The sequence below is a fragment of the Erithacus rubecula genome (genome assembly GCF_903797595.1).
Source record: "Erithacus rubecula genome assembly, chromosome: 5".
NCBI classification, from domain to species: Eukaryota; Metazoa; Chordata; class Aves; order Passeriformes; family Muscicapidae; genus Erithacus; species Erithacus rubecula.
Window position 1 is genome coordinate 13,373,535 of NC_136687.1, and position 114,197 is coordinate 13,487,731.

Genomic DNA, 114,197 nt, shown 5'->3' on the forward strand with positions numbered 1-114,197 from the left:
CTTATTAAACTCTTACAAATATATCCATTTGTTATTTTGCTGCTGTGTTTCTTCTGCTTGGTTGGGTTTTTTCCCAGGTCATTTTACTTTTTGTGTTTCCACTGCTACCAGCAGTGTGCTTTGTGCCTAGGAGTAGGCTGGCGAGAGACTGTGTGTTGTTAAATAGAAATGAAATGCTGAGTGTAAGTGATTAATCACAACCTTGGTCTGGGTAGGTGACAGTATAAGTGGATTAGCAGTTTCAAGCTCCCTTTTTTTCACTGGGTCTCTGGTTACCATTACCCAGGCAAGGATGAGGCAAGCATTGCCTGCTGCCCAAAACCTGATAGTCACAGTGGGGGCTAAATCATCTAACCCACACATATTCAAGGACATGATGAAGCTTTTCAGGCTGAAGTTTTAGGAAAATAGGGGTGTGAGCACAGTATTACATGGAGCCCTTGAAGCTGTACAAGCTATGGAAATTCAATAACAGGAACCTGCTTCAGAAATCACACAACTATTGTGTTCTACACCGTGCTGCTTTTACAAAGCAGAAAATCTCTTCTTCCTGTAGTGCCTGTCCCCTGTTTTCCCTGACTTGGGACAATTTCAGCTATGCTGCAGGAGCAAATTTACCCTGGTGGGAATGGAGGGCTGTCAATGCCCCAGTGCTGTGTTCCCATGGATCACACTGTCAGAAATGTTTTTAAGAGCAGAGAAACAGAGAGCAGGGAGGGCAGGGAAAAGAGTGCTGAAAATCAAAACTGCAAGTGGAAGCTGAAGTGGAAGAAATGCTAAAATCCTGTAGACTTTGAAGCTCCTGTGTTAAGTTTGTGCTGAATGGGAAGCCCAGCATCACCACCTTTGCTGAACCCTGGAAAGCAACACCTCCACCAGGTGTCTCCTGAGTGAGAGAAGACATACATGGAATAGGGATTGGGAACTGTATTGACTCTCTCAGTGCTTGCCTATTCCTTGTCTTTCCCCTGCAATACCCCACCAATCTGATGAGTAGGTAAGGGTGGTAAAGGCTGCTCCATGTTGCTCATTGGTAGTGCAGACAGGAGGGTTTCTGAAACTGAGTATCTCAGTCAAAGGCACTGCTTCTGGCTCAGCAGCAGTGACAGGGAGGGATGCAAACAAAGAAGTAGTATTTTGTTATTTCATCCCCTTCATCATCTTCACGCTTCACTGTTGTACTTATCCATGGTTCAGTCATAGTGACAAGGTGAGGAGGTAAATGGAAATCCACATTTCTGAGGGCTGGGTTTAAATGCCTGCAGGAGAAGATCTTCTGTCCCATTCACATAGCTAATTTATAATCCCTATTTCTCTGTGACATGCTCATTCACAAGCCTATCCCATGCACTGGTTAGCCTCATTTTCAGAGTCCTTAAACAGATGATGTATGAACATTACATTTCATGATCAAATAATATCCCTGTCACCAAAGGATCACATTCTAAATGATGAAACTAAAATTTAGATTCACCAGAAAAACTTAACCTCACAGAGGAGCAAAAATCCTGTCCTCAAACTTCTAAACAAATAATGATAATTTAAAAAGTGTTTTTGATTTGGAGGCATTGCTTGTCACAGACAGAAGACAGATCAAACTCCATTTTCACTGCTGAAGTGGATTCTCCATTAGCCAAAAAGACAGCAAAGTGATGATGTGATTGCCTTGGCAGAGAAATCTAGAATCTTTTCAGGCTAATCTTCATGGTCCTACCTGGAAAACGAAGGCTGCAAATGAGACAACCACTGGGCAGATTTATATTTTAGTTACAGATATTAGGCTGCAACTGTCAGCAAGGAGTATTTCTTTCTGCTCCCAGTCTCCCTAAAGTAAAAAGTGCACATCACCTCTCTGTTGGGCTGAAGAAGGAATCTAGATTACTCTGATTCCCCAAAGCTGAAATAAACAGTTTGTGTTCTTCATAAATTAGGATTCAGCTTTCATTTTTGGAAAAACAGTGTGAAACTGTTCTTGGCTGTCTAATCTCAGGACTCACCTGATGTTGGATGCAGATGGGAAGCCCAAAGTGATGAAAGCACAACAGCAAAGCACCTGATTCAGGTCTTCAAAGACACTTTACAGTTTCTCTAAACCCTAGAGTGGGGATAGGGCCATATGACCAAAGAGTCTACACTGTGAGGTTTAGCTGTTGGGAGGAACAGAACTGTTTAGTATAAAATTAATTCTTATCACAGAGGATAATGAGGACCACTTTTTAAGGGGAAGAATAGGCTATGAACAATGGGAAAACACATCCTGGCAGTGAGAGATGCACAGTTATAAAGTAATCCAGAGGGGAAGAAGGGAAATGTCTCACTGGCTGGGATGTTTCACATTCTCTGGGCAAACCCAGCAGAAATCTGTGGGGAGCAATGATTCCTAGGCTGAGATGTGATAGTCCATATGTTGTGCTGGCTTAAATGTATTGGCTCATCTTCAGTCTATCTACTGTATTTGTCTTCCTCATCTGTGTGAGTATCACATCTCTCAGGTCCAGAGGTGCAGCCTACAGAAGTGGAGCCAAATCTCAAAAATTTAATGAAGACAGTTGCTTATGTTTGGACACCATCAGGCTACCTATCCTATTATCAACTCACATTCTTGCCTTCTCTTTTGGAGAGACCCCAAACCCAAAATCAGACATCCTGCAACAAATAGGAACATCTCCAAGAGTAAAGTTAAGGGAAGGGATAAGGAAGGTTTAAGAAAAGGAACTGTTTGGTTAAGGGAATGGGTTTTTTGATGTATTATAATTCATGCACTCTGATTTATTTCTCTTTTTTTTTCTTTTTGCTACATTCTTCAATAAAGATATTTTTCTTTCAGAAAAAAAATGCGAGTGAGGAGAGCCTTAATAGCTGAGGTGGGACCTGAAATGTAGTTTAAAAAATGTGCAATAAAAACAGGGAGTGACATTGCTATAAAAGCAAGGAGAGCTGAAAGGGCAGAGCTGAAGAGATGAGAGCTCACCCCACCTCTGGTCTGATGGGCCTCATGACTGGATTCAGGCCAGCCTGGAGTCCCAGCACTGCAGCACAGGGGAAAGTGATTTGTGAGCTGCTGAGAGAGAGATCTCCCTTGGGCTTTTTACCCCTTGGAAAAAAACAGAGAAATTGGATTTTTTTTCTGGATTTGTCCAGGAGAACTCTTCCTTTTCTTGGAGGGGGACTCTCCTGGTGCTGGAACATACATCTGCTATTCTCACTAGCAGTTACAACTCAAGACCAAAAGTCTTTTTCCTTTTCAGGAGTCTATAAAAACTTGATGTTATGCCAGCCTTGCTAGGCCTGCACTGATGTTCCTGCACAGCGCCAGTCTGCTCCTTTCAATGCACTGGGGATTGAGCACATCCCCAACACATCCCACACTGCTGTGTCCAACCCTTTCTCACCATCACTAAACAGTGGAAATGCAGAGAAGATGTAGATTACTCTTTGCATCCATTCTAGACACCATGTTGGTATTTAATTTACAGAGCAATTGGCTCCTTTGAGGCTCTGTAAGTTCCAGCTCTGCACAGACCTGCTCTAAAGTGATCTTCCAGAGACTGTCCTTTATTGGCCTCTAAATCTGAGATCATAGCCCTGCATTAGCAGCCCACACAGCCCCACACATTTTCATTTGTCTCCTCCTGTGAATTACCAGCCTCCTTCTCACAGACCTTCCATTTTCCTGGTGTTTCTGTGTGTTTACCCAGGGTAAATCACTTTACTGCCTCCTCACAGGAGGTTCCTGAGGAGAGCAGCCCTGTTCCTCCCAAAATTAGGCTGGTTGATGGGCCACCCCTTGCTTGCTCAGATGATCTGGGAAGGCACTCTGCAGCTTCTGGACAGCTGATTTCCCAGTGGAAAGACCAAGGCTGCTTCAGCCTCTCTTGAGTTATTGTTTGAGCCATTCAGTGCAGATATTCCTGCTGGGAAGTGGTGATCTGTATCTGCAGATGGCCTCTGAGCACCAGCTTTGGTGTGAGGAAGCAAGAATCTATTCCAGGGAGAGGCAGCAATTTTGGGAGTGGGAATAGGGTGTCCTATGCTCCAGCAAAACAAAGGCCTGGTGTCTGGATCACAGCTCCCACTCCTCTCCTGGAAAAGGGGAATTTTCATTTCTTTCCCTGTCTTGGGTAAAGGGAAAGGAAAATAAAGAAAAAAATGTTCCCTTTACTGACTCAACTTCATCATCATTAATTTCTCCATGTATCTAAAAGTCCCACATGGGAATGCAAAGATCAAGTAACATCAATAGTCAGACAGATGGAAACATTTAGGCAGGATGAGCAGGACCAGCAGTCCTGGCTAACTGTGAAATGGGCTGTCCCATTCCCTCTCCCCTCCTCCCTGCAGCCCCAGAGAGTGGGTGCTCCCTGTCCAGGGCTGGCCCCTGGGGTCCCAGAGGGGCTGTGCTGCACAGCCTCCATGGACCTCCATGGCTGTGCATGACTGTTATTTGATTCTCTAGAGAACAGGTTGTGTTTCTCTGTATTTTGAGATTTACAGACGGGTTACACAGCTTTACACTGGACCAGGGTTCTGCAAGCTGCATTGGAGACTGCCCTCAGCTTTTTGAGGAGAATTGAGAATTTCCTCTGCAGAACTGCTAGGATGGTATTTCCAAGCTGAGAGGCCACACACCTCAGCCCTGATTCAAAATTTCTGTTCATGGAATTCCTCAGAGAGATATACATCACTTTACACTGCATCACACCTGAACAGTGCCTCCTGCACTACCAGGAGGTGCCCAAATTGTAGGACCTGTTCTGTACAGATGCTTTCAACCCACCTGGAGTGTCTCTGCCTCTGACAGACCTAACAGAATGTACAAAAAAATTTATTAAATGCAGATAATCCTTAAAATCACCAGGAGAAATTATCCAGGAAAAAAATAGAAGGGCACCTTGGGAACAGGAGTTGTTAGAAACCACTGATTATCTGGTATTTTCCCTTTCTGCAGACATGCTCTGTCCTTGAGAGTCAGGACTTCTGTCTGAGACTTTTGATTGCCAAAGGCTGGGAAAAAAATGTGTGAATGGTGTGTGTAAAACATCTGTTTCTGCAGCCCAACAGGGCATGTATTAAACCCCTGTAGTGACAGTCAGGTCACAGCTGAGGTCAAATCAGTCCTCACAGTTCCTTTTGTGTGTGTGACATAAGGACATGCACATAGCAGGTCTGCTGTGGGTGCAGCTCCAGAGATGCCCAGGGCACATTTGGATTGCTGTATCTGGCAGGATACAGCCCTGGATTTTCCCTCCTGTGGATCAGGGCATGAGGATTGTTTTCATACCTCCTAAACAAGTGAAACACCCATATTAAATACTTTGATGAGATGTGTCTCCTGGCCATTTCCAAACTGACTCAGCAATCAGGAACTTGTATCACCTCTGCAAGGATAGGCCATGGCTGTAAAACCTCTCCATTACTTAGTTAGGACCATTTTCTTCATCAGAAGGGATGGCCAGGACACTCACTGCCATCAGTGCTTATGCTTGAGCAGCCTCAGCATCGACTCTGGCACGAGCTTTGGATTCCTTGTCATTAAGAGCTGATGATCCCATAGCAGAAACAATTTTGTTTGCATGGAAGAACTGCCAAGACACCCTTAGAAGGAAGGCTCTGCCAAGAGCACACTGCTGGAGATGCTCACACTGCTCTGAGCTCCCCAAGAACCACCATGAGCAAAGGCATCCAGGAGCAGACGTGCCTTCCCTGAGCCCCAGTGCACAGGGGACACATCCTGGTCCTTCCAGACCATGGCCAGGGGTGGGCAGGACCCTGCCCTGGCACAGGGTCCCCCATCAGAGCAGCCCAGCAGTGCATGTTCCTGTGCACGCCTCCATCCCAGGCTGTCAGCGGAAGCAGATGTTTCTAATTTATCACTAAAACCAAACAACTTAATCCACCAAATATGCAGCAGTGGGGGGTGAGGGGGGGCCCTTTCACTTAAAGCTGATTTATAAATTGGATGATTAAGGTTAATTTGTCTATGAATGAGGCAAATCTGTGTCAGATATTGTTACAAATGCTTCCTCCCTTTAATTTTTGCAAGTCCTAAACATCCAAAGCCTTTCAACCTGAGGCAATGGGATGCATTCCTGTTCTGCTGGCCAAAAGCGTCTGGCACTGTTTCCTTTCATCAACATCTCCAATATTTATCTATTTAGCCCTTCAGAACATGATTTGGATGTAACAGACACCACAGCCCTCTATAGTATGGGTGCCAAAGGCAGGCCCCAGCAGCAGCCCTAGCATACACCTCCTTGCTTTTTGGGAGTGTTATTTGCCCTTGGTGCCCGGTAGTGATGGCTGGAGGGCAGCCTGGCACCAGTGCTGGAGCCCCTGGCAGTGGGGACTGTGCTCAGGGCTTGCACAGAAACTGCATCTTCACAGCGTGGCTGAGGCCATGATGGGAGGGTCCTGAGTGCTAGATAATTTCAGATTAGACTGAAAAAAATATTGGGTTTCCCTATGTTTATCAATCCTGGAGGTCATGGCCAACCTCAGATCATCTGTATTTCAATGCACAGCTATTCATCCATCCAGCTACAAACAATACACACACCCTGCTCCCACAACCAGCACATGTCCTGCTTCTGCTGACACCCCCTTCAGACCACCAGTTCCCACTGCTCACAGCTTGTGTGGCTGTTCATGAAAAGGGCTCCCAGCAGCTGGCACTCAGCCACAGCACGTCTGCCATGCACAGCAGCAGTGAAGTAACAGCAGTGCAGTAGCCTTGAAAAGACCTTAACAGCATCAGCCTTGTGTGCCTGTGAAATGTGAAGGGGAAAGGCAACCCCAGCCAGCAGCAGGGTGGTCAAAGCAGGTGGGCAGCCACAAAACAGAAAATACCTGGTGCAGGAATGGGAGGGGGTCCCTTGGCAGCCCACAGACCCCCACCCTGTGGTTCCAGGCTGGAAACACCAGGAGAGCAAATTGGCACACTAAACCTAGCCTGGTTATATGGGAAAAGAACAGCTCTACTGATTTATTCAGTACATCTCTAAAAAAAAGGATTTTCATTTGGTGTCCTTGCCTGGGAGACATTGCAGTGCTCCTTATTCCTCAAAAGCCAGTGCCCCTGCTGCAGAGAGGGACCCAATGGCACAGGCTGACCCTGGGATGTTACACACAAAATAACCTTCAACCCAGGGGTGTGAGCACCTGTACTGTAGCCATGGCATAGCACACTGCTTTTGGACATTGGGGCTTCCAGGTTTGATGGCTGTAGCTGAGTGGGTTGTAAGAAAATACAAAAGAGCCTCTTCTGGAGCTCTCTGCTGGGATCACTGCAATGGTGATAAGGCTATGGGATGCTGCTGCAGTGGCCAGTGCCTCTCTCCTTCACAGTCTCTTTGGCTGTAAACAGGATCTCCTGGGGCTGGAGCAGTCAGGAAATCCTTCTCCTCTGTTATTTCTATTAAACGGTCGCATTTGACAAAGTACCAGGATGACAATGAACTTGTCTTCAAGTCCAGATATCAGGTAGGCTAAAGGGATGAGTGAAAAGGAAAATGGAAGAAAACCAGAAAGCAGCAGTAGCAGCAGCAGCAGTGGGAGCAGGAATCAGAGCCCTTAATTCTCTGCTACAGCTACTACATTCCCATCCCTCCCATACACAAAATATATAAAGCAAGCTGGAAACAATGGATTTGAGAAGAAAACTGAAGACACTTGGAACAGCACTGAGCTGAAAACACCTGAAGCAATTCTAACAAAAAAAAAACCCACTATTTTTTGTAATTCAATCTAGACAAGCCTGTATCACTTTAATAGTTTTAAGCTACATGCAATGGGAGCACTATAAATAATTCATTCTGAAAGGGTGAAATCTGGTTTTCAGTCATGAAGCCAGCTCATGAAGAGAAGCCATTCAATTCACTTTTACCAGTGATATAGCTCTTTACTTCTTGAGAACTGGGCTGAGCTTCAAATGGTGATATACACTCTAAATGGCTTCTCCTCTACCCAGTTAAAGAGGTGCCTTCCCTCATTCTGTACCCATAAGGGATGGTCAGAGATATACTCATGTCTGAAAGCTTTGTGCTTACAGGAAAGAAACTAATTTCTGCTCATTGCAAGAAAAGAACATTTTACTTTGATGTTTTCAATAGCTTGGTCTGAAATAGCCTCAACCTCACCCCAGACCTGATGAAAAGTGATGAATTTGAACGAGCAAAATTGTTTCAAATTTCCAGATATATCTTGTACATGATGTTCTGGGGCCCTAATTTTTATTTCTGCTTGTTTTATTCAAGGTTATAGAGAAGAAAGGGATATAGATTTAACTTATGGGAGACTTGATCTGTGCATAAAGGACCATTTACTTAAACCGTCAGAAGATTAAACATAATGTTTTGCAATCATATTCAAGGTACACGAGCAGCAGATTTTTGATTGGAAAGTGACACAAGCTACTGATAGAAAGCCTGCTCTCTGATTCCTGGGGAGTTTATTTTGCCTTTTTGCCTCTGATGAAGTAGCAGTACATGAAATAGGTTTTGCTTTTGGCTGAAGATACATCCCACAATGGAAGAGAGTGAATGTCCTTGCCTTAAAGCATCTCCGGGATTCATCCAAGTTGTCTGACCTCTGAGAGGAAAGGCAATTTAATAAAAAATCCTTTCTGACCCTCAGATGGAAGATCACATGAGTAGAGGCTCAAGACATTTATATCTGAGCGTGAGAGTTTCTTTTGATGGGTTTTAATGTTATATGTTGTTGATGTTCCTAAATTATACAGCTCAGTGAAGCATTCAAAAACAAGTGTTCAGCCCCCCTGGGGTATGGTACAAGGCCTAAGGATGAGCTTTGATGTGGATATAAAGCCATGGCTGTCAGATCCTGAGTCATTTTCCACTGGCACCAATGTGACCAGAAAGGGAATATATATGCTTTCACACAGCTTTGAGCCAGAACTTCAACTTCTGCTTCTGCAAACTGATTATGCTGCCTTTGCAATCAGTGAAACAGTACAGTGTATATCAGCTCCAGAACTGGCTGTTCAGATTCCAAGACAGAAGTCATATGGGAAAGATATTACACATTGCAGGTTTAAAAAGGAGATTTGCATTTTAAATTTTAATGGCATATTAAAATAAATTATAAACTAAAAATTCAGATTCCTCTTATTTTTAATGTGCAGTCTGAAGCATCAACAGAAATTTGCAGATCCTGAGTCCTTGCCTAATTTTCCCTAGTCCCTATACTAGCTGAGACCACATGAGTTAGTGTCAATTTAGTGTCTTGCCTCAAGTGAGAAATTGCTGCAATCCTAATTTGGCTGGTTTGGCAGGATTGAGCAGGCATGCAGCAGTGTCTAGAATGGGGGCTACCAATATGGGACATCCACATAGGGGTTGGAAAGGAGCTGAACTGGATTCCTCCAGGAGCAGAACTAGTCTAAACCAATACATCATTTCCCAACCACATGCCATACATATGCATATACATATACATATACATATACATATACATATACATATACATATACATATACATATACATACAGACACACATATATATACATTCATACATACATATAACCATGGTGGGACCATGTGTAAAATAGAATTGCTCACCAAAATCTATATGTGAGATCAGTGTTAGGACCAGGCTTATGAGCCACTCATTTAAATATAAACATTCTTGTCTTTCAAGAAAATACTATCTTGCCTTTCAATTCTTCCCAAGCCTTCCTTATGTATGAACTGAATTTCAAAATTAAAATTGATTGCAGGTGTCTTAAGTATATTTTTCCAGGCGTTCAATTTAAACAAGTTACAGCAATACTCACCTTCATACAGTTTTTGATCATTATGATATGAATACTCACTGACAGCAGTAAAGACCATGGGGACCTTTCATCATTTCCAGAACCAGCTTTTTTTCATTTGGATCCCATTTTAGACTGTCAGAAGAGCTGCTTTTAAGGAGAATCATTCATTTGATGATCCCTAGTACAGATGCCTACCACATGTACAGCAGCAATGTTAGCACTTTTTCATTTTCCCCCACTTTCAGCCTCAGCACTGGAACCCATTACACAGCTGGCATCTCATAAGTGCTGTGTTACTTTGCCCCTTGCTTCAAAACATAATCTGTAATAGCAAGGTGGCTATTAATAACTAATAGCAAGAATGCTCAGAGAGCTGACAGCACATAGGATGGCAGCCCTGAGAGATGACCACTCAGGTTCTTACTCTGCACAGATTGTAATCTCTGGCAAATATCACCCTTGTGCCCTAGGTCCACATCCGTAAAATGTGATACAATGTTTTGGCTTCCATGCCAAATGAGTATAATCAAATGACTGGGTGACCAGCTATGGCAATAACCACAAGTTTGTAACTACCTGGGATAAAAGATGCAAAATCCCTCTGAATCATAATCACTGAGTCATCTTGCTCTTGGGGGTAATGGAGGTCAGGTGTGCTGTACAGAATGGAAAGCACTGAATAATAGAGTGATTACTGAAGAGGTAGCTGCCAGCTGATTAGACCTGCTTTAAGCAGATGTTGGATGAGATTAACTCAAAACATCCCTTCCACTCCAAATTACCCCTGTGACTGTTCTAATGCTGCACCTCTGCAAATACATTCTCTTGGACCACTGGGAACCAGAGTGCACACAGCCTAAGAAGTGCTGCAGGACTCAGCCTGCCTCCATCAAGCCATGGACTGAACCAATTCAGGGCAGCTTCATGCATCTACCAAAAGCACTTTGGTACTTGTGGCCCCAGGCTCATCCCAGAAATAGTATAAGTGGCTTTAGGTAGAATTGGGAGCCAAGCCACTCCATGGAGCCAAGCAACAGCAGGTTCATCTCCAGATTAACCTACAGCTAATGAAAGTTTGCATGTTGGGGAATATGCTCACTAGGTCACATTTACCTGCCATTTCACCTTACATCATCACTGCATCAGTGTTTCAGTCATTCTTGCTCAGCCTTTAAATGAAACAGCAAAATTAAGCCTTGTGGTTCCTGTGGACTCTCTATGTGGCATTTCCCATGAAGTAATAAAGGGTGGGCTTTGTAAAAGCCCTGTGCACTGACATTGGAAATAATAGTTACTGGGATATATATAGTTGGGGTTTTTAAAGCAGTGAGTAAAATTAGCCAATTTCCAAAGTCTGATCAAAGCAATTTAATAGCTTGTGTCACATCACAGCTGGGTACCTACTTTCCCAGGGTCTGAAATAACCAGAGTGCCATGCCAGCACAGCAGTGCTCCCAGGCTGCAGACAGCACAGCCCAACCAATCTCTTGGGTGGAAAAAGATACATGATAAACATAAGACACTAATTCATATATAAGGACCTACAATTCCTTTGAGGGGGAAAAAAAAGAAAGAAAAAATATTCTTACATTTTTGATGTGGTTATCATGACACAGACTTCACCCTACGGGTCTTGTACTTTCTATCTGCATTACAGCTCATGGGGTCCTGGCCAGGCTCCCGTGTCCACATCCACAACTGCAGTTGTAACTGTGACCCTTATGCTGGGAACTGTTTTCTTAACTCTGCATGAAATCTGTGAGTTTATATACAATTATATCCAGTAAGGCAAATGGCATTTGCAGTGACCAGCTGCCTCCAGTTGTGAGGTAACATTGCACAGGGCCACAGTAGAATGAAGCACCCAGAGGTTTGCAGTGCTTACACAGTTGTGGTGTGGCTGAACTGGGCTGGGGATAAATGACATCATCCTTTCCTGGGGGCTGCAAGTGCACTGCCCAATGGCTTGTTGCTTCCTCAGTCAAAAGCCAAATCCCTGGGGCAGAAACCAAGTCATGCCTGGGAGTGATTAAATGGTGCTCAAATTAGTACTGTGGTTTAGATGTCCCTGCTGAATGCAGCTCAGCTCAGCCCTCAGAAGTTAGGGATATGTTCTGCTTGTCTCAAAACACTTCAGAGAGCAGCAGGTCGCAGGTCCCAGGCAGTTTTTGGAGTTTAGCCTTGCAGCTATGGACAGAAAGCTGGAGAGGATCCCGATACGCCCCGCTGACGGGACTGCTGTGCACCCTGGGCGTGTGCGAGCAGCGCTGTGCCAAGCCTTGCTCCTACACACCAGGCCACTAGCTCTACACCATCATAAAACAAGACTGAAAGTCAAAAAAGCCAGATATTTTCTAAAAATAGAAAAAATGAGCTGGGACAGAGGGAGAAAAACGGGTCTCTGCTGGTGGTTTAGCAGCAGTCCAGAAAGGCAGCGACAACAGGCTCATCTCAGCATGGCTGAGGTGCAACAGATTAAATAAAAAAAATAAAGCAATAAATAAAATAAATAAAGCAATAAATTAAAATAAAGCAATAGATTTCCAACATGTATTTATTTTTTTTAAAAAAGGAAAATAGTTTGAAATTCAATATATATACAGTTTGACAGTGCCTCATATTTTGAAACTGTTAGTGGTGAAAGGAAAAGTGAAAACAACAGGAAGAGCTGAAAGGAGCCAAAATTTATTTATTGTGGACTTATTGTTTCAGTATTCGACAAAGGAAATGGATATAAATGGAAACTAAATTGAAACAGAGATCTCTCTCATTCAACAAAATATATTGCTGCTACTAGTCAGCTACAATGCAGAAAGATAATTTAATTACTAGTAAACAACTTTGAAGTTATACTTGTGTTTTAGTGTCTTAATAAAACAAAAAAAAAAGGCAACAATAAAAGCTGAACCGAAGTCTTCAGGCCCAAGAAAAACATTGGTAACACACATATAAAATGTGTAGGGAATTTTTTCAAGTCCATTGTTCACACAAGAGAATAACAAAAGCGATCATTTGATCATTTCTCATTAAAAACTATTATTTCTTTAAGCTTGAAAGGCTTGTTAAAGGTTTTGAGGGCTTTTTTTGTTTGTTTCTTTTATCTTTGCATTTCATAAAGCCACAAAAATTGAATTTACAATATTTTAATGTTTGATTCTGGACTGTAAGCTTATTTCTCTTTTTCCCCTCTTTTGCAACTGAATACAATGTAATGAATGAGGACTTTGATTTCCTTTCTTATCTTTGCTGCTCCTTTAATATGGCTTTTTTTCATCTTCCCCATAAAACCTCTGTCCTTATCGCCTGAGAATTATATGACTATGTTTAAACTATTGTCTTTACTCTGGAAGATGTAATTTTAAAATGGAGCAGGGAATTTTTTTTCCTGAAACCTTACATTTACCTATTTTTACCTACAATATCTTTTTGCTTTTGTTCTTTGTCTCCCTAGTTGTTTTACCAAGGACCTGTTGCAAAAGCTGTGCTTATTTTTATGAAGTTTAGTAAGTTTAAGTAGACAAAAGGGAAGAAAGAGAGAAAATAATGTAGTAAACAGATCTTTTGAAGGAGGAAAAAATATCTGAAAACCACTCATTTATCTTTCAGGTGGTTAATTGCATTTATGATATCCAAAATGCTAAACTTCAATATGGGTTATATTTCCTAGCTGGGATACAGAGAGATTCTCAGAAAATCGAGGTCTGAAATAGAAAGCCAGCAGCAACATCATCTGGAGCACAAGCAACCTTAGCAGAGGGGACAGAGCTTGGGAATGCTGCCACTTGGGAGCCAGGAACTGAAATAGAGAAGCCTATCTTTGTTTTATTTTTAAAATATGTGATCAAATTAAAAGCTGAAAGCAAGCCCTGTGCTGTGGTTGTGCTGCTCTTGTGCCCTCCCGGCGCAGAGCACACATGCCACAGCTCCTGCTCTCTTATGTTACTGCTCAAGTATGCATCCAGGAAAGAGCCAGCAGATACACTAGATTTATTCTAGTTTGTTTGTTGAGGTCAAGGACTCCTTTTCTTTGGATCCAGCAGAGAGGGAACTCTTTCCTCATAGCACCAGACAGGCTTTCTGCTTTCCTGTCGGTGCTCACCGCAGATAGACACATCTGAGAGCGTTTTTAAAGGGTTTATCAACCCAAGCACTGTGAGCTATGTGCTGGCTCCAGGGTCAGAGTTAGGAGGCTCTCAACAAGGGACAATATTTGCACAAAGTGCAAGCCAGAGGCTCCAGCTGCTGCACACTTCTGCAAGCCATGTAAGTAAAGGGCTTTATTTTGCTGAAGAAATTTTGTATACTCTCTTGCCTCATAAAAACTCTGAGACGATCTAAACTTTACATGAATTTCCTAATACTAGTAACATTGCTATCCTGCTGTCCCTGTAAATAATGCATGTATGTCAGCACAATAATTAAATATCTTACCTTGTTTTGCTTGTGAATATTGCAAAGAGCAGAATCTGTAGCACCTCAGGCAGGCTCTGTTTGCTTTTCTGATCGCTGACCATTCCTGTTCTCTGTCTGTAATCAGCACACAGACCTTCCTGATTTCTCTGATTTCTTTGATTTCAAGGACAATGAAAAGCTGGCAGGGAAATGAGGAGGTTGTGCAAAGGAAAACAAAGAGCATAAAAGTAGTTTAGAAAGTGTTGTCAGTGAACCAAAAAGTGATATGTAACCCTCATGTTGAACTTGTGGTCTTGTGAGATTTTATGTGCTTTATAGTGAGGTTTAAGGAGTCACAGATTATATGACTAAGAGAAGCATTAAATAACAAAAGAAATACTTCGATTGCTTTATAAAATGTAACTTTATGTTCATGCTCTTTTTTAAATTTGTCACTTTCTCTTTGGTTATCCAGAGCTTACGGCAGGGGATGGATCACCTTTCTCTGAGCTTCACAATGTAACTTAAGATCATGAAATATTTCCTTCTTTTCTATGTAGATCATATACTTTTTGGCATCAATGGGCCTGGCAGAGAGCTGTTGAAATGCCAAATTCTCTTTTTGTCTGTGAAGTCTTCCCTGGCATTTTCATTGTTGCCAAAATGTAGACATGGTGATAAATAAATGGAAGCTATATTATATTCACTGATTAGGTAAAGGTGATACTACCCTGAGACAGAAATTTCATGCACTCAGAATTCTCAGTCTCTCAGAGACTTTTTAATTCCCTTGCATTCCTTATTCAAAAAAACATCTGATCCCTATGACTTTGCATATCTTATTTGGATCACATGTTTTCCCAGTTCCCAATAACTTTTAATTGGCCCTTTCCTCCAGGCCTACATGTCTGGAAGACACAAACCCAGCCCTCCAACCCTCACAGTGCAAACCCTGGCCTCCAGTTCTTCAACCCCATCACATACCCACAGGTACCCAACCCAACCTTATTGCAGATATGCCACCACAATCACCTCTTGCATCAGGTGCTCAGAGGAATGGATGGATGCTGCCCTAAATGCCTTAGCACTCCTCCCAGCCCTCCTCTTGTCCTTCATGTCCATGGCAGTGCAGGATCTGCCTGGAGAGAGGAGCCCTGTGCATTGAGGGAGATGCCCACGATTTTTGAAGGCCATGGGAATGCTGCCAGCCAGGCAGTCAGAGCTGGGTGCCAAAACAGCAAGAAATGAACAGACCTGCAGGCTGGGAGATGCAGTTTGCTGCTTCAAGGATGCTGAAGAGTCACCCCCCTGAGCCAGGACAGGGAAAGGCTCTGCAGAAAGAAGTGTTCAGGGTAATAAGGATCACATCTTGAAGGTGCACTGGCAAGAACAAGTCAGAGGTAAATGATGGAAGATGATGGAAGAAGGAGAGGTTGCTTTTCAAGACTGTTTGGAGAATGAGAAAAGTTTAATTTTCAGCACAGAGATGAGTAGGAGATGTTTTCTTTGCAATACAAAAGTGTCTTATACCTGGCTGGTGCAACTACACTCCAGGGACAAAACAGCAGTTTATTATATTTTTTGAATTTATGTATATTCATATGTTCTCTTGGTAAATGCATCTTTTGAGGTCCAAAGCTTTCTGAACCTTTCATATAGTCCTTTCCTTTGAAGCAACAGATGTCAGTGATAAGCAGATGGTTCTGGCTTTGAATTTGAACATCTTTAAATACTTTCCATGCATTTTATGGTGAGGAATGCACTCTGTCTTACTATGCAGAATTGATGCACTAAATGAAAAGTATGTCTGGATGCTTGATATCACTTCCTAGCTCACAAACCCATAAACCACACATTTTTAAGGATTATTTATTATGAGATATTTTCATCTCATTATTCAGCTTATGTTTTCAAACTTGAAACAAACTGTGAAATGCTCTAATCTGATGTGAGCTCAAAGAGAACAAGCAACAAAAAGAGCCAAAGGAGCTGCCCCAGTTGTGAATTGCATTTTCACTCTGATGTATCCTGTGAGCAGGCTGAAATCTTCCTCTTGCACAATTTCCCAGAGGAAATAATGCAGTGCCTATGGAAACAACTGAACAAAATCTTTTGATCTTTCTTACTCTAAACTTTCATTTTCAGGAGGTACAGCTATGAAATTTGATGAGTGGAAAATCTAAGAACATAAGATCTTAAATCAGGAATAAATTTGGGAACACAAATGGAAAGAAGAGATCTGGAATAAGAAAATAACTCATTTACTTTCAAAGAAAAGAAATCATACAAACAGCTTTCATCCAAATGGCTTGCTATTGGATATCAATTTGCTGCTCTGAAAAGTTCTTTTCTCCCTCTCTGCCTGATTTTCAGACCTGAAAAGTTTGTGTTTTAAAGAAATCACTGAAGACAAGCTGTAACGTGTGAACTGTTTAAACTTTACTGAGTTGATTTTAAGAATGGACTATTGCACATATTGTCAAAGGCTTTATTAATTATAATGGCATAAGAGATGTTATCAGTGCTTATATCTAGTGCACCAGCCTGACCTGGAAAAAGAGAAATACCTCATTTCAAGCAAGCTTTGGAGCTTTTGCCCCTGTCTCTGAGAAGGAATGGGGCTGTTCTAGGGTTCCTGGTGCTGAGGGGGTGCTGGGAGATCTCAGTGGTGATGCAGGACATGCTCTTTCCCCTCTTTTTTCCCTTTTCCTTAAATCCTTCTTGAAACCTTTTCCTTTCTTACTTCTTCAGGGTACAGAATCTCCTGATGCCAGGCTCTTCCAGGATACAGGTTTTCTCCAGTCAGCCTCTCCTTGCTCCACAGCTCCATGGTTGCTGCTCAGCCTTTGCGGGGTAGAGAAGGCTTGGGATGGAGAAGGGGAGATGGGGACAGAATGCCCAGCACAGCTGGGGTGCCAACTGTCCATGTGTTGGGGTTTCAGTGGCTAATCCCCATCTCTGCAGGTACAAGGGAAGTCACCCACATGTAAGCAAAGCATGAAGGCTTATGACCCTCAAAATCTGATGCCCAAGGCTAAGGGATGCTTTAATTATTGCATTGCATTTAATTACTGCCTAATACTATGCATTTCCTGGTGCTTTCCACACCCAGATATTTTCTGGGACTGGTCATTACCCAAAACAAAAGTAGACTGACAAATCCAGTAGCTTGATAAATGAGAACATTTCCCCCAGCTCCACTTCGAAAGTTTTAAGATCTCTACCCAATACTGTAGAGTTTAAAAAAAAAATATTGAAGTGTTATATTTTAGTATATTATTTGACAATATCAGGTTTTCAGATTTAGGAATCTGCATACAAATGAGGAGTTGTGAAAGCTTCTGATTGATGGACTGTCATTCTTTTTGACAATTCTAATTATTTAAGACTGCAAATGTTCAAATACTTCAGAAGCAGTATTTTGCTCTTGACAGCAGTGTAACTCAGAGAGCGGCTCTCCCAAATAAATCCTTGCAATATAAAGAGGTTACAATCTGATGTGTGATAGACTGAGACTGCCCTGGTGTCTATCTCAAGACCTTTTTCTCTCTGTGAAGCCCTACTAACTACTACTTACTGTTCTGGTACAGCACTTCAGCACATACCTGTTTATTTTGCCAAATACCACCTCTCAGGCTTACAGACCTGAGAACTGAGGCATGACTGTAGAACTGAGATCTTACTAAAAGTCTATGAAGATACAGTTAACTGAGGGCAATGTTCCTGAATTCTGAAAATATGAGTCCATAGATAAACAGGTTCTTTGTAAAGGAAAGAAAACAACTTTTAATCCTTTCCATGGTGCTGTGTGCCTGCAGCTTTCCCACAGGTTCACAGGTAAAAAAAAACAACCCTCCAAACCTGCTAGAAAGCTCTCAATCTAAATGTTGTACAAGCTAATCAGCAAAACTGACCATAAAGGACTGTAAGTAGCAAAATATCCCCAGATGAGCAGTGTGGAGAGCTGAGAGCAGTCACCAGTCCTGTGCTGCCTGTGGTGGAAAAGCTCCTGGCAGGGAAGGAAGCAGGGCAGTGATATTCCAGCCTGCAGATGGAAAGCAAGTCTGGAAGCTGCTCTAAGAGAGCTGCTGCAATGCAGGGCTGCAATGGGAACATGGACTTCTTGCTGAGAATCTGCAGGAATAAATACCAGCATCCTTTGGTGTCAGCTGATATTGGTTCATGCAACTTATTTTTGAGGGATTACCCATTTCTGAACTTCAGTGAAGTAACTTATAAACTTGATATCTTAAATGCAGCTGGGGAAAAGAGCAAAGGAGAAAGGGGGAAGGGGAGGGAAATCTGCTATTGCTCATATTGCAGAGAGGATTAATTCTGTTGTATTTGCAAGGTTTCCTCTGTGGCTTTTAAGTTATTTCCTGAAATCTGCAATTACATTCATGCAAGATCTGCATCCAGCTTTTTCTAAAATAATGTTGGAGCAGAACAAGTGATAAGTAAACCAATTTTTTCTTTGAATGTCATTTCTGTTTTTGTTTATCAGCTGATGCTCTAGCAAGTAGTTTCTGCCTTGAGGTGCTGCTGATAGATGGTTCCTTGAGATAACTCAGTATCTTGGCTACCTTGTCCCTGTGAAGTCCTTTTAAAACACTGAGAAAAATAGTGTTCACCACAAATTGATTTTGGATCTTGTTGGTAGTTCAGATCCTTGACAGCACTGAAGGAGTGGGGTGGAGCATGTGGGCAAAGGTGACAGTGCAGGGAGTCAATAGAAAGCATTGGGACTTTTTGGGGGGATTTTTTGGTGACAATCAGGAACCAGATTCAGTTTTACATGGTTGCAAGAACAAGGGCTCTGCCAGCATGCCCAAATCACAGCTCAGAGCATGAACAACCTCCCACCTACCTGCAGTCACCAGCTGTCCCCTGGATCACCTCCATCAGAGAAAAAGGCAATCCTGGAGGATTGCAAAAACTCTTCAGGGTACAAGACAACAACAAAATGAATGTTTGAGCATCCCAATGGGTAGAATAATCTCCACTTGCAAAGCTGAAGATCTGGAAACATATGGATGTTGTGCTGACCATACCATGGTTGGTGTGTTCTTCTCCTTAGAGAAAATGCTCTGTATTCATGGCCATTCCTTGTTCAGGAAGGAAAATGTTCAGGTTCTCTGGTCAAACTGGGTACCAGTGGTCGTAGAACAAGAGAGTAAGAATCCACATTATCTGATATTTTAAATATTTTATCATTATAATTATTGCCAGATACCACATACACCTCAAATTTTTTAATCTACAAATGTGGATTCATTCTTTTATTTATACCCACTTTTGAACATTAGTTAAATTGCTGTAACCTAAGTGGAAATGAAACAACTACAACTTTTAGGGATTTCTGCTTAAATGATAGTAGTAAGGTGAGAGACAATAAATGAACACACTTGTGAGGTTTGACAGGTGACTCAAATACAATAGTTTTTAAGAATAGACATGAACTCAGAACATGAGGGGAAGAGCCATCCTCACAATTATCTTCCTGGTTGAAAAAAATTACAGTTTCAGGTCAACAGCATGCAGAGATGCCTGAAGGTATTGCCAAAGACCATCCCAACAGAGCATCTACTCTGTAAATATCATATTTGAAATTAGTCAGCAACAGCTATGTCATCTTGATTTGCATGCTAATAAGATGATGTAGTGATGCTCTGGAGAGATGGATGTACAGTTAGCTGGCAATGAAATCTCTGGCTTTTCTGAAGTACTGAAATTCTGGAATTCTCAGGGGTATATTTCTCTGACTTTGCACCTTGTCTCTTAAATAAAGGAACACCCCACTGTGTTGTGGTATCTATGATACCACCTCTTCAAGGAGAAAGGGATGTCAGTCCTTTGTTTCTGAAAACAGCAGGTGCAGAAACTAAGATATGGCCATTTTTTCATAGACATGAGCTATTACAAAAGTTAACACATTACCAGCCTTCTTATTCAGAATAAGGATATCTCATGGTTGAAAACAAGCTACTTTTCAGGACCTGTTGGACCCTGAAACAGTGCACTAGACCCTGTTCCAGAAAAATATCAGTTCAGGGAGAAATATGAAATGCCTTATCATTGATAAATGTTGTTTCCAAGGCAATCTCTCTTTGAGCTACAGGGCCATTTCCAAAATGTGAAAGGAGGCAGGCTCCTTGCAGACTAGGGAAGGATGTGAAAGTCCAGAGAGGCACCTCTGCACGTGGGATGGTGAAGACTGTGGCAGATAAAAAAGCTTATGGGACTTTTGACATCTTTTCCCCTCAGTGAAGCCCTTCCTCACTTTCTTTTTTTTTTTTTTTTTTCAAAAAAAGATGGAAAAAAACCTTCTTCAGCACCTCATCACTGAGAGAATTGCTCAGTACAGGATTTTATAAATCATATCTTGCTACATTTATGGAAGTTATGACCCGCACTTCTGCAGGCAGGCCTGGGAGGATATTTACTCATACTGATATCATTGTAATGCTAGATGGTTGCCCCTTGTTGTAATGAGGTCTTAATTTTTTTCCCTGCTGCTCTGAGCTGGTATTTTCCAGGTCATGGGAGCAGTTTCCCTGAACTGACAGTGTGTCACATACTGCAGCACTGTTATGTCTTTGAGGGCTTCGTTGTCATGCAGGTGCCTAATGTCATTCTTAAAGATGATGCTCCAGTGCAGACAGGATGTTTGGCTGATTTCTGCTTCAGATGGCTTTTACCATCTTTTCTTTATTGCTGCCAGGGTTTTCTCTTGCTTCCCTGGGGACACCAGATGCATCTAATGAGTCAGTTCCAGCTTTGGAGCTGAAACAGGTCATGGACAGCAGCCACATGTTGTTCAGATTCTTGCATGGAAGGGAATTTCCTTTTCTCTTGCTGGACCAATTCACTCAATAAGAACTTGTTTTAGATCAAATTGGCATTCATTTTAGCTAACTCAAACCTTTGCTAACCTTATTCGTAATTCCAAGTTTTTATTATATTCTAAAAGAGGAGAGCTGTCTTAAAAGAAAACTGGTGCCTTGCTCCCAGCTGAAGTGATAGGAAAAGAACTGTTTAAACACAAAAGTCACAGGCTGTAGCTGGTGAAAAATTAGACAACAGTCAGAGGCATGCTTCTCCCCAGTGTTGCATAAGTAGATATATAATGTATAATGTACTGCAACATCACAGCAGGTCTCCCAAATTGAAAACAAAGAGGAATAAAAGACTGCTGTACCTTGGCTCTTAAATCCCTGAATGTGTTGCCTGTGTTGATTAGTTACTTTGATTTGTGCTTCCCTGCACAGCTCATTTTTCCCTTTAATAAGAGTTTGGCTTGTAAATTGTCACTTGCATTTGCACCAAACAGTGCAATTAGGCTGGAGTGACGGAATATATTACATTGTTTGTTTTCCATTATGTTTATTCCAGATGGTTTTTGTCATTGACTCTTTTTCTGAGCCAGGCTGTTAATAAACATAGGATAAATCTAATGAATAAATTTGCCTGCTTGCTACAGATCTGTGGTGGTGGCTGAGGAGGAGTTATGCTGCTGAGTAATGGGTTCTCAGAAAAACTACAGAAATGTCAATTTTTGCTTATTTATGAGAGATAAACTGTGCCCATGGTTAGTGAGGAGTTAAAGAAGATGCTTATGTGGTCTTTTTTTATCTTTAAAATACATATATTTAAAATTTAAATGAGGTTATGATGAATTCACAGTTGTGATGCTTTATTGCTTCTCTGAACAAAGGAAATGTTTTATGGCACAGCTACAGAGTGGTTACCTGTTTTCAAACTTTCCATTGTCATAGCTCCTCTGTGCCCTTGAGTGGGCTGCTTCAGTTTTTGTCTTGGTTCCTGAACAAACACTTCTTTCCTTCTTCAACCATCTTGTCTCTTCAAATAGAAAACATTAAAAGTCCCTGACTAGGCTAGAGATGCAAAATCGATTTTAGAAAAAGAACTGGAACATTTTGGAGAAAACATATGGGATAAAGAAGAAATGTGGATGTCTACAGGGCACAAGAACTGTTCACTTGCCAAAGTGGCGTTGACTGGGAAAAAATGAACACTGTGACAGCAGGTCATGGAAAAGTCATAAGGCTTAAGGAGTTTTCCAGTAGTGGCCTCTTGCTTCTTTCATCAGAAATGAGCATAAGAAAACCCAGCATAAAATACAACATGGTCTGTCCTACCACCTTGCAAAAGTTTTAAAAGCTGCATGAGAAGAGGTGACTGCGGTTGCTCAGCAGCAGGATCTTGGTTAAAGTGACTCTTGGTTAAAGAGCACATTTTTTAGAAGATAAGATAAAAGCAGATTATAGTAAATAGGTTTTGTTTCTATTAACATTTCCCACTTTCTCTGAACTCTTCCAGGGAGTTTATAAGCAGGAATCTGCCAGCAGTGCTGCCTTTTGTCAGTACAATGGCTTTTCACGTCTGTCAGCTGCTTAGCTCTGCTCTGAGCAGCAAAAACAGAGTCTCTGTCCTTGAAGGTAGTGCAAGGAATTGCTTCCCCGAGTGAACAACCAAGGGATGAGCACTGGAAGAAGAAATTGTTCATCTGGGCTCACATGGACCCACTTGCAGCAGGTGGGGGCCCAGTTAGTGCCATGAGTTGGGTGGCAGTGGGTCTCAGTGGAGAAGGGAAAGTTTCTAGGAACAGGAATAGACAAGAAAGAGGAAGGAGGAGTAAGAGATGTGGTAACAATAATTCAAGAAGGCTCCAAAGGAATGGTGAGCTAAAAAAGGCTAGAAAGACATGGCTGTTTTGGTATGTGAAATCTAAGGGAAATGAGGATACAGCCTGTACCCATGGCACTGGGTTCCTGGCCAGGCTGAGAGGTGTGAGAGTGTTAACCCTTCTGGAATTAATTCAGGACATTCCAGTGCTTGAAATCACACAGTAAAAATAAACCTTGTGCCAGGCTTGTTGCCTATGGGGCTTTATTTTGATTCAATCATTCAGGAATGCAAAGCTCTTCTACCAGGTCTGGGCTTTAACAGCATCTTTGCTTTGCCATTACCAGACTGTTGCTGACAGTGGAGCAAATCCACAGGAATGAAATCCATGGTAAAAAGGCCCATGTCTGCCTGCAGCTGCTCAGTCATGCTGTTTGTGCAGGGTCTGGTTCCCATTTGGACTGTGCTTTCTCCCCTTGTGTGTTTTACCCACCACACTCTTCCCAGGCATCACTGCATGTCCACTGGTGCAGCAGGGCAATGATGAGTCTGCTCCACAGATGCCTGGTTAAGCCTGTTTACTGTGAAATTAGATAAATTAACCACTTGTACATGAGATTACTGAATGTTTCACTGGTGGGGAGAAGGAAAGTTTAGCTATCCCCAGCTTGTTCTCATTGAATGCATTGTCACACTAAAACACACCAAGGAACGAGCTGGACAGCAGAATTGGAGGCAGACAAGTGGGGCTTGGCCAGGATAGGACTTGTTTTTTGTAATTCTGAGCAATAGTTCCTGCTTCTGCCACTTCATTTACCCCAATTCCTGTCCCTCAGAGACCTCCAATAAGAGTTTCCTCTCATTTCACTCATGTCTCTATCACACTCTTTACTTTCAAGCTGACCATGATCAAACACTTTTGTGTCACTCCATACACCCCCAGGCATTCCTTTGGCTGGCAGATGTCTTCAGATTTCAGAGTTATGCTTCCTCTGCTCCCCAGACCTGCCAGTTTAATTTTTCCTAGGATCCTTGAGGCTGGCAGTACTCTGTAATTCTCACACTGAGAGATGGTCTACCAAAAAGGTACATGTGGAAAAAAATTGTGGTGTTATTTTTTGTCCTATTAAAAAGAGGAGAAGATGCAGGGGGCATGATTTTTTGTTGATTTATTTATGAGTAGTTCCTATTCAAAGCAGTGTAAGAGAGAATCAAGGAACATGGACCAATTTCTATTTGGCTAGTCCTTTAACAACTGGAAATGACCCTGATATAGTGTTTTTATTTCCTCTGGATTTACACCTGTGCCAATGAGAGCACAGTTCAGCCCACTGATATTACATCACATCCCAATGGACATGGACAGTATATGCAGTGTGTTAAAACCTATCTGGATGCTGATTAGGAGTTCAATAACAATAGTATTTATTGAGGATTATTTAAAAATCCATTTTCTTGCTTTACTACTTTCTTTTGGTCTTCTGTGATTATTGCTAAATTCATTGGGCACCTCGGCCACAAAAATGGGCAGCAATTACAAAGTTGTTAGTGAACTTTGTGGAGTGTTCCACACTTCTCATTTTACTTGTCACAGTATTTTGCTGTCAGCTTAGACTTTCTGAGTCTTGTCTTTTTAACTCCAGAATGCATTACTGTATTTGGAAACATTTCATGTAGAGTTTTGAAAGAAAAAGAATTTATAACACCCAAAAATTATGCCATGAACCAAAATTAATTTTATCCATCTCCTTTATGAAAATTATATTTTAGCCTGTTATAAGAAATGTTGATAATTATTGGATCTCTGCATTGACCTTGTTAACACCATCCAGGATGGTATTTAAAAAGTGTTAAGGAAAACTGTTTTGCTTAAAGATCAGTCGCATAGCAATTTTTGTAGCAAACTCAAATAGAAAAATGTTCTAGTCTATTATTAGGCTCTATCCAATTCTATTCATGCCATTAAAGATGATTCATAAAATACTGCACATCTGATCCAAGTCAGCTTCTGTCCTTACAGCTTGCATAATCCTATAAACCACACCAGTGCCCATACATCACTTGATTCACATCACTACCCTCACTTGGTGATGCATTGCAAAATGTGCAGTGTACTTGAAGTTGATAAACCTTTCACCTAAAAAAAAAAAAAAAAGTAAAAGGTAAAGGTGCCTGTGCTCCAGTCATAGGAGTAGAAAGCAGAATAGCATTACATCATCAATCCTCCACAGAGCTGGACATAACAGGAGCTACACCTTGCATTGAAGATTTCATTAATCTTCTCCAATTTATTTTCATCTCTGTAATATGCTAATGTGTTGGCTTTACAGTGTAGCATGCTGCCAGAGCATTGCAACAACTGCACTCAATGCCAGATGCTAAAAAAGCTTCTTGAAATATTACTAAATAAGGTATTGTGAATGTTCTTCATGGGAAAAATAAGTCCATTCCCTGAGCAGCAAGAATAAGGGCATCTCTCAAATCTAATAGCTGTTTGCCAAGTGATTGTGCTTCTTTATAATGTTCTTCTTCCCTTTCATTTAATTTCTGTAACTTTCAATCCCATCTTGATAATTTTTTTTAACTAAAATAATCTATAATTTACTATTGCTCTATTTTTGTTTGAGATGCATCTTGATCCACTTAGAGGAGTAGCACCATACCAAGATTCCAGTCCACTGACTCAGTCCACTCCTGAAGGGACCCTGCAATAGCCCTCAAGGCAGCACCAGCCTGTTCTGCTCCTTGTCTCCCTCCTGCCACATCTCCTCTGCCACAGCAGGCTCCTACAGAAGACCCAAGGGCCTTCCAGCACTGCCCTGGTGTATGAACACTGCAGACCTGTCCTACCTTGGGCTGGCAGCTCCACAGCACAGCTGGGTCTGCTGGCCCTGCACTTACACAGTGGACTCATCACTGCAGGGGACAGGGGCTGCTCCTGGGTCCTCCTGAGCTGTGCAGAGCTTGCTGTCACCTGGGCACTGTATTGCTTCAGAGAGAAAATAGATAAACCCCTCCTGTCTAAAACATCTTCTATCTGCTGCATTAGTTCTCCCACAGGTTGCCAAAACCACTGTTTTTGCTGTTTAAAATCTTTAATGGAAATCAAAAAGTCTCCAAGATCATCACTAAAATGTGCAGCAGGGACAAGCGGAAACACTAAATTTATCACTGGAAAAACAAAGACAATACTCTAGTGAATGGTTAGAAATCAGTTTGGCTCTGCAGTTACAGCACTTCAGTGTCTTCTTTTTTTATATAAAAAATGTTTTTCTCAGTTTTCTTCAAGACCAATCAGTAATCATTTGCTTTGTTGTGTTTGTATTGGTCTGACAGTTTTCATGTTTCTCTCATTCACAGCCTGATCTCTCAGCTTGCTAAAGGACAGCTGATAAAACTCAGTTACAGATAAACCAAAAACTACATTTATGCCATAAATACCCTCTGTGATTATGGGAAGACACGGTCAGTCTCTTTTCATTGGCAGTGAAATCAGTTCATGAAGTATGCTTGAATATAATTGTTCTTTGTTTTCTCAGGGACATCATGCCAAGTTCTCTTTTTCCAAAACTGTCCTTATCTGAACCTTTAAACCCTTTCTTTCTAAATGATGAAAAGTAGTTCCCTGTACACCCTCCTCCTTAGGGTACCCATATCCACAACACTCAATAAAGAGAAAAGGAAATATGTCATCTCATGAGCACAACAGTCATACCAACTGCTGTGGTGAGATTTTCCCAGTTGCTAATGATTTACAATGGACTCCTTAGGCTTTTCACTTAGCTCATGATAGTGTTCAGGAACGTCTTGGTTTATGGTCTGGGCAGAAACCATTATTATCAGATTGCATACTTCAGTGGTAAAATCACCAAAGGTCTTTCTTGATCTTGAGGAAGTGCAAGAGATGTTACAGAATCACGGAATGGGTAAGGTTGGAAGGGAGGTCCTCCAGTCCAACATCTCTGCTTAACTAGGATTCCCTAGAGCATAATGTTCAGGAATGTGTCCAGACTACTTTGAGGAGACTCCACAACCTCTCTGGGCAATCTGTTCTGGTACTCAGTCACTTGTACAGTACAGAAATTCTTCTTCATATTCAGATGGAACTTCCTGGGCATCAGTTTTTGCTCGTTGTCTCTTTCCCCATTGCTTGGCAGCACTGAGCAGCCTGGCTCCATCCTCCCTTCAGACACTGACAGACACTGATGAGCTCCCTCTCAGTTTTCTCTTCTCAAAGCTGAACAGACCCAGTTCCCTCAGCCTTTCCTCAGAAGAGAGATACTCCAATCCCTTAATCTTTGTTTCCTTCCTCTGGACCTGCTTCAGGAGCTGCTTGTGTCCCTTGTATGGAGAAGTCCAGCAGCAGCTCCTTTTTCAGAGCTGGTTTATCTTTCACAGTGGCTGCAGAGTACTCTGAATGACTAGGAGCTTTAATTATGAATTAGCAACTGAGCCAGAGACTGCACCAAACTTCCTTCCCTCAGCTGGAGGCAAGCTGGACTGTGGGTGAAGGCCAGGTCATGAAAGTCACCATCCCTCAGCATCAGGCTGTTTCTTTGACTCAGAGAGGGCTTTGGAGAGCAGCAGCGAGGCTGTTTTCACTCAACATGAAATTTCCATCATGAATTACACTGTGAACACAACAACAACAAAGTATTTCTTTCATTATGTTTTATATTTATCCATACTCTATCATCATATTATAACCAACACAGTGTCTCAGCAATAGCAGGATGGTGCAGGATGGTGCAGGATGGGCAGATCATGACATCTTTCCCTTGCAAGTAGCTTACAATAACTGTGTTTTTCTTCTCTCTGTTTGTGCTTTATGAGTATTAATTAACTCCTCTGGTACCACTGCAGGTCAGGAAATCATTGCCCTCCATATGGAAATAGAGAAATGAAGAGGATTATGTGGTTTGCCCAAAGCTAAAAAGAGAATTGTTATCAGCACTAGGATGAGAATTGATGATTTTTCTTAGTGCCTGGTCCTGTAATGCAATTAGCAGAGCAACCTCCCTTCCCCTCATCTTCAGCTGTGTTACCCTCCACCTCTGAATGGCACTGACTCCAGCAGTGTTTGATATTTGAAGCTGAATTTTGCTGTTAAGATTAATTTCCACTCAACAGGATGGCTCCAACCAACATTCTTGCATCTAAGAGAAACATTAAAATGTGCCTTTGAATTAAAGGGACATAAGGATCCCCTTTAACCACAGCATGAGCTGACACTTAAGTAATTTTCCAGGAACAAGCTGATGCTACAGCAGCATTTTTTGTGCCATCTAGTGGTTGCAGAAAATCAGATGCCAAGCTCTGCCCCAATGTGCCACACAGCAGCAGTGCCACAGCAAATCCTCCTGCTCTGACAACCCCTGCCCCACTTAGGGCTGCTTGTGCCTCTTTTTCCTTTGCTGCTCCTGTTGCTGCTGTTCCATTTGGATGGCTGTGAGCTGCTAAAACTCTGGGAAGCTGCAGTAAGAAGTGGTCTGAAAAAAGAGATAAGTAAATGGATATTCTCAGGACAGCTCTCAGCTTATGTATATACTGTGTTTCTGTGGAATAGGGAACACTTCCTTCATTGCTTGGAGAGTGGGAAGGAAACTGTGGGGACTGCGGAAGCAACCAATATGAACAGAATATTACTAATTTGTTTCCTGAGGAGAAGGACAAAACAGATGCATTAGAGAAGGGAGCTGGCTGCTCACTGGCTTGGCACATTCAGGGAGGACAAGCAACTCTCAGAGAGGACCTCAGGGTTGGGTCTTAGACCTGGGGTTAATTTCAGCCATCTTTTTTATTAACTTCTCAAAAAACACAGATTGGGACTTATTCTCATATAGCAGTGATCTTAAAAGCACAATCAAAAGAAATCATTCTCTAGCAAGGGTAGTGAGGGAGGACTGCACCATATATGCTTAATTACAAACTGCCTGTGAGAGCTAAGGAAAGCCAAACAGCACTGTTTGCAATAGTGACATTTTTTCTACATTTCAGTGGAAGAGGCATTTTGTAAGGGATTTAGGTTGCTTTTAATCTAACACATTTTTACTGAAAATAGTCATGAGAATAGATTTGATAGTTCCTAATGCAGATAGAGTTTAAGATACAAAAATCAATAAACAAAACGTGTTTGTCACAGCTGACCTTTGTGTTACACAGGAAGTCCAATACTGTCTGCTGAGATAGTTTTGGCCCAGTGAAGCTAAGCAGCTCACCAGACTTGGTCAACATTTTTTCATACTTTGTCTGTACACACATTAACACATTTGGTAAAAAAATAACAGCCTGATGAGAAAAACTTCCGTGTTTGGACTGGACTGCCTTTGGCAATCCTTCAGCATCCCCAAGGCTGTGGCTCAAGCCAATACCAAGACCTTGGTAACTGAGCAGTGCAAAGACATTGAGTCTTTGCTATTCTGCAGAACTCACCCAGAGGCCATGCACCAGGATCAGCAGTGGGACAGGATCCTGCTCCCAGCCCAGCACAAGAAAGCTGCAAATAAATGCTCCTCCAGATCCAGCTGCCAGCCCCAGCTTGTCCCCTGGCTAGTTAGGGCTCCCCACTCCCTGACAGACACAATGAACCAGAGTGACAAGAGCTCTGTTATGACACTGGAGTAATTTTGACCGGCAGAGGCCAGGAGATGTGTTTGGAGCACTCAGCAGAGCTGACTGTGTGTCCAGGAGGCAGCAAGGGCAGGCAGGCAGTGACCTGTCCTGTCCCCACCCCAAGTGCATGTCTGCACCCTGCTCAAGCTGAAGAGGATCTGGGATGGCTGCACCAGCAGAGCTGCCAGGGCAGTAACCTCCAGCAGTGTGGCTTGTAATCTTCAACTGGCACAGCTCTCTACAAAGAGAACATCTGTCCACAGCCTAAAGAGATGTTTCAAAACTGATTTAATTAGACCAGCACAAGCACCCATCTGGATACTTTTAGCTCTTTGGCTCCCATTCACCCAGCAGACAAAGGGAATGGATAAAAATCGTTTTCACCTGCCCCAGTTGCAAAGTGGTCAAAAGGAAAGGATGATGTATTGGCCACGCCAGAATCCTAAATTTTGACAAATACATCTGGTGAATCCTGATGAGTTGAAGTTGCCTGATCCTTTATGAAGTTTCCACCTGAGATCTCCTGCCCAAGGTGGCCACATCTACTAAGGGAGCCTCAGCAGAATGGCAGCAACAAACTGAGGAGGGAGAGTTACATTTTAAATTGGTACACGAGTTTTTGCAGCGAGAGACTGACTATATCCTTAGTTTATATAACTCCTTATTCCAGCTTGGCCCAAATAAAAATAAACTGACTGATTCTAGATTAATTAAAATGTCAACTAAGGATCCGGCATTCATCTAACAAATTATTTGAAGATAAACAAATGCAAGCTTGTGAATAAATGTTAGAAAAATATATTGTAGAGTTCAAAAGAAGAAAAAAAAAATCACGATTGAGAACTGAAAGCACCATTGCTTTTTCAGCACTATTTCAAGGCTGCAGATAACACAGATTACTATTAGATTCTTTTCTAAACTCTTAATAAAAGGCTACAGTTTATATTAGTTTTAATGTACCTCATACTTACTATCTAAATCCTTTTTAAGAAAAAAGCAATTGGAATTTTAACTAGTTACAGATGATAGAGATAAAATTGGTCTTTGCAAATCTGTGTTTAAAATAGGATTTTCATTGAAAGGACTGTTTATATTTGCTAATATTATCCAGTCTGTCTATTTGTAAACAGGAGTCAAAGGTTTACAGGCTTTAGAATGAGGGAATACCATGAGCAATGAAATCTCCTTTTACACTGGAGCTGTGTATCCCAACAGGAGAAAGACCAGACAGGCCAGAGCAAGAGCAAGCACTGAGCTGAAGAGAAGAGATGCTCTTCAAAACATTTCTGTTGTTTTCTTGGAGAGAATAAGATTGGTAACTCATCAAATGGTCTTACTGGACTTCATGTGCCCTTGGTCTTTTCCTGGTTTTTAGACTAGAGCAGGATGGTAAACAGGCATGTACACAGTCAGTCAGAGAGACCTCAGGGTTCCTGAGTTTCTGCTGCTCCTGGGACATGGTGCAAGCTCATGGGCAAGGGGGATGCTGCACAAAGCCTGGCCTCTGCCCAGTGATTTACTGGCATTGCAGGTGGGAAGGTTGAGGAGCCTCAGCCATGCCCTGCTGCTCCTTGGAGAGCTGTCTACTGCCCACTTTCAGAACACAGATGCTCCTTCAGGCAGGAACACAAATCCCAGTTTGCTTACCACAGTGAGACCAGCCTCTTGCTACATTCCCTGGCTACATTCACTTTTCCCTCTCAGACTCCAAAAGCAAGCTGAGCTACTGACCATTTGTAACCAGCAAACAGCAGCAGTGTCCATGCCACACACTGCACACAGGTCTTGGCTGCCCCAGCAGCTTCCAGCCCCTTGTGCTTTTGGGCCTTCAGCACACACCAACAAGTCTGAAACATGGAAGGTTTAAAAATTGTAGAATTATGAAAGCTTAAAGATCAAACTCCAAACAACCTCTTTGGGCAATGGGATCCTTTTTTTGGCCAAACCCACTGCATTTGCTAATAGTCAAGGGTGAGTCATTGCTGCCCCTCTCCACAGCCAAGGATCTCTGGAGAGGAGGCTGTTTTGGCTGTGATTTCTTCTGTACAAGTGGTACCATCTGCACAGCAGCTCAGTTTCCAGGGCTCAGAAGAGAGAACACGTCTCCAGAAGCCCACAGCTGGAGGGAAGGCAGTGACAGTGCATGATGCTGGGGCTATACCCTACATCCTGTGTCCTTCCAACAGGTTCTTCCCCTGTAACTGCTGGCTACTCCATCCCTGCCAAGGTCTAAGGCAGACTCCAAACAGGGAGAAGTGACTATGACATCTGGGCTAACCACAGCTTCAACATTCTCCACAACAAACACTCTACTCCAGCCAGATTTCTGGCAGGAAAAGCAAGTTCCCTGTCTGAGATTTCCATTTAAGGACTTTTCCCAACCATCTTTTGACTCAGCCAGCTACAGCATTAACAGAAGAAAGAAGCCTTCTCACTGCCACCTTCCTGCAGCCATGGCACTTTTTGGACAGGTGCCCTTTTCTGTCCCATATGGGCATGGAGGAACAGAAGTTCTGGAGAAGCAGAAATGTTCCAATCTGGCCCTGACTGCTCCTGGGCTTCCTTCACAGACCACTGTATCTCCCCTTTCCCCTCACCTTCAATCTCATCTCCAGCAATTAAAGCAAAAATCCCAGTGAATCCACATCCCAATAGACAGGGAACAAAGGGGAAAGGATCTTTTCCAGCACAAGGAGCCCAAAGGTCCAAATCTGTCCTGTTCTGGGAGCTCAGCAGTGCCAGAGACACAGCAAGGACACCTCTGTGCTGGCCAGAGGAGGAGGAGGAGGAGGAGGAGGAGGAAAGGTAAAGTCCCCTCTGACAGCAAGGGCAGTGCCACCACACTGTGACCCAGCCACCACCGTGGCTGTGACATGTGTCACACTGCTGGGTACAGCTGGCTACTCCTGAGGAGCAAAACAATCTGACTGCCTGAGGTTAAAACCGATAAATAAACAAACCAGGATTGGAATAATAATGAGGCACATCTGTATTAAGAGACCATGATTGTTTTGTTAAAAGTGTGCCAATGAAAGCAGTATTTTATAGAGTATTTGAAAGACTGTCCTTTGAGCTTTTTGTAGCTAGCACATAGTTTATGCAGTTTTGATGAACTCATAGAGGTTTTTCTTTTCTTTCTTCCTATAAGAGGCACTGATGTCACCTAGAGAAATATTACATATACTACTTTCTTTGGCTTTTAAGCCTAGCAGAATGATAATCGCTACAGTGGGCAGAGGCCAGATAACACAATTCAAGCAGCAATTTTTGCAGCAGTATTTCTGCATTTTTTTTAGAGATGATGGCTTTGTGTTGACCTGAGGACATAACATGAAAGCTGTTCTTGTGTGTCACTCAGAATCTTGCTTACTAATGTTAATACACTACAGGAAAAAAGCTCTTACAATTTGGTGGACCATGTAACAACTGAAATTTTTAATTGAAAATCTGTAATACCCAACAAAGAAAAATCCGTGGCATCATAATGTTACTACCTTTCTGAGAAGGATAACATACTAATGAGCAGATTAATCACTGTCTTTTAAAGCAAGAAATAGAAGGAACTGAATGAAATTATTAGTTTACAAGATTTAAGGGGGACAAAAAGGTTTAAGGGAAACAAATACATTCTGTGTATAATTAATTTAACAAATTTGCCAGTCATGAGAAACGCTGTGAAAACTCAGAGTTTAAGCACCTTTCAAGTTTACGGATAAAGAGTCCAACAAGGCTGACAAGAAAGCAAGGACTCAGAAGTTTGGAAGACCTCACAGCAGAGGAAGGAGGCAGATAACCTTGTGGAAATCCTCCCTGTGCTGCCCCCATCCCTGGGAACAGTGCACAAGCTGCTGCAGGACAGGGCACAAGGCTAGAAGGGCTTCTGAGCATATTCACCAGAGTCCTTCATAGGTAACACTCACCCCAAAACAGACACCAGGAAACAACTGTTATGGTCATTGCCCCAAGAGAGCAAGTTGAGACACCAATTAATTTTATTGAGAAGGAACAGCAGAGGCTTAGGAACTTCTGCAGAGATCCAGTTTCCTGCATTAACAAAATCAGCAGAATAGATAAAAACCATAAAAAGAGCACTTATGCCAAGAAAATTGTCTCCAAATGAAGTGTTTTGATATTCTTTCCCATGAGCTGATAAATTTATGAGACCTAATTTTTTTTAGCTTTTGAGTGTGTACAAATACATATATTTGAACAGACATACATTCAAACTTTCCAAAGACAGAGGAGAAAGAGAAGACTCATAAGAAATCACAGCATCTCACGGGCAGAAAAGGAGAATTCTAAGCAGGAAAGATGTGACTTGCACATAGGAGAATTTTCAATTGCAATTACCTGTCCAAGATGGGGTAATTTAAGCAATAAACAAAATGACAAATATCAGACTAGAACTTTCTGCAATGCCCAATGAAGATAACTAAAACAAAGATAAAACCAACAAAACAGCTTATTGCATGTCAGCTTACTGTTTATCAGCAGAAACAAATCTAAGTGCATTGTAATTTAGGCCATCCGAGAATAGATCTGAATTAAAGAAAATTAATTCCATCAGTCAAAGTCAAATAGGAAAAAAAAAAAGTTTTATAATATATTTTACATAAAATTTATCCACCACTCTCCAAGGCACTGAAGAAAAGCTAAGTGAAAATAGGACTCCTTTGGCTGGTAAATGTAAGGATATATATGTGCATGTGTGCATACACACATGTACACATACACTTATTTTTCTGTGACAAAAATATACCCTGGCTGAGGGAAAAGTGACTGAACTGAAAGACTTTAAATTATAATAAATTTCTTTCAGTTTTACATCTTGATTCCATGTCATAAAATTTAAATAGAAAGAAAGAAAGGTCATTTTAACCAAGGCAAGAGAAAGCTTCTCCATGTTTTATGTATTTCAACTTTATTTGCAAGTCAATGTGTTCTGAATCTCTGTAGGTTTCCATTAAAGTGGAAATTGCAAAACCCTTTACCCTGATGGAAATTTGAAGCTGATATGCTCTAAGCCCTACATGACTCCTCTTTTTTAAATATACTTTATTTGTATTAACAATTATGTAAGGAAATTTCTGGGGGACAGATCATTAGAAGCAATTCTGGCATACTGCTTGTCTCGAAGTTGCCAGAATTTCTTAAGAAATAAATTTAAATCAAGGTCACTCTTTAAAATACAAAAAGGCTCATGGCAACTCTGCTGCCTTGGAGTTGCAACTGCAAAATAATACTGAGTTTATTGTCATCATTGTAAATTATATCTGGAGATGCTTAATACTCCAGGCACTACAATAACAGAGAATTTTATTCAATGATTATGGAATTGCGAAAAGGGTTCTCTACAATCACTTCTCTTTGTAAGCAATGTATATATTTTGGCATAACCCAGCACATTCCACTACCTGGGGTTATGCTTGCCCTGCAGCTGCACCCCAGGATTGTGTGACCCATGGATATGATTGTGTGACCCATGGATATGATTGTGTGACTCACAGACATGACTGAGTGACCCATGGACATGACTGTGTGACCCATGGACATGACTGAGTGACCCATGGATATGATTGTGTGACCCATGGATATGATTGTGTGACTCACAGACATGACTGAGTGACCCATGGATATGATTGTGTGACCCACAGACATGACTGAGTGCTGCCTGTGTGTCCTGTCTGCTCCTTCCCAGGGGAAGCCCTGTGCTGCTGTGTCTGGACCAGCCAGCTGCTACCCCTGGGCACAGGGCACCAGGGACCCATCCTGGCTGTGCACACTAATGCTGCTCTGTGGCTCCAGCTGGGCTTTTCCAGTGGCATCTCAACAAATGAGGGGGAAACCAGCTGGACTGGGCACATCCTAAGGTGACTCCAACACTCTGTGATTCAAGGTTAGGTGGAACTTGTTGACAGACTGAGATCAGGGAAAATTAAAGTGAAAATGAGATTTAACTGGTTGCTAAACACTCTGTGACCTTCAGACCATCTGGGAATGCCCACTTATGTCCCGTGGAGGCTGTGCTGAAATCACATCCCACCACAGGCAAAGGAAAGCCTGCTCCTTACCAGACAAAGGCCAGGCTCTCCTACTAAGAGTGGCATGTTGACTGACAGCTGCAGCTTTTTTGTGCTATCCCCTGGAGGAAGCCAAGGAAACAAACACTTCCCAGGCAGGATGGATTTCAAAAGAAACCAGACCAATTATTGTTGCAAGAACTTAAGTGAGAAAACCCCTTCAGTCAGAAATGACCGGTTATCAGATGCTAGACCTCATCTGCACTGTAATGAAAAAAACTGCAAGAATTATGCTGACTTCATCCATTTTAATCTCCCATCAGAGAATTGATTTGAAATACAAAATGACACTTCACAATTACTTGAGAAAAGCAAAATCTGAAAAGTGCTCTTGAAATTACCTGCTTTGACATCAACAGAGCAATATTACCCCTGATATTATTGATGTTGTTATTTTATTGGTAAAGAAATAAAATCATGTAAGATTAAATAATTGCCATGGAATAGACATTTCTGATGGAGGAACAGAAATTAGATTCTTGAAAGAAAACTCTGTGCTCTGTTTTCTTTCTTCCTCTATGTGAATTTGATCAAATGACACTAATAAAAGAGAGATTTGCATTTGATTTCAGTACATACAGAAGCAAGGAGACAAATTATTATGTGTATCAAATTGAAGTTGTTATATCACAAGAAAAACTGTCATTCCTTTATGTGAATTTTTATCAGACAAATTTGTGTCAGACAAATTTGAGTCAAACAAAAGAAGATAAATTCTTCTCTCCTCTCCTCTCCTCTCCTCTCCTCTCCTCTCCTCTCCTCTCCTCTCCTCTCCTCTCCTCTCCTCTCCTCTCCTCTCCTCTCCTCTCCTCTCCTCTCCTCTCCTCTCCTCTCCTCTCCTCTCCTCTCCTCTCCTCTCCTCTCCTCTCCTCAGGACACACTGCCATTAGAATATATAGTAGTCTATAGCAGTTAACCAAACAGGTGGATAGACCCTCCAGAATTCTTTCTAACAGCAGGAGATTTTCACTTTCAAAGTTTGTACAAATTAGAAAATAAATAAATGAGTTAATACCTCAATTTTATTCATATGCTTTTTACTTGAAAATTCAAAACTGCCTGCCTGAATTGTCCAAATCAGAAATACAGAAAAAAAAATTTGTGTGTTATTTCAACATGAAAGAGCTCTTGAAACATATTTTAGATTTTTACAATGTGTTATAAGAACGATCCAAATTTTTTTTTTTAAATAAACAAGTTTGACACTTCACAGTACATGGCAATTCATGTATTAAACAAACTCTAAACAAGTTGGTCTGAAATTCTACAAATCCAAACAGTCCAATATACAAATGGTTCTCATTAGGAGACAGATGAAAGCAAGACAAAATTCTGAAAGACACAGGTTATCTACGTGGCTCAGTGAATGCTTCAGTGGGAAGAGGCATAAAGATCCATATGGAATTAAACAAACTTTTGAATGCTTTGTGCTGAAAACTGTCAATTCCATACGTGTAGACTGAATTTATGCTGCCAGACTGGGATCACAATGCTGTCTTCATCTTTGAATCAGTACAACCTGCAGCCTCCCAGAGCCCTGTGGACACTGACAGCCCTGAAATCCCTGCCAGCCCCTCCTGAGGTGTCCCATGCCCTGCCCATGGTCCAGGACCCCATTTCAGCCCAGCTGACCCCATCCACAAGCTGATATTCTGATATTCTGATATTCTGATATTCTGATATCCTGATATCCTGATATTCTGGTCTGGCCTTGGATGCCACAGTTGCCTCTGGCCATGTCCAGGCTGCCCTGCTCCCTGCTGGGGATGGGCTCTGGATGCAGGGATCCTGTCTTGCTACCCTGTTCCCTGTGAGTTCCATCACTCCCAGTCCCAGGGAACACCCAGCCCTTGCCCAACACCAAAACCTCCACAAAGTATGAAGCTGAACATCAGCCCAATCAAGCAGAAGTGCAGGTCCTGAGTGAGTGCTGGGTGCCAGTGAGATAGTGAGGAGATACCAAGGGTGGGCTTGGGTGGAGACAGCACTCCTGGCAAGTCTGCTGGGAGAGAGGATGCATTGTACCTTCTGCTTTGCTATGGAAACAGAAATTTTTGTTTCAGTAAGAAAATATCAAACCACACAGAATTTAAATGGAATTTTATTTCACAGCTCCAAATTGTTTAGAGCTGTCTTTCTAATGTGCATGCCCTTCTGTCTCACAAAGAGGTCAACCTCACGGAAAATAAAAGGTTTGATTTAATCAGGAAGAAGCATACTTTAAAAACCTGTTATTACCCAAAAGCAGACATTACATAAATTTTATTCTATTTTTACATCTTCCTGGCTTCAATCTCCTGAATCTGACATTAACCATAACAATTGCACATGTGACTAAACCAGGCCAAATTCTCCTTTTTCTGTTCCAATATAAATATGGAAGTAATACTGTTGAAGTAATAGCTGTGAGGTAGACTCCCTCCACGAGAACAGGACTTCTCTCAGAACAGCCAGTCAGGCAAGTAAGCTGATTTTGAAGCCAGGTTTTTACTGACAAGTTGGAGCAGTAAAGTGGAGACCACCAGGGCTGACATGAGAGCCTGGCAGTCCCAAAGGCTGGGGATGCAAGCCAGTGTTGGTGGCACTTTGAAAAGCACAGGAGGCTACAAAGCTCTGTGCCATTTCCAAATGCCTTAGGCCTTCAGAAGGTCAAACACCACTGATTTACAGTAAAACCTCAGCATTAAATGCATTTATCATTGGCCATTCACACCTCTGTGAGATTCAGATTCACTGTCACAGCCTCTCTCTTATGTTTGACTTCAGTTTCTTGTTGAAGCTCTATCTCTGCTGTTCTTGATCATGCCAACATTACACCAAGGGTGAGAAGATGACCCTTGCAGCTAACTCTGGGCAGGGAATGCTGCAGTGCCCAGTGGATGCAGTCCTGCAAGAAAGCTGCCATGGTGTGGCCACAGGTTGTTCAGGCACTGTGAGTTGTGCACAGCCTGGCTCTCACATTGCTGTCCTGAGCAGCTGTGTCACCCAGGTGGGCAAAACTTCCAGTTTTCCTCCTGGAAAAGCTAACAGCTTAATGTGTTGCAAGTGTTCCCTCTGTACACCTAAAAGCATTGCTATCTTAGTTATGATGGGTTTTGGAAAAATTTACTCATGCCAAGCCATGGACAGATATCCTTTTCCATTTTCCATCCTTATCATTCCAGGATAGGGACAAGAGATTGCCACTCAGCTGAACAGGGCTGCTCCCTATCCCATTGCTCCTCTGTCAGAGAAGTTTATGGGCACCTTCCCCAACTTGCTTCAGAAAAATCATCCAGCTTAGTGCAGTCTAAGCCTTTAAACTGCTTAACTGCTCCTTTGGTCTCTGCCTAGCTCCATGTGGAATGTAGTCCCTGGCTGGATGCCTACTTTTCCACACAGTTCCCAGAAAGGCACAGTGCCAGGGTGATATCATTTGATGAACTTCCAGAAGAAAACAATGTGCTGGGGGAGGAGTGCCCTTTTGAGGGTCTGGAAGCTTTTTTCTCTTCACATTTTATTTCTTACATGGTGAATACCAATCTTTGGTGCCATATGCTGTACCAAGGGAGCAACTGGGTGAAGGAGAATCCATCTTCAGAGGTGTGCATGATCTAATAAACATTTACCCTGAGGGCATAAGAATTAAGCCATGCCCAAGGAGACTACAGCATATTCAGGCATATATCCAGTGAAGTTCCCAAAGAAGTTCTTGCTTAGCTGGCTGTCCCCCATCAGTCACTCTTGTGAAAGTGATTGCTCTCACAAGGGGAGCTCTGTGGAATTCTGGTCACAAAGTCCAGGAGGGAACAAAAGCAAGCACAAGGCACAAGGCAGGGGAAGTCTGTCCCCATGACCTGTGGCAAGAATCTGTGACTTTTCTTTTTATTTGTCCCCATGTGCCTTGCAGTTTGAAATTTTATTTTTGCAGCCTGGTTTTTTCCCTCTTTCCAGACCATCCAAAATGGTTTACCCAGCCTCTTTTCTATTTCTCTTCTATCATCATAAGGTTGGCAAGGCAGAATGATCTAAGACAGGAGATGGAAATTTTCCTGGTAAGGGCTGGAGAGGATCCAAGAGGAGGGAGCCTGCTTGAACTGAAAGACATTTCACAGGAGAGGGGCACACTGCTCTAGGCATCTATCCACATCTTTAGATGTTTCCATATGCTGTATTCCAGTCCAGATTGGTAACTAACCCTTCAAATTCTAGGTCACCCCTGAAGATAGCTTCTAATTTATGGTTCCTGTCTCTTTTTCTTATTTTATTTTAAGAAAATAGAGAAAACATTTCAAATTAGCCTGTACCTGAGGTGTAGCGACATTCATATCCTGAGTCTCCCAATGTTGAAACTTGACCATTTTTCTCTACACTGCAAGCAAACATGTTATTGTCTTCATGTTATTTGCCAACTGTAAGCAACTGGCCTCACTTCTTGGCTTTCTGTCAAAACAAATTTTGTCAGGTTATATTTATTTGTGTGTTCTGGTACAGCTGGCAGTGAAACTGCTTTGCCTGCCAGCATTCTTGGTAAAATTCCCCCCAGCTGAGTCAAGCTAATACACCTTGACCAGGCTCTTTGGCATTGTTCAGAAAAACAACCTTCCAAATAATGGGAATACCTGGAGAGACTATGCTTAAAGTCAGACACTGAGAAATAAAATGGATCCCACTCTTCTGATATTTTGACAATGAAACATATTAAAATTCTAGCCTTGATTGCAAGCACTCAGTTTTTCATGAAGGCTTGAGACATGGTTGAAGGATCTGACTGCATTCAATATAGTTACGAAGAAGATTGTTCAAGCATGACTGACTACAAACTCGAGTGCATGAGACTGTTAAATGCCAGCACTGTTAATGAGGCCTTTAAGGATTGTTTTATCAGAAATATTTAGCTAATGGTCTTTCCCACTGGCTGATTGATTCTTTTGGGCATCCTTCTGGTATACTGGGAATCAGAAGTTCAGACTGCTCAAAAACTGTTGGGTCACTTTCCCCTTCTTACAAGGGAAACAAAACAGTGTAAAGCCATGTGAAGATTCTGGATTGTGTAGCTAACCCGAGCAGTGTGGGAATGGCCAGCTGTGGTCTTGATTCATTAGAGTAAGGTGTGGTGTTACAGGTGGAGCTCTGGCAGCTCAGCATAGCCCCCATGACACAAAACAAGCTGGGAGATGTATAAAGTTGTGACCAACTGAAGGTGGATGACCACTGCAAATCCTTGTGAAAAAAAAAGTCCATCATTAAGAATCATATTTTAATAGCATAAAAAATCATGCAGAGCAAAGAAACTGCTGAGTGTGGTGTGCCAAACCATAAGCACTGTTTGTGAGGCCTTGTAGAAAGGTAAGTGGTGGTGGCAGATTGAATGGCAGGTTTGAACCCTTCAGGCACGTGGACACAGCTGACTTTTGTGGATCATGTTTTAAGAGGGAAAAGACTGACATAACCAGTGAGATTTCAGATGAATTGCTGAAGATTCTCTCTCTCTCTCTCTCTGCTTCTCATCCTGACTTATCCTGACTCATCCTTATTGACCTTGTTTCTCCTACCTTACAGTTCCTGGATTGGAGAGATGGGGGAGGTCTGTGCATCTCAGAGGATTCAGTGAGGACAGGACATATAGACTATCTTGTTCTTTAGCACTAACCCATTGCCAGGGCTGCAGACAGAAAGGGCCCACAAGTATCACAACTCCTCATCTACATCTTTGTGCACAAGGAAGTTAAAACACATCTACTCCCTAAACAGTTGTGTATGCATTGGAAGTGAATTCAAAGCCAGCAAGAAAAAAGTAAGAATATAGCCAGGGTAGCTTGTGACTAATAGCTACTGGCACTTGACCCAGCTTTTATTTGTAACAGATTCATGGGAAATCTTCTAGGCTTGTTTCAAAATAATGCCAATTAACAAATTGTAAAATTAGCCCTACATAGTTGAACAAGGAAAAAAGATTAGATCATATACCTGAAAGTCTGGTATATTCCCAAAGCTGGGAATTTCTTACAATCCCTTAATTTCTAAGTTTAAAAATATGTTAATGATGTAGTCTGAGAATATCAGTAATGAAATGAGATTTCCTAATGGTTAATGGATGATAAAGCCTCTGCTGAGCCCTGGCTTCAATGGGGATCTAACTTACAGAGTACGTTCTCAAGGGAGAACATAGAATTATGGAATAGTTTGTGTTGGAAGAGACCTTTAAAACTCACCTAGTCCAACCCCCCTGCAATAATCAGGCACATCTTCAACTAGATCACTTTGGTTAGAGCCCTGTTCAACTTGGCCTTGAATGTTTTCAGGGATGGGGCATTGGCCACCCTCAGGATAACCTATTCCAGTGTTTGCCATTATCATTATAAAAAATTTCCTTCCTTCTATTTTAAATCTACCCTATTTTAGTTTAAAGCCATACCCCCTTGTCCTATTGCAACAGGCCCTATTAAAAAGTCTGTTGCCATCTTTCTCACAAGCACCTCCTTTAAGTGACTCAGTGCACGTTCATAGGAGAGGGGCTCCAGACCTTGGGGGCCTCCTCTGAACCTGCTCCAGCCTGTCCATGTCCTTCCTCACTGAAAACCCCAGATTTGGGCACAGCATTCCAGGTGGGATCTCACAAGAGTGGAGCAGAGAGGCATAAGCACTTCCTTTGACCTGCTGGCCATGCTGCTTTTGATTCTTTAGATCTGCCACCTTAACAAACTGTAACAAAAAGGAAAACCTTTTTGATGTTTTTCCAGTATTAAATGGATTAGATGACTTGGAAACTCCCTTGAAAAATCTGTTTCACACACCATTCTGAGCAACCTGGTCTAGTGAAAAGTATCCCTGCCCACAGCAGGGAGACTGGAACTAGATGATCTTAAAGGTCCCTTCCAACCAGACCATCCCATGATTCTATGACTGGAACTGATCAGAACATTCATCATCTTCCAGTGAATGCCTTGATGTGCACTCTTGCTCTACCTAGTGGATTTGAAACCTATTGAAATGCCATTTTTTAAACATGCAATAACATTATTCTAACCCAGAGTTTATATAATTTCCATTATTATTTTGGTGATGGCTATGATGAAGATATCTGTTTTTGTTCTGAAGAATACCATGTGCTTGTTCTGGCTTTCAGTTTTTGGAAAAATACATTGAACTCCTCAAATGTTGTTTTTCTCTGGAGAAAAATCACTTGGCATATATAAATGACTTTGTTTCCTACCACAGTTTATGGACAAAAGTTTTTATCTTTGAAAAGGACAACCAGAAGCCAAGAACAAAGTGTTATTTATGATTCATGTTCTGCCTCCCAGTTAACTCTCTGTGAACAAATATTTAACTACGACCTAGGTGACTCCTGAGAAATGATCTGTGAACTCTATTATACCCTCTAACTTTAGAAATTCCAGGGAAATGAAATCTCTGATTTTGGCCCCTAAGCCAACCTGAAATTTCAAAAGCCATGGTCATATGTTCTTTTTCCACTTTAAAGTTTCAGTGGTGCTTTTAGGGCACTCACTGGGAAATAGGGGGCATGGGTTAATCAACACTGTACTTCCTTCCTTGGTCTGAGGAGATTTTTTTTTGAGTCTCTTTCCAAGGGACTGCAATAACAAACAGGCACTCCCCCTCCTTTTAAAATGACTACTGCTATGCACAAGGAAATGCAAGAGTCTGAATTCAAAGGGCAAGAGAAGTCCTGATTCTCTGGCTTTATGCATGGTTTCCAGAAAGTCATTTTTTGACTACCACTGGAATCAGCTTTCTGAGGTCCCCCAAGGCCAAATTCAGGTCTGTAAACATCCTCCCCTGAGCCATTATCATAATTTTCTCCCAAGCCCAGCTCTGTTTGCCTTACTGCATTCCCACAATCCAGCTACATAGCCCTGTCACTCCTTCAGAGCCCCAACACACAGATGAAAGCTCCATATATTATCCTCTATTCCTCCTCCTTCCCAAACTGGTCCTCCAAACACAATGCCACAGCCATCTAAGGCACATCCCTACCTCAACAACCCCATTCCCCTCACCTTCCCCAAATGACATTCTTCCCATGATCTTTTCAGAAATACATGTCCCAGACAAATTAATTTCCTGTAGGCCTATGAGAAGAACAGCAGGGGAGGTCTGGGAGCTGGAGACAGCTTCACACATCAATGAGGTACTGGCCAGCCAGAGACAGGAGCAGCTGTGTGAAGGTTTTTCCTCTGATTTGTAAAATATCCTTGACACAGGCAAAACTAGCAATTGTTGAGATTGTTTTTGCCTGGCTTACATGCAACTCAGTGTGGGAACATCCAGCCTACTGATTCAGATTTTCATCTGGCAAAGGACAGGATTTTTTTCCAGTCCTTGATCCTTAGGTCATGTCTGCTTCTTATCCATCAGTTTTGTGTAAAATGCATATGCAGCCTTAAGAATGAAGTCCCTCCAAGCTGCTCCCTCCTGGCTAAGTGTTTAAAGCTTTTCTTCTATGCAGAGAGCTTTTTTTGTGCCTGATTTAAGTGCTATGAGAATCTATGAGCTTTATTTGAGTTCGCTCAGTAGTGCATCAGAGCAAACGTCACTGTGAAGTTTGTCTTGCAGCTGACAACTGCTTTGGAGCTTTTGTTTGCTGCTCTGCTGCAATATTCAGCATTCATATGCTGATCCATTTGTGGAGACTGCTGTGCCTGACTGTATGGTAAGGCTTTATCAAATGACAGCAAAATTAATAGTTTGGTTTCTGCCAATTTGATGCAAAACGTCTAAAATAAAAAGCAGAATATATATCAATGAAGAGAATTCTGGAGCATTGTTTATTTCTCTCCAAATACAATATTTTCATCTTTTTTTTCTGCATTACCACGGATACCATAATAGTTTCTAATTTTTCTCTCTGTAAAATGAAAGATTCTTCATAAATACTGTGTATGTGTACATGCATGTATATACACATATGATGATCTTTTCCCTGCTGAATAGATCTGACCATGCTTTTCATATACCAGTTGAAACATCATGAACTGCAAATAAAGGAAATGGCTTGGGGGTTTTAAATAAATCAGTTAATGCCAATCAGTATCACAGAGGGGAGAATAAGAACAACAATTTCTAGATGAAAAGGCTCTGCAGAGGGATGTGAGCAGGCTGGATCAGTGGGCTGAGGACAGCTGTGTGAGATTCAACAAGGTCAAATGCCAGGTCCTACAAACCCAGGCAGTGCAACAGCCTGGGGGCAGAGGAGCTGGAAATCCACCCAGTGGAAAAGGATCTGGGGGTGCTGGTGACAGTGACTGAACATGAGCCAGCCCAGGTGGCCAAGAAGGCAAAGGGCACCTGGCCTGTGTCAGCAGCAGTGTGGCCAGCAGGAGCAGGGCAGGGATTGCTCCCCTCTACTTGGCATTGGTGAGGCCATGCCTTGAATCCTGTGTTCAGCTCTGGAACCCCACCTCAATAAAGACACTGAAGTGCTGGAGTGAGTCCAGAGAAGGGAACAGAGCTGGGGAAGGGCCTGAAGCACAGGTCCTATGAGCAGCAGCTGAGGGAGCTGGGGGTGCTCAGCCAGGAGGTTTGGGGAGACCTTATCACTCTCTACAGCTCCCTGAAAGGAGGTGGTAGCCAGGTGGGGATCAGTCTCTTCTGCCAGGGAACAAGTGACAGGATGAAAGGAAATAATGTCAAGGCACTGGAGGTTTAGATTGGACAGCAGGAAATCTTTGCTCACAGAAAGGGTTAACTAGCATTGGAACAGGCTGCCCAGGAAAGCAGCACAGTCACCATCTCTGGAGGTGTTCAAGCAACGTGGATTTTACATTGTTCAGTGATGGACATGATGATGGTGTTAGGTGCATGGCTGCACTTGATAATCTTATTTTAAAAGTATTTTCCAACCTTAATGTTTCTATGAATCTATGATTCGTTGTTAAAAAAAAAAATCGACTGCATTTCGCAGATACTTTTCTCAGTCACCCATTCTATTCCTTCTTTTTCTCCCCACAGAAACCAGTGGATTCTGATTTCCTTGAATGTTGTAAATTAGCTCTGACAGAATGGACTGCTCCAATAAAAAAACCCACACAAGCTTTCTGAGAAGACAGCAAAGGAACTAGAAAAAACAGCTTGATTTGTAGGTTCCCACCTGACCCATGATTGACTCTCTGCTAATGCAGCACTAATTTAAGACATCTTTGTATATCAGGTACTGCAATTACCCAGCATGTCATTGTTTGTACAGTTACTTTTCTTTAGTATCTTTCATATCCCAGTACACAGTGGGATAGAGAAATCTAATTTCCACCCAATAACTTCTGAAAATACCCAAATACTATATATGTTATATATATATATATATATATATATATATATATATATATATATATATAATTATATATTTTAAACAATTTTATTGCAAGATATTTCAGCACAGTTTACTATATATGACAGCCAAGCCAGGCTTTAAAAACTCAACCTGTTAGCAGCTCATTCACACTCCACCATCCCCTGCAGGGCAGGCCAGCTGCCTGTTCCACCTGATGGATTAGGGTGTTTATTTGTGCTCTTTCCAAGAGCCACTGGAGCTGGATGGCACCTGCCATCCTTCTGCAGCTTCAGCAAGTTTCTGCTGCAGTTATTTAAACTGGAGGTTCATTTGCCACCAAAAGGGCAAATTTCAAAATGAAATTAAGGTCTAAGCTTTATCCTAACTACAGGCACATGCCTCTAGCACAGACTAACTCCCTCCAGCAAGAGGGATTTTATCTGTAAAGCTTATATAGAGTCCAAATGATGCCTGGAACAAAAATAAACTATGCAATCAAAAGCCTTTGCAGTGAAAAAATCCAGATTATTTTTTCATGTGTCAACATTTGGCCCCAAAAAGCTGATATTCACCAGTTGCACTATGTCAGTCTACAGCTACTTACTTGAAAGAAATACAGCACCATGTACAGTGCCCAGAAAAAGCTCCAAACTACAGACTTTCCTCCTTGCCTCCTATGTGGATTTTGGTATTGCAGAAATTCCAGGATAAGATCTACACCTCTAGTTGTGCATTGTGCATCACAGTGCCATGCTCATTTGCATAGTCAGAGCCATTTGCATGTGACTAGAGTGTCTTACTAATTTTTTTTCCCAGATCTGAGGATGTTTGTGCTGCTGTACATTACAAGTTTCGCCATCTACACAAGCGAACAACCTCTCCAAAGCCAGGCCAAAGGAGAAAATTACTACACCAGATACATCTGTAGCATCCCAGGTTTGCCAGGCCCTGCAGGGCCCCCTGGGGCCAGCGGATCCCCAGGGCCACATGGACGCATTGGTCTGCCTGGAAGAGATGGCAGAGATGGCAGGAAGGGAGAAAAAGGTGATAAAGGCAGTGCAGGTATTGAATATTTGTGTAACCTAACACACTAGTACAAGAAAGCAAGACATTTCATCATCACTGTTGCACATACATATCTATATATGTATATATCCATCCATACATATATATGTATATATAGGTGTATGTATATAAACATGCATATATATATATGTATATGGTATATAAGTATATATGATAAAGGTGTGTATGTGCCTGTGTGGGTTTAAGCATGATGAATATATAAATACAGTGAGAGAAAAAAAATATGCATCATAAAATGCACATACTTACATCAGTGTGAAGAAATGTAAATGCAGAACCCTTCTTTGCACAGATGCTAAGAAAAAAAACTGGGAAGAAAGAAGTATGTGTGGTGTCAAATAAATAAATAAATAAATAGTCTCACCTGTGCCATTAGCCAGGCATAAAAGATTAGCAGGTTCTGAAGTATGCACTAAAAATGCTCTATTTGTAGGAAATATTTAGTGCACAAGTATCACTGTGTAGGTAGTCATGCTGCTGTCCTAGCCATCAGGAGCACCTCTAGTTCAGACAGCATTAGACTGATTACATATAAAATTCTTTAATCAAGACACATAAAGATAAGTAGGAATATAGGAAACAAAGGACCTGCAGGCCGTGAAGTCTGGTCATTTGTTCCAAACTGGCATACATTTTGCAAACTTACCAGAAAATTTTGGAAGTATTTCTAGAGTGCTTTGAAATTCTGACCATGTTTTTCTTGTTTGTTCAGGCACACACAGTAGCCCACACAGTCATTTACTGAGGTGATATGTGCAACGATTAACTAACTTGAAATGTTTTTGAAGGTTTAAGAGGAAAGACTGGGCCATTAGGACCAGCTGGAGAGAAAGGAGACCAAGGTGAGTCTGGTAAGAAAGGACCTGGAGGATTGATGGGTGCCAAAGGTGAAGTAGGTCCAGCTGGACCACCTGGACCTAAGGGAGACAAAGGAGACCGAGGAGAGCCAGGTGCACCAGGGGTCTGCAAGTGTGGAAAGATAGTGCTGAAATCTGCCTTTTCCGTCGGCATCACCACCAGCTACCCACAGGAAAGACTGCCAATCGTATTCAACAAGGTCCTCTTCAACGAGGGGGAGCACTACAACCCCTCCACAGGAAAGTTCATTTGTGCCATCCCAGGGATTTATTACTTTTCTTATGACATCACCCTGGCAAACAAGCACCTGGCAATTGGGCTGGTCCACAATGGGAAGTACCGGATCAAGACTTTCGACGCGAACACCGGCAACCACGACGTGGCCTCTGGCTCCACGGTGATCTACCTTCAGCCAGAAGATGAAGTGTGGCTTGAAATCTTCTACAGTGACCAAAACGGCCTCTTTTCTGATCCAACGTGGGCAGACAGTTTGTTTTCTGGATTTCTCTTGTATGTTGATACAGATTACCTAGATGCTTTATCAGATGAAGACGAGCTCTGAAGCAAAAGTCAAATGACATTCAAACTGGAGGCCCCAGCACAGGACTCTACTCATCTGTGTGGAGAAAACAAAGTTGAAATGAAAAAAACATAAAAAAAATCTGGGACTTCATTCTTGTTTTGATTAGAACCAAATCTGAACTTATAAGGATATTTCTAGAATCTAGGATGGACTTTTTGATGAACAGCAGGGATAACAAAATGAACTGTAATCAACAAAAGACTGAGTAACTCCAGGACTGACTCTTCCCTAAAATTACGTTTATAATACTATTTAAACAAATTTAAAATACTGTACATTGAATTTTATATAAAATGCATTAAGTTGCAATTTTAAATGGATATTTTGTATATTACATTAAAGTAAAATTGAATCATTCACTGCAATATCATCTTTGGTCATTTTAAGAGAGGCAATACATTAAAAACAGATAGGAGAGGCATAACATAGGAATGATTGTTTCAGGATGCCACTGCACAGGTCACAAGAACAGACCCATCTGATATTTACATCAACAAATAGCATTCATAACTAACCAGCCTCCCAATAAGTACATGAAGATAAGATACTAACTGAGGACCACTCAATAGCAGCCATAAAAGACTAGAACAAAGCTATCAAACATATAAAGAAATTAAAAACTGGAAGATCTGAAAACTTGGAGATAGTCAGTATTCAGTGGGTATTTTCAGTGTATTCCAAGGGTCTTTGCTATTCTTTAAATGCTATCTACTACGTTTATAAGAAATGTGGAATAAAAAGCATAAACTTTTTGCTGAAAATAATTGTGGATGCCCAAAATTGACAAGACAGTAATCACTGATCAGAGGAAATGATATGAAACTGAGTCACATCATTAAAGCAAAAGTTATATTTCCATATGGCCAAATGCAATGAAATAAATGCAGGTCACACACAAGATGAAAAACATCATTGAGCAAATCAATTAACTTGGAAAAGGTACATGGGACCTCATGGAATAAACAGCTAAATAGGAGGAATAAAAGTAGGGCTGTTGCCATTATGTCTGATAAATGGAATTAAAAGTAGAGATGAATAGTGGTTACCTAGAAAGCAACTACTTCTGTCAGTGTTTCAAAAACTTACTTGAAAGTTGAAAAAAAACATGTTTGTACTTTTATTCACGGGGATTACACAAGAGATGTAGCAAGGTCAATTTACTTTTCTTGTCAATGAGGTTAAGAGGTGATTTAATCACCATCTGCACCTATCTGGAGATAAAACACCTGGCAGCACCTGGCACATCCATCTATCAGGCAGGAGCACAGCAAGGTCCATTGGTGAGAAACTGTATCAATCCCCACTGGAAATGAGGAATCCATTTCACCATGGGCAGCATCCAACCATTGTAAAAATATCTAGGAACATCATGAGTTCTCCAGCATTCAACACCAGTAAAGACTGGCAATCTTTCTTTGGGTCCTCCTACTTTCCAAAAATTTACAATCTTTTCATAGTCCCACATTTACAGAGGCCTGCCATTTCTAACAGCTATTCAGATAACATTAAATGTTAGTGGTCTGGGTCGCACAACTCTTGAGCCCACTTTAGCTATGACCAAAGCAAAAGGAAATTTCTATGCTTTTTTCTGCGTGCTTGATGGATTAAGACAGTTACAAGCAGACAAAATGGCACAAAGATGCTGCTGAGGTTGCAGAACCAGCATGGTTTGTGTGAACATCAGTCTGTGCCTCTGTGCCCATGCCCTCCCTCCTCCCCATCAGCATGAATGGCTGTGAGTGCATGACTGCTGCTTTATGCAGTGAACAGGTGCAAAGCCCTGGCCACAAATCACACTGGCAATGCTTGTGCAGCCATTATTTTATTTGACAGTGAGAGATGTCTGATAGAAGACAATGGTAGATTATTTTCCTAACTAGACATCTAATTTATTAGTGTCACACGAGGGCTGCTTTCTGTGAAAAATATGGAAGAGACCACTTGGAGATTCAGTTTATCACCCTGCTGTACAATCATTTATACATCTGCAAATTAAGGACAATATGAGTGCAAAATGCAGTCCAATCATAATTTACAATTATGATTGATGCTGATGCTTCACAGCCATCAGTGCCTGTCTGAGGCACAAAGACCATCAGCATTGCTCAGTGCTGCCTGCACTGAATTCCACAGGACAGAACAAGGACCACATCTAGCCCAAGACTCCCAGGAAATCTAATTCAATAGATGCAGGACTGGACCCAAAATAGGTATCATGCAGCAAAAGCAACTAACGGAAATTTTAAATTAGATTATGATCTAATAATTATCTAATTATCTAATAATATCTGAAAATCTGATAAACACAGACTTAAGGAAAGAGTATGACCAATTTTCTCCAGACTCTACAGAAATGTATTGTTGTTATAATATATATCTGAAAATTTTAATACAAATACGTCTTTTAATACATCTGGAAATTTTCAGACAAAACTAATTTTTCTCAATTAAACAGAGAAAATATACAGCTTTATAGTGAAATATTCCTGGTTGCAATCCTAACTATAAGCAAACTGATCCCATGAAAAAAATCTGAAAAAACCAGTCCAATATAAAAGAGGTATTTTAACCACACCTATGTTGAAAATGACACCATGGGAAAAAGTAAACCAAGAGTTATTGCTTTCCTTTTCTTAGAAAATTTAGATTTATGTTTGTAAAATGATAGAAGAATAAGTTTAGTTTCCCAAAGTTTTCCCATTTGGATTCTATACTTTTTCAAACAGTTTAATATTTTGGCATGAAGAGTTAAAAATAAGTAATTCTGTTGAATTATTTCTATAGGTTTTGGCAAGAAGAATACTTCTACTACACATATGGACAACATATGTATACAAGTAACATGTGTCCCTGCCCTCATTAAAAGTCTCAAGACATCATCCTAAAGTAAATCATTGCTATTGCTAGTATATTATTTGAAAATATATCAAATTTGATGACATGATATTGCATTTGAGGTATTTATCTGTCTAAATTTGAATTTATATGGAAAATATCTTGGGCTGATGTCTTCCCACAATTCACACCAGTATATGGGGAGGTCTGGTTGGTTTCAAAACATTGTAGAATAACAAAGAGCAAAATTTCTTCATGATCAAATTTGAAATTAAGCAGTGATTTCTATACAATATATTGGTCATTCTACACATGCCATAATGACATATAAAATTAGGCATCCAGATCAAATTAATCATCTAGACTTTGCCTGCAGTCCACAGAGAGAAGTGTCACCAGGAGGAACTCCCAGAAGGAAGCAAGTCTTTACTGCAGTACCAACCCTTGGACTTCCTGATCAAGGCTACAAGAATTCAAACCATCAGGAAACTGTCAAACAATATCCACAATATCACTATTCCTGAGATTCTTAAGTAGAAGTATATATACATTTACTTGGGATATGTATGTAAAGATAAATAAGTAAAAATAAAGTTATTCAAAACAAAACAGCTCTCCACAGTCTTCTACTCTTTCAGACCTTCTTTATACCTGGTAGAGTGACATTAAGGAAGAAGTTAGTCACATGTTTCACTGCTGAAGATTTTTAACCTAGATAATTAATTTAACATCTATCTACATTTTCAAATGTTTATGAGTATGTCACATAGAATAAATACTTTCACTTTCTTGACTACTGGTATTCAGGTTCTTATAGTTAGGCTGTTACACAATTTTTACAGGAGCAATAGGTCCTCAATATTTTACAATGCTGAGAGAATATTGAGGAAATAATTACTAATGGACATCAGTACTGAGAAAATTATCTATATTTTAAAAATATTTTTAAATATACCTAGCACCGTGTAGCTACTATTAGGATAAGCAAAAATATACAACACTGGAAGCAATTTATTTCACTCACTAAGGTATTTACTGAATAAAATGGTTTTCACTGATTGGTTAATTTATTGATTTATTTATCCATTGACAGTTAATTCATATTAGAATAATTATACTAAAGCTGTACTAAGCAGTTTGGTGAGCCAGAACTTCAGTGGTATGTGGAAATGGGGCTTGCTTTGGATATGTCTTTCAGTAGCTGATGAGTCCCATCCAAGAAATAATGCACGAAAGTAAACAGGAAAAAGATAGAGTTGAGAAAGCAATATACCACTATCTTTACCAATGAGTAATTCTTTCAAGAAGCAATTTATTCCTTTCAGTATAAACTATCTAGACTTCAGCTCAGAGAGCATTTAGAGGTCATACACATTTTTCTGTAATTCCTTATGTCAACATTCCCAACTGAGATTACGTCAGCATTTCTGAATTCCAGAGGCATAATTCTTCCTCACATCCACAGGAAGAAATTTCAAAATATTGTCACAAAATCCTCAGTCATTGATACTTGTTTTTGCCCTAGCTGCATATATCAGATCAATTAATGAAAATTACTACCTAAAGGAAAAGAAAAACTAATTAGACATGTTATACACATATCTTTTAATAGCAAATATTCACAAAGAGAAAGTTGCCTTGGATTATTTGGCTTATATTCCTCAATTCTGAGTATAATTTTGGTATAATTTTGGCAGCTACCTGCTGGAAGAAGTGTAAGGAGATTTTTTCCTCCACGCAGATTGTTCTTGCAGTGGCAAGTATTAATGTAAAATTTCTCTCACCTGATTTTAATTTCTAAAAGTTCAAAGATCACTGTGTAGGTTAAATCAGTTGTTGGCTCCCCTGTTACCACTGCAAAGAAATAGGTGGGTAAATCTCTGTTTGGATGACCCTGTATTAGAGATTTATATTAAGAAACAAGAAACCAGGAGGTACCCATGTCTTCACATCACCTGTATGTAAGTTACTTAGGTTAGCCTTTAACTTTGAGATGGCAACAGCTAAATAAGATGTCTGCTCTTCAAGAAAAATCTGCTAAGTGGAGAAATTTGCATAATTTAATTTGGCACTTTATCAATGTCTCACAATTAGAAAGAAGATGTGGATTTATGAAAACAGAGAAGTACCTGATAATGATGGAAGTGTCCTCTTGACAGATCTCCCATTAAGTATTGCTCGAGTTCTTCCTGGGACAACTTCAACTTGAAGTAACTTGACTGGTGTCCATAAAATTTTGCAATATATTAGGATGGGCTAGCAATCCTTTCATGCCTCCAAATTCAATACACTTAAGTATATTAAAAATACTGAAATTTTTAAGGATGCTTAAATGAATCCTGGAGTGATTCTACTCACACCAAAGTAAAAAATAACAAACTTGTTTCTTTTCAGCTTTAAAGAACCTATCCCAAATCTGAAATCCAATACAAAATATAAGGCAGAATTTGTAAAATAATCTCTGTAGTAAACTAATCTTGTTTATACTGTCTTAACCTAGGGAGAAAAATACTGAATTCTTGAAAAAAAATAAATGAACTATGGCTCTCAGTAGGCTCTTAAGTAAATTTTTTGCAAGAAGAAGGTGGGATTTTTAGAAAAGTATTGCATGAAGGAAATGTACCAGCAGTGATTTTTCTTTCAGTACTTTCAGTGAAGTGTTATCTCTAGCGTCAGAAGAAAGTGAAAAGGACTTAAAACGTTTGAGCTAAACAACAATCTCTCATCATCTGAAAATTTGCCTACCACTGATGTGATTTCCCTTCCATGCACCACCTGCATTCATGCACATTTTGTCAGGCATTCTGGTGTGTGAACACAGATCTCTAAACTGCATGTGACAAATTACAGGAGATGCTACTTGTGATTTCTGTCATGTTGGAGTAAGGTGTGATCAGTTTAAAAATAATTAAGATAAGCAAAATTCATTCTTTCTTGTTTGTAACCTCCCTTAAACTGGGATCACTGTAGGGCTGTACATAACACCTAAATTCCTATTCTAAGAACACAGCAACATGCACTCTTCTTCTGTGGCTTGTAGCACCTACTGTTTCCCTTCTGTTGGTTTTACAAATTTTGACTTTGATTCTAGGCAGGCAATAAGAGGTGTATATGGCAAAGCAAACCTTATAATATCCTCAAAGGCTGAGAAATAACTCCATTGCTCTTTGTCCCCTGTAGAGTTTTAAAATGTTTCAACTCTGAACTAGGGGTCTGTGATGCCCCTGCCCTCTCCTAGGGCATCCTGCATCAGGGCACCACAAGCTGCCACCTACTCTGCCTGTTCTAAAAGCCAGCCTTGGCCACCATTGACTAATGGCAAAGTGTGACACTGTCACACCTAGCAGAGCAGAGCAGCTCACACCACCTCATGTGGAGCACAAGGTGTGATGCCCAGTGTAATCAATGGCATTAGGCTGGCCTTTGTTTTTATAATGCTGGCTGAGACAAATGGCTTGTCCTCCACCCCAGGAAACATGTGCTTTGGATTCTGTATGTCTCCTGTGAGCAGAGTCCTTGCACTGACATGCTTTCAAGCAGCTTTCCATCCTGTTAAAGCAAAGGAAACTTTGCTTCTCCTTTATGGTCTCATAATAATGTCCCTTACATAAGTGCTGCTCATATTTGTCCATTATTTAAACTGTTTGTACAACTGTTTCTGATACTGGAGTATATTTTTGGGACACATAATTATTAGCAAAACAAGATCTTGAACCTGAGTTCTTGCCAAAATTTTATATGAAGTTTCACCCACTGTATCATTTGCAGAGTCCCACATGCAGTGATTCTTAGCAGATAAAAGAGATGTGTGTTGTGCATGTTACCCTAAGAAACCTGTCCCCCTATTACAGATCTTTCCTTTTCCTGAAACCTTTTATCATGTCAAATGTTTCTAGCTATGACAGTTACTATTTTTACAATTAAAAATGTGTACTCCTTATTTATTTTAACTACTATGTTTACTTCTTCCCATGGTTTCCTTCTTACTATAGTATTCAGAAAGGAGAAGTAATTTAACCATTTCTCTTTATGTGATTCCAACTACTAAAATTTTGCAGTAAGAGACCTGATGTTATAGGGACTGTTTATATACAGATGATTATAAATAGGTCCAACTCAATTTTGTATTTTTAATTTTGTTTATTCTGATCATACTAGAGATATTAATACACACAGAAACATAAGAAATTATTTTGTTAACAATTCAGTGCAGCAGAAAATACTCCTCTCCAGACTTGACTGTAGAGTTATAAATCCCTTCATAACTACAAAAATTAGGTATATAAAACAATCCATATTTCTACAAACCATCTCACAGTGCTGACATTTCTGCCATTCCTAGTATCAGCATAAGCTGGTTGTGAGCATTTAACAAGCAGATAAACTATCCCTCCTCTGTTTCTCTAACAAGGGCTTGAAAAGTGTGATTTCCTTTAAGCAGGCTCTAAAACAACTATCACAGACTTCATATCAATTTTTTCCCTCTACAGAAATACTAAAGTATATCAATAACTCTAGGAAGTTATAATTTGTATTACTTCTTATTCTGAGCACCTTCTGGCACATTTTTTTAATCATGGGGTGGAAAAAAGCCTGTTTTACCAATAACAGCATCTGGGAGATGACTTCTCTTAATCCTGCTATGTTTCCTGTAATTTTTTCCCCAAATGACAAGCTAAGAAGTTTGCTGAGGCTGATGCTGATTTGGAAATGTCCTCTGTAAAGTGTTGTTCCCTTGATGCATTTCCAGTAGTTACTCCAAGTACTTTAATGCACTGGAACAGAGAGAGCACTAGGAAAACAACTGGCTACTAACAATTAGCTTCAAGGATTTATCCTTACATGAAGTTTCCAGGGATTTTTTTCAAAGTCAATTTAAGGGTTTCTAAACTATATCTTTCTAAATATTAAAAAAATAATATTTACTTGCTGAAATGTTGTCACATAGTCTGAATTAGAGGTTTAACACCTCTCTTACTCAATAGACTGAACCAGTCTCTTCCATAAGTGATTGGTATTTAAGAATCAATGCTCTGGTTCATACAAGCTCCAAGAAGGTCTGTGCCACTACTTACTTTAGAAGAAGTACACAGAAATTAAGTCAGATAATTTAGCAAAGTTAGATACTTAAAGTTAGGATAAATGACTATTTTATTGTACTTCAGCCTGACATAACCATCTTTGACCCTGTAAAAATATACTGTGGATATTTGCTTTTTAAAATCACTGCAGCAACTGAAATGGTCTGCTGAAGCTGCATCCTCTCCATATTTTATTTATGATTTCCCTTTTAATGCAGATGAAATTGTTTACTAAAAGAAGTTTGCCAGAAGTGTTTTAGTGGTTTAATCTGACTCTTTTCTCTTTAAAAGCACAGCAGAGGCACTGCTTTTAGGGAGAGTGTGGTGTTTGGCTCTTGTCTGTGATCCAAGAGCTGCTGTATAAGAAGATCCATGTAGGAAACAAACATTTTCCTTAAGCTCTGTTTTAGTGTCACTGAATACAATGTACTTTCATGAATGAGACAGACTTAAGTAACACAAAATCCTCAAAATTATTTTCTACGTACTTTTGATGCTTTTTTTTTTTTTTTTTTTTTTTTTTTAAGAGCAGTAAGAGAAACTTCTCTGTGTTTCTGTTGTTAGTTTTCAGTGCTTGGAAACCACCTCTGAGCTAGTGGAGAGCTTTATAGTTCTTGTATCCAGTTGTTTATTACATTTTAAAGTGTCTGTTATAGTACTTAACTTCAAGAAATGCTACCAAACTGTTAAAGAAAGCTGCCATAAAGCACTTCTTCAATGTTGTCACATTCTACATTTACATGTGCCTTTAGGTAAGACTTTAAATTTGATACATAAAGCTTGATATGAAAAAGAGATTGATGTGCCAAGTGATAAAAAGGTTGCTGCTTCTTGCAGTGCTGTATTTCTTGTGCTGTGAAGAAGGCATTTGATGAACCTGGCCAGCAGCAAGGAAATGTGGCCATTTTTACATAACCCTTAGCCTGGTGAGACATACTGAGGGAAGTGGTGCTGAGGAAAATGCCCAGGTGGTTTGGGAGGGAGTTACTTTTTCTTACAAAGCCACTTGCTAAGGGTGCTTAGCCTCCTGTGCTAGTTGAGACATATTTAGATATCTGATAGATATATTTAGATATATTTAGAAATCTAATAATACTTCAGGACAGTAGTTGGTAAGGCTAAGCCTCAGGCAGGAGATAACTTCTCCTTTTTCATTAGGTACCTCATAAGAGATAAGGAGGGATATGAAGATCACTCTGTATTTTCTAGGCTGGGCTGGAAGCACATTTTGAAGCAAGTATGCCTGAGCCTGTACACACCCAGTACAAAGAAGTGACAAGGAAACCACAGGTGACCTGTGTCAGCCTCAGTTAACCCTCTTGCCAAAGAGATTCAGCCAGGTACACAAAAAGGTCCCACATTTTACTCCCATAAGTTGTTTCATGGGGATTTTAAAATCCAGAATAAACTATGCTGTTGTGATTTACTTCATCTGGGGTTTTGCATGGGTGCAGCTATGCTGGCACAAGCTTTGTGCCAGGAACAAGTAAAGCCATGGCTGTTTTCCATCTGGGAAAGGTAAAGCAGGACAGGAACCTGCAGCAACAGTAGCAGCAACTTGAGCTGTGTAGATATAAACATAAATCTTTCCCCAATGCTTGTAACCAACAGCCACTTCCTAGTGCAAACAAAACCAAAGAAATTTGGTGGGTAGAAGTGATTTCAATGCTGAAAGGAGGGAGAAAGGGGATTGAACACATCCCTGCGATCTGAATATTTCAGTGGGCTTTATGGATCACAGATGGGTTGTTTATCTAAAAAATAAAAATAACAAGAGTGTTCATACAGCATGTACAGGCCCACATTACTCATTATTACATGGAATAATTAAATGGATACATATATTTTTAAGTATTCCTTTATGACAAAAAAATAAGGCTTTTTAAATATACTAAGCCTGTATGTAAAATAGTGCAATTTGAATGTCTGGGGGAAAAAATGTTAGGTGGGACATCTCTCATAATCATGATGCACATATAGAAGCACATCTCTGAGTAATTCCTTGTTGCTTGTGACAGCCAGGTGTCAAACACTGCCCAGCTGAACTGCAGTGAAGAATCCCAATGATAATCATGGACATTAGTGTCCAGTTTATAGGGATAAACATGGGATATGATCATTCTTCACTGAGAATAACAGGAATCTTATATATATATAGCTGTGAAAAGTGAAAAGTAAGCCAAGACTCTCTCTTAAGCTCTTCTCATCTGTCAGTATCATTCTAGTTAATTTAATTTTACATAATTTCTTTGCAAATACACTGCAAATCCAAGTACCACGGCTGGAAATAGGCACCCTTAATGTGTTTTGGATTTCTAGTTTTTTAAAAATTCTATTTCGTATTGATCCACACTCAGTTTAATTATCTTCAAATTATTGGTTAAATATATTTAGCCTTGCGTAGATTGCAAAACCACGAAGTTATTCTGCTTTCTCATCTGCAGAGCCGCTGTCGAGGAAACCGTGTTTAGACAGTAGAATGTCAGGAGGGGAAAAGAAAGCCCAAACCCCTGCGGTATGAGGAGAATAACCGTGAAGGTAAGGCAGATATCTATATTTGTACATGTAGAATATATTGGTGTGAAGCTGTCGCGTGTCCGGCCGTCCGTCCGTCCGTCCCCGGCCGCGCGCTCCCGCCCCGCGCACGCGCGCAGCCCCGCGCACGCGCGCTCGCTCTGCCCCGCTGAGGCCGGGGCGCGCTCCCGCTGCCGCCGCGGGCCGGGGCGCGCTCCCGCTGCCGCCGCCGCGTTTCTCTTACTGTCCCGCAGCCTTTCCCTTCCCTTTCCACAGCCTCTCCCTTCCCACCGCAGCCTTTCTCTTCCCGCCGCCGCCTTCCCCTTCCCTTCCCGCCGCCTTTCCCTCCCCGCCGCAGCCGGCGGTCGCTGCGGTCCCGCCGGGCCGCGGCCGAGCGCGGCAGCACCATGTCGGCAGCACGGCCCGGCGCCGCCGCCGAGGCAGAGCGCGGTGAGTGACTCCAGCGGCCGGGCGGCTCCGCCGGGCTCTGCCTGCAGCTCCCGGCGCTGTTCTTGGGCCGTGTCTCCGCTCCGAGGTTCCCTGCGGCCGCAAACGGCAGCGCTGCGCTCGAAAGGCGTGCTCCTGTCGCATTTAAATATGGTTAGGTTATGAAATGCCCTTAGGTTTTTCAGATATACTTATGTAGACCTGCGGTATTTGTATAACTGGACGTGAACCGGCCCCTCAGCCTTTGTCCATCCCTGGGAAGGTGGTGGAACAGTTCATCCCAGAGGTCATCACCAAGTATGCAGGAGAAAGGAAGGTGATCTGGACTAGTCACCATGGCTCTGCCGTGGGGAAATCAATCTCATCTCTGCCTGCCATGGCAGGATGGATCAGTGAGGGGAGAGCAATGGGTGTTGTCCGTCTTGGCATCTCAAGGGTTTTGCCCTGTCTCCCAGGCTATCCTCCTGCAGGTGAGCTCGGGAAGTGTGCGTTAGGTGGATGGTCAGGGAGGTGCATCCAGAGCTGGCTGAATGGCAGAGCTCAGAGGGCTGTGATCATCAGAGTAGGAGGCCTGTAGTCTGTGGCATTCACCAATAGTGAGTCCAGTCTTAGTTTGTTTATCAGTGACCTGGACAATGGGATGAATGTGCCCTCAGCAGGTTTTCTGGTGGTACAAACTGGGGGAGTGGCTGGTACACCTGAAGGCTGTGCTGCCTTTCAGTGGGACCTCGACAGGCTGGAGAGTTGGGCAGAGGGGAAATTAGTGTGGTTCAGCAAGGGCAAGTGTAGGGTCCTGCACCTGGGGAGGAATAACCCCAAGTACCAGCACAGGCTGGGGACTGACCTGCTAAAGAGCAGCTCTGCTGAAAAGGACCTGGGAGTCTGGGTGGGTGACAAACCAGCCAGCAGTGCCTTTGTGCCAGGAGGGCCAGGGGGGCATCAGGAGTTATGTGGCCAGCAGGTCCAGGGAGGTGATCTTCTCCCTCTACTCAGCCCTAATGAGGCCAGTTCTGGAGTACTATGTCCAGCTGTGGGCTCCTCAGTACAAAGAAAGACATGGAGCTACTGGAGAGGGTCCAGTGGAGGGCCATGAAGATGCTGAGGGGTCTGGCCTATTTCTCTTATGAAGAGATTGTGGGAGCTGTGCCTCTTTAGTCTGGAGAAGACTGAGAAGGGATCTCATTAATGCAGATGCCAAGAGGATGGTGCCAGACTTTTCAGTGGTGCCTAGTGACAGGACACAGAGTAATGGTCACAAACTAAAAGTTTCACTTCAACATGGGAAGGAATGTTTTTTTTCCACGGAGTGTGGCAGAACACTGTAAAATGCCCAGGGAGGCTGTGGAGTCTCTCGCTCTGGAGATATTCAAAACCCACTGGGACACATTTCTGTGTCAGCTGCTCTAGGTGACCCTACCTTGCCATGGGGATTGGACTGGAAGGCATATCCAGAGGTTCCTTCCAACCCTAATGATACTGTAAACCTCATAATCTCTGCTTGAAGAGTTCCTCATGGGTATGAAGATGTGTAGATTTATTGACATGCTATTTTTACTCTCACACATTAAATACTCCTACAAAGAAGGAGTGTGTAAGAAAGTGATTGTGGGAAACTGCTAGAACTGGATGTGTAGTCTTTCTGCATGGGCTTATGGTTTACCTAAATAGGATGTGTAAAAGAGCTAGTTAAGAGCAGAATATTAAAAATCAGTAGAGTGAAAATCTAATGAAGTATAAACATACTTAGTTTTTTCATCAATGTCAAATTTTACCAAAATGAAATGTATGTATTATCCTTAAACACATTTTGACAAAATATGGTACAGACAAATTTTTAAGGCATTTACAAATTAGGGATGTTTCCAGCTCTTCAGGGTCTGTATACTTTTCTTCTTTATGTTTTTAGAGTCTCACTATGCCAGCTTGTGCTAGGAAGTGCTATGCTGTTGACAGATGGAGTCCAAACAATTTTCAGAATTGATTGCATGGGGACATTGAGGCACCCTCTAGTGATGGTTGTTTTCTTTTACAGAAGCTCATTTTCCAAGAATAAACAGAATAGCTCAGCAGAACTCTTCAGAAGAAAACTAGTTTCTAGTTTCCCTATGTGACAAATGTTTTATTATCCTAACTATTTTTCTCTGTTACTTCTGCTTCCAAAACAGTTGTAATTTTTCAAATTTTATATGATAAGTGAAAAGTGCAGCATGCAGTATTCTGGATAGACCATAGCATTGGTTTACTTAATTGCAGTATAATTTATCTTTCTGTTTGATTGGGTTTTTTGAAATTGCATCTGACATTTTGAGAAAGACTACACCTTGAGCTGGAGCCTTCATGTATCTATTCAAAACTTACTTCAATTCCTCCCCACCTATCCAGGATTTAGCTTGACAGATTTGTAAATAATTTAAATTTCCACGTTTTATATGTTATAGTTTTCAATATGCTGATGCTGCTGTTAGCTATTGAGTTGCCCAGTTATAAAGTAAGAACAGATTTGAGTTTCTCACTCCTTTGTTAGAATCATGATCTTTGTATGAATTTCTGATATAATTTTCTTGCCAAGTGATATCTAACCATTAAAAAAAAAAATTCCCCCTGCAGTTTCAATAGCAGCTGCTATTGAAAAGTTCTACATTGTCTGATCCACTATCTTGTTTTTGTTTTATTTTAATGCCTGTGATAATACATCACCTCTATTCTGAGGCCTTTTTACTTTGTCATAGCTGTCACCATATTATGTTAAATTTGTGGTGTTAAAAGCATACACACCCCCATACTGCTTTTTTCAGGAAAAGGGAACTGTATTTTAAAACAAGTGGGAAGTAGATAATGTTTCTGGAATCATCAATTTGTCACATTCCTCAAATAGGTGGTTTATTTTCTTCTAGCATGGAATAATTGTTTTTCTCAGCCCACTATGGCAAACTTTCTTGAAACATGTCCATCAGCTCCTTCTTCACTTAATATTCATAATCTCTGTACTATTCTCAAGCACTTAGTCTCTACTATTTTTTAATGCAATCTATTTGTAGAAATTCAGTATTTTACTCTAATCCAGTTGTATGTGCACCTAATGCCTTTATATTTTTCTTAAATGGAACAACATGGCTATATGTCAGTCCACTAGTCAGCTAGTAAATAAGAGTTTCCAAAGAAGGATTGCTTTAAATAAAAAGCAATGTCTGTAGTTATTACCTTGTGAAACCAGCATAACTGCACATGTTGCTATATATTTTTCTTCATTGTTGGTTTTGTGTCTTGCTATGCATTTATGCATTTATGCATGAAAAATACAGCAGTTTTTCTAGGATCTGTGCTGGAAGTACCATTCTCTATTTTCATTCAAGTAACTGGTGCTTGGTCACAGTGTTAATATCTGCCTTGTGCCTGGTTTCTGCATCCTTTGAGATACTTGCCAGAGTTCTGTGTCTCTGTCAGTGCAGAGAGCTTCGAAGCCACACTGAGATCCAGTGGCTCTGGCCCCTCTGAGTGCAGATGAAATCAAGGGAGAGCACTTACCAGATGACATTTTCAGGTTCTCAAGTTTAATTTCAATTTGACTATCCAGCAAGCTTGTTATGTCTGCCTGATGTGAAATATGGAGCCACTGTAGGATAATTACATTTACAATGTAAAATGTGGTGTAGATTTTTTTTCATGCAGCCTTGTAATAGTGATCCTGCAAAATGATGTGTTCATGGGTATCAGTTTTAGTTTGTTCACTTTAAAGATATATTTTGAAGTTGAGCACAACTTAGTTGACTGTAGAGCCCATTCATGTAAGCAGAGCAAAAGTGGATGTCCAGAGAAATAAAGTAACATAATCTTATTTTGATGTTACTATATTTTCAAGGAACTCCAGTATCTCACAGTATTTGGTGCAACTGCCAAAGCCTTAAAATGGTTTTCATTATATAAATAAAACATAATGACCCTGTTATCTCAAGGAACAGATTAATTAATAAAGAATTCTGCATACAGAGCATAAGTTCTGAATCCTGATGAGGTGCTTAAAGTAGCAGCAGATTTTTTCTGCCCTAATTTTGCATGTTTGCACTTTTCACCTAGCTTGTCTGGAAATGTTTACAGACAGTTGTTAAGGAGTTCACATCATCTAATCTGTTCCTTTCTAGTTTTCATTTATCAGAATAGAAGATGAAATGACACATTTGCTGCAGTGAAATAGAATATATTTTTGTATGCTAACTGAACAGAATAAAATGTAAAAAAAATTCACAAGAGGAAAATCTAAAGATAACTCTAGACCAGCTTCTTCCTTGAAATATTTTTTCTAAGTGCTTTCACTGGTGAAGGTTCCATAATTGTTTAAGGGACTCAGTTCCAGTGCTAAAATAAAAAGTTAAATTTATTTTCCAGCATGTACCCACCTTTCATACTGCAATTAAAGTTCATCATTTTCATCTCCAGCTGACAAAGCCTTTTTTCTGTGTGCCGCAATCTTTTGTGAGTCTGAAGTTTTAAAAATTGCCAGTTTTTTCTCAATTCCAAAATCTTTTCACAGGCCTTCTTTGAGCAAATGTGAATCTCTGGGGATTCTTGCATGTGTGTTCTGTACACAGATAAACACTAATGAACCATTCAAATAATTAATAAATCTTTTAAAGGTGTTAGATTGAGGGTAATGCTGAAAATTCCTGCAAAATAGGGGGTTTGCTCTTTGCACCTTTTTCATTCTTTTGAAAGTTTCCAAATGCAGTGAATGCTTCCTTCCTACAAATACAGGCAGTAAGTTGTATGATTTGGAGATACTAGAATTCTCCTAAATCTCTTGATGCTTCTGAGTAGAATCAGTAGTAGTGAGGTTTATCTTAAAGTGTTGTTTTTTTTCTAAATGATGGTGGACTAAAAGCATGCTTAAGTATTTCTTACAGTGGTTCATAGTATATAATGAAAGGTAGATCTGTTGCAGTTTAAAGGCATTTAAATTATAGTTTGTAAGGACTGGATTCCAAAAAATGTTTAATTCATTTGAATTTTCTCATGCAACTTCTTTCTATTGGAACGTGGGACTGTGGTGTAAGTGGTTTTATTTTCCCTGAATTTCTTTCACAAAATACTTAATTTAAACACATTACCATTTTTCTCTGTTTCAGAGTTGCCACCTGTTCCTTCTACATCAAGGACAAGCTTTGCAGAGCTTTCTGTTAGGCAGAGAATGAGAGATAAACTAAAAGCAGCAAGGGTAAGAGTCCTTCTGAAATCCTGGTTGATTGACCTCAGTCTTACAAGGAACACCTGCTTTATTTTACTTGTGTTGTATTTTGTGAATTTGAGTTGGGATATCTCTTTTATTTCTGGAGCTGAAAGAAAGCTCAGTTCATCAGTACAGTGACATTCCATATTGCTATTGTCTTTTCTAAAGTTTATATTTAATTTGCTGATAGTAACATAAAAGGTAGCATTGCTTTGTAATTCAGATGATACAATAATTCCAAGTTCTTCTGTGCTCTTTGTCAAAAAATTTCTTACACTATTTTAAAAGCAATGGATTTCTTTGTACGTTTATTGTACAATTTAATAAGGCGTATTAATATATGGATCTGGAAAATAACTTAAGCTGATTTTATAATTGAAAGATTCTGTCTCTAACACAAATATTAGGAAGTGTTGAGTTCCTGGGAATTATTGTAGCTCTGATAAATTTCTTTTCCTATTACAGCTGAACATTTTTTTCGTTTGTTTGCTTAGATAAAAGCTGAAATTACTTTATCACAAGAAGACCCCAGTCCACAACCAAGGCTCTTAAAAGGCATCAAAGAAAGAAAACCAGGAGTCAGACTGGATAAAAAGGTAAAATGTGCATTGTATCTGACTATTCTCATAATAAGAAAGTGAATGTGAAACATGAAAAAATCAAAGTCTACACATTCTTGAAGATCAATTTGATTTATCAGAATTATGCTAGTTTGAATTAGTAACCAGAAAGGAACTATTCTGATTATTGTTTATATTGTATATATTTAACAGTAATAAATTGTTTTCATTGTAGTGTGTGGACATTATGTGAAACTTTTGTCATTTAGAGGTTCATGACTTCTATTGCTTAAGATGCCTTGAAGTATTTAAAATTTATTGTAACAGGAGCTTTATAAAAATAAAGCTCCCACTGTAATAGAGCTTTATTTAAACAGGAACAGTACAATTGCTAAATACTGGATATTACCTCTATGTTGTTGAATTTTATTGTATTTCCTTGTTACCCTTTTATGTTGAAGTTTTTTTATGTAAGCATTTTCTTTGTAGAAAATGAATTTTATATTAAAAAAAAACAACAAAGGCTCTGCCTATGCAGAACTGGCACTCATATTCTTCAGAATTCACAAAGAGATTGCTTGCCTGTAGAAAATGTGTTCCAAAGAATGTGTTATTCCCAGGAACTAACAGCATATAGCAGTAATACCTTTATGTGGAATTCCAAACAATATGATTTGACCTGGCTAAATCACTTGTCTAGGGGGGAATTGCCATTTCATGTATGTTGTGGGAAGATTCTTGGCAATGTTATCTCAAAATAAGTAATTATTACATCTCTCAGTTAAGTAGTACTGCTTTAAAATATTTGTATTAGGAAAATGCAGAAGTGATACCTTTATTAGAGTTGTTTATTTTATATCAAGTGTATTTGAAACCTTCCACACATTAGTTTTGTTTCTTGTACTTACTTATACACAAGGTATTCTTTTGTTGTTAAACAAGTGGCCACCAGATTCAGATTGAGATTTTCTTTTTGATATTATTAGTTTTAAGTATAGGTGTAAGAGAGGTAAACTTGAGAAGTGCCTTCCTTTAATCTAACAATTCAGTCCACAAGGAAGAAGAACAGATAGAATGGAAGAACAGATAGAATGGTAGATGTGTTTTTGCTGGTTAAGCCTGATGAAAATCACTTTGAAGCACTTAAAGGAACTTGCTGAAGAAACCTCAGAACCAGTGACCTTAACAGTGATCTGTGTGTAGGGACAGATAAGCCTTCAGAGAACTGGGAATAAATAAACATGATACCCCTTTTCATGAAAAGGCAGGGGCGTGTCACCCACGGAGTTAGAGAGTAGCCTAGCAATAATTGTTTGAGAGAATAAAGTAAGTAATCTAGTGTATATTTCAGCATCCAAGCGATGAGCACCACCTTTTTTAAACAATACCAAAGTGGGTTTTCCTGATTGCAGCAGGGTTTGTCTGAGAAGTGCCCTGATTCCCTCAGCTGGGCTGCAGTGCCTGCCAGCAGCACCCCTGACCCTGCTGCGCTCCTGGGGCTGTCTGCCCCAGGGGAGGATTGGCCATTGCTGCCTCCTTTCTCTCCCTTTGGACATCAGCATGTGATTGCTTGTGTTCAGGAGTGCAGGAACAATCATCCCATCAGCAGTGAAGACAGCTACTGTCATTTAGCAATGAACCATTTCTTCCTACTCTACAGTCTGTTTCTTGACCCAAAGGAATTAAGTGATGCTTACATGTAGCCTTGTAAAATAAATATGCAATCCATTTGTTACCACAGTAGTGACGTTTCTCTTTTGTTACTTTTTCCTGTAAAAATGCAATATCTAATAACTGTGGTCAATTGTTTGTATTTTTTTATGATTCACTAAATACCCTAAAACTTATCTATATGTTTTTATGCAGTCTGATAATGATAAAATCAGAGAGATACCAGAGGGTGAATCACACTTACCATCTAAAATAAAGTTTCGTGATTCTGTAAAAAAGCTTAAGCAAAAGTCAACAGTAAGTATCAGTTCCTCCATTTCAATAATGACTATTAATTCAATTTAACCTTTATGTGATTACATGATTCTGTTTGAAGAAGCAGATAGAATTCAGTCTTGGGCAGTGGCTAAGGTTTTGTTTAATTTAAAAATTCACAAGCAGTATATGCCAACAACTGAAGTATATAAAAGGAACCTTCATCAAATATAAGAATGGATTTGGGTCATTTGATTAAATAACCCAAAAAACTCTAGTAAATCCATCTGGATAAAATTACTGGAAATTGCAGGTAAAATGTGTCTTCTGTTTAAATCCTTTTTATTGAATGCCACCAGTTGGCAGTTAAAGCATTTTAAAGACTAGTATATTGATGTTTATTAGCCACAAAATACTTCTGTTGATTCTTTTCTTAGAGGAATCATCCTAAAGCATGAATCCTTCAGAGGCAAAAGGCCATTAGAAATTTCTCTTAATATCATTTACCTGGGTATCTGCAGTGTGGCCAGAATTTAAACTCTGATGTTCTGATTCACAAATGGTTCATATTTAAAACAATGAGAATGTTAAAATTAAACCAGGTAACTTTTCAGACGAAACTTTGCAAGAAATATTGAATGAAATATATAGATATAGAGAAAATTTCACGAATAATTTACAAATTCTGGTTAGCTTCAGCATTTCAGTGAGTTTTGTGTGAGATAAAGTAGTAATAATCTTGTAACAAATGTTGATACGTGCTGTTGTTTCATATTGTTAATGGAAAGATTTATTCATTTGATCTAATTTTCCTAAAAATACCATAATAAAGTATCTTCATCTTTTTTTAGTTCCAGAATGATTTTCCTTCTGAGGAAGAAGCATACAATTTCTTTACCTTCAATTTTGATGCTGTACCAGAGAAAAGGAAAGCTGGAGCCAGGAAAAAGAATGGATCAAATGAAGAAGAAGAGATAGGAGAGGAATGTGTCGAAACTCATGAAGATGAACAAGAGGAGGATGAAGTGGTGAGAGCTGTAGGATAATGTTCATATTTTTTATTCAGACTTCTATTAATTTTATTAGTCTTTGCAAAATGGCATCTTTGGTTTCCCTAAAAATTCTGGCAGCATACTTTCCCAAGAAACTTTATTGAGAAACAAGCTAACAGATGTTTGCCCTTAACCTGTAGGATGAAGACGTACGCCTGGTGAAAGATGATGATTTATTCATAGGGCAGACAGATGAAGACCTTTTAGTAATGAAACCTGTTGATTGGGAAAGCTACACTGAGCAACTGAAAAGGGAAAAAGAATTTCTCTTTGTTCCCAGCATGTCAGCAGGTATGAAGATTGTGCTTACTGTTTAGTTCCTGTATTTTTGCATAGCATGGCACCCTTTGATCTGCTGCATAAATCTTGCATTGACTATTCTCTGGCAGCTCTCTGACATTGGTCATCCAGTCGAGTCTGAAAAGGTCTGACAGCTGGGAACATGCACACCTCAGCAGGTCACCACCTGCTGCACTGGCAGGTGTACTCAGGGCACCTCAGTTGCTTGGGGGTAACTTCCTCACTGCTGTCTGTAGGAAGTGCAAGGTGCTGGCCCCTCTTCTGCTGTTATTTAATGTATGCAGCATTGATCATATCTGTGAGCTTTTAGCCTTATTCCACAGAACTTCAAAGTCCTAAAAATTGCTTTATAATATCACTTGCTATCTGATATTTGAACTGGAAGAAATACAGACAAATCTCCCAGTATATACTGGAATGGTACCAATACAACTTGCAGTACAGTGTCATAATATTTGACATTGTGTGCCTGTTTTTTCATGTCCTGCAGTTCAGTTACGACTATTTCCCATGTGATCTGCTGTGTTCTGATTTAGGGGAAAACTTTTGTTGTAACCCTCAGTACAGTCTCTCCCTGTTTGGAGATTGCTTCTGGAAAAATGCTGAATCCATACACACAGTGAAACAGCCTTGCAGGCAGGTCTTCAAAACGAATTCCACATTTGTTATTTGACTATTACTGGATTTACGTAACTCTTCATGCATTTTGTGTGCTCTTTGTATTTTGTATGAGACTAGCTTAAGCAAACTATTCATTAACAGTAGGTCTGATTAATCTGAAAGTTTCACTTTCCATTAGAAAGGCTTAGAAATGCTTCTCCAGTCAGTTGCTGCTTGAGGGTTTTTTTCAATGCTTTGCAAGCAGCCATTAACACTGAACTCCACTAAGTAACTTGAAGTGTTTTTTGGAAAATAAATTTTTAGTTATCAGTTTATTAGAATTGTGACATTTTGTGGTACTGTCTTGATTAAGATAAGGACCTGTTTTAATTTTGTATTTATTTCTTCTTTTCCTATGTAGAAAAATACTTCTGACAGCATATTTAATATACAGTTCATTTTAAGAATTAACAAACTAAAACTACAGTTACAAGATATTTTACATGGTTTTCTTCTTAATTTCTCATTAGTGCCTGCTTCTGAGAAGATACCTAGAAATAAGCAGCCTAGGTACCTTGAGGATGAAGGTCTTTACACTGGAGAAAGGCCCTTTGTATCACAATCTAATCAAAATATTTTAGAAAACAGAATTCTCAGACAGGACCAAGTAAGTCGCTGGTACCTTTTTAATTGTAACTTTTATCAGTATTTTATTTATCTTTTTAAGTATCTTATTTTTGTTATAGTTAAGTAAGGGATGGTCATGCTAGTATGGGGCTTTCATCTTCAAGATGTTTAGCAGCATCAGATGTTGGGAAATACAGATTTTTGTAGGAGCGTGTTTTTAGTGTGGCCTCATTGTCAGAACGTCAGATTGAGTCTTACAAAATGGGTGTCTTTTCTTGGCTCTGCTTGTAGCCTGCTGGGGAGCAGGTCACTGATCAGACTGTAAGGCTAATTAAATATTGGTATAGCTTATCAGAGAGGTTTCAGAATCCTTCCAGATTTTTAAGAATGTTTTATGGAAAGACATGGGAAAGTGGCTTGGATATATTTTGTCCTACTATATTATCATCCTGTACATGGAAAGGTGTATATTCAATATAGACTTAAACTCCTGAGCAGCAGCTGCCCTTTATATTTTTTGTGATTCTGTGTATTCTCCTTGTGCTTTTGTTAATCAGATTGGGAACATTTGGATCTAAAATTTTTGAATGGGCAATTTCAGCCCTATTAGTTTTCTAACTGGTTGACTTCATGGTGTTACCACATCAGCATTTGGCTCAATGGTCAGAACAGGTATGGAACTAACAGGGTAGAGCAGCAATCTTGGACAGCTGCACTGGTTTAAGCTATATTTAAGTTCAAGTAATGAGAACAGAGGGATGAATTAAGGCAATGTTGAACAGGCAAAGCTATAGATAGCAATTGCTGTGTAAAATAGTTACCTAGTCTGCTTTCATAGATGCTGTTTAAGTAGTTCAGGTTGAGGAACAGAAGATTTGAGAGGCGTTCTGATAAATTACCTGACCTGCCATTTAGCTCTTGTGTAAAACAAGACTTAGAATTCTTTCCATTTTAGTGATTTAAGAAAATAACATGTAAGTAAGTGATGTGTTGATATTTTTTTTTCATTTCAAATCTCTAACACTGAATGTTGAAGGAAAAATGAATCAGTATAATCAATGTTTGAGCAATGTCTTGGTCTTTTAATTTTGAAACTTACCTCTGGTATATTTGAAGATTTCATTTTGGTGTATTAGGAGAGTTTTGGTCATTTTAGTCACAAGCAATCCAAAACAATCCAACAAACAATAGTTACCTTTTATTCTGTATTTTTAATAAGAATTATGGTTTTGCAAGTAATTCCTTTATAAACTAAGAAACAATATATAATTTTGTTTTCCTTTGTAGGGGAAAGAGTGGTTTGGTGATGATGGCAAAATTTTAGCTTTACCTAATCCAATTAAACAGTCTTCTACTAGGCCTCCAATATTCTCACTTGAAGAAGACATTGCACCAGAACTTGAAACAGTGTATAGAAAGGTAAGGATATTTCATATATGTAATTCCTGACACCCAGTATCCCAGTTCTTCTGCACCAGAAACCCCTGTGACCTGAAGGGTTTTGTGCTAAGAACCATGACTATTAACTGGTTTCATTTTTGTTTTGCTTTTTTTTTCACATCTGTCCTTTAAATCAGTTCTACATTATTAAGTCTATATCTGCTTTTTCATGTAAAAATGCATACAAAAGGATGAAGAGTTTAGCTGGTAGTGCTGGTTGAAGTAGTAAAGTGTCAGCCCATGACAACCAAATTTAAGTCTGTGAGTCACTAAGATCATTGTGAGACTCCCTTGGATAGAATCATAGTGAAGTAGGTTAGTTCCTGTATTAGTGTTTCTATAAAGTTTGCTCATGTAGACAGAAACTAATTTTGAGTTATGTAGCATCAATTCAGATATTTTTGTGAGGTTGTGGAGTTTTTTTCTTGCTTGCTTTTCTTGTTTGTTTTGTTTTGTTTGCAGGGGTTTTTGTGGTAAATTTTTTCCTGTTACGGAATACCTACCTTGGCAGACAGCAGTTTCAATGTTCAATCAGTACAAATCAAAATAAGTTTCAGTTTAAACCATTCAGCAATCTTGAAGCAAGCATTAATTGTTCTTAGAACTCTATTACCCTCTTGGAAAAGCTGCTGTTTAAGACTTTTAAACAGAGTACTCTTTTGGGACACACAAGTGTTTCTGACTGTTTTTGTTGATAGAGATTTAAATGTGGCCCTTTAGTTGAAGCTGGTGATAAATATGCAATCCACAGTCTGCATCCAGTACCACAGATCTGTGCAGGGTGCTTCTGCAGACAGGAAAAATTTACTGTTTAGATCATGTAAAGATAGGCCAAGTGATGTTATGTTCAAGAACACTCTGTTTACGTGGACAGTGACATAGAAATATCTAAGTCACAGTGATAAGACACTGATTTTAAGGGTCCTTTATGGGCAGAGAAATAGTTGAACCATGAGGAATTCAAAGTTGTCATTTTTATGACACATTGTATCTTATTAAACATTTTGATGAGAAGCTAAGTGTGGAAGGATCAGGTGGACTCAAGTGTGTTTCTTGGCCGTTTATATCAGTCCTATAAAAGAGCTATGCAACACCTAAATTTCCCTCCAAATCCCTCTTTTTCCTCTTCTCAGGAAGGGATTGCAACAAACACTACATAACTGTCTTTTCATAATATCTTTGAATGTCTTCTGAAGGATCCTAATAAGAGAGCAGGAGTAGTCAGGCTGGAAGTTAATTCTCTTCTGACATCAGTAATTTGAGGATGTAAGCTGTGATTGTTTTTTGGTTGCAGTGGGTTTTAACAGGCTTTCTAAGTTTTGTTGCTGAAAGCTTTCATTTGCCTTCATTGGTCTGAATTTCCCTGGTGTTTGAATGGGAAAGCAAGTAATATATTTCCTAATCTACACAATCTACAAGGAGAGCTCCTCGTCTTCCTAATCTACAAGCAGAGCAGTTCTGTGAGAGCTGGACTCTAGTCTAGAGCTCAGTGCTAAGAGGAAACAAAGCAATAAATAAGTGTGTCAAAAGAGAACTAGCAGGCTCTGCTTTTTCTAATCCAGTGTCATTGGTTTCATTGCTCAGCAAAACCTTCAGTATAGGAAGATGACTTCTTTTTCAGTGTCACATGGGCTATAAAAATTTTGTTGTTTAGAATATCCATGGTGGTTTTGTGCCACCCACTTTTCTATAAAGCAAGAGGTTAACATAGTTTAAGACTCAGCATTTAAATGTAGATAATGCTAAATAGGTCATTTTCTGACAAAATCCTTGGAAGATACTGTTGTCAGAATCTGTAAATCCATTTTATTCTTCTTTTTTTCAGGCAATAAAAATGACATCTACCAATCAGTATTTTGTTGGACCTGGAGATTTTCAGGAGCTGTTTCAATTGGATATTGATATTTCTGGACTGATATTCACCCATCATCCCTGCTTTAGCCGTGAGCATGTGTTAGCAGCTAAACTGGCTCAGTTGTATGATCAGTATTTAGCAAGAAAACAGAAGAATCTTACCAAACTTCTCACAGACAAGGTATTTCTGTTCTGTCTTCATACCTTGAAGCTGAATTTGCCAGAAGATAAAAACCTAAATATTTGACTGAGTTGCTGTGTGTTCACTGCAGAAAGCATTTTTAAGATTAGGAATTTCTTTGATCTTTGATTTTGAATTAATTCTGAAGTGAAAGAAATACAATAACATTTGCATAATATTCCTTAGAGTATCCAAAATGTTTTCCAGCGAGTGACAGATAAGATGTTACAGTATTGTGTACTGCAGCTCTGACAGGGAGACAGCAAAAAACATTACTCAATGGTGGAGGGAAGTAAGTGAAGTTTAGTTTCAGTTATCAATACAAAGAAAAGGAAGCAGTGTAATTTCACCAAATTGTACAAAAGTAGAACCCATTTTCAGGTATGTATCTGTGACAAATGCTGCGTTTTAAATGCATACTGCTGCCATATTTACTGTGGCACTCTTGTGGCATGGCAAAACCCAAGGCTGGATGTAGACTCCTCTGTTCCTGGCTCTGTTGCTGGCTTGCTGGGTGAGCTTGCAGGGCCTGCTCATCCTCTGTGTACCACCACTCTTCCTCCATCTCTACATTGGAAGTAATTGCAGTGGTCTTCTCTGGTCTAAATATGTACGTGAGCATTAGGCATTGTCAGTACAATTGTGATGTCATCAGGGCACACAAGAATACTTGTCTGTCAAAAATTAGTTGGATTATTAAGTACATATACATTCACATTTCAGATAAACTAAAGATCATTATTTTCTCCATTAAAGAACTATTATAAGAAAAAGGTAATCATTGTATACAAGCTAATTTTTATATTAGTGTAATGAGGGTCAGTAGGTGGTTTACAGATACTTCTTAATTTTTATGTAAAGCATTAGGTTATAGTTCTAATGATGGACAAACGTTTCATACAGTGTCTCAAAATGATTCCTTGGTATACTTTGTAGTGTTAGTACTTTTGAAGGATTCGCCTTACTGCTATGTGAAACAGAACATTTGGGTTATCCATGTCTTCATTACAGGAACCTATAAAACCATAGAATAATTAAGGTTGGAAGAGACCTCAAATGCCATCAAGTTCAATCATTAACCCAGCATTGCCAAGTCCATCACTTACCCACTAACCCCCAAGTGCCAATCTGCACATTTTTTAAATACTTCCAGGGGTGGTGGGTATCCCTGCACAGCCTGTTCCAGTGCTTGACAAAACTTCCAGAAATTTTTTCCTGAGATCCAAGCTAGCCTCCCTGGGACTTGAAGCCATTTCCTCTTGTCCTATCACTTGTTACTTGGCAGAAGAGACCAATATCTTTCTGCAGCCTCCTTTCAGGGGTGGTTTAACCTGGAAATAGGATGATGAAGGAGAAAAGGATGCTCTTGGAAGACCTTATTGCTCTCTGCAACTGCCTGAAAGGAGACTGTAGCTAGGTGGGGGGATCAGTCTCTTATCCCAGGCAACCTGAGGCAAGTCAAGAGGACATAGCCAGAATTTGTGCCAGGGAAGGTTAAAATGTACATCAGGAAGAATTTATTTGCTGAAATGGTCATTAGATGTTGGAATGGGCTGCCCAGGGAATAAGTGGAGTCACCATCTCTGGAAGTGTTTAAGAAATGACTGGATGTGGGACTTAGTGCTGTGGTTTAGTTGGCACACTGACATTCAGTCAGAGGTTACACTTGATGATCTGGGAGGTCTTTTTCAGCCTTAAATGATTCTGTGATTCAGTTCTATGATTCTGGGATTTTCTAATCCATTAAGGATTACCTTTAGTGGCCTTTCCTCATCCCAAGAAAGGCTGTTGAGAAAGCTGGGAATTTTTGCTGACTTGATGTCTTTTTCCACTTCCACCTTTGATTCCTGAGCTTTCAGAATGCTCCCTAGATCAGTCTTCCCCTTGATTAGATCTGTTGCAGTGATCAAAGTTAGTAAAACTCCCTCCTATATACAGGGATTCTAATAAAAATGTCATGCTGAAAAATCACCTCAGACATGGCAAAACCCTGTAAATACAGAATCAGGACAGTTGAGGGTTTTCTGTCATTAGTAATTAGCTCTTTGCTGTCAAGGTGCTGTACACTGGATGCCTTGTTAAGCCATCTGTTAATTGCTTTTTTGTTTGTTCAAGCTGCATGCTTTGAGGAGTGCTGTGCAGTACAGTATAGAAGGTGGTGGTGGTGATGGTGTTCCTGTGGCTCAGCAAAGCATACCTGAATACAAAATGGAGATCAGGTGGGTAAGAATTCATTAAATTATTGGGTTTTAAAACCATAATCCTTTTTTTACTGTACATGTTGGTACAGAGTATGATTCATGTCAGACTTTTAAATTCTACTGTAAATAGCTCTAGAAGAATTTTGAGGTTTTAAGAGTTCTCACTGATAAGTTGCATAAAAAATTATGAAGGAAATACAGTCTAGGCTGAAATTATCATTCAAAAGTGGTCTAATTTGATTTTGTTTATTAATTTCTTAATAGCTATTTAGTGGTGTGTTTTGTATAATTAAATTTAATTAAAATTAAGTATCAGTAGACTTCAGCTGGATGCACAAAGCTTTTACAATGCAATAAGGTAATTTTTTTGAACAGACAAAACCCCTAGTTTTTTCCAATCTCTTCCTCTTTACACAAGTGTTCTTGATTTCTTCCTATTCTAAGGTATTTTGGCCATGTTTGTGCCAATGGGTTAATTCAAATAAAATGGTAGAATTTTGTTTTACAAGATTACAGTTATTGTTCTTGGAGAAAAGCTGGGTAGTAAAAACATGCTGCAGTTTCTGGCTCAGTAGTGACATTTGTGTTTTTTTTGGCAGATGGACAGTGATGAGCTGTAAGTGTTAGCAGAATGATAAAAAAGATCTTTTTTTGGATATCCATGCTGAGCAGCCTTTTAACTAGTAGATAACAACAGTCTGAAAGGCTTTTGGAATCTAAGAGTAGACAGTAATGTATTCATTTAATGAAACAGAACTATAAAGTCATGTAATGGGTCACATGATAACACAATATTTTAAAAAAATTAATAAAACTTCTACTTTCAGCTTTGAAATTTACATCTGCTAAGCTTTTGCATCCACACACTTCTCTTAGGTTGGGAATTATTTGTTCAGATTTTCTGTCTTCAGGTTCAGTCTCGTAATACACTGGTATCTGTACAGAACATAAAGTAGTCTATGATTTATTATTTTATACTGAAGGACAAAGAATTTCTTCAATTGAAAATGGAATGGCTTTTACCAGTGTCTTATTAACATATCTGCTAGAGAACAAGGAGCAGGAGGTGTGCAGTTGCTATACTGTAACTCAGAGACAGGAGCTCTCACCAGGGAAAGCGTCAGAATGGTGATGGGAAGATTCACTGTGGGAATGAGATTCTTGGATTTTGGCACCAGCCTTGAGGCTTACTCGATGGTGAACTCCAGTTAGAAAGAAGATGCCTTCTCTGTATTTGATGTGTTTTTCTAGATCTTGAGTGCTTTAGTTTAGTTTCATGCTATTATGAATCTGGAGAAACTCAGCTGAAATCAGTGAAGATGGTGTTGCCTAAGTAACGTGAGATGAGTTTGGCTGCTATTATTCTAGGATTTTTCATATCTGTAATTTGTTTTGGCTACAGCTCTGTTATTGGAAGCTGTTACACATATGAAGCTCAAATGAGCTCAGGAATTTCTGCTGTCGTGGTATTCAGTACTAACTTGGACCACTTATGTTAGTAAAATCATCTGACCTATCTTGTCTCTCTTTTAATGTCACATTTCCCTGATGGTCGTTGTAGAACGATCGTGAGAAATTACAGACATGCAGCATGGAAAATAATCTAATTGTTTCCTCCACCCTGCAATAACATAACAGATGTATATGCTTTGCTTTCTGAAGATCAAAGCTGTAGTTTTCCATTGGCTTGAGGAAGAAATGTCATTTGAATACAGAAAACTTTTGCAGATTGGTAAACTCAGCCCTGCTGTCTTTACTTCCTGAAGTAGGAAGCCAATGTATGCTGTGGATTCTATGATTCAGGTTCTTGTGGGTAATCATTTAGCAGAAATTGTTCTCTACTGAAAGGTCCTGCTTTCAAATGCAATACATTAAATAAGTTTGATTACTGATCTATATGGTCCCTATGCGTTTAAGTTTTATCTTCTAGTGTAATCTGGTTGACAAAAAGGAAGAGGCTGCTACATGGATAAGTAATATGCAAACTGCTAGCTAATGAAGTGGAGAAGATGCTCATATTGCTTTCTGAAGTCTGCATTTCTTCTTCGTTTATTGCTTTCCCTAAATTGGCTTATGCTGTTAAATGATGTATGATGTCTTTCTTGTCTCAGCTCTAACTCTGTTTTCACATTCTCAGAATATTGCAAGTATTAATGTGTTAATTTACATCTGTTTTTTTTAGTCACAGACTTGTTTTTCTACCAAGATAATAGTGGGAACAGCCTGTGCTTGTGCTGTATGGACATTTACATTGGAAGTGTGTGATGGTCATTAAAAGTGCTAATGAATAGCTCTTTTACAAACAGATTAGAGGGTGGAAATGTGAAATATCAATTCTGAGACAAAAAAAGGCTGTGTTAATTTTGTTTGTATTAAGAATCTTGTATGTCTGTCAAAGGAATTATTACATTACTTCATCTCTTCATACTGGAGCTAGAAGCACATGAAGTTTAAAACATCTTTTGTAATGTACACATGTAATGAACATTACTTCATAGCAGCAATGTAGACTGTTAGTTACATTAATTTACTTTAAAATGTTTTTAATTCTGTACAGCTGTAATAAGCATTTCTAAAAACTGTGAGATCTCTAAAGAACAGGCTTAATTGAAGTCAGATTGTTCAAAATGAAAGAGACTGGAGTATAGGAGGAAATCAAATCCTGCAATCTTCCAGTCTGGGTTTTATGTTCCTTGGATTTAAACTACTGTAGTCATCAATCAACCTGAAACTCCCATCACTTGGCTTTTGGTATCCCAAGTTTTCAATGTGTTGTTCCACTGAGTTAGATAGCTCCAATTGATCTTGTGCTATGTATGTGTGTTTCTAGGCAAACCAGAAGACTTCGTGATGCTGAGCAAGAAAAAGACAGAACGTTGCTTAAGACCATTATCAAAGTTTGGAAACAAATGAAATCCCTCCGGGACTTTCAGAGGTTTACTAACACACCCCTGAAACTTTATTTGAGGAAGTATGTCTTGATAACACATTTGTGCTTTGTTTGCTAGCAGTGGAGTTGTAATAAGATTACTTAATTTGGAAACTTAGAATTTTGATATGCACGAGTAAGACTTTGAGCAGTGCTGGCACTTGAGCCTGTCACTATTCCTTTTGAGTTTGGGGAAGAGGGAAGGTTGAAATAAATACTGTAGCATAAAGGAATTTCTACAGACTAATGGATAAAGAAAGTTACTGTCTGGAATTAATATATATTATCTGCTATCAACACTTAAGAATATCTAAGCTAGTCTTTTTAAATAAAACACACTTCTGATATAATGAAATTAATTAATAGAGAAGTAGATTTCTGTTATATATTACACGCTTGATTGTAACCCTTATGTAATTTTATGTAACATGCTGATAATTGTTGTTTTGAAGGGAAGAGGTTGATCAGAAATCAGATGAAAAAGCATATGAAGCAGAAATTCAGGCTGAGATAAAGGAATTGCTAGAAGAATGTATGGAAGAATATGAAAAGAAGATGGTGGAGTATAAAACTGAGCTACAAGACTGGAAATCCTGGAAGAAGGCACAGGTTTGTTTAAATCATTCAGGTTCACAAAAAAATACGCTAGTAAATGTGTCAAAATTTGTCCTTCTAATACAGAAAAAAATTGAGTTATGCATACATTTTATTATGTTCAGATACATTCTGTCTACTTAGAATTTGTTAGTCAAGTAGTTGTTAATTAAAAAATTAGAATGTATTACCTTTTTGTGGGGCATTGTTTTTCTGCTACTGATTTGATTTTCAGCACTTCAGTTCTTTCTTTCAGTTTGGTAGTTATGCAGCATTCCTATTAAATTCATGTCATTAAATATGGGTGAATTTTGTACACATGAGTGGGGAAGTGAAATAGTTAAGGGTTGTTTCTAAGGAACTAGCAGTTGATGTCATTTCATGTAAATATATGTTTGGGAATGTCTCACTATATTCAGGAATGTCTGACTGAAAGATTTAATTAATGTTCTAGCCTTTCACCTCTGAAAAACTTTATTGCTAACAGTCTGTTCTGTAGTTAAGGTCTCAGTTGTGCATCAAGGGGATATTGAGAAATACAAGTGCTACAGTAACACACTGCAACAAGATGATCTTTAAAGTCAACTGTGGCAAATTCATGTTTGCTTTCATAGTTAGGTGGTAATATACTGATTTTTCAGGGTAGTCAGGATAATTATACTTGAATATGATTATTGCCCAGCTTGAACACTGTGGGTTTTTGGATACCAAAAAAAAAAATAAAGCTCAAGAAAATGCTTCAAATTTTCACCGTTTTCAAGAATCAAGTGTGTCTGCTGATACTTTTATGGAGAGTTTTTTCATGCACATGCAGCTACTGTTGAAAGCATTTAAAATATTTGAGAGGAAGCCAATATGCAGGAATTGGAAATTCCTGTTACCAGAACACAAGTGGGCGCATGACTCATTCACATCATGTCAGTTTGCTTGTAGGATAAGGTGAATAAGTGTAAACCTTGAAATGAAGGCAGGTAGTCTTGAGCATTGATCCTAATGCCAACTGTTCATCCACCAGTTAGGCCCTCACAAATACCATTGTGGCATATTTTTATTGTGCTAGTCACAAACTATCTTGAGACTGAGAGGCTTGTGGTTCTTTTGTTTTAGAATGGAATTATGTTTCTTTCATACCTAGAAGTGCTTTATTTTATTACTCAGAAGTACTTTTTAACTTAATCACTGCTGTTGGTTTCTTACTAGTACAGATCACATGAATCTAAGACACTACAGAATCACTATGACTCCTCCTAGGTTGGAGGAGACCTTCAGGATCATCAAGTCCAACCCATGCCCTAACACCTCAACTAGACCATGGCAGCAAGTGCCACATCCAGGTTTTTTTTGCAAACACATCCAGGAATGGTGACTCAACCACCTCCCCAGGCAGACAACTCCAGTACTTGATCACTCTTTGCATAAGAAACTTTTTCCTAATATCCAGACTATATTTCTCTTGGTGCAGCTTGAGATTGTGTCCTTTCATTCTCTCAGTTGCTGCCTGGAGAAAGAGACCAGCCCCACCTGACTACAGCCACCTTTCAGGAAGTTATAGAGGGATAAGATCACTAGAGCTAGGTGAGATTAAACAAAAAGCAGATACAAGAGCAAGAAGGATAACGTAAAGTTAGGCAAAGAAAGAATGTTTTGTAAAAAAAATATGTGAACAAGTTGTTTGGCTTACTACTTTAGTTAATGAGCACAATATGTTTGCTTTCCTTCCTCTTCTTTTGCTTATGATGTGTTAAGTTGTCAAGTGGTTGGTGCCTCCAAGTAGGCTGTACTTCCAAGTAATCTAGAAGTCTGTGGAAGGAGGAACTGTATTGCAGTTGTTTAAAGCTGAACATGCACATAAACACTGGAGTTCTGCAGTTTAGGAGATGCTGAAAAGCATATGTTGTTCTGCTTGTTTATTCTTGTTTGGCATGAGGAAGGGAAAGGATCATTCTGTTCATGCTAAAGATACTGCTAAGCCAAAGACACTTGTGCTCCAGAGTTTGTGGCACAGGTGGATTTGTTCTGTCAGTATATGTGCAGAGAGTGCACATCTCAGACAGCTGCCTCTACTGGTTGAGTCACCATCCTTCAATCCTAACAGAAGGTACGTGGTACTCAGGCAAATGAGAATGCAGCATCTAGCCAGAATGTTGAAGAAACATGCTGGTTTTGAAAGTTGGTAGAGAAGATGAAGTAAATGTTTTGCTTGGAGTGCATTATGATTTTGAAGCATATGAATGGAATGTATTGCTGAATTCTGAAACTGATACAGTCCTTTACAATGAGAGAAATATTTTATGTGTTTGTGTGTGACACTAAAATGTTACTGTCATTTTACTGTACATACACCATCTGTTTTTAGCACTTGAGAAGCAAGAGAACAAGAGAAAAAATTACAGATTGAAACAAGTTCAGAAAAAAATGTTACTGTTTTTATATGCAGAAGTCCAAGAAGAAAAAGAAGAAAAAAGATACTCATGTAGATGAAGAATCAGAAGATTATGATTTTGGTGAAGAACGTATAAAACCCATCCCACCAAAAATGGCCAATAGCCTGGAAATAGAGCAGCAGGTTAGAGAAAAAGCTGACAGCTGCAGAAGGAAACCTGGAGAGCCTATTCTGGTTCCTGAGCTGACCCTCTCAGGAAGCATAACTCCGACTGAGCAGTGTCCCCGGTAAGATAAATGTTGGCCAGCAAATTACCTTATTTGGGATTTTCTGTAATTTATTAATTGCTTGTTTATATAACTCAATTTCAGAAGCATGAGCTCACCATTCTGTTTAGTGTAGTGACAAAACTGCTTCTGAAGGTGAAATAACTTAATTCATTTTCAAGTCACATATAATCTTGTACATTGAGCACTTAAAAAATGCATTCCCTTTGAACTCTCTGATAGTCCTTGAGCATCTGCACAGACCTGGAATCTGGTTTCAGTGTAGAGTCTGGGTTGCTGCTGGCACCACCACTCTCACCAGCTAGTCCTTGAAAGAAATTGTGTACTAAACCAAAGATTGAACTGTGAAACAAAAATGTACTTGTTTTCTGCTACTTTTCACATTTGCACATACAATTTAACATACCTCTGCTGTATTTCAGTAATTTAAATACTGCTTTGTTTTATACTTAGTTCACAAATAGCCTCATTAGGGAATGCTGCTTGGCTGTTGTACTCAGTGACTGAAAACTTCAAAATTTTAACTCAATTTGATATCATTTGTTGTGCTTTGGAGGAAGGGAGTAGAAGAGAATTTTTTTTACCTAGAATATCTTCTTTTATATGGAGTTTGCTTTAGTGCATCCAAAATCTGATTTGATAATTTTAAAATCATTTTATATTCACAAGAAGATGAAACAACTGTTAAATAGGAGTTCTGAAGTCATTCCTGTATAGTGACATTTTTGGAGAAATACCATCTATTTTTAGGTAGGTTTTGTCTCCCCATGAGGAATCAGATTTTTATTAAAAATAAATAATAAAAATGTTATTAAAAATTATCTGATAGCTTGTTTGACATATTTACAGAGCAGAAGTTGTGCGACGAGAAGATGTGAAGAAACGCTCAGCATTTATAAAAGTCCTTTTCAACTCCAAAGAAGTGTCAAGGACTGTTACCCGACCAATAAGTTCCGATTTTAGAGTTCACTTTGGACAGATTTTCAATTTACAAATAATCAATTGGCCAGAGAGTTTGAAACTACAGGTAGATTTTGATTTATCACAATACCTTTTAAAAGATGGTATAAAATATAATTACTCCTGTAATGCTTATGTTTTGCTCTGTGGTAGTATCATAAAACCTGTGAAAGACCTTTTTTAAGTCATCAATCTTGCACTTCTTCCTTACTTCTCTGGTCTTTAACTTTTTACTTTGCTGGTATGTTTTGGATGCTTATGCTTTCTAGATATATATAGAACAAAACTATAGTTTGGATGGGATAAATTAAATAATTGGGACTTGTGATTAAATATGTTATTGGATTGGCCTATTAATTTTGGAAAAACTGATTAGTGTTGCAGATCAAATTGCTGACATGGTCTTCTTAAAACATTATTTTCCACATGGTAAAATTCTCATGTTTACTGGAGTGGAATAAGAAAAAACAAAATTTCTAGTAATGTCCATAACTGCATTTGACTTGATCAGCAGTGCAGTTAAATCAATCCACTACAACCCCACACCCAAGTATGAACTAATCAGTGGTTCACATGAGTACTTTTCAGAGTTAATGCAAAATATATTTAGGGGGAATAGAATCAGAATCCTGCTTCTCCCTTTAGAAGACTCCTCTGGTGAGGTAAAACTGGTAGTTCAGGGAAAGGTGTAAAAACCCCTTGTCTGCTTATTTAATTAACACATAAATTAAAAAGGAGAAGGAATACCATTTTCCTGGATTAAAAACATTTGAATGGACCAACCACTCACATCACTCTGAACCTGCAGCTGGGTAGGAAAGAGAGAAGCAACCTGCAGTGCTGCCAGAATGGGGACTGTGTGCTGACCCTGCCTTTCATGTTAAGGGAGAATTAGGCAGAATCTCTCCAGAATCTTCAGCTGATCCAAGTAAATGTCACAAGCAGTTGCATATCGTACAGTGATGCTCTTTAGAGCCTATAATTTGTCATACTTCTCTCAGGTACATTAAAGTGAAGAAGATAGGAAAAATTCTTGTGGGAAGAATTCAGATCAAGTGAACTGCTGATAGCTGAAATGTCTGCTAATTGGATGTTTTAGAAAGTGAATTAATACAATTGCCTTTAATTATTTATTTAATGCTTAAGCCATAGTAAATTCTTATCTCTAAATACCCTGCAATGTGTTTACAACTTCTCAAGAATGTACATCTATATTTTTTTCTTCTACCTCATTGTATTTTTTTTTTCTAGATTTATGAAACAACAGGTATCAGCAGTACCACCTTGTTGGCTGAAGCGTTCTTACCTGTTCCTGAGACTGCAGTTCTGACAGGCAGTGCTCCTCTGGAAGAAATAGAGTTCAGCAGTGATCAGCGTGTGATGTTGGATCATGAAGGAGTTGGGAGTGGTAGGGACTCTTGTTTTCCTTTAGTTCAGTGTTCCTCATTTTGCTGGGACCATGTAACAGTAAGAGGTTGGAGTGGGTTTCAGAGTAAATCCTTCTGAGTGCCTTCACAGCTTCTTAACTGAGTCTTCTGTAATAGTCATGATTCTTATTATTGAAGTTCATTGTGGAATTTTTGTCTTTTACTAATTTTAAGCTCTGTATAATAAAAATGTGTCTGTTTATTATCTGACACTGCAGAGCAAGCAGATATGAATCACTGTAGCTCCAGTGATTTTAATGTTTTAAACCACTGAAAAACACCTTTTCTGTGGGGCTTTAGGCTAAAGATAAAACAAGGGAGAGACAGGAAAATGGGAGGCAAGAATACATAGTGGTATGTGGAACTTGCAAGTGTGTATAATAAAATTGAGCAGCATTGTGAGGTGACTGACTTGCATAAATTTTCCATATATGTAAATACAGATAAAGCTAGAGCAGAATAGATAAGAAAATGAGGAGGGAAACAAAAGGGTTAAAAAAATCATTACAGCAAGTGTGTTTGTAAATGTAACTGACTATGATGACCATATGTACAATTGTGTGTCAAAAGCTTTAAGTCTGACTTTTCAGTTATACGTAATTCTTTTGACTCTAAATTTCTGTTTGTTTCTAACAGTATGCTGAATCTAAAGACTACCAGAAATATTAAATGGTGTGCATCTGTGGAGGAAAAGAGTGAGCCTTTGGCATAGCCTTTCTTTCCAGCTCAAATGGAAAGCCTTTCTGTTCACTTATTATTGTAGAACACAATTCTTCCCCACAGCACACAGTAAAAATCATTGTTTCACATTAACCTTTTATATAAAAAGGCATAGATTATTTGACTACTCATTTTCTGGAAGTATCTTTAAAAATGCTAAGATATTATGTTTGAATGCATAAATATATTCCTTTGGAATTTTCCCCCTTGATAGGTGTGTCCTTTTCGTTTGAAGCTGATGGTAGCAACAAAATGACTTTAATGACCTCTGGGAAAGTATCCAGTAGTGTCTCTTGGGCAGTCGGAGAAAAAGGATTCCCCTTGATTCCTCAGGTATCTCAGCAGAACACAGGCATTCCAAGGTAATAAGACACAAATTTTCAGTAATTCATGGGAAACTAATTATGCTAGTATTTAAAAAAAAATTACTTTCATAATCAAGACTTTTCATAATCTTTTTCCTTAAATTTGGATATTTTACTTTGTGCTGTAACTCTCTGCAGATGTCTTAGGATACATGTTTTGGTAAATATATTTTAGTTATAAATTTTATCTTTTAGCATATTTATAGACAATTCAAGCTGATTAATTAAATTTTATGATTTTCTAACAGAGAGTGAATATATTGTCAAGGAACCTTTCTGTAATTATTTTGCTAAGAGCAGAAACTCCAGCTCTTTCTTACCTGAAGTGCATTTGGAGAGGTTGTGTCTCATTTGCCCTGAGGCTGCAAGTTGGTTATTGTAGATTATTTGTCCATTTTGTTGCTTTTATTTAATTCCCTAAAGTCAAATAGATGATATATAAAGGCTGCTTTTGTAATGTCCTTTGGTACCTTCACTATAAACCCTTAAAAGTTTTCCCATAGTTACTAATACTGAGGAGGTATGACTACTTTTTTCAGCTAATTCATTTGTCAGGTGTTTATTTATTTAGAGGCTAGACATTGGCTTACAAATCATTCTGTTACTATTGTTAACCAAGCTGCAGATATTCAAGTACTTTGCTGATCAACATATCAGAACTCTGCTGACTTCAGTGAGAGTAGAATAGATGAGATTAAAATATAAGATAGATTCCCAACAGCTGAGTTTAACTGTGGAGACTAATCACTGTAATAAATGGAAAAGCAAAGAATTTCAGAAGGAAGTTTTCTGTGAAACACTCTTTGAAACACCTTGTGGAGGTGAACAGCTCTCTGTGACTTTCCATTTTCTGTTGGGAAGGTCAGAGACAGGATTTTCATGACTCATGTTAGCTTTTCCTGCCCAGGAGCTTTTTAGCACAGTTGTGATTGAGTTGACATTTATTCAAGACTGATGCCTAAAGATAAATTCAATATTGCTGCTTTATCTGCTGCTCCAGTAACTGCTGGATATTTGGCTGATTCTAACCAAGTACAAGACAGACCTGTAAGTTTTTTAAGCTTTCTTGAAAATACTCAAGTAAGTAGAGATCAAAGACTGAAACTAATAGCACCCCTAATAAGAGAAGGGGCAACATCCACTGCAGTGGTATTTAGTTAATAAATAACACATGCCCCTGGTGTATTGGCCTTTTGTGTCAAGGTTTGAGTAGCAGTGGGCCTTCAGAGGTGGCTTCTGTGAGAAGATGCCAGAAGCCTGCCCAGAAGCCTGGTGAGTGGAGCAGTGTACAGATGGTCTCCAGATTACCATACTTCCTTGCCTACTGTGAATACAACAAAGTGAATAGGAGCACCCAGAGGATAAAGACTTGGGCCTTGTAGTTACAGGGAGGACCACAAGCAGTGCTGCATCACAAGAGAGAAGGCTACAAGGGTTTCCCAAGCACAGGCAGTGTCCTCTCCAGCCAGCACGCAGTCTGGGCACGGCAGGCAGAGCAGAGTGCAGGCAGCAGTCCCAGACATGGTGAGGGGATGATTCAGGCCCCTGGGTCTATGCAGAAACAGCAAGGAGGGGGCAGAGATGAGGGCCACAATGCAGGTCTGAATGCACCATCCAGGACAGGTCAAAGACAGGAGCTAAGATACAGCACAGGCAAGGACTGTGCCTGAGAAGTTCTTTGTCAAAACTTTTATGACACCTTTCACAGTGTGAGGCTGTTTATCTTCTTACTTGCTAGTATGCAGCAACATGGAATAATGTAGGTATATCAGAAATGTGTCAAAAAGCACCTTATTACCTTGTATAAAAGTTGTCTTCCACCAGTTTCTTCAGATTTCCCCTTTACTTTGCTTTGCAGTTGATGATTCCCTCAGTTGCATAACTACAACTAAGAACTGTGTACTGGAATTTATTTTCAGGCTGGGAAGCTTTTTGGGTTTTTCTAAAATTGTTTTAAATACTTTTGAAATATTGCTAAATCAAATGTATTTTAGGTGTAAGTTCTATCAGTTCTGTCTTTTTAGTGCTTTAAAAAATATTGATGCTATTGCCTCCATTGGCACATCGGGTTTAACTGACATGAAGAAACTAGCTAAGTGGGCAGCTGAAGCAAAACTTGATCCAAATGACCCAAACAATGCAGCTCTGATGCAGCTGATCATGGTAAGTGGTGTTTTCAGAGCTGAAGGGCTAATGGAGCTGTGGAGCTTCTAGTCACCAGGACCTCCCCAGGCAATCTGCATGCATGCCAGGGAGGTAGCAGCATTTGAATTTGTGATGGACATACTTGTGTGAATGTTAAGAAGCAAAGTATCTACTAAAATTATGATTAATGCATTTAGTAGTGAGTTGTTTACATATTAATGAATATGATTTATTAATCCATTCAGTAGTGGCAAAAAATAGGTATAAGGGAATGTGCGTACAGATCAGTTAATAAATTAAAAACAAATTGCAGATTTTGAATTTGTTGTTTCCTTAAAGTCCAAGGGAATTTCCAGTGTACTTGTGTGGGACTAAGTAAGAAGCTGCTCATTAGTGAGCATTGCACAGAGATCTCGGGTTGTAGAAGCTTCAGATTTTCTAAAGAACAAATTGAGGAGCTATTTACATTGCTGTTTAATTTACATGGCTGTTTATTTGCATAGTTGTTTAATTTGCATAGCTATTTACAAAGCTGAAGTTTTGTAAATTGATCTCCTTTACAGTACAGCTTCCTAGGTTACTCTGACATGTCATGGTTTTCATACTCTAATCTTTTGTTTATGATATGAGGAAATAGAATTTTATTATATTTTGTAATGTATAATCTCATATACTTTACTCAGCAAAACACTACTATAAAATTCTTGGTGTTTCAATCTGTCTGATCCATCTTTATCACTTTTGCTTAAAATGAACATACTTGCCATATGCATGTAAAACTTATAAAAGTATTTTGTCACTTTTTCATAAAAAGTTATTATTTTCATTACTAATTTAGATTGGCACAAGCGGAGAGGCACATGTTCCTGATTTCTTCAGATTGGAACAGTTGCAGCAAGAATTTGATTTTGTTTCTGATGAGGAGTTTAATAGATCAAAGAGATTCCGACTCTTGCAGCTCAGAAATCAGGAGGTGGCAGAGTTCCGAAACTATAAGCAAGTTCCTTTACATGAACGAGAAATCAGTGACAAAATCTTCCAGGTAGTGTTATCTGAATTTTCTAGTTTAAATGCTTATAATATTTGACTTGCAATTAACTCAAGCGATTCTTTAAAGAATGTAAAGCTATGCTGACATAAGAATTTTACTTCTTCGGTCTTTTCTAGTGTTATTTTCATCTAATTAAAATGGCTTCCTTCCAAGCAGTATTTCCACAGCAATACATTTTTAAGAGGTAAATAAAATAGAAAAACTGCTGTAGACAAAAATGTTATGAGACAGTTTTCGTTAAAGTTGAGATACTCTTTTTAAAGGGATTTTTGATATAAAAAGGTAAGTCAGAAATAGTTCAGATTTAGGCTTATTTGCTTTTGAGCCCTTTTGGGGGGGACTGTTAGAAGCAATGACTCTAACAAGAATTAAAATCCTTTTTGTTTTATTACAGGCTATGTTACAGATATGTCTGTTTTAGTACATTGCCTGTCTGTGAATTACCTTATTGAAATGCAATGTGTACGTTTTTTTTTATTTAGGTTATACTTCAATTATTTTTACTTCAACTCTGTTATTAGTGTTAAGTCATCCATTTTTTTGTTCTTAGCAATCCATGTAGCTAAGGAGCATTTTAGTGTGTTCATTGGCTTAGGGCGATCAGAATCATCTCAGATTCTGGCAACTGCTGTTTCATCCCTACTTCTTCTGATATAGATTTATTTGAAAAATTATTTTTTCCTTTCTATTGGATGATTTGTTTTTTTTAAGGTATCTGTTAATTCAGTCATATCTTGCTCTTTGCAATAGATACTATTTTTTAAATTTCAGGTTAGTTTTGTATATTTTATTTAAAGATATACCATGTTTGCTGTACCTTTCTGATCCAGTTCATTTTATAGACAATTTTCATTCATTTTATGTTATCATTTGAAATTTGGAAACCATAGTTTAAGAGTTATTTCAATGGAGGGTTGGTGTTTTTTTCCATTAAGAATAAATTGGATAAACCTATGATTGTCCATTCCAAGTTTATTTTATATGCTGTGATCTTCAAAACTAAGTTTCAAGTTACATTGTTCCTAGTTGGTTTACTAGCTGTTTGGCAAAAAGGTCTGAAAGTTCCTAGAATCATGGAAATACTATTTGGAAAATATTCTCTGAAGATCATCTGGTCCTGCTTTCTACTGAAGTGGTGGTACTGTTGCCAGCTCTAGATGAGGTCAGCTGTTTATTTGTCTAGCCAAGTCTTGAAAACCTCTAAATGGGAGACTCCAGTGCCTTTTTGGATAACCTGTTCCAGGGCTTCACTATCCTTCCAGAAATTGTTAAAAAAAAAAAAAAAATTTAAATCTCCTTGGTCCTTCTAAGTTATGTTTAATGGCTGCTTTCCCTTGTTGTACTGTCTGGAACTAGAGAGGTGATTTTGGCACTTTGTCCTTTGTAACTGCTCCTCAAAAAGTTGTGGGCAGATACTGCATTGCTCATTAATCTCTTCCTCACCAGACTGATGAATTTGAACACTTTTCCCAGTGCAAGAAAGACTCTGAAATACTGCAGTAAGTCCAGACTGTGTGCAGTGCTGAAGCACATGACCTGCAGGGAGAGGCAGAAAGGACTAAGGTTCTTTTTGCCTGAGCAGGTGAGGCTTGAGGGAGTTTCTTACTGAATCCTTCAGATACCCAGTAGTGCAGAGAAAACAGAGGGCGACTCATCTTAGAGGTGAGATGATGATGGACACAAGTTACCCCAAGAGACATTCCAGTTAAATACAATGAAAATATTTTTCACAAAGAACATGTTCAAGTTCTTGAATTCATTGTCCATCAAGTTTGTAAATTGCCATCTCTAGAGATACTGAAAATTCAATTATCCAAGGCCCTGAGCATTTTGATTGGAGTTGTTCTGACTCTGAGAGTCAGACCAGATGACCACTAGCAGTCACTTCAAATCTACGTTATTGTAAGATTCTGACCTCTTCTTGTAGGTCATGTCCTCTAGTAGCCCTTAGTGGATCCCATCCAATGTCTCCACATGCCTCTTGAATCGGCAGCTGCAAATTGGCTGCAGCACTTCAGGTCTGCCCCCTCAAGTGTCAAGCTGGAGAGGCTGGTAGTTCCCTTTGTCTGTAGGACATGCTGGTCCTTATGTATCCTATGGTTTGTCTTTTGCCAAAGAACATGTCATTGGTTGTCATCAAAACTGCACTTATTTCAGTCTGACTGTTCTTCTGGTAGCTTTCCAGTCTGGGGAAGTGCATGAAATTACTCCACCTTCAATACAGAATTTTCCCTCTTTTAAATTAACACTTCAGTTGTCATAGTATTAAGTCATAAAGAGCCCTGTGAACTATGGTTCAGTCACTCATATTAACTACTCTTCCTAATCAAGTATCCTTGGCTAAATTGCTGTCAGTGCATTGAATTTCCTTATCCAGGTCACTTGTGAAGAAACTGAATATGATCAATCCTGGGGCACTTTGCAATTTAGAGGACACTAACCAGACACTGAGCTATTCATCCTTACTGTTACAGCCAAGATATGAAGACTAATTTTACTGAGTACTTTTACATAACTAGCTGTGGTTCTAAAGCCAGTGTGATTTGCAGATCCTGGGAGATCTCTTGACTTGTAAACTCTGGTTTTTGCTTGAAAGCTGAGTGTTAGCTCTAGCCTCTTAATTTGTGACATAACTCATAACTAAACTCGTGACTAGAAGTTGCATCTTTCAGTAGAGCTTTCACTGTCATCCATCAGGATAGTAACCACAACCCTGAGAGATGTCAACATACTTCTTCCTAAGAACCAAGTACAGTTCTACTCAACAAGTTTTACATCCCATGGAAAGTAATTACTAATCACTTGAAAAAGTACTTACTAGTATTAGAATACAGTTCAGATTTCAGACCATTTTCCAAAAATAGTGTATATTTTCTGCTTAAAAGAGTTCTTCCTGTCAAAGCTGCAATAAGTGAAACCACATCCATTTAAAATGGAATTTCAGTTTATAGCAGCAGGTCAAAGTTCAGCTTTAAAACAAGAGAAGGAAGTCATCAAGTTATTGATTGTAATTTAAACCATATGAATCTTGTAGGTGTATGGTATTCTTGTCTCTATTCTTGGAAATTTAGCATATATTGTATACACTATCATTAAAAATAGCTTTACAAACTTCTTACATCTGCAGTGGTGTACCATACATTATTAGTAATGAAATATATAGCATTTTTCTTCTATATGATAAAAATACTGAATATACATTGAAGCACAAACTGTAATAAATATCTTTAGGACTATGAGAAGAGAGTGCAAGAGAGGGATGTGATTGACAGCAAAAATTACCTGGATGCACACAGAGCAGTTGTTGCCAACTATCTACAGAAGGTAAGATGCTAAATACATGGATCCTCCATATTCCTGTAGGCCGTATGTTGCTTCTGTACTTGGGTACTTTATTTCCATGAATACTAAAACCTGCTTCATCTCTAAATAACTGGTGTAAGTGAACAAATGGAGGCCTGTGTTATTTAATGCTGTTGAGAATGATGCAGTATGCAAAATGACCAGCCATTCTAGATATTTCTGACAGTTCTGTAAATTCTTTGCTCCAGTGCCTCAGAGGTTTGTACTGCTGAGTCCCAGGAATTTGGTGATTTCCTTCCTCCTTATTTTCCTTTTTGTAGGCTGTGATGCTAAAGGTTAATTATGTCCATGAAAGTGGCCCTCATCACTTCTAAAAATCATTTAATGTAATACACAGTGTCTTCTCCTGCAGCCTAAGGCAGAAGGCGTATCTTCCATCACATTTACCTTCATTGTGGTATTAGAGTAACATTCCCCTTACACTGATTTAATTTATTTTTCTAGTTTTCATTATATTAAGATGACATTCTCTTTAATCCTTAGGGAAAAAGAAGGAAAACATTCATCATCTAACCAAGAAAAGTTTACAATTTCAGACTGGCAAAAAATCAAGTGTGAAGCATCACTACCAGTTTCCTACCAGTTATGTAAATATCAAAAGGTGTAGCAAATCCTAGCCTGTCAGCAGAACAGGAAATATGATGATAAGGTTGAATTAAAGTAGGAGAAAACAAATTGTTGGTTAGAAAGAATGCTTCATGAAAGAATCATAGAGAAAAAAAAGTGTTTAAATCTTCCAGGCAAGTGCCAAAGTCCAGATTCAATGTGATAGTATAAAAAATTACTTTTGACAAAGCTGTCATGTCTGTGTCAGCCCCGTATGTTTGCATGGCATTGAACATATGGGTTTTGCAGCACACTGAATAGTAATGGAGTAGTACAGAATAGCATACATTATAGTACCTTTGTTTGCCTCTTTCTTAGATTAAATACAAGTAGCTTTTTACTACTTGGTTTACAGTACTTGGATATTTTACACTTCTGTCAATTGTCAGATGGGCTAGAAAATTAGATTGCTTGTATAAGAAGTGAGATTCAGTTCACTCTGAAATGTGATCTTTATATGTGTATTGCTTCTGATGTTGTACTAGCACAGAGTATAAAGCCATTACTAGCATTAGGGCTAAGAAAAAAGGACAAAGGCAATATTCTTTCAGTGTGCTTCCACATAGTCGTTAGGAGAAGAGAGAAGACTTTCATCCCTATGCTTCACTCTATGACCTCAGCAAAGATATGAAAGGAACTAAGAATTTTAAACATTTATTTGAAATCACAGTATTTGTAATATAGGCTTCACCAGTTCTGTAGTCCAAAGTATTTCTTTTGATCCACATAACTGGTACCAGTGTAGATTTCTCTACAACCTTTTTTGCAGCTTCATTTAGATGTGGAAAAAAGATGTCTGTTAGTGTCTGTTGTTGTTGTAATTGTTTCTGATGGTTATTTGTAAACAGATAGAGACATATTTTTTTGATTGTATGTTTCATATATTCTTCTATCAATCTAGCCAGTGTATTTCTAGAGAGGCATTGTATTGGTAAAATGAGCTGCTTTTACATTCTAAAGAAATAGCTGGTGGAAAGAAATTTTTCTTTCAACTCTGACCCTTATAAAATTGGGAAAAAATGAAGAATAGGTGTGTGGATGTTTTGTTTGTGTTTAATAATCAGAATGCAAATATTGGCAGTGAGTTTGGATTAGAAATGCACTTTTATCTCTTCTCCCTCCCCATTCACAGGTTCGAGAATCAGTAATCAACCGTTTCCTCATAGCAAAACACCATTTTGTTCTCTCTGACCTTGTCAATGAAGAGGAGATTCCAAGCCTGGGGTAAGACAGCTATCTTTATTTGTTTCAAACAAAAAAAGAAATGTAAAACCACCTGCTTTTTTATTTCTGTTATGCAGAGTCTGTTGATATGACTAACTGATGTGACTTTTTATTTAGTGCAATAGACAAACTTCCAATCACTGTGTACACCTCTGCCAGTACAGTGTATTGATAAACAAACTGTAGTAAAAACTTTTTTAAGAAAAAGTCTGGTTTTGACAGAAATAAAGTGACAGTGTGTAAATAAGATGTGACAGGATATAATGCATTTCTGATGAGCTGAGCATAGCCCAGCTGGTGCCAGATTGAATATTTCCAATTTTCAGGCAAGTATCAGAGTTAGAAATGCTATCCCTGACTGGTTCTGTAGGAGATGCCTACTTACAGTCAGTGCCTCTGCCCTGCAAATAATGTGCAGTAGATTTTTAACTGCAATTTTCTGTTTTACTTCCCGTATCCTTCTGGTGCTGAATATTGTCATATGCTTTTTATGTTCAAAAAAGATACTGAGTTTGGAAATGATTGCTTTTTTTGTCTTAAGATTATTGTTTCTTTTATTACTTGAGCACTTTCTTTGGATTTTTGTTTCAAAACCCATATCTTTGATTTTGACACGTATCAGGCATCAGGGCACAGATGAGTCTTAGTGTTGCTCACTTAAAATCTCTGTAAGTAAACAAACTGCAAAAGTTATTTTTTTTCTTTCATGTAGAAGTTGCTTCTGTTCACTCTGAACACAGCAACCTTATAATACAGTCAAAGTGTTTTTCAGCCTGTATAAATCTAAACAGTCCCATCTGCTGGAGATACAGAGACTTGCTCTCTTACAGAAGACTTCATGCTTGGTTTTAGTTGATGTTTTCACATCACAGTAGAGAAAAATCTGAACAAGAGTACAGTTAGTTTTTTGCTTAAAATCAAATGCTTCATTTCTATTTTCTCATGAATCCTAATTCATATTGTATTCTATTTGCAAAGTTTTATGGTTGCTGGATTTAAAATATATCATAGCTTGTTTAATATTTACTCAGTGAGATATTTCAATAACTCATGATTTTTTGTTATTTTAACAGTAATTAATGTGGGGGGCTTTATTATATATAAGGAAGAAATGCCACTGGCTATCAGTTTTCAGTTTTTAAATGTGAATTTTGAGTGACTGTAGTTGATACCAATGATGTAAACATTACATACATCTGCATGAATGAAGCATACATCTTCATTAATTTTTTTTTCCTTTGGTTCTGCTTTGCCTTGGGTTATAAGTTCTGAGGGTCCAGGGTATGTTGTGGTATATTGATCCTGCTTCCTTTCTGTATCCTGTTTTCAGTGCATGTAGCTGTGTAGTTAGATGCTTTGCCTCTTCCATACAGTGGTTATCACCATCTGCTAGATCCCTTGTTTATAGCACTGTAGTTTAGATCTGTCTTGAAGCTGTGTAATTGGGTTTTTTTACACATTACAGAGTTTTGGGGGAAAATATATCCTAACAACCAAACTTTTTGGCACACTGAAGTTATAATCACTGAAATATAAGACAGAACTGGATTGTGCAGTACTAAACAATTGCAACATTTTGACATTTCAGAGAGTTTTGTTTGGCAGGAGTGAATATTTCCTTTTTGTGTTAGTGCATAATTTTCATGTGTGTCATGGTAGAGTGCTGGATGCAAAACTAAATACCTGGTTTATGATTATTAGCATTTTGGGACTTGGCCTCTTTCAACTGGCAGAACCAAAACGACCATTAAGGCCAAGAAGAAAAGAAAGGAAGAAGGTCACAGCACAGAATTTATCAGATGGGGACATTAAACTGTTAGTGAACATCATCAGAGCCTATGATATTCCAGTGAGAAAGCCAGTGATGAGGTATGTTTAAAAGCTTGTTTCCAGTGCTGGTTCCTTTTCTGGCTTCTACTGTTTTGAGGACAGGTGAAGCAACAGATGTTACAATTCAGCCATGTGTGCTGTTTTGATTCTCATGATAAAAACATATATATATATATTTATCTTTCCATTAATGATGATAAAGGACTGATCTTTTGAAAGTTTGTAGATTAATGTAATGATTTTTCAGTAGCTGTGAAATTCAAGACATGTTTTACCAGAAACTCTCAGAAAGATAACTTACAGATTTGACAGCATTATAACTCTGGTATTAGCAGATGAATTATCCCTTAAGAAAGCCTCTTGGTAATACTCAGGGAAATTTTAGTTAATAATATCTTAATTAAATACCAAATACAAATATTTAAAAATCCACTTCTTCATTGTGGAATACTGTATTTGCCTCCTGAGTGCAGCATGTTGGTCTTCTCCTTGATGACCCATTTAAGTTAATAGACTGAGCCTAATGTGGCTCTAATTTTAAAGGTGACCTTTACATTCAGGCACATTAAAACAATGCCTGCACTGCATGATGGTGTGTCATGCAGAGACTCTGAGCAGTCTGGTTCAGCTCCAGAAGCAATGTATTAATGCAGTGTTCTCTCCCTCCCTCCCCCAAAATGAATACCCTTTGCATTTAACTCAGAGGTATTTCCATTCTGGGGGGAATTTAGCACTGTCAGCTGTTCTTTCTCTTGCTTTCTCTGTTTTAGAGGTTCTGTTGCACTTTGTAAATAAATTGATACTGCAAAAAGCAATTCATTGACAGGAAAAAGAAGGTGAAAAACTCAATTCATTACAAGAATTATAAAAATAATTAAAACTTTAATGCAATCTTTTTGCATTATATGATACCTTATTGAGAGCTGCTTTATAAGTGAGTGGTTACTTTTTTATGGCCTATAATGTGGTCTTATCACAAAAAAAAAGTTATGTGGAAATACTATAAAAATATTTTAACATATATTTTCCTTTACTTCACTCATGAGTTGACAAATCTGTAATATTCATATAAATTCTTTTTTGCCATAGAGGCCTTGCCTGAATACCATTAGATATACACTGTTGATGAATTCTGCAGGGATTCAGCTACTTGAACTTAATAACTTGTAGCTCAAAGAGATTGTGTGGGGTAGGGAAAAAAAAAAAGTCTGTAGTTGATAAACTCTTCAGAAAAGCGAGCCTCCAGGCTCAAAGTACTCTATTGCAATGAGGCTTGTAAGAAATATACACTCAATACCCATCTCTGGCATTTTATTTCTGTTATTTGGTCTAATAAATATCTTTCCAAGGTTAAAATTGTAACAAAAACATCAGGAGTATTTCCAGAATTCTGTATGGCTAATAGACAATGTGAGAAACTGGTATTTTGTAATTAATTATCTGTCTTACCTGGTTACTGTTGTCTGTTTCCTCTTTGTAGCAAACTTCAACAGCCATCCAAATCTTCAAGGGCCTTTAAAGAGATGTTTGCAGCCTCTCCATCAGCTCAAAGCTCACCCAACAGCCCAGATTGGGCATTCAACCAGGTATGTTACAAAACTGACATTTTCTGTGAAGCTGCAAGCATTCCTTTTTTCCACAGACAGCAGCATTCACCCTCAGATAGATACCTAATTGGCAAGGTTGCCTTGCCCACTCCTTCATCTCCAAAAGGAGAGTGAAGCTGCAGAAGGTTCAGAGTAGGGTGATAAGGGTGTCAGATACACAGAATGGCTCCTGCTCAGTGAAAAATGGTGGGACCTTCAGCCAGAACACACATAACTGCAAGTAGAGAAGGAGAAATATGGTAGAAAGGCACAAAATCACAAGTCATAGACACTGGGTAAAGACTGACTGTTTCCTTGCACTGTAAGTACAAATGTGAGTGATGGGCAAATGAAGCTGGTAGGAGTTAGGTTCAAAACAAGCCTTCAAAAGAAGGTTGTGATTCTTCATTCAGCATTCGGTCGGTGCCCAGAGAAGATGCTTATGTGTATTATGGATGAAAGAGGTTCCTTTGTGCTGAAGTGGGTATTGGACAAGTATGTATAAGAGTGATCCACTGGGAGTTACTTAATAGAAAAATCATTACAGACTTAGGAAAGTCTTTCATCTGAAAATGTTTGAAGTCTGCAAGAGTAATAGGAGAAAATACCATCTATGCCAGCTCAGTTCTTTCTTTTCTCTGTGTGTTGGCTGCTGGCTGTTTTCACAGGCTGCACTTTGGGTCCAGTACACTCCTAGTCTAAACCAGCACAGCCGTTCTTATGAAATTACAATTGCTTGCTATTTAAAACTAAATTCAGCATCCTTCTGAGTTAAGATGAAAGACCATCAGGGTTTTTATTGGTTTCCTTATGATTTTCCTTCAAAATTACAGCTGTTTGAAATGTAGAAAAGATTCAATATGCATTTGAATGTTGAATAAGACATTTTTAATCACATTAGGGATTTGTTTTGTCTGGGTGAAGTTGCTTATCTGTCATAGGAGCCAGTTTCAGGGGCAACTGGGATTGTAGCTGTAGGCTTCTTGGATTACAGATAAGAGGATGCAAGTGCACTTTTTCCACTGGTGTCTGAGTCACATGTTCTGTTTCAGTTACTTTCCTTGATTAGATAGCCTGTAGGTTTCCTCAGGAGAAAATGTGGTTTTGCCAGTGTATATAAATATGTCAAGTATTCTGAATACACTGAATAAACTTTTGGAAATGCTAGTGTATAACATATTTTTTAAACTTCATAAATGCTTAGAAACCCATGAAGTGCAATATTTAAGGTGTATTAAAGTTATATCTGGGCTGAACCACCTCAATTGCCACAACATATGTTTTTCTAAATGCATGAAATTTGTAATTTAATGTGCTCAGATGAATTTCCAGAGGTCTGTTTCCTTAGTTTTGATATCTATTTATAGGTTTTGGTGCGTCCTTTTGTAGAAGTTTCTTTCCAGCGAACAGTCTGCCGGACAACAACAGCAGAAGGTCCAAGCCCCTGCTGGAATGAGGAACTTGAGCTTCCATTTAAGTATGACAAAATAAAACCAAATTCTGCATAACCATAATTTAATTTGAGCATGCAAATTTACCCTCATTTTCCTGTACTGTTCAAATCATTTTGATTTATTTAACCTCTTCAGAGCTCCTAATGGTGACTACAGCACCCACAGTTTGCAGTCAGTAAAAGATGAAGTCTTCATTAATGTTTTTGATGAAGTACTTCATGATGATGTAGAGGTGAGTACATAATTGAAGGACAGTGTACTTTAGAGAACATTATGAGCTTTTTCCATGTAATAGCTTTCTCCCTCCTGTGCCTCTCTTTTCTCTATTTTGTCATTCCTTACAATTTTATATCTAGGCAATACTGCAAGGGAGCAATCTTTACAGTGTTAACCTTTGTACAAATTCAGCTTGTACCATATAAAATGCTGCTAGAGTTGAACACATGTTTATAATATGTTTCACTAATATTTAATGAAATTTGAGATCCTAAAATTGAGAGGCATCATGAATTGCAATCTGAATTCTGTTCTTAACCTTCATCAGAGTTTTTTACTTCATTCCAGATGACTGATTCCAGTTCTTGTATTTTTTACTATCTTATTATGCTTTGTCTCATCTTGTTCTACAAGCTCTTTGGAGAAATATTTTAAAAAACCCCAAACCATCTATTGGTTGTTTTTATTCATTTTTTTTGAATGAGACAAAAATTACAAGTCCTAGTAACAAGAAATTTTTGTAGGCTCTCAGTGTTGGCATAACTCCTTTCCCTGTTGTATGCAGTGAAAGCTTTCCTAGTCAATTCAGCAGACACAAAAATAGCAGCACTCAACATTCTTGAAAACATAACCCAGAAATAAATAATGCACACACTTGACTGAGAACAGAATTCTGTCCTCAAAACTGAAATGATACTTGAAGCAGAAGGAAGAAAGCTACACTCTTGAAACTTGGATGTCATGCAAGAGGTTTTTTTAAAAATAATTCTAGGTTGATTTTACAGGATTTGAAAATCTGATGGGCAGTACACATGAAAACAGGTTTTCCATTTCACAGGGTTTACTTAGATTTTCATACAATTTTAACTTCAAAAAGCTTTTCTAAATATTAATAAAATATTTCATTTACTTTGTCTCAGAAGAGTCTTATGGACTCCTTGTCAGAGTTTTAAGTTCTCCATCACAGATTATACAGGACTTATACCCTAAAGTGCAAGCACATTGTATCATGGACTGTAGTGTTCTTTTATGTTTTCAGCATCTGTTGTGCTTCAAAGGTGTGCAGAATAATTACTGCTGCGCTAGTAATGGAACTGATAGTTACAGAAAATAAATACAGAATTTTTATTAATGATTGAATTAAAGGAAATGAAGCTGTCTTACAAAGTGTTATGTTGGGCAACTTTTTAATAGGATGATCATGAAAGAGGAAGTGGAATCCACACTCGCATTGAGAGACACTGGCTGGGATGTGTTAAGATTCCATTTACTACCATATATTTTCAAGCAAGGGTAAGTGATTTTATTTGAAGTAAAATACAGAACTGAGAATGGAAAAGGGCTGGAAATCAAATGTCAGATTTAATTATGTTCTTTGTAATTGTTAGTTTATTTTTATGGAATTGTTTGAAGATGTTTTTGAAACAACTGGGATTTTTTGACAAATTTGGTGACTATCTCCCAGTAAGTTCAAGGTTTTGAGGGGAGAAGAGATAAAATATTCTCCACAGTGACAATGCAGCCTGGCTTCCTTCAGTAGCAAGGTTAAAAGCACAGATTTTTGAGGTGATTTTCTCAGTGGCTTTTGAGGGCTCTGGTATTGCATGGCCTAGATAGATGAACTAGGAATAGAATCACCTAGATAGGTGAGGAAATTTAAGGGTTTTTTCCACATTTTCCACGAATCACAAGATTTTGATCTTTGCCTTTCCCAGTCCATTCTTTCTTCCTTTTTTAGAACTTTTCAAAAGAAGCTTTTTTCAAGAAATAGCAAGAGTTAGTCATGGGAGTAGTAGTAAAACATGCACTTCTTCACAGAGGAAGTACTTTTTATTGTCCAGTCACTTACACTTATCCTAGACTTAGTATAAGGAAACTGCTTCTTTCCATTGATAGTCCTATCATATTGTAATACAGCTATAGGACTTCTTCTGCATGGTAGTTGTTTTTTATGTGTAAATCCAATCATTTGATCACATAAGTCAGAATCTTCATGAAGGAAGAAACTAAGACATCAGTTGCATTTCTAATGGCACATTAATTTGCTGTTCTGTGGCCATATGGGCACTTTTCAGAACCTTAAGGAATTCAAGGAATACTCTGAGCCTCCCAGATTTTTTGGGTGGAGGCAAAGGGTATAAGAGTCTTATTTGAGTGCAGTGCTTGGTGATCATGGTGGTTTTCTTGGGCTGTCTGCAAATCATAAAAGAATGTTATTGTTGTGGAATTCAGGAAAGCATGGGATACTTTTCATTGCTGAGAAATTTTGGACAGTGTTTGTCTAACCAGGCTTAGTCCACTTGTTTCTGATAGTTTATTAATAATATGTTCTCTTTAATTTGGGTGGTTAATCAGTTGATTTAGCAGACTGAGATCTGTGGTTCCCTGCAGCATGAAGCTTTCTCTGATTTTAAAGAAGATCTAAGTAGCAAGAAGATCTGACCTTCTTTTCATGAGTCTTCTTTGGCCATCCTGTGCAGACAATGTCATATTATGTGACCACCATTGCTATAGGGCAACAAACAAGAAACATGATCCAGTGCTCATTTTTAGGGAATTGTTCCATGTTGAAATCCACCTGGGAAGTGTGTCTGCTCACAGACCTGAGAGACTTAATGGGCAGACTTGGCATTTTAATAGACTGCTTACCAATATGTATTGAAGGACACAACCACCATCCACAATCCATCTTTTAGGATTTCCCATACTGATGTCAACCTCTGTTCTTCCACTTCTTGGTCTTTCTGCTGTAGAACCAGATTTCCTGAGTAGTTCCAGAATTCCTGTCAGATAGTCTTTCAGCTCTCTTTGAGGAGGTGTTGGAGTTTGTGATTGCTAAGCAGAGTTTGCTTATATAGGTCTTCCCAGCAGTAGAAATTCTTTGCATTTGAACAGAATTTCATATGGAACATAAAAAAGCCTGATTAGCATAGTGGTTATATCAAGGTGCATCTAGTAACTGAATTTCAGTGGCAAATGAAGCATTTCATCATCCTGATCTAATATATTGGAGCAGAAATTTTGAGTGATATATTTAGTTTTCTCCTCATCAAAACTTAATTTTGTTCTTAAATGTTTGATGAGCCATGCCAGTGAGTCACCTGTTCATTTTCCACATCCACTCAAGGATACTTTTCTTGTGGCAGTTGCCTTGATTGTGTCCAAATCAGGAGCTTAATTTTTTGCTTTTCTTTTAAAGCTGGGTACTTCTGCCATTGAAACCTGCCCAAGCAGGTGAGGGGTCTGCCATCTCTTGTTTCACCCAGCCCTTTAGAAAGACCTTAGTCTCTGTTTTGGAGTATAGCTCAGGGGGAGCTGCAAAGGGCTGGTGAGTCTGTCAGAGCACTTCCATGTGGAAGCTGGATAAATGCTCCCAACCTCAGTTCCATCCAAGAAGCATCAGTAGGTTGTGCAAGGAAGAGGATCCATCTCTGAGATACTGGGGCATCATTCCCACATCACTCATAGGCAAAGGCCTGTTGGTCTGCTGCTGCCTTGAGAACCACAGTCATGCAACCTGTGTGTTGCCATTTGTTCATTTTTCCAGTTGAACAGAGCCATGTAGAGTTTGCTGTTTGGAAGAAAAGTAGTGAAAGGCTGGCATTCTTTCTTTCTCTGTGAACTGCTGTGTATGATTTCATTTCATTAAATATTAGTGTTCATAATATGCAAGAGAGGTTGAAATCGAGTTGTGATTAATATATTTAACAATGAGATATCTCGTGTTTTCCCCACAGTTAATCAACATAAATGCCATATGCTCTCATTTTACTATTTTGTAAATTAAAATAACAATAAAAATAAGAAAATATGCAGTCACAAATAGCAAATTTATATGAGAGGGAACTTTTGTTTTTTTGTTTTTAATGAAAAGTATTTCTTTTCATCTGTTGTAGATTGATGGTACATTTAAGGTCAATATTCCTCCAGTCCTCCTTGGCTACAGCAAAGAAAAGAACATGGGCATGGAGAGAGGTTATGATTCTGTGCGAAATCTGAGTGAGGGCTCTTATATAACACTGTTTATTACCATTGAACCACAGCTCATCCCTGGAGAGTCTGTCAGAGAGAAGGTAACTAATCACTAATTCATCATACTCTTACTCTTTGTTTCCAGTGGTGCAGCTCTTGAGGTGCATATTCATATGTCTCTCCTTAGTGTACCAAAGGACATGAATGCAGAACATTCTGCAGTGTACAGAAGGACATTCATTCAAATTTGGAGTGGTTAATTTCAAATTTTTTATCTCAGTTCAGTTTAATTAGATGCACCATTAAATGAGATGTGCACTTAATGCATGAAAAATAACTTTTCCCTGGTATCTAATTTTTATCTTAAGAGAAATCAAATTGGCATTCCTGGCTGTGAGTATGTAGTTTTTCATGTAAACAAGTTAACTTGTGTGAACAATAAAGCATTCATGTGAGTATTTGTGAACAGTGAACAAAAAGGAGGTGGCAGGTGCAAAGAGTATTTTCTTGCTTCTTTGTTTATGCTGTTCAAATGAACATTTATTATTTATGGCTTCATGCATGCCTTGAGATTTTGATAATATTTCCTAAACAGAAGCTGCTATTTTTTTTCAGTTTCATTAGTGAACCAGAAGTGCCTTAGACTAACAACAATAATCATTACAATTCTTTGCTGCAACTCTCCAGATGCAACACATACACTTATTATAGAAAGATTTTGGTGTATTATGAAAAAAAAAATAATGAAATAATTTGCCATGTTTTCTTCCTTTTCACGACCTGCAGTTAATTTGAAAGGCTTGTGTAGTGTTTTAGGATGCAAAGCATAATTTTAATTTTATGATACCTTTTTTGCTTCTTTACTTATTTTTCCTCTTTTTCCTGCTGTCCTTCCTGAACCTCTATTAGATGAATGAAATGCTTAAGAAGGTACAATAGTAATAAATCACTTGAGATACTGTGGTTGCTCCCAGTTTAAGATTTAGCTTGGGTCTGTGCTGTTCAGCAACATCTTTGCAGTTTGTTACTTAACTATGATATAGTAATTGTTTATTTGCCAGAAATATTTGCAGTAATTGCTACATTTAAATTTACAGTGTGCCAGAGGTTCTGCTTTTCTGCTGCTAATTATGGTTGAGAAGGATCACCACTGTGTGCCTTCTCTTCTAATTTGGAGGTCTAGCTGCAGGGCAGTGCCCAGCTGTTCTACCTCAGGCTAGTTTAGAAAAGAGAAAGAAATAGCAAATGCAAAAGTAGCTTATTTTAAACAAAAATGAACTTTAAAATAAAAGATGAATTTTAAATCTCAGCACCACTAGAAGTATACAAGAAATTCTAAATAGATAATTTTGGCTAATCTTAATACCTTCAAAAGATGACATCTTAGGTAACATCATGAAATTACTGTCATTGTTATATAATTAATATGTTCTTTTGAGTCCTATATTTGCTTCTGAAAAATCTCATTTTAAAATGTGGGAATTTTAGACACTTCTGAATTATAAGGATTAATCTAAAAACCACTTGAACTTTCTCTGCAAATATTTTGGCATTGTTGCAGTATTCTTTATATAAAAGTCACTGGGATTTTTTAATAATGTCAGTTGTGGTTTTAATGGAGTGCTGTGGGAATAGCACATAGGATTAGTACCTGACCATAATTATTTACTTTTGACTTAATATGTGGTGTTACATCCTCATGACCCCAGTATTATTTGGCCATAACTTTCACTGCATTTTTCAGTGCTTTAATAAAGCCAGCTTATTATGTGCTTTCATAAGCAAATGCAAACTACCTGATTTTCTATTGCCTTGACCTTCCTTTTATGTCTGTAAGCAAAACTTTATACTACAAGGCAAGTTCAAAGTGCTATTAGAAAAGAATTTAACAATCTTTTTATATCCTTTAAATGGTGAAATATGGCCAAATATAGTAAAGACTTAAGTCCAAACTATAAATAAAACTGGTTTTGTATAAATTCTACTGTCTTTTAAAGTTTGATACCCAAGAAGATGAGAAATTGCTCCAGGCAGCAGAAAAATATGAAGCTGAATGTACATCAAAGTTTCCAAGCCGCCAGTGCCTAACAACTGTAATTGACCTTGATGGAAAAACAGTGTTTATTACCAGATATATCAAACCTCTGAATCCACCACAGGAGCTTCTTGATGCTGTCCCAAATAGATCTCAAGCTGCAGCAGTAAGTACTTAGAAAAGATAGTGAAGTCTCTGGGGTACAGATTTCAAGATGTTTGTTTGTTTGCCTGTGCATGCTCACATAAGCAAATCCCAGCTTTGTGCCTCTGCTGTACAGCTACACCCTTTGCAAAGGAAAAACTACAAAGATACAAAATAAAAGTAGTAATGACTATGAATGACTATGTGTCATACACAATAATTCCAGGTATAATGATACTGTAAAATAATATTTGTCTTCTCAGAGGAAAAAGATAGGTGTATTATTAATGGGTATTGTCCTTTAAAAGACAAAGAATTATGCCAAACCTCAATGGCAGTAAATCCCATCAGTCTTTGATACAAGTTCTGAAATGAGCTAGCTGCTTTTGTACTGAGGTTACTCAGTGTTTTCTCAGAGTGGGAACAGCAATGTTCTTCACATCTGGTATAATAGCACTGGAGTATTTTGAATTGAAGGGCTGACCTGCTCTGTTTTGTTTTCTTGCAGGAACTGGTGGCTCGATATGTTGCTTTGATTCCTTTTTTGCCAGATAGTGTGTCATTTGCTGGAATTTGTGATTTATGGAGTACATCAGATGTAAGCAAAGCATTAAAACGTTCTTTATGCTCTTGAATGTGATGGAACATCCTACCACTGTCTTTGGAGGGAGTTTGTACTAGATTAGCTCTTGAGGTACCTTCAGACCAAATTATTCTGTAATTCTATTATTGTGAGGAATATTTTCCTTTTAGCCATTTATTTCAAAGAATAAGGACAAAAGCTTATTTTGATTTGAGCCAAAAAGTTTATCTTTAATAGGTTGCAGTAAGCTAAGAATATGTTAGGGCTTCAAAGCATCTCCCATTTTTTCTCAGTTATAAACCAGTCCATAATGTCATAGTCATTCACAAGTGAAGGGATGCTGGCTGATGGAGACTTTACAACTAGACTTAAAATGGATCATTGTCATTCCAAGGAACTGCAGAAAAGACATTGCATTCTCTGTCACACAAATCCTGTCATTTAGAGAATAACAGCAGACATTGTTTATCATAGAAAAAGGTTTTATCATCTCAGAATTTTTCTAAAAAATTTTCTTTCTAAAAAAGACAAAGACTCTGGTTCTTGTGAAAAGATCTCAGATCTCACAGATTCTCACACCAATCACTCTTCATCCTGTGTGTTGAAGCAGTGACCAATAAATGGTACACATCAGTTGCAAAGATCTGAGAGGACCCCCTGCTTCAGATGTGTTAAATATTACCAAATATTCAAAGTTGATTGCAACCTAGAAACTTTTTCTTTTTTCTTTTTAATACCTCATTTAGCAATTTCTTTATCTTCTGGCGGGAGATGAGGAAGAACATGCCGTGCTTTTGTGTAATTATTTTCTTGGGATGGGGAAAAAAGCCTGGCTTATCATTGGAAATGCCATTCCTGAGGTAAGAGGGTTCTTTCATTTGGCCTAAGTATTAACTTTTATTTTGTGAAGTCTTTGGCCCCCAGCAGTGGATAGTTGTTTCTTGCTGGGATGTTTTTCCAGGATATTATCTAAGCATTGGTGCTGGGAACTGATTCCTTTCAGAGGAGCAAATAAAAAATTGAAAGTATATTTTAGTGTATGTCTGAGTTTTTTCATGGACCTCTGTTCCCATGCTTAAACTAGTAGTAGTTGTCATCATAGTACAGTAATAAGGATCTGTAACCCTTGATTTTACTTCAGTTTATATAAATGGTGTGTCCAGGGCAAACTGATGGAGACAGTCCCTTAACAGCATCTCAGTCTCTGACAGAGTTTGTGTGGGATTTGGTGCAGGTTCAGAGGTGATAGGAGAGGGCTAGGGGCATGCCAGGGATTCTTAGTGGTCACATACATCTGCTGATTCTCTCTGGCTGATGGCAGAGCTGCAGCAATAGTAGAGATAGATTGGTTCAGGCTGGACAAGTCCCTGTCCCTCTGCCCACTGTAATGCAGCCAGGTCTGCTCTGCCTTGGGCTGCTGGGAGCCACTGTGGCAGCAGCTGGGCTCAGACTGGCCCAGAACTGGAACACTGGGGTTGTTTTGCTGCTTGGGAGACACCTTTGTTCTCAGGGAAGCACTCAGATTTCCAACTAACCAACTGCTCTTTTCAAAAAGATGGTAACTGTTTATAATGCAAACGTCTACATACATGTGCAAGGTTTTTTTGCTAAAAATTTCTGTCTAAGCTAGTTTCTTAAGCACATTCTGAGATACAGATGTAGTGCAAGAAACAGGTACTCAGATACATTCCTTCCCCTCAGAATCTGATGGAGATGCTAGTCATTAATAAAGTATTTTGTAAGGGAGGGGATTAATTCCAGGTATTTAAAGATACCTGGAAAATATAAGGGATGAGAAGAACATAGAAGAGCAGTTTAGGGATTCTTGATAGAGAATATAAAGTGAGCTGGGAAATTCCTTATGTTCCTGAGAGGAAGGCTGATGGCTGAGACACAGAGTGGTCTGCCTAGATGGAAGTCCTTCAGCTCAGAGATTGCCCATGGATGAGAGCTGTGGCAGTGGCCAAGCAGGATGGTTGATACTGAAGTGCCATCTGGTAAACATTGTTGTATGTGGAATTTCACATCTGTTTGTAGCTGAGACAAGACAGCTTTCAGAATCTGTATGCTGGGAATGGCTCGGAGCTCTGCATGTCTGACATTTTTCTATCACATTATTATGTAAGTGTTAAACTGTAATGAACCTTTAAATTCTTCAAAGCAGTTTGCCCTAAAAAGCACTATCAACCTCAATAGTAAAACTTTAGTATTCCAAAGAATACAAAGCATGCTGTCCTTGTAGCCAGTGTTCAAACATTTCTCTCATATTTTTTTTTATTTATTTCCTTCCTAGGGACCAACTGCATATGTATTAACTTTGGAACAAAGTCAGTATATAATTTGGAATCCCAGTACTGGATGTTTTTATGGGCAGTATGATACTTTCTGCCCCTTACAAAATGTGTACTGTCTGATCAGCTGTGATAATGTAAGTGTGCCCAGTCTTGTCACATTTATACATCTGTAAGGGTTAATAACTTGATTTTTTTTTTTTTAACCTTTGGTATCATTTGTTCATCATTGTAAACATATTTAGGCTATAATTTATTAGAAATATTATTAAATCTTAAGTGGATTTTTCAGCTACTTTAAATAAGAAAGATTTTTTTAATCAGCATTAAGGTTGATCAAGAGATCTGTTAATGTAATTTTCATTACTGAGTTTTACTTACATGTTTCCCAGAGTGGATGGCCTTCTTAGGTGAGGAGTAGTCATTCCTCAAAGAAAATAGTTTACAGGTGAAATGTGACCAAAAAATGATAAAATAATGTAAAGGGGCCACTTGAGTAGTTGCCCATGTGACACTAGGCAAAGCCTAAATGTGCACAACAGAGAGCTGGCACCTCAGAGCACAGAAACAATACTGATTTTCTACCTGGCATCAAGTCCTCTCTTTTATTTGAAAATACACAAGTATTACCAGTGCATGTTCATAATACATTATTCATTGTGTGGCTGTAAACTCTCTGAGATCGTGGGGCCAGAGAGGAGAGGTTGTAAGAGCTGTGCAGCTCTGGGCAGGTGAAGGAGCAGCCACAGACTGGGAGCTGAGAGGCTCAGAAACCCTGGGAACTGTCCAGGGGAATGCCAGCAGCATTCCCTGACTTGGTTGGAATCCAGACCTCCTAGGTTCTGAGGACACATACAGGGGCATGATAACAAGGTAGAAAGATGTGTGAAAGTCTGACAATGAGAAAATAGAAGGCAAACTTAAAAAAAGAACCGTAGGGTTTATTTGAATGGAAACTGGAATCCGAGTTTAAAAGTTTGCTCCTCAGTTTTTTTGGGATGTCATACATTATGAGTTTTGTTGTTTAGTCTTCTATGTTTTATTCTAAACATAGATCCTAACTTTAGATGGGAATTTAATATTCTAAAGCACGTTTATTTTAAAAGTGTCACTTCTTTCACTGAAAGCATTTTGGGGTGTGGTAGAGTTGTTTGGTTTGGCTGGGGCAGAACCAGCTGTCCTAGAAGGCTCTACACAGAACCTCAGTTACAAAGGGTCACACACACTTACATAGTAAGTGCTGGTACATTTTGCAGCCTTAGAAATAGTTACTTAAAGGTTGTTTGAACAAGAATCCTACAGTGCCTGCATGCTTCAGATTAGGCACAGAGGCCAAACTGAAAGTCTGTAAAGGAGAGGAGTGCAAGATATGGGTTCCATTTCCTGGCAAAATGTGCACAGAAGCTGTGTCATGTGTGTCTGCAGTCTCTGCTTGTATTCTGCAAGATGCACTTAAAAGAGCAGTGGTGCTGGGGTGCAGCAGCTACCAGGCATCACAGCCACAGCAGCACTGGGCTGGGCTCTTGGAGGAATTTAATCAGAATTCAGAAGGAATTATGCAGCAGTCCAGGGGGGTGGAAATACAGCAGAAAAAATTGCTACCATAGGTGTAATTATATGCTGAAAGCTAAACCAAATATGCTTTCCTGTAGATTTGGTTTAATCTGCAAGAATATGATTCCCCAGGAAGGATAAATTTTGATGTCAGCAAACCAAAACATTGGAAGTCTTTCTTTTCAAGAAGTTTGCCATTTCCTGGTCTCCGCAGCATTCAGGTACTGATGATCTACTGCCAACTCAACAAGAGGGGTTCAGACATCACACTCTTGGTATAAAGAAGCACATATTAAGTTCTTTGGACTTCTTCAGTTAATTATATTTATGTAATAGCACTGGTTTTTAAAAAGATTTCCCACTTACTCCCTTAAAAAATAGAAAGCAGGAATATTGCAAAAAGTTGATTTTATACAGAATTAATGCTTTTGCCCTCTTCCTATCTATGTAAGATCTTAGGGCTGCAGTGAAGTAAATGGGGTCAATTGTTAAGCACAAACATATCTTAGGTAGTAGCTCAGTATTATAAAGAAAAAGTAAACTTTCATCTCATGGCCAAGAAGACAGCATTTTTCAACCTATATGAACATCCTTAGTAAAAAGCCAGAAATTTCTGTATACTTACCAAAGTGTGTAAGCAGTTGAAATTTATTGGGGGGAAAAGAAAACCAGAGTAACACACAAATATCTAGTTAAATTTTTATCATGTCTCTGTTAAAGAATAGATTATTTTAGCATAATTGTAATCTCCTATGAGCATCATTAAGGCAGAGACTCCTGAAGTCATGTTGTTACATGTTTAGAAGAGATTGTTTTAATATTTATTTGATTTATTGCTAGCCTGAAGAACTAACTTACGAGCATTCGGATAAGGCTGCTGCACTGGAACTACAGAGCAGGTAATGCTACCTCCAGAACAAGTGCCATCTCTGCTAATACCAGAGCTTTCCTAGGTATTCATGCCTAGGACCTAAAAATCTATGCCAGGAGAATGACCTAGAGATTGCCAAGTAGAAAGAACTGATTGTTCATTGCTCTACCATTTCACAAAGAACAAAATGGTGTGGGGGGATGAGAGGAGAGGGTGTAAACTAAAAAGGGGTTGTAAGCCCGTGGCCTTCCATGCAGACACTGACACTGACATTACTACATAGCTGTGTTGGCTTTTCTGCACTTTTAGTGAGCAGTAAGTTTAACTGAGGTTATGTGTGGTTCTCAGAATCTGTACTGTCTGCCTAGGGAGATCAGTTCAGATGTCCAATACTAGAATTGTAATAATCAGTCTATCTTATTGCAGGATTGAAAAAATACTAAAAGATAAGATTATGGAATGGAGACCAACGCGCCCAACCCGTTGGAACAGATACTGCACCTCCACCCTCCGTAACTTTTTGCCACTGCTGGAACAAAATCAAGGCAAAGATATGGAAGATGACCATCAGGCAGAGCTGCAGAAACAGCTGGGAGATTACAGGGTATGTTTGTGAACATAAATAGCTCGTGCATAGAAGCAAGAAGGTAAATCTCTAGGTTTTAGGATTGCTGCTCTATGGTACAGAAGTGTTCTAGGCTAGTTATTTCTTCTGCTACCAAAATTCACAAGAGATTTTATACCAAAGATAAATCATTATAATATTTATAGAGTGAAGGAGTGATCATCTGGTTTATTTAATTTGTTGAAGATAAAAGTTTCTGCTGAACATAAGAATATAAAGTTAATTGGGTGCATTGTTGTTTTATTGCTGCAGTCCATGTTGTTTTATTGCCAGTCCATAAACACGAGTGCAGTCTCCTAGCACCTGCTGCTATGGGGCTGATTGGTGCAGCAGCTCTCAGGGTCAGTAGGAATCTGCTGCTGCTGCTGAGTAGTGCTTCACACAGTCTACTTACAGCTGCAGGAGCCCACATATCATGCTTTTTGTCAGTTCTCTAGTCTTTGCTTTACTCTAAAGACAGTAGAAAATTGTCTGATTGTGTTCACTGGTGTGCCTGTGCATTCTTCCTCCAGGCTTTTGGAAGGGCCTTCTGCTTTCCACATGGAATACCTTTGACAGCTGTGACTGGCAGCTCTGGCCAGCTCTAAAATGAGTTGAGGTCTCAGTTCCTGTTGAGCAGGAGACACTTGCTCAAATTCCAAGCCAGGAGAACAGAGTGATTTAAAACCAGCCATGAGGCAAAAAAGCAATGAAGCTCTGATTTGTGTTCACTAATGTAACTTTATTCTAGTGGATTCTAAAGAACTTCACTTTGAACTTAAACCACACTAAATAGGAAAAATGTCAGAAGCTTGCCTGGACTATGTGAAAAAGGGAGGTGTAATCAAAATAAGTTCTTCTATTGCATCACCTCAGGCTGGCAATAGAGAAGATAATTTGTTTTATTCAGCATGTAAATTATTTAAAACTATGTATTTATTCAGGTGCTTTCATCTTTTCTTCTTACATGTTTTCTTCTCTTTTTTTCTTCCAGGTCTCTGGATTTCCTATTCATATGCCATATTCTGAAGTGAGACCTTTAATAGAAGCTGTACACAGCACGAGAGTTCACACCATTGATGTTTCCAATGTTGAATTTGCTCTGGCTGTGTATATTCATGCTTATCCCCAAAATGTTCTCTCTGTATGGATTTATGTGGCTTCACTTGTGCGAAATAGGTAGTATACACCAGTCAATACTGTAAGAAATCTGTTTATATAGGTGCAAATATATGATTTCTCTCTTTGCTGAACTCTTCCAAGGATTTTAACAATCAAGGAGAACGTGATTTTTTAGTAGCTTTATTTGCCCTAAAACCACTTATTACAGCTAAGGAAGAGACTGGCAGCATAAACTAATAGATGATTTTTCTACTCTTTTATATTAGATTTTTTAGATTTAGATTTTAGATTTTTATATAGATTTTAGATTTTTATATAGTCTTTTATAGCTCCCTGTGGGACCTCACACTCTTGAAGCATTACACATGCCCATATATATCTGACAAGAGTTAAATTCCCTGTAGCTAGTCAGTTTATCTACAATGTTCTTCTTCTTCAAAGGACACTTGTAAATAAAAAAAATTCCTGTACTTCAGTTCCTGAATTTTTAGCTATGAATAAATTTCATATACCAAAGAGCCATCAGTGAAGACCATACTTCAATTTTTAAGAGGCTGCTGCATATCCTACTATAAATTTTATGTCTGTATAATGCCAGCACCATTTAAAGTGTAAGACATTTTCTTAAGAAGTTAAAGATTAAGGATTTAATAAATATTTTTATCAAACCTTGAGTTCATTAATTTTATACAAGAATTTGATTATTTAGGAGTATGAAATCCTTGTCTTCAATTTAGCAATCTTGCAAGTAAAAGATTATCAAAAGACTAGTTGACTAAAAACCAGATTCACTTACTACTATGTAAGTAGTTGTGCTGTTAATATTGATATAAATTCATATCTTTTTCTTGCTGTTATCTTGCTAATCAAATTCTTCAAGTAAAAACAAGAGTGGGTTGAGCTTAGGAAGAGGATTCAGCAAGACCCTGAACCTGCCTTTGTTGAATTCCAGATGGTTCCTTTCTGCCCATCTCTCCAGCCTGCCCAGGTTCTTCTGAAGGGCTGCACAGCACTCAGGGGGATCAGCCCAAAGCTCCTCCCAGCTTTGTGTTGTCAGTGAACTTGCTGAGGAGGTATCTGGACCTTCATCCAAGTCAATGATAAAGAAGTTAAACAATCCTAAAACTAGTATTGAACCTTGGAGGACACCACCCATGGCAGGCCTCCAACTAAACCCTGTGCCAGTGGTTACAAACCTCTGGGATCTGCTGTTCAGCCAGGTCCCAATTCATTCACCTCACTGTCCTCTCATCCAGTTCACAATTCCTGAGTTTGTCTATGAGGAGGTTGTGGGAGACAGTGTTGAAAGCCTTGCTGAAGTTGGGGTTGACAGTCCACCATTCTCCCTTCATCAGAGGGAAATGAGGCTGGTCAGTGTATCCATGCTGGCTGTTCCTGATCACCTTCCTGTCCTGTGTGGGAATAGAGGTGGCCTCCAGAGGGAGATATTCCATTACCTTTCCAGAGATAGAGGTGATGCTGACTGGACAGTAGTTCCTTGGGTCCTCCTTGGAAGACCAGGGTGACATTTGCTTTCCAGCAGTCTTCAGCCACATCCCATTTCTCCATGACCTTTCCAAGATGATGAGTGGCCTCACTACAGTGTCTGCCAGCTCTCAGCACTCCTGGAGTAGCTGAGAGTCAGGGGTTGCTGCCACAGGTTCCCTCCCTTCTACAGGCCCCACTAGAAAGTGCACTGCCATCACATGACGCTTTGCTGAACACTGATGACACCTCCCAAGTTTATCCAGTGTAGCTGCAGCTCATTCAGCTGTGTATTCAGTCCTCAGCTGTGTCTACACTCACTCATGTTTTTCTTACCTTACTCTTCAGTTCAGTGTGACTGACATGGTGGCAAATTTTGCAGTTTATTGTAACCTCCAGCTCTGCCTGCACAGCAACTTCCCAGACACCAAGAATCTTGAAAGCTACTATGTCACCATGACTGCCGTTCTAAAATAAATACTGCTCAAAATAATTTATCCAATTAGGAAAACAGGTAAAAATTACTACTTGAAGTGATGCCTGGAAAGGCTGACCTGGAACAGAGACTAGACAGAGCAAAAGGAATAAAATAGATATTTATTGAACAGATACACCTCGGGCAGTGCAAGAGCCCAGCTGGGGCTACACCCAAGTCAAATCTAATATGGATCCCAGTCACAAGTTTTACTCTTTTACAAGTTTTGGTTCATCTACATGCTGAGATCAATTATCTAACCACAGCCCCAGACTATAAAGTCTCAGCCCCCTGGCTTGCCCCTTTCCCTTTGCCATTGTTTATGCTTTTTGGGTACCAGTTGTCTTTGATTCTCAAGCTGGGAAGGATTGTTTTGTCTAACCACCCTGTGAAGAGAAATACTAATATCTAACATGAAGCTTCAGAGTTACACACTAAGCAGCAGAGAATCTGAAAAATGTAAAAGCTAAAACCCAAGGTATAATTTCCTAAAAATTAGGCAGAATGGGAGAAAAAAACCCACAACCACCTGTCTGCCTTCTACAAAAGCAGACACCTGCCCCTCCCTCCTCTGCTGTAGAAAAAAACAGCCTGCAACTGTGCCAACCATGAGCAGGTGGCCACTGAAGTTTACAACTTGCCACGGGCTACAGCATTCATCCCTCACACAGTGGGCTCTCCCCCACCACAAACACACATGCTAATGCACTACTCATCTCTTCCTAGCATGTTTCACTCATCATAACAGATTTTCTGCTCCCTGCCAGTCTCTACTGTCCA

General features: G+C 39.1%; 2 protein-coding genes across 4 annotated transcripts; both read left to right on the forward strand.

Moving 5' to 3' along the window:
- Positions 1 to 13,663: 13,663 nt before the first annotated feature.
- On the forward strand, positions 13,664 to 49,826 carry C1QTNF7 (C1q and TNF related 7). 3 transcript variants are annotated; one of them, XM_079306651.1, is made up of 4 exons: positions 13,664 to 14,035; positions 45,457 to 45,655; positions 46,592 to 46,819; positions 47,650 to 49,826. In XM_079306651.1, the coding sequence occupies exons 3-4, from the start codon at positions 46,600 to 46,602 to the stop codon at positions 48,279 to 48,281; spliced, it is 852 nt and encodes a 283-aa protein (XP_079162777.1). In that variant the 5' UTR covers positions 13,664 to 14,035; positions 45,457 to 45,655; positions 46,592 to 46,599; the 3' UTR covers positions 48,282 to 49,826. The 3 variants fall into 3 exon arrangements, with proteins under 3 accessions (XP_079162777.1, XP_079162776.1, XP_079162775.1); XM_079306650.1 differs by having other exon boundaries at positions 13,668 to 14,035; positions 45,457 to 45,583; positions 46,592 to 46,837; positions 47,650 to 49,822; XM_079306649.1 differs by having other exon boundaries at positions 13,669 to 14,035; positions 46,592 to 46,837; positions 47,650 to 49,821.
- Positions 49,827 to 59,045: 9,219 nt separating this feature from the next.
- CC2D2A (coiled-coil and C2 domain containing 2A) lies at positions 59,046 to 111,756 on the forward strand. Its single transcript, XM_079307419.1, has 34 exons — positions 59,046 to 59,182; positions 64,300 to 64,388; positions 64,895 to 64,996; positions 66,827 to 66,928; positions 67,738 to 67,914; positions 68,079 to 68,229; positions 69,369 to 69,505; positions 70,753 to 70,884; positions 72,731 to 72,940; positions 75,056 to 75,159; positions 77,972 to 78,112; positions 78,523 to 78,679; positions 81,102 to 81,334; positions 82,184 to 82,361; positions 83,546 to 83,702; positions 84,656 to 84,803; positions 86,831 to 86,969; positions 87,790 to 87,993; positions 91,234 to 91,326; positions 93,104 to 93,195; positions 94,897 to 95,064; positions 96,506 to 96,611; positions 97,979 to 98,088; positions 98,201 to 98,297; positions 99,476 to 99,574; positions 102,178 to 102,354; positions 104,251 to 104,454; positions 104,941 to 105,030; positions 105,762 to 105,875; positions 107,309 to 107,443; positions 108,959 to 109,081; positions 109,701 to 109,759; positions 110,158 to 110,335; positions 111,330 to 111,756. The coding sequence occupies exons 1-34, from the start codon at positions 59,140 to 59,142 to the stop codon at positions 111,516 to 111,518; spliced, it is 4,638 nt and encodes a 1,545-aa protein (XP_079163545.1). The 5' UTR covers positions 59,046 to 59,139; the 3' UTR covers positions 111,519 to 111,756.
- The last annotated feature ends 2,441 nt before the right edge of the window (positions 111,757 to 114,197 follow it).

Bases quoted from the DNA above. Each gene is read 5' to 3' on its own strand.
- C1QTNF7 (XM_079306650.1), top strand. From the start codon at position 46,600: ATGTTTGTGCTGCTGTACATTACAAGTTTCGCCATCTACACAAGCGAA. The intron at 46,838-47,649 runs GTATTGAATATT...ATGTTTTTGAAG, and splicing joins AGGTGATAAAGGCAGTGCAG to GTTTAAGAGGAAAGACTGGG.
- CC2D2A (XM_079307419.1), top strand. From the start codon at position 59,140: ATGTCGGCAGCACGGCCCGGCGCCGCCGCCGAGGCAGAGCGCG. The intron at 59,183-64,299 runs GTGAGTGACTCC...TCTCTGTTTCAG, and splicing joins CGCCGCCGAGGCAGAGCGCG to AGTTGCCACCTGTTCCTTCT. The intron at 72,941-75,055 runs GTATTTCTGTTC...TGTTTGTTCAAG, and splicing joins CCAAACTTCTCACAGACAAG to CTGCATGCTTTGAGGAGTGC.